Below are 144179 nucleotides of genomic sequence, written 5' to 3'. Positions count from 1 at the left end.
TCGTCCACTCAGAGCAGTGTGACAGGGGTGAGAAAGGGGCTGAGGAAGGAGGTGAAGCAAGGGGAATTTCACCAGGTGCCGGGCCGAGACAGACTTTGTGGGTGTTGACATTGCACCACCGCCTCCAGTAAACCCTCCAACACAATGTTTTGGGTTGCTGCCGTGCTCAACACACCGAGGGCACTCGGCAGCCAACTCCACTGCTACTTAGTTCCACAAAGCCCAGTTAAAAACGAAACAGAACACCAATTTCCAGAAATGAAGTTACACTTGCCTTCCCAGAGGGTGTTTTCACTCCATAATTCTTTTCCAAACAACAGAATTCTTCGTTCGTCAGAGACCGTTAAAGAGGCTTTCACATCCTACTGAGTGTGACCAGGAAGACTCCCACAATTTAAGTGTCTAGAGTAAAATTGTTTATGTAGAAAATCCTCAGAATGGCAGTTTGGCCAAAGGAATACGACTTAATACCTGAAAAGGTTTTCGGAAGCCTACCTCAACATCAGGCTCATGTATTTTTTTTTTTTTTTTTTTAAAGAAAGAGAAAAAAACATTTTCCAACAATTAAAAACAGAGTTTTAACACTTTACGCCTAATCACCAATTCTAAAAAAAAAGAAAGAAAAGGATGGAGAGAAGTGAGAGAAAGAAGTAAGAACCTCAAGAGATCATCACGAGTGTATTGGTGATCTTTAAATATATTTTAAATAATGCTAGCAACATCGAGGCTCATTTGTTGTAAATGTACTTTAAACATCAAGCCTATTTTTAACTCTATGCTGGGCCGATCGTGTCTAGCTGGCCCCCTTTTCTAATTTGATACCTCTTCAATGCAAAGAATTAAGCCTGGTACCTCTGATTCAACTGATTTCCAGGGGACACAACCAGCCTAATTATAGCCTTTATTCCAATACAAGTTGACTCCAGGTGCTTTCCAGAGACCCAGAGGAGGACATTGGCAGGTAAAAACTCCCCTAGGGGGAGAAAAACCTTAAGCCAAACAGGGACAAGCTTGAGCAGGACCTGACTCATAAGGGGCGACCCTCCTGCCGAAGGTCAACCGGGTAGAGCAGGAAAAGAGAGATAGGAAAGAGAGGATGAAGAACAGAGAGAGAGGAGGGGCACAAATATATTGTAAAAGGTACAGAAGACAAGATATATTAGTAATAATTATCCATTACCTAGAGAACTAAGAGTTCTGTGTACATATTACTGATGTATGGTTTGTTGATGTACTACAGAGATGACTATATAAAAAGGTGTAGACAGCAGACACTGTGGTGGTCAGAGGGGGGACTGCAGGTCAGCATGCAGCGCTGGAGGCTCTGGCCTGCAAACATGCACAGAAGAGAAAAAAATTATGGTGATGATGAGCTGCTTCTTATTAATAACTGTGGATTGCGCTGAAGAAAGAAAAGAGAACGAGAGGTGACAAAAAGGGTGAGGGGCAAAGCTCAGTGGATCATGTTGGGGTCCCCCTGCAGCATAGGTCTATAGCAGCACATCCACAACGAAACTATGTTTAAGACGAGCTGCTCTAGTCTTGTCCTGTAGCCGCAGCCACGACTACTACAGGCCTTACTGAACAGAAACATTTTAAGTTTGGTTTTAAAGGTGGAGGTGGTGTCAGCCTCCTTAACCCAAACTGGAAGTTGGTTCCATATTAATGGTGCCTGATAGCAGAAGGCCCGACCTCCAAATCTACATTTTCATACTCTAGGAACTACCAGTAAACTTGTACATAGAATTGTGAATTGGATTCTGAGTTTTACAGGGAGCCAATGGAGGGAGGCTAACAATGGGGGGAGGCCAACGATGCAGGTATACAACCAAGCAGAGAAACATCACCTGAGCAGTGACACAACCAGACAAAGCAAAACAAAAAGTTAAAAATGGAATGCAGTGGAGTTTCAATGCCAATTAATAAATGTTCATTGGTATTAAAACCTGGTTTTGCAGTTAAAACCTGTTTATCCAAGTGTTCTTAGGAATTCAGCAGCCATATTGGTTGTTTTAAATGCTGGTTCTTGGAGACAATTCATTGCATAAAGTATGTTCTGTACTGGTATAAATGGCTGTGAAAACATGGGGTACCAGGCCCATTTCACTTTTTTGTTAAGTGAATGACTATAGCTGGTCGGGGTATCTGCTGTCAGCTGTGTCCTGTATTATTGATTCCATATCTAAACTGTTTGCAAGAGCTGCAGGACTTGCCGACTGGCTGTTGTCTGGTATTTAAATATGCATATTGTAGTGGCCACTCACTAGCAGGACACTGTTTAGTTTCAGTAGGTTAGAATTCACAAGAATCTAGCCGTTATTAATGATGATGATGACTTTTCAGTTAGTGTTCTGTTACTGTTGGTTACGGGCAGTTGAAACGAGAGACTGAAATAAACAACACAAGTTTTTCCTTCGTCCACAAAAAGCATTCTTCAGCTCTTTTGTTCCCAAACTCCTACATTGGTGACCCCAATTTTCTTTGGACGTTTCCAGAGTTACAGTAACTAGACAGACAGCAACATGGCAACAAATGCAGTTTCTCTCAAATTACCCGAGTTTTTCGGAGCAGAATGCTAACGCTTGAGAGAGATTACGGCGGACAGCACAAAATACTACTATGTAGTAGCAGCTCTTTCCAACTCAACTGCGGCGAGGGTGGTGAGTCTCATTGAAAATCCACCGGCAGCTGACAAGTATGACACCTTGAAAGCTCATCTGAAGGAGACATTTGGCCTGTCTGAGTCTGAGCAAGCTTGCCAGCTGCTTTCCCTGCCTGGGGTTGGTGACTCGAAGCCCTCTGAACTGATGGACCACATGCTGGCTCTGCTTGGTGACCACCATCCATGTTTCCTTTTTAAGGAGCTTTTCCTGCAACAGCTCCCTGACTATGTCCGTTTAGCCATGACTAACTCTGTCAAGACAGACTTTCGCCACTTGGCCAGAGAGGCAGACACATTTTTCTTAGCTGGGAAGTGTTTTGTGTTTTGCGGCGACGCCCACCTCCATCCCGACTGTCACCGTGGATGACTGTGTGCTCCAACCGCTGTCTGTCTCTGCCACTGCTGTGGCCAGCCGGGTAAAGCCATCAGGGATGTGTTTTTACCACGCCAAATTCGGCAGCAAAGCCAAGAAATGCCTACCTCCATGCAAATTTGTTGCGACGGGAAACGCACTGGCCGACACTCAGTAGGAGCCCTGGGTGTCGGCCAACCTGCAGGCTTGCTGTACATCACAGACTCCCTCCCTGGTCGCAAGTTCTTGTGCGACACAGGCGCTCAGGTGAGCGTGCTGCCGGCATCAGTTTTAGATATACGTCAGGCAAAACAAGCCCCCCCCCCTCCTCCAGAGGCTGCTAATGGTACTGCTATCCCTACGTTTAACACCCGCACCGTGACGTTGTGTTTTGCTGACCAGCATTTCACCTGGGATTTTGTTCTGGCCAAGGTGTCCACTTCCCTCATCTCTCTTCTTCACATGCACAGACAGTGCAAAGGCTGCCTTGTGCAGCCTCCTGGTGGATGTGGGGAACCGCCGTCTCATCAATATCAAAACGTTTGGCTCGTTGGCATGTAAGTGCAGCGATATGGCCGCAATGAAGCTGTCCAGCACCGTCTCACCTGCTGACGTTTTCTCCCCCTTACTGTTAGAGTTCTCGGACATCACTACACCTACCTTTTTGTCCACTGCCACCAAATACGGTGTGGAGTATCACATCTCCACGGAGGGTCCGTCTGTGTATGCCAGGGCCCGCCGCCTCAATCCACACAAGCTCGCCATTGCAAAGGAGGAGTTTGCCTCCATGGAGAAGCTTGGCATCATTCGGCATTCCGACAGTCCGTGGGCCTCTTCCCTCCATCTGGTTCCCAAGGCCAATGGCGGCTGGCGTCCGTGTGGTGGCTACCGTCGCCTTAATGGTGCTACCACCCCTGACCACTACCCTGTACCCCACATTCAGAACTTTTCAGCTCACCTGGCTGGAGCGTCTGTTTTTTCTAAGGTGGACCTCGTACGCGGCTATCATCAGGTACCAGTCAGCCCCCGGGACATCCCCAAAACCGCGGTTATAACTCCGTTTGGGCTTTTTGAGTTTTTGTGGATGCCGTTGGGCCTCAAAAATGCTGCACAGAACTTCCAACGATTGATGGACGTTGTGCTGCGTGACTTGTCATTCGTGTTTGTGTACCTGGATGACATCCTGGTTGCCAGCGCATCCGAGGCCGAGCACCTGTCGCACCTCCGCCTCCTCTTTAGTCGTCTCCGTTAGCACGGTTTGATCATCAATCCTGCAAAGTGCCAGTTTGGACTGCCTTCCATGGATTTTCTCGGCCACCTCATCACCTCTGCCGGGGCAATCCCTCTGCTGTCCAAGGTGGAGGCTGTCCAGCAGCTCCCACACCCTACCACGATCAAGGCTCTACAGGAGTTCCTGGGGATGGTGATTTTCTACCACCGCTTTATACCCCATGCTGCTCATCTGATGCGCCCTCTGTATGAGGCCCTCAAGGCAAAGACCCCCAAGCACATCATCGCCTGGTCAGATGTCATGCTACAGGCTTTCTCAGACACCAAGACGGCCCTTGCGGGTGCAACTATGCTGACTCACCCTGTGCCTGGGGCTCCCGTGGCCTTAATGACTGATGCCTCTGACTATGCCGTCGGTGCTGTTTTTGAGCAGTTGGTTGTGGGGGTCTGGCAGCCCCTTGCATTTTTCGGCCGACAGCTCTGCCCTAGTGAGCGAAAGTACAGCACTTTTGACCGTGAGCTGCTCTGCCTCCTCTGCTGAACTGGTTTTACGGCCAGCCCCTCTGAGTCGCCTTCCCTGTACCACAGTCCCCTGGTCGGCACCGGAGCAGCGGAGTGCTCTGCTGGACAGGACCAGGTAATTTCTGCTGGTCCCAACCTCATACCATGGTGCTTCTCAGGTGCGGGTCCCTACTGATCTGCGGGCGGCGTAGTATGTGTTTGTCCGTCACAACGCCCATCGTGGCCCTCTGCAACCTCCCTATGATGGGCCGTACTGAGTTCTGGAGCCTGGCGAAAAGAACTTTGTAATTGACCTGGGTGGTGAGGCAGAACGCATCTCAGTGGACCGCCTTAAGCCTGCTCACCTTGGTCGGCCCCCTGGTAGGCCGTCCCCATCGTCAAACCAGACTCCTGCTGTCATCTCTTCCTGCCCTCTGGTGCCTGCTGGAGAGCCGCGGAATCATTTTGGACGGGTCATAAGGGCCCCGGGTCATTATTTGGGGCCAGTGCTTGTGAACTCTGGAGGGACGTGTGTAGTGGCCACTCACTAGCAGGACACTTTTTAGTTTCAATAGATTAGAATTCACAAGAATCTAGCCGTTATTAATGATGATGATGACTTTTCAGTTAGTGTTGTGTTACTGTTGGTTACGGGCAGTTGAAACGATAGACTGAAATAAACAACACAAGTTTTTCCTTCGTCCACAAAAAGCGTTCTTCAGCTCTTTTGTTCCCAAACTCCTACAATATCATATTATGTCCAGCTTTCTTTCAATGAATGAATCACTTGTAATTTTCCTCTATAGACGTTTCCGTAGCCAACGTTACAACAATTTTATTGTAGATGTTTATGTTAGATAATCTGCTGAGAAGTTTTTTTCCTCGGCACAAGCAGCCAGCAGTTCCTTGATGTCATTGTTATCCCAGATTCCTGTCATCCCCCTTTCCAAATATGCATTTCTACATTCCTGAATGAGTGCTCTGACGGACTGTGATGCTTTTCTGTGAAAGTGACAATTCACACAGTGGGCTATGTTGTTATTTACTTAACATACCACCTGGTCACAACACGCTTAACACACTTTAAAGGATAGAGAGAAACAATGATCATACTGAGGAGGCTACCAGTTTGTGAGTCATGTCAACTTAATCGTTTGGGATGCATAAAGCCACATTTTGCTGCTCTGTTTGCATTCTCCGCCTGAACCTGTAGCCTGAAAACCAGGTAATGAAGTGGTGGTATCCAGATATGTTCTTGCAGCCACATCTCAGTGAAACGCTTAGTACTTTAGTCCTAACCAGACCAAAGCTCATCCATTTTAGGTACAACTGATCTCACATTCTCTGTGACAATTGAGAATTTAATGGATTAAACTTCCCCCTTCTTTCTGTGTGTTTCACTTATTAGGCCTATGTACTTTTCTCAGTCTGTCATCTTCAACCTATCTGGATTTGGGGTATGGGGGGAATATTTTAGAAATGACCCAAGCTTTGGATAACTCAACTTATCGGATATGTAAGCAAGCAACTTTCCCACTTTCACAGTTACTCATTATAATCATAAATCATCATAATGTGCTTTTCTATTGCCCTTCTGTTTAGCCGTTAGCCTAGCTTCCTATAACAGTTCCCCACTGTGTAGTGTGTTACCTGCACTAATAAGTAAAACACTGTCCACAAGTATACTTGTCACTCACAGCCTCAGTTCACAAAAAAAAGGAAACGTTTTTATCTGTAAGGGAAAATGATGCAGGAAGTTTGTGTTTAGTTAAAGCAGACCTTCCCCGTAAGACTGTTTATAAATAGGCCCACTGTAACATGTTCGCCTCGGAAAGGCTAAACATTCAATCTCCATCCATCCATTTTCTAGACCTGTACCGGGTCACGGGGGTCTGCTGGAGCCTATCCCAGCTCATTACAGGCGAGAGGCAGGGGTCCACCCTGGACAGGTCACCAGTCTTTTGCAGGGCCACTCAATCTAACTATGTTGTTTATCTAGCAAAATGTCCTGCCTTAGTCACAGAAATACTGTAACATCATCCCTGGTTGCAAGAATTTACAGAACATCAGGTTGCAAAAAAAAATGAATGAGATGAAAAACTGGATACATTTTTCTGGGATTAAACTTTGTACAAATGTTGAAGGGGTTAAAGACCGGCACAGAAAAAATCAGATTTCTCTTGAGTGGATTGAAGACTGAAGTCAACACTTGCACCATTGTTAGTATAGGCCACTGTGTACTTACAGGGTTACACGATGTGAATTAATTTTATGAAGAGGCCCTGCAAAACCACTTACGTTTCAGGACTACAATACTTGTCGGAAAACTAAACTCAATCAGTGGATTGATTTTGGGATAAAAATCTGAGAATCACTGCCAACACATTTTTCACCTGTTATTTTTACAACCTTTCAGATTTGTGTATAAACTGCTGGAATTGTGAGACTGTGCTCACATCAGCCTTGGCAGCATCACGGTAGGACATGCCTGCAATGTTAACAATTTAACAATCATGGTTACTAAGTACAAAGCAGGATGATGACTGAAACTGCATCAAGGCTTTTACACCTTAAAGCGGCACTATGTAACTTTTCCACCTTAATATCATATTTCCAGAGTCATTGTGATGGTACATCAACTTCCAACAGGTTTAATGACACCTCTGTCATGTTCTGGGGGGGTCTGTATCGCCTTCACTGGCACTATGTAACTTTGAGGAGCATGGTAGGAACCCTGCCACACTAAAAAACTACAAATTTTTACAGCTTTGACTGCTTTACGGCATACGTCACTTCCCCCTCCTTCCCGATTCATAGTCGAGACGAAAATGGGCGGGGCTTGGAGCGCAGAGCTCCGCAGAAGCTGGTAACCCGTTGCTGCGTTGTGGCTGCAGCAGCTCCACACAACAGACGTGGGGAAAAGATCGCTAATGGTTTAACTTTTCACCGCTTTCCCGCTCGGCAGAACCACGGAGGCCGGCCAATTATCTGAGATAACAAATTAAAAGAGTAAAAGAGTCGTCGGCTCGGTTGGATCGCGGCTGTAACGAGTCCGACCAAACATAACGTTCCTCAGTAAACAAACAAACACGCACACAGACGGGCGTCGGATCAAAACACGGGTTTATTAAACCACAAACAAACACTCACAGACCGGGGTCGGATAATTCAAACAAAAAAAATATTAACTATTTGATTTGTAGCTGCAGGTGAAAAAAATAATCTCACGAGGAAAAAAAAATATTGCTCACGCCTCGGAGCCTCTTCAAAGCAGTCAAAAAAAAAGAAAAGAAGAGTAATACAATGTATGTTGTACTATTATACTAATTTATTGAAACACATGGCGAGTCAAACATTTACCAAAGCAGCTGCCAAACACTCCTAAACAAGGTAGCCTAAGACGTGGGTTGTGCAGAACTGCGGCAGTAAATCCTTCTAAAGAGTGGCGCTCCGACAAGGAGCTCCATTCTTTAGTAGGGATTTCATATGGATCCAGACCGTTAATAATCATTATTTTCTCCATATACCGCTCCCTGGCTTCCTTGTTTAAGGTATCCCGGTAAATTCCAGTTCCTTTCCAGTGGTTTAACATCTTTTTTTTTGCGTTCCGTCTGTTCACTTGGTGAAACAGAAAAGCGTCCCGTCTTCTCTCAAAACAAATGCACGCGACGGGACAGGAGTTTTCCGGCAGTACGCGCTGGTGCTCATGGGAAACGTAGTGTTCTTTCTGGTAAAACACTACAGCGTTTGTCCAAAAGATGCCGCCAAACTCAGAAAATCTGAAAGTTATGTTTCGCTGCTTTAACAGTTTTGATTAATTAAAATTGGTTTAGTCAGATACAGCTCATGGATTCAACACAAAGCTGTGCAAAATCTGTACTAGAAAAGTGTGCTAGAAAAAAATACGATTCATTGAAAGCATACTAATAGATCAGACAAAAACAAACGACATGAGCTAACCATCACATCTCAGTCATCTGATGGTATCATGTCTGGATGCATCTTTATAACAATTGTTATACAATGTTTACAACAATTGTACTTAACAACAACTGTTGGACTTACTTATGACACGCAAATAACAGGACACATGGTTAGGCAGATGACAGCCGTTAAAATGGATTTGGCGAAAGGGCCTTTCTGTGTGGAGTTTGCATGTTCTCCCCGTGTTCCCTTGGGTAGCTAATGTGAGCTACCCTCACAAAAACATCCAACAGTCCTGGGCTATACGTGCCCCCTCTGGCCAGCAGATGGGGTGGGGAGGATCTGGCCGGAATAACGTGATACTTCCACGCGCTACGTCCGGCCAGAGAAGCCCCACCCTGTCTGGTGAAAAGATGGGGCCTGCTCACTCCTCAAGTAAGAAGGAGACCTGAGCTCAGTGTAAGCCCTCCCGGGGTTGGCAGAGGATGGCAATGACCAGGACTGACTTAGGTAGGAGCACGGGGTGGTAAAAATGGGAAAAAATCGGGGGTTAAAAATATTATAAAAATTTTTTTTAAATTGATTTGTAAATGTATGTACCCATTTGTAAGCAGCTAACACAGTTGTAAATAGATTGTAGGTAAAGAAAATATGGGTTATTGTTGTTACTTAGTGGTTTTTGTCTTCTTGTGATTTGGTTTGTGTTATGAGCAAGGGGCTACGTCCAAGTTGCTCATCTGTTACCATCAAAGGACGATTACGGATGAAGAAGTGATAACGGCTACCCATTGGCTGAGGCGATTGTCAATCAATCATATAATATATAAAGCAATAGATTCAGAAATGAATCTATTGCTTTATATAAACTCTCCTAGCGTGGTACAAAATAATTCACGATGTTTTGAATGTGAACTCAAACAATTGAGACCAAAGTGGCTTTCTGAATCAGGCTGTAAAGATGTTTATTTCTGCTCTAAAGTTGGAAAAAAAAAAAAATTTTAATATTTTTTATCCCGGTTTTTCCCCCCATTTTATCACCCAGTGCTCCTATCTAAGTGACAGTCCTGGGCATTGCCATCCTCTACCAACCCCGTGAGGGCCCTGCACTAGTCTCCTCCTTAACCACGGAGTGAGCAGGCGGCATCTTTTCACCAGGCAGGGTGGGGCTTCTCCGGCCGGACGGAGCGCATGTGAGGATCCCGTTATTCCGGCCGGAACGCAGGATACGCGTGGCGGCCATGATGCATACGCGTTCTGAACTGCAAGTATATCTCAGGTCATAGAGTGACGAGTCGGGATCCTGAACACGTGACGAGTGCCCTGATCGGGTGCCCCCGATTTGACTGTTATCAGCCCATTGAATGAGGCGTTATCAGCACGTGGGGGCCTATTAACCTGCTAGTAGTTACAAGTCATTTGTTTCAGTGATTCCTTGTTTGTGTGGCCCAGTGCTTGGTATGTCTCAGCCAATCAGGGGGGTGGTTGTTAGTATGTAGGGACCCGGATGTGTGGTCATTGGTTACTGTTGCTATGGATGTGGAAGTAAACGGTTAATATTTAAGATTGTTAAGCTTATAGTAATGTAACATGGTGTGAGAAGTTGACATACATTTTATTTTTGTTGGAAAATGCAATATTTTAAGATAGTTAGGCATTTAAATGCATTTTAATAATGTTTCTAGCGAGAAATGTGTATTTTATTTACTCTATGTCGTTATTTTAAGATAATTAAGCTTATAGTATCGTAACATGGTGTCAGAAGTTGACATACATTTTATTTTTGTTGGAAAATGCAATATTTTAAGATAGTTTCGGCATTAAAATGCATTTTAATAATGTTTCTAGCGAGAAATGTGTATTATGTGCCATACTAAACAATATACTCAAAAAGTATACTTTAGTTCGGCAAACTTTTGAGTAAATATGCATTAATTCGGACGTACTACTTAGAGCGCACACGGCACTTCCTGCCGTTGAGAGGGGAAGTTGTTACCATGGTAACAACTCCTTTCACAGCAGCAGTAGCAGCACCGCTCCGCTCTTTTTCGTTTATCCTGGCCGAAACAAGATGACATTATATAATATTATTATATACGAATATTATAATATTAATATTATATAATAATAATATTATTATACTTAATATTATACTTATGACATATACGTATCTGCGCAGCACTTACCAACCAAACATCGCTGCATTGCATTGTGGGAAGTTTCTGCTTAGCTAGTGTCCATCAATCCATACTAATAAATCTCTCCAGAATGAGTATGGATAGCGCATACTATTGAGTACGTACTAATGTTTCGGACGCACTAAAAAATCTCACAAACTGTTTTTGCATACTCATTAGGGTGGAAGTATGCGATTTCGGACGCAGCCATAATAATCTTCATTCAGTGAATGTATATGGTGTTTAGTTTGTCAGTTATTATGGAGATTATGGAGGTATTTCTATTGTTGCTATGGTGCTATGGATGCTGTTATAATAATAATAATACATAATTATAAATAATAATTCTTAATTAATTAATTATTATATATCAGACTCAGCCTCCAGAAATTAATTAATAATTTATATTAATATTAATAATATTAATATTTATTATAATAATAAATAGACCTGTAGGACAGACCAGTGCTTATAGCCAACATTCAGAGAGACAGTGTACTACTAAAAACCTTGTAGTACACTGTTTGACTGTATTTGGATTCCATTAATGAATTAAACTGTTATACTGGTGTGGGACCCTTTACTTTCTCAGCTTGAAACAATCTAGACCGATGCTCCTACAGCTGGCATTCATCTACTAACATTAATGCAGTAGTGTCTGTCTTCTATGTATAGACCACATCTTACAATCATCATCTTGAATCTTAACACATTTAGTAACAATGCATTGCTCATTGCCTAGACATTGATTGAGGAAGTACTCAGATCATTTACTTAAGCAAAAGAACATATTGGAAATTAGGATTTCATAATACATAATACATATATTGTAATACTATCCTTAAGTTAATGTACAAAACAAAGTAAAAGTAGGAAACAGCCCAACTCTAATTGTTATGTTATTAAATAACAATGTTAATTGAAATGATATAATTTCATTGATATTTCAGATCCACTAATGTATAAGCAGCATTTCACTTTGTAAATGCTTGAATTAAGGCTACTTTTTCGATACTTTATATACTGTATACTGTGGGTAAGAGAATAATACATCACCATTAATAAGATGCTCATAGGTTTGGAATTAAAGTGCAAAGTAACTACAGCTCTTACTCTTACTCGTACTTTTACTTACTCTTATTCGTACTTTTAATGTAATCTGTGTTCGTTAAATTATGTGTAAGTGTTTTCTGAGTGGATTACGGGTTAGGGTTATAGGTTGTGAAGCTATACCAGCTGTGTCCATGTAAAAATTAAAACTTTGTCATAGGACAGAACCAAATAGGCTACATCGTTGCAAAGCTCTTGATCAGGAGAATAACATCATGCCAGTCTGAAGATGATACATGGCTCATGCTTGGAAATATTGACCTCTGAATGTTGAACCTGGGACACGTTTGAAGACTTTTTCATTCAGCAACAGAAGGGACTACAGACATATGACCAGCTGTTATAGAAAGCTCTTGACATCAGCTGTCATGTGGGTAGGGTCACCATTGAGCACCAACTGGGGCGCTGTCAAATATGGGAAAAAGAAAACATTTTGACACATTTAACAATTTGATTTTTAAAATCAGATAACACCAATGTGTTTCTCACTCCCAAAACCCCCCAGGTATACCTGCAATTTAATACTGTCAACTTCTTTTTAAGGGGAATAGATCAGTTTATTAAAAAACTACAATTGCCATTAGAAAAGCATCATAGAATCTGTTAGGGAGCGTAAATCAGCCGGCATATTTGTAGTTCTTCCGGTTTCAAGAGTAGGGTTGTAATTAGCCTACAGGTTTATAAATAGCTTATACAATGGATGTTTCTGAGGTTGGGTCTACTTAATAAACACATCTTCTTGATAAGGTATTGTTTACATTCAATACAAAAACGGTATATTATTTATCTGGTTTGATGGAAGAATAGATGGTCGGACTGATGAATAGTTTGGATTCAAAAGTATAGTTAGGTTACTCGATGTGATATGTCACTATAAATTGGGTTTGCTAACACATTCAAGACCTAAAGTCTAGATAAATTATATACTGTTTCCACAGTAATTGCAATAATCCATGGAAAATTAATCGAACCCTTGTTTTTGGATAAGTGGCTAAAAAAACTCAATATGAGTGGTTGCCAGGTTCGCTATTGTCAGCAGTTTTCACGCATTACTTGACCACTCACTCCACTGCTACAATATGCTAATAGACGAGCTATACGTGAAAAACGGGAACACGATCTGGCAACCTGGTTTTGCTAACAATAGTTTCCTCACTTTCCTCGGCTTTTAAAGCACTGGACAAAAAGCCAAACTCATACCACTATTGCAGTATTGTAGAAATATACAACTTTTTGAGCTTCAGACTTTTTTTTGTTTTGTTTATGCCAAGGTTTGTTTACTTTATAAGATACTGCACGCTTTAGCACCCCTAAATCAAACTACTTTCTCAATTGCAGCAACAAAACAGTGGAGGGCCAACCCCTCAAATATTTGATGTTAATGTTAAAAAATGGTTGAAAGACAGTTACATTACTTACTGTATGTTTTCATTAAGGTCTGATGATGTCTCTCTGATTTTTGGCTATAAGCACTGGTGTTGTGCAGCAGGGGAGGTGCTGGTTCAGTTATCAAAGAGTTATTAATGATTGTCACAGGACAATCCTTAATAATTAATAAAATAGATTATTTATCAAATTGAATTATCAAAATGACTTAATCAAAACGGGGCACCACCTGATGTAATCAGGAAAATTATAACTAAACAGCAAAAATCAGTCTCAAGGTAAATTATTCTTCAGAATAATAGTGAAGGGAGGAGTTCGAACACAGACCTTTTCAACCAGCAGTTGTGACAAATGTGTGTAAAATAAGCACAAACAACTTCTCTCATTCAAATTAAACTGAATGTATTTACACAAGTGTCAAGAAGATAGCAAAACAACACTTTGGATCAATTCTGATGGCTAAACTACACAAAAACAACAACTAACGCAATAAACGCAAAACTTCCGATCATCCGCGTGTGTGTGGGTGTCAGTATGTGTGTGTAGGTGTGTGTTAGGTGACTCAAAATGGCTCGGGGGTTTTATGACTGAGTAAATACTCAAATTTACGTTAAATACTAGAAAACACGGTTAAATACTCGCCGTCAAAATACTGTTAAAACATCATCAAAACACCATTAAAACATCAATAAGACAGTGTTTAAACAGCGTTAAAAACCTGCTTTTACAAACTGACAGTAACAAACAGTAACTTGCGCGGCAACACGGTTGCAAAAACCCATAACTAAGCCACTATAATAAATAATAATATATAAATAATAATGATGTAATAATCCTTGTATATATCACGACAACGGATCCCAATTGACTTTGCATAGGTACATGGTGCTCACATGGAATTTTACCACTTTCCGTGCTGGTGCCACAGAAAATATTGGTAAGAGGTCGTGGGCATTTCACAGATTTTTGTGAGATCAGGTTGAGTCAATGATGTCAAAAGGCTAGGTAGGCTATCACTTTGGTGAATTTGACTTCTGACTATGAATAAAGACTTAACCAAGAAAAATAATTCTGCTTTTATGTTTTGTTTTGTTTTTTTTCTTTTTCCTGCTCCCAGCTCTGAGTTGGTCTCAAAGGATCCAGGAGTGAAGCTTAGCTAAGCAGCGGGAAAGCAGTTACCTTTTGCCCCGGTCGAACGCTGCTAGCTAGAGCAAACTACAGGACTGCCAGCCTGAGGCCCTCTCGCTAATTTGCTGCTATTTCTGGCAGCTGCTGTTGAGCCAACCAAATGTTTCCAGGTTGACTAACCAGACCTCTAGCCAGCCGGTAGTCAACTATGCTCCGCTGTAGTAATTGCCAGGCTGGTAGGTGAAGTCTACTAGTCCGTATTAAAGCTTTTGAAATACTCGTTTTGGATATTTTAATAGCAACATCTGAAATGTGGCTGCATGGATAGATAGCTATTAGTGGACTAACATCATAGATTAGCATGAGCTAACAAGCCAAAATAGGTAACATAAAATAGACATTTTCCAACCAGCTTCCAGGCTTGGAAAAATTCTGTCTGGAGCCCCAAATATTTTGGCTTCAGACTGATGCTTCATAAACCTAATGGTGATATCACAGCGGGTGTGTCTAGTTCTTTTTGATAACAGTCTACATTTATGAGTGTACCATAGCATGTGTGTCAAATTAACTATTGTACTTGTACTTGTTCTAATACTGAACAAGTACAAATTCTAATAGCTTCTGTCCTTTGATTAACTTCTGTACACCAAAAGTATCTGAATGGTGGAATGGCTTGGATCAATCAAATTATCTTTGGTTCTCTTTTAGATCAGCGTTAAATAGCTACTTACAAAGAAATCAGCAGACTGATCTAGCACCAACTCTAAGTTTACCAACAAAACAAAATTCAAAACTGCCCAACCTAATTTTACATACTTGATGACTATTTTAATCATTCATGTTTAATTGAGCGGCTAATAACTCATTCTTCTGTAATATGACAACCTCAACTTTACTTCAGCTTTAAGCTAACTTCACAGAAATCACTTTCTTACTTTTCCATTCCTGTTTCAACAAACTCCTAAATAACATTTACTGGAGAAAATGTGATTTTTCCATGACCATAAAGAATAATAAAGACCCAATATATTTATAGACCTATTTCATAATTTGTCATAGTAGCAATAAAAAAATCCATCAAAGTTGAGACGCTAGGTAAGATGTGAGGATTGATCTCTGTGGAGAGTATGGCACTGAATATTCTCTTAAATTTGTGAGTTGATGGGAAAAATCGTAGGAAACTTATGAGTGAGCCTCACTTCTTGCCTGAAGGTATCTTAGGTATCTAGATTCCAGCTCCCAAGCAACCCTCCCATGATGAAATCGATAAAGAAGATGTATTGATTTTTAAATATGAGAGTGAGATGACTATAATACATCACATATGTGTGTAAGTCTGCTGCACATATTCTCTCAATCAGGGGTGGGCAACCCTGGTCCTCGAGAGCCCCTATCCAGCATTTTAAGATGTTTCCCCGGTTCCAAACACCCTGATACAAATGATTGTGTCACCAACGGCGTTGTGGAGGCCTTGATGACATGCTAATGATGACCATTAACTGCAACCAGGTGTGTTGGAGCAGGGAAACTTCTAAAACATGCTGGATAGGGGCTCTCGAGGACCGGGGTTGGCCACCCCTGCTCTAAATATGCTATAGTAGGAGGCCTGCGGTGTGAAACCTTTTTATCTGGATGGTAAATTATTTCTTATCTATTAAGAATTGTCTGAAAACAATGTAAAATTTCTAATAAATCTCTGTTAAAGTCACTTCAACCAAACACATGAAACCCAGTGAATTCCAAGTTTAAATATATGGATGCACTACTCCCTCCATTAACCTTTTCTGTCTCTTGTATTTGTGTGAAATGTACACACAGCACATGGCACAACTAGTCTCCACTTAGCACTAAATCCACCGGTCCCCTCCCTTTCCTCGATCCTTTGCAGGATCAGTTATCATGACTCGCCAGGCCAAATGTGTTTATAACACCATCAGCACTTCTGTAGAAAAATGTACCTTTGTGCTGCTCTGTGCTCTCCTGAGAATTATGTTCAGCGAAATCTAATGGGAGAATTAATCATACCGCTGTGGTATTTTATTGCACTAAATGTCCAATGGGAAAATTGTAGGGCTGCCAAGCCTTACACGACGTAAAAGAAAAATGTGTCAGCATGTTGTTACACAGCCACAGCTCCAGTTTACTTGTTAAGGTAGACCAGCTGTATTTGCACAAAGCTGAAAATTTAAAGTGAGGAAATAAGAGACACAACAGAAACACAAGTGTGAAAGAAAATGTGAGCATTTATCTGCCACAGTAAATCTTGTCACAGCAACTATCCGTCTTTCTTCTTTCCCCGTTGTCTCAGGTCATGTTCGCAGGCTTCTTTATTAGTAAATTACAAGGCCTCCTTACAAGCCTGAACATAAACATACACGCATGCTGGAGGGATCCACCATCAGATGAATGCATCACTGCTCAGGGGCGTGACAGTGATGGTGACCCTGCCTGGTTTTACTCACTTTCAATCACTGTTTTGTTTATACGGCCAGGCATGATGGTGAGTAATTACTTAAACCCCAAGGTCAACCATGCAACTGAGTGTTATTCATGTTTACAATGTTCTCCATTTAGCCCAGCAAGTGATTTAATGACTTTAAATCTAAGCCCTGAAAAAACTAAATGTTCTCTGAGCCTTTCAGAGCAAAACACTGGACTATTTGACTAAGCTCCTGCCATACCCTGGATTAGGGAAATACTGCAAGCACTTTTCAGAGTAATGCACAGACAGAAAAATGCCATAAAAACGACAGTCTGTGTGGTCTAGTGCCATCTCCAAAAAAAGAGAAAGAAACATCAACCAAGACAGAGGAGGAGGTGGAGAAAGAAGAACAGTGAGGAAAGACTGACAGCCTCCCGAAGCTGAAGCCCAACCATCGGGAATTACAGAAGAAAGTAGTGATGGAGTCAGCCAAGCTGACACTCTCCTGTTCAGTGCCAATTTACCATATTCCTCTATTTATAAGCATCAATTACCACTAAAAAAGTGGCTGCCTGTTAAGTATCAACAGAAATCCCTCCCCCATGGTGCATCTGATAATGAGACCTCACACAGAGCTGAGGCATGATGCGGCCCACCACTGTTTAGGCCAGCCAGCTTCAAACTCCGGTTCCAGGCCCACCCTCACACCACCCCGAGCCCACAGACTGCAGCCGAGCCGGGGGCAGGAGGAGGAAGGTGTGCAGTATGAGGCAGCTGAACCTCTGGCTCCAACAGGTCTGCTGAAGGAAAGAGCAGCCAAGATGCCACTCATCTGCATGAGGTTTGACCCTAATTTACACATCAACAAAGAGGACTAGATTTCCTGTGAAAATTTAAAAAAAAAACAGAGGTGAGAGCTCAAAGTATTTCCATTACACTGATGAAGCAGCGAAGCTCTTTGATGAAATATTTAAAGAGTTGTACAGCAACGGTAGAATAATTATTGGTGTGTTTTATTCTGAAAATGGGCCTGATTCTCCACACCAGTCTTGTGTTTGAGATCCTGCTAGCTTGATCTGTGTAAATATACGCACCAAAATGGACTCGATTGGGTTGTTTTTGAAAAATCTTGCGGCGCTTTTGGCGACAACACTCCAGAGGGGCCACAATTCACAACAGTTGGTATGGTTCAGCCAGATAGAAAGTTAGAATACAAACATAAAATAATTTAAAAAAAAAAACATTAAATAAGATTGCTTACCTTCTGTTGTGGAGTTTTCGAAACCACTGAGCATGCCGACGTGGCTAATCAAATAAGCTTCATGATGATGAAGACAGTCATGTAGTTTCCCTTAGGGGATTGATCAGATATTTCTGAGTTGAATTGAACTGAAACACATTTAAAGGAGCATGAGGCAGGATTGAGGCAGGATTCATGAACATTTTTTTTTATACGTTTTAAGTTTTCTAGTAATAATGTCAGATGAAGCGTTCCAAACCAAAAAGAATGAGCCCTCTAGCATATCTCTCCGTTGCCTTGAACAGGCTGTGTGCTGCAAAATGTGCTGCAATTCCGGGCCGGAATTTCCCGCACTGTCCTGCGGATGTGACGTCAAATGACGCTGCATGCGCGTTCTCCCCTGCCGGCTTCGCTGTTGGCTGCAGGAACCCCAGCGGTGGTCGTGGGGTAATGAGTCTCATTTCTTATTCTTGCCTCAAGCTCCTTTAAAACAGCACAAGGGAATTCATTGCGGTTTTTGGTTCAGCGGCTCCCCCTATCAGCGTGGAGGTTAAGTTGCTTGTATGGCACCTAGTATTTGGTTTCTTGCTCTGTGATGGACTGCCGACCTGTCCAGGGTGGACTCCTGCCTTTCACCTTAATCAGCCGGGATAGACTCCAGCAGACCTCCAGGACCCTGTACACGATTAAGTGAGTATAGAAAATGGATGGATGGAGGGTTTGGAGACAATAAACTTTTCGTACTCACTCGCTCCTACCGTCCATGAACTCTGACGTGACTATCGTTGAACCGTCAGTGGCCAATAAACACTCGTCTTACATGTTTCCGGGGTTAGGTCCCGCCCAGGAAATCAGCACAGAAGCTTGCAAAACTTTTAGACTCGCAAACAAAACTTTTAGATTCACAAACAAAAACTTTGGATTTATATTTCAATTAAATGTTTTTTTTATACTTACAATTCAAACATTTTTTATTACAGTTTGTATAGTTTTGCTCTGATAAAAATCCCTCCATAGCCTACTCTCAATCTGATTTTTGATTGAATGTCCCCCCATATTGTAGTGGCCTCTAGCTGCCGTGATTTCAGCTGCAGCTTTGTGAACTAGATTCATCGCTGATATATTACATAAAGTTCTCAAAAGAGATGATCAGAACAGGGATCCAAAGTTACTTTGGCTGGTTTTAGCCAGTTTTAGGGACAAGAGACTTTGACATTTAGACAATGCTGACAAGTTGAGAAATATTCCTTCAAATGTAATTTAAACATAGTTTTTGTCGGTAGCAAAGAAGCTAAGCCCCGACAGTTTAAAGAGAAATAAATACTTTTTGTTCTGACTGAGCAGGTTTTCCTGTCGTCACATTTCTTTTTCTTTTATTCTGACGACATGGGAATATCCCAAGATAACAATACCAGAATTAATTTGCCTCAAAACACAAAAAGCGATTCTGAGAGCATAAGAGATCCTTTTCTGCAGAGTCCACATCTTAATCCCATTGAGAATCTTTGTGATGTTCTGGTGAAGACTTTAAGCATGGGTCTGAGACTTCTCCATCATTGTTACAAGGTCTTTGTGAAAGATTAATGCAACTCGGGATGTAAATGACATCACATAGCACAAGCTTTTTTTGGTGCTTTTTTTTAAGGGTTTAAACATTGTGTGTTCACAAATGTAATATTCCCGCTCACTTACCACATCTATTTTTGTTAGAGGATATTGAAAGCTTATGAACCCTTGCCTTTTATGCCTGGCATGAAAGGCAAGGCATGAAACACCCCAATTTTTTTTTTTTTTTTTACATTTGAAGTGTTTATTATAATTTGAAATCAAAAAGACTTCCAATTTTGTCTTCAACAATTTCTAATTGCTTTTTCTTATCATTGTTAATCTATTGGATAATTGTATGTATTTTTTTCGTATCTTTTATAATTTTTTGCTTTTGTATAAAGCTCTTTTTCTTTTTAGATTATCGTTGTGGTGTACAGGTCTAAGAAATGTAAATATCAAGTCTGATATATCTGGCCAGATAGGGTTAATTATGGGTCATTACAAATGCCCTCAAAATTAATAAAGATTTACTTTAGAATGTTAAAGTGGTTCCCAACTACTGCGTTGGGTAACTGTTCAGACACTGTTTTGAGTACTTGACTTCACTTAGTCTTTAAGCAAAAGAAAATCTTAATATTTGCAATAATATTAGATAGAATAGTTCTTTAGGAAAATAAAAAAGATGCATCAGTTATTCTGTCATCGTTGCATCACAGCCCCCTGAATTAAATGAGAATATAATCGTGAGCTGCCTAGAGATTCCTACCCCTACAAACAAATATGGAAAAACCATGGCTGTCCTTGACTGGGGGGCAAGTTTTTGGTCTGTATAGTGAATAACTCAGATTGATGGTTAAAACTTAAAAACACATGTTGAATCAAATTACCAAGAATGATGTTGTATTACATTAACAAAAGTATGGTTCAATAAAAAGGCACAGTTCATGTAAAACTGTGTATCCCCTCCAGCCACTGACTCATCAACACGATGCCACGCAGACACTGAGCGAGGTTTGGACTACTTGATTGTGTTTTATCTTGTCAGTTGACCCCCTTACCTGTCTAATCGCAAGCTCAAGCAAACATCACATTAGAATTCAAGCGTTTCCACAAAGTAATGGAGAGCTTTCTTCCCCCACTCCCAACCACAATGGAAATGATTACCTTCCATGGAAAAGAGTCTTTGCCAATGTGGAGTTCATAGACGTCTGGTACTCTAAATATCCACTGAGAGAAGAAGATAATATGAAAAGTATAAGAATCATGAAGGAAGGGGCCACAATGAGCCTCTACCTCATTATTTGTGGGTAATGTGTTAGGACAAGACCTCTATGATGCAGCTACTATGGAAGCCGTTGCTATTAAATGCGGTAATATTTTCCAAACTGCTCAATAACAGGCTTTTAAAAATGCCCAAAACCATTCTCGATAAGAGGATCTTATTAAATCAGTTTTTGTGCTTTAATATAAATTGTAAGACCAAAATTATGGATTTCCTCTATAAACATGGTATTTTGATATAAAACCAATATTAGCATATGTTCTTTGGAACAAGACAAGTTCTAAAAAAAACCATTTTCGACAACAATTGCCAATTTTTTTGTTAAACCATATTTGACCCTTCAAACATTTCTCAAAACAATATGAGACATTTAAAAGAATGATTTTACTGCTGTGATTAACTTATTGATATCTGATATGAATACAAGACTTGAGAAGAAAAAAAGGTTTGAAACTACTGGTTTGACCCTGTGTTATATTTTTAACATTAATCACACATTGATCCATTATTTTATAGCAACTGTTAAATCAAGTGGCTGTCAAGTGCAGTGTTACTCTCTATGATACATCTGAGCCGAAGTGAAAAGAAGGTAATTTCCACGTTTGCTTTTCTGTCCATTAAAACTAAAACCATAGGCTTTTTTCGCTTAGTGTGAAGACTAGAAAACAGGACATGCTGGGCAGTTGCTGGGCAACCAGTGGGTTTTATGGGGGTTGGGATCATGTCGTAATGCTACAGTGCACATTTGAGAAATCTGCCAGGTTGGTAGCTATGTGATTGGTCGGTATGTCAGTAGTGGAGGGTAGTTGCATGTAAGTCTGCTTATTGTTTTCTGAACTATTCTGTTTTGTCATATCGATCGCATATACAGTATGTGATTATGGCTGGACTGTTGCATAGCTAAGAGAAGAAATTCTTTGCATACTTATTTTAATGAACGCAGACAATGGGTTAACTTTTCACCACTTTCCAGGCTGGAACTTGCAAATATAAACATGCAAAGCATGCCTGTTTCCTTGTTTACTTCAGGTATTCATACATGATAATGCCATTATTACTGTAAGTTAGAATTTTGTTAAATCTGTGTTAGAAGAGCTTTCCACCTTGAAGGTTTAAAAGCCCTGCATCCCTCTATTTGTAAATTCCTCATATGACTTAAGAGCCTTACTACCAACTTCTCACAAACAACTTGAAGTGAGATTTTGAACATTCTGAGCAGAAGTAAAAAGCTGCATTACACAACAATACTCGTACTGAATATAATAAAATGTAAAAAATTTAAATATATTTAGATATTTTTTAAAAAGCCATTGGCTTGTTCGCTTAGCATGAAGATGAGACTTGGGCCCAATCCCAATTCTCCTTCACTCGCCCTTCTTTTCTCCACTCGCACTTCTTTTCTTCCCTAAGCCCTAAAAAAGAAGGGGGAGATTTTAGGGCACTTGAGATCTAGGGCACTTGGCCCAGGTGCCTGTCCCAATTCTCCCCCTACCCCTCGTTTTCATCCCTTCCCTGATCAGGAAGCTGAGAGCCAAAAACTGTTTTAATTTCAGCTGTAGCGCTGTTAATATGGCACTTTATTAAGTTTTAATATTTTTTCAGGTATAATGGTAACCTTAAGATCCCCAACCGGGGCTCAGTTTATCCAAATAACGCCTGTTAAGAAATTTGACCCGATGTTTTCGGAGATGAGAAGAGCCGCCGGCCCCGGGGAGCAGCCTCAGCTCACAGCCCGAGAAGAGACGTCTCCGCCGGGTCAGGCTGCTCCGTCAGCCCCGGGAGAGACACTCTCTCCCGGGACGCAGCTCTGTTGAGAATCACGCCGGCTGAAATAAATCATTTAGGAATATGTTGGTTTATTGGATGAAATCTAACAGTTGTAGCTACGCCTGTTAAGAAATTTGCTCCGAAATTTAGAGATTTCTGTCTGCCGGGTCCGGAGCTTGGGTCCGCGTTAAATCGACGCAGAGCCTACGGCGTAGGTTGCGTAACCTCCGCCGTAGGATCTGCGTTGGTGTAACGCGGAACCATAAATCCCTTTATTCTGGCGTGATCTTCCGCAACTTTATCTGAAAGTGTGTAAATTACCCAGATAACAGCTGGATTACTTTGTGGTTTCTGAAGACTATTATATCAGAAACATCCAAAACAATTCTCTCTATTTCTGAGACCAGTCTGCCTGTTTGCCTTCGGTCGGCGAGTCAAATCGACGCAGAGCCTCTTTTTTTCATACCCCCTCGCTCGCCAAGTCAGCATCTGAAATCCCTCGATTTGAAGGGGCTATTCTCAGCCCCTAGCCCTCGTTATGCCCCCTCCCCCTAGGTGAAAAGAGGAATTGGGACACCACTACCTTCACGGGAACGCGCAAAAGTTAGGGTTAGGGAAGAAAAGGAGGGCGAGGGGGAGTATTGGGACGCACCCAAAGTCCGTCTTTGCAGATGCTTTTGTTTCTATATTTTAATCATGTTTTTAATCATCATTTTATAAAGAATAGGAATAAAAATCATGTTAATAATTCAGTTTTGAAGAGTTGGTAGTTGAACTTTGTCACTGTAAGTCAGAGTGAAGGTGCCCTCTTATCATTTGTCTTTTGCTCAACTAAACTAAGTCTGCAAGTTTAAGACTGCTGCTGATCTTACAGATAGATTTGCCAAAGTTGCACCTCTTCCTTTTAAATGCTGAATGAATATATATTGAAAGATTTAATATACATATTCAATATTTACATTCAAGTTCCTCATGTTTCTTATTTCTTACGTTAGAGCAGTTAAGGCACATGCTTTTACGTTTATCAATTCTCGCTCACATCGAAGGCAGAATAGTGGTTCCATTAAACCTTTTGCATAATGCTATATATGTTGACATTTTATCTTGTGTAATCTCTACTGGGTTGAAGGAGGTCTATTGACGGCGTTGAGCTTGAGGCTATTTGTTCAGCCTCATTCCGGCCGCCAGGTAAGAATCAGGACCCTGTCATGCTCTTGCCTAAACACAGCAATTATTACAAACAAGGGCGACACGGAGCTGACAGTTACACACTTGTGGAAAATGAATGCAATTGGAATGCTGTCATTATTTACAAGTCTGGGATGCAACCCAAATGTTATCAGCCAATAGCGACTTAGTTTGTTTGGTACATAATAGATGTGCTGTGTTTTACATGCCACTGCTCATTTTCCCCAGATCCGCAGGAACGTCTCAGTCCAAAGATAACTGGCAATTTATGATTCTACTCTTTCATTTAATGAGCCAGAGGGGAGGATTTCAAGCCACAGCATGGCCCAAACCAAGGCACACACACATTGGTGCACACGCATGTGAAGACACACATTCGCCATTCCTTTAACGTCACGAGGATGAGACCACAGATAGACATGTTAGCTCAGTTGCCTGTTCATCAGTGGGCTCAGTGTCTCATAAAAATAGTAATAAGAACAAACAAAGCCAAGAATTAAGTGCTCTAAAATAAACAAGACATTTTTGTTTGTTTTATTCCAACCTTTTTAGATATGCATGGAAAACGTGTGATTCTTTTTATGACAGATTGTTGTAACTTTTTTTCCTGAGGAAAAATCAATAATGAGGGGAGGAGACATAACAGAGATACAAATCTTCCCCCCCTCCCCATGCACTGGTGAATATACTGATCTCTGTGATCTCTCAGGCTTAATCGCCGAGAAAAAGACACCAAGGCTTGTGTTGACAATTTTATCCGCAAGTAATTTAATGTTAATTAATGAAGGCTGTGGTTTATTCTCTCAACAATGGAGCACCAGTTTGAAGCCATACAGCTATTTTCAGTAATTTGCACAAACTCGAGTTGAGGAATGCAGGAAAACATTAAACAATAGACGACTGTCTCCATCAGCATGAAACCTGGCGGTTGCGAGAATGGCTAATCATTGAAGAATACAAAGTATAGTTACAGGATTTCCGATTTGATATTAGCTTTCTCCAAATTAAACACAATTTCTCTTGGTTTTATATGTCTGAAATCAAGAATCTCTAACCTGTGTCTGAATTAAAAAAAAAGTTTTTCAGTTAAACATCTTAATTTAAAAATGGCTGCAGCTTTGTTATTAAAGATTGTTCCCGGATAGTTCAGGCACTATATGGATCATTAAAGTGGATGCATAAGAGCACCTGTAGACTCTTATATGTTTCTTATTTTTTTTCATTTATTTTAATACAACTGGATTTGCTGTTTTACTGAAATTAAGCTTATAGCGGTAACCGAATTGACAAATCTTTTCTTTTTTTTAATCCAACAAAAACGTAAATCTGTCATTTCTTAATTTATTTGAGAAGTAATTTGGTAAGTTACAATAGAAGACCAATATCATCGTATCTTGAAAATAAAACCAAATCTTGTCCAGGCAACACACAGAAAAATAGTTGGGAACGAAGCAAAGATGGTCATAAAAGTTTATAGACCACAGAAGTAAAACTTACATGGAAGATGTTACAATCAGCAAATTGAAAGGTCACTGGTGGGGGTGTCATGATAGGATTGGCCAAAGGTTTTGTATTTCCAAACAAAGACTCATCGTGACTTAGAAAAAAGAAACAACAAAGAACTTTGGTCAGTACACACAGTACATGAGGTTATAAAATCATTCAGGGAGTATTCAGGGATAACTCAAGGCATAAAAACTACGATGACATTCAGTCCCTTAGACGGCTATGCATCACAACTGTTCTTCCACTGGAGCACGTTGGAAAACCATTTTACCTCGACACAGTCCATAGCAGCATCCAGAAATGTAATCTGAACCTCTATAATGCGAGAAGAAAGCCATATATTAACGCTATATCGCCAAGTTCTATGGGAACGAGCTCATCTCAGGAAGACAATGGACACATGATCTGTGTCAGAGGCTTTTAGGTAAAAGTCAACGTTGAATTCCACTTGTCAAAGATGAAAAAAAAAAGATCATCCATGCAAAAGCCAGAACCTGCGATTGAGATGGGGGTTGGGAGAGGGGATGCATCATCGCCTTTGGAATGGCTGATTTGCACATTGGTAAGGGTAACATTAATGCAATGGTGTATATTTGAAATTTGAAGACACATATTCTACTATCAAGGCGACTTCTTTTCTACAGAGGTACATGATTATTTCAGCAGGAAAATGTCAAACCTAATTCTGCACGACTTACAACAGCACGGCTTCATCGAGCGTGCGTGTGCATGGCTGGCCCAACTCCAGTCCACATCTGTCTTCTTTAAAAGTACAAATTAAAAAGGTGATGTAAGACAATGGCAAACATCATTCTCCCCCAACTCTTCTGTGTGTGTGTGTGTGTGTGTGTGTGTGTGTGTGTGTGTGTGTGTGTGTGTGTGTGTGTGTGTGTGTGTGTGTGTGTGTGTGTGTGTGTGTGTGTGTGTGTGTGTGTGTGTGTGTGTGCGCGTTGTTGGCATAAAATTTTTGATTTGTTTAAATTTTCCAAATATGACTTAGTTTGTCAGTAAAGCCAGAAAAAATAATTTCCTTTGAACTTTCGGTAAATAAGGATTGAAATGAATTAAGAAATTATAGGTTAAAGTTTCATTTAAGAAAAAACAACAACAATGAAGTCCTAACTTTACTGGAAATGGGCTTTAACATGAACTGAAGGTCCGTGAAGTTCAAGCTGTTGTGGAAAATCGAGGAATCAAACAAAAGTTGTATTCGCTCATTGTTTCAGCATGCGCTCGCCCCCAAGTGAAAACATGTTTGCAATCATTCTGGCGTTTATCCGCAGATCCAAGGTTGCGTCACTGTGAATAGGCATTTTTTTTTACCAATATTTTTATTAAAGTTAGAAAAAAAAACTTCAGAAGGAAATGTTAAGAACTTTTTAACGTTCACAAAATCTTGTTCTTAAAGAAGTTACTAAAGAGTCAAATGTTTACCCAACATGTAATCTCCATCAATGTGGCCTATTTTTTTCAATAACATTGAATCTTGTTGATTTTTAAAGAAGCAACTTTCATTGCGATTGAAGGGTAATCATATTATCTGAAGCGATCCGCTTTAATAGATTGTCCAACAAATAAAAAGCATCAATGCTTGAGTCCCCCATCCAGCAAAGGAAAGAAGATCGATTTACCTCTAATAACCAGGATTTGAGGTTGGAGTCAATGAGCACATCAAAACCATAGGGTTTTAAAAAGGGACAAACACAATCAGAACGTTTCCACTGCAGACAGGGAACCCAGAAGACACAGACAGGATTAGAAAATGTCTACCACCTATTAAAGATCAATAAAAGATGAAGGATATCAAAGTCAGAAGCTTTTCCAGAGTTTTATCACAGTTCCATTATGTGGCATTTGGCAACATGCACTCCGTCTTTCTGCTATTGATTACACGCCTATTATGTACCCAATCACTCAAAAAAAAGAAACATTCACCAATCCTGCTACCGACGGACTGGCTCGATTATATCAACCAATGTTTCATCTGTCATGACGTATTATTTGTAAGACAGTAGATCAGAAACAGAGCGTGGCTGTGAAGATTTTCATATAGTTGATTATTCTCTCATGACTGGCGAGGGTAAAATGTCTACATATTGTCAGCACTTATTAACAGCGAGGTGGGATTCTGACTCTTAAGGCAAAATCATGAGCTCTGCACATATTCAACTGAAGAAATAAATCCAGAGGCTGAAATGTGAAGGTGATTCCCAAGCGGCAAAACCTGGGGAATTAGGAGGGCTTGGCGATGTATTGTATATACAGTATTTCACTCCAGTAACAGCTCAGCACTGAGTGACACAATAAAAGCCTTTCACAGAGTGGTCAGGAAGTTCCCGGCGTAAAAAGAAAAAAAAAAAAAAATCATCCATTCCGTCCTGATTTTCTCTCTCGTTTCATTGACTGATATATGGCCCGGTGCAGCGGAGTTGGCCTATGTGCCATATGAAAGGCCTCACACTGCTCTGGGGAGTGTCACCCAATAAGCCAACAACCTACCGGCCCCAGCGACGGCGTGCAGGAAAACCACAGTCTTTTACAGGGATAGGATAGAGCTCAGCCAAACAGCCAGAGGAAAAATCCTTCTAATGGCACTTCAAAAGAACAGACTGTGTTGAGAATGGACCAGGGGGTGGAGGTTTCAAAGCTGCAATAACCAGCACTGTTTGTTCAAGCATCTCAGGTCAATGCCAGTGTTAAGCATACAAAAGCCAGCATGACAGCAAAGCAAATGTCCTGATACTGCATTTAACATCGTACTGATAAAATGGAGCAGTTCTGGTTGAACCAACTGGTATTATTGTGACGTACGTAACTTCTAATGCACATACATTAAGTTACGTACGTGCATTTACTTGCATTATGCATCTTTTCTTTATTTTCTTCACTGAAAACACTTTGTTTTTCAAATGATTTTTCATTCTGGTTTGGATGCTGTGCTGCTTTAGGGATTTCCTTTTTTTCACTTTTGACATTTTAACCACCTGTTATGATGAGTAGCCATAGCAACCAGAGAGCTGTTTACAAGCGGGAGCAGCTGATCGAGAGTTCAAGAGCCCAAATAATACAGAGACTGAGACCCCAAATCCCTGTTGTGTTAAAAAAGGAGATGTCTGGGATGTAAGACAGGAGCAAAGGAAAAAGAGAGAAAGAGGAAGTTTAAACCATTTCTTCCCTTAATCACAATGAGCCCATGAGCATCCTCTACAATCCAGGGGTTCAACAGCTTCAGTCAGGGGCTTCTTCAGATTCACTGCAACACAGACATGACCATCTATTATGACCCTTTAAAGATAATTAAAAATACTGATAGTACCAAACAATAATAATTGTTAATACTGCAATATATAGTCATTTTCCTCAAACGATTACTAAACTTATATTAAACTGATTTAAGCAAACTGAAATTAACTGAATTGACAGGCAATGTCAGGTTTTTACTCATATTCGTGGAAATATATCTATTTTTTTTTTAGAATGTTTATTTTTACATGTGAAATGTATGTAGGAATTATACTTATTTGATACCAGATGTTATATTGCTTTTATGTGATTTGTGGTGCAGTTTAAAAATGACACATGCCAAGAAACCTGCTTCGTTCATACTGTAGAATAGAATAATAAAGAATAATTAAAGCTGCAAGCAGCGATGAATGGGCCCTCACACTCATGGCCACCGCCCCCCTTAAGCATATCAGAAATGACACCACCCACGACTTTCTATGTCAAACCATTCAAAAGTTATGTCAGAAAATAGGAAGTATCACATATCGACCAATCAAAAGAAGGGGCGGGGCTAATTCATGCCAATGAAGGTCAAGTACTCAAAACCGAGTCAGATGACACCACCCACGAGTCTTTATGTATGTATGATGTATAACACACCAGGGTGCCCTTTACGGTTCGGGCTATATTAACTGCCGAAGGAATGGCATAAATTGCGCCAAAATTACGCGATTAATTCAAAATGTTCAAAATGGCTGACTTCCTGTTCGGTTTCGGCCATGGCGCCAAGAGACTTTTCTTTAAGTTGGGACATGATACAGGTGTGAACCGATTTTCGTGCATGTACGTCAAACCGTATTGTGGGGCTTGAGGCACAAAGTTTTTTCTGTCTGGACAAATCAGATGAAAGGTGAGCACGCTTTTTGGCGTCTAGCGTCACCACGGTAATGCTTTTGAAAGAGAAAAGTAATGTGTGTCGTCGCAGGATGGAGACGAGCATTTTGATGTATAACACACCTGGGTGCACGTTACGGTTTGGGCTCTGAAGCGGCTGAAGAAATGGCATAAATTTTGCCAAAATGACAACGGTTAATTCAGAATGTTCAAAATGGCCGACTTCCTGTTTCGGTTTCGGCCATGGCGTCAAGAGACTTTTCTTGAAGTTGCGACTTGATACAGGTGTGTACCGATTTTCGTGAATGTACGTCAAACCGTATTGTGGAGCTTGAGGCACAAAGTTTTCTAGGGGGCGCTGTTGAGCCATTTTGCCACGCCCATTAATGCAAACCATTGAATATAAAATTTTTCGCTAAGCCTGGCTTGCGTGCAAAATTTGGTGACTTTTGGGGCACGTTTAGGGGGGCAAAAAGGCCCTCCTTTCGTCAGAATAAAGAAAGAAAAATTCCTACAGATACAATAGGGCCTTCGCACTGTAAGTGCTCGGGCCCTAATTAAAGCTTCAAACAGCAATGAACGGGCCCTCGGGCATGCAATTTTCACCAATAAAGGTCAATGACTCAAAACTAAGTCTGATGACACCACCCACGACTCTCTATGTCAAACCATTCAAAAGTTATAGCAGAAAATAGGGACTGTCAAATATTGACCAATCAGAAAAAGGGGTGGGGCTAATTCAGCCCAATGAAGGTCAAGTACTCAATACCGAGTCCGATGACACCACCCACATGTCTTTATCACAACCCGTTCAAAAGTTATGGTGGAAAATAGGATCTATCAAATATGGAACAATCAGCTACTAGGATCACTTCCTGTTTAACATTGAAGTTTGACGCAGCGCCATGGCCAAGCCATTTCACGAAAACTCACGATTTTGATAACTTTTCATGGTTAACGTCTTTTGAGTCTCCTGAGTGAGTTTTATGTCGAACGGACGGTCCTGCTAGGAGGACGAGTTTGTTAAAGTACGACACGTGAAAATGGTATAAATTGCGTCAAAATCACACGATTAATTCAAAATGGCCGACTTCCTGTTCGGTTTCGGCCGTGGAGCCAAGAGAATTTTCTTTAAGTTGCGACATGATACAGGTGTGTACTGATTTTCGTGCATGTACGTCAAACCGTATTGTGGGGTTTGAGGCACGAAGTTTTCTAGGAGGCGCAGTTGAGCCATTAGGCCACGCCCATTAATGCAAACCACTTGGCTTGGGTGCAAAATTTGGTGACTTTTGGGGCACGTTTAGGGGGGCAAAAAGGCCCTCATTTCATCGGAAGAAAAAAAATTCCTACAGATACAATATGGCCTTCGCACTGTGCTTGGGTGCTTGGGCCCTAATTATATTTTTTAAAACCCTATTATGAGAATTGTATCTGTTCTCCATAAATGGACATCTGAAACACGTGCTGTAAGAGAGGAAACAAGGACCCGCAGAGGTCGGCACTTGTTAATACACTGGTCGCACAGCCTTTTGGGTCAGGCAAGCCCACCTGCTAGTACTAAGCTTTCGCCATTAAGACACAAAATTCTGAAACATTTGTCTCTCCTGGTTGGATGCTGTTGTGATCAAAGGATATCTCCTTGTAATTCTGGCACATTTCATCCTCCATTAAAAAAAGTGGCCGTGACAATTGAGACAGTTGTTTACATATGGAAGCAGCTGAGTGAGTATTTCAAAGCCCGAGTAATGCCCAGATCCAGATGGGTTGAAGAGGAGACACTGAGCAGGAGTAAAACACAGGGAAAGAAGGAGAAAGCTTAAACCCGCTTTTCTCTGATTTGTCATGGAGAATGTGAGATCATAAAGAGCTTGGATCATTAATGAAGACGAATCGGGACTGTCAGGAGTTAAGTACTATGTGTTTCACCATGATGTGGTTGCAGAAACATATTCTCGACTCCATCGGCTCTCTACCAGTTTTTTGGACTACATGGAGAGTAGAAACTACAAAATGAACAGGAAGACTACAAAGAGGAGGGACTGCACTGCTTGTAAACAACATTTACTGTGAAGGAGTGTGTCTGCAGTCTGAATGTTGAACTGTTGGCTGTGAGATTCTATCCATCTCTCATGTTGCTCACTTGTATCCTATTCTTGTATACTTGTATCCCGCATTTTTGCTGGAAAAGATACTGTACACATACCGTGCACGCTCTTTCAAAGGACCACTTTATATAAACTGATTGTCAACCCTGAATAGGACTGAAGCAAGTATAAAAGATGGAAGTATGAACAATGCTCTTTTGTGCAAAAAATGTGGGGAAAATCCACAAAGGATTTATTATTCATTCAGCAGGTTACTCTATATCACATGCATTGGAAGTTGAACGTATGGTAGTGTCATTAGGTCCGAACTGGTGTTGCTGCAAAATTTAATTTTAATGATGGAACAGAACAAGGTTTGACATCCACCCACGAGCCAAGAGCTGCAACATAAGCTGCCACTGCCATCGCTAACTCCTCAAGATCACCCGAAACCCTACCGCTTAACTGTGCTCTTTTTTTAGCAGAGCACTTCTTGGAGATTATTTTCCACTTGCTAGCTTATCCTGTTCCATCTAATTTTGTAGAAAAACACACACACACACAGCTCAAGAATACGAGAAAGAGGGACTGTGTGCATCAAAAAACATGATCCATTAGTCTTGGGGAACACAGTGCTGGAATAAGTGGGTTTGGGCCTGCAGTGCCTCATCTGTGGCACCACAACAACAGGGGAAAATGGGGAGGTGTTACACCACCTCACCAGCCCCCGACAAGCAGACTCCATGTGCCACAAATTTTCCCCCAATTAAGAGCAGACGCCGCTGATACCCCATGAGCCTGCCGAGCCGCTCAGTGTCAGACACGTTTGTTCTGCGGCTCAACCGCTGCCGGGAGAGCACTTTTAAACGTGTCCACAGACAGCCCACAACAAGCATCACAGACAAGGAGACGAGAGGTGGTGAACATCCACATCATACCAATTAAAGAGGGAGGGGGGGAAAAACTTTCACAGAGAAAAGGGATGATGAACAGTATATTTTTTCTTCCTCTTTATTATAGGAGGGGTGCTGTTGGAAAATTTACCACAAGAGACAAACGCCCAAAAACAATGATCTCCCCACCCTGGCCACGCAGCCTGTTGGCCTGCAATAACAATAGCACCCTTCAAGTGTACTTCTTCAAGAGCGAGAAACAACTGCACTACTTTTCAATGCTGCTTCAAGGAGCAAAGCCACAGTCGTGAAAGCACTCGGAGAACAGCGTATTAAAGTTCCAGTTCTGTACCATCTTCTCATTGTGATAGTGGAGACGTGAACCGTAAATCTGGCTTACAAGACTTGCACTGTCATCACAGGGAAACAAACACTGCACTGAGGTGAAGAGTGGGAGGATCTGACAACTGTAAAACAGGGTAGAGCGCTCCACAGACGGGGGATCCAACCACACTTAGTACTTAATGAGGGACGTTTGGTGGAACACAGAACCAGTAAGTGGAATGTTTTGTGTGTAATAAAATAGGCCTTTGGCTTGGCTAATCAGATCTTAGTCAAAACATCTCGTAATCAGCATCTCTCAGCAAAAAAGCCTGTCCATTAATCACACAGCAGCGGTAAGGAGCTGCATGGGTGGCATTTTCTCCCCGCAGACACACACACACACACACACACACACACATTCATATACACTTCTTAGGATGTGAAAAAAAAATGTTTTTATTTCTTCCCACGTGAGACATTAGGGAGCTATAAAAAGATTTTGTTACAGTATGCCCATTTAGATCCACCATGCAGAGGGAAGAAATCTTTTCATTTGAAAACAGTAAACATTGTATTAAAGCCATTAATAGACATTAAAATGGCAGGGAACAATTTGCAGTAAATTAAGATTATAATGTGCTTTATGGTCTTGCATGGCTCCCTTCCAGACAAGCCAGAGATTGTATAAAATCTCTAAACAATGGCTGCTTTTACCACTGCATTTGCTGAGCTGACACACACAAATTTGCCGCCACGCATTCTTACACTTTACCTATTTGCGATTACAGGCAGCTGCCGAGGCCTAGGAAGAAAAGAAAGCTGGGAGTATTGCAAATCGCGGTGATGGCAGTGTATCAGGAGGAAGGGGAGGATTGAGTGCTGCAAACAGAACATGCAGGCAGTTTGGATGGATTTTAATTAAGGGACAAGAAGTAGCTACACAAACAAACTAACCTAATCTTTGCTTAGACGGACCTGTATGTTTGTAATACTTGTTCTAAACACAGGTTCCAGCTTGTCCTGCAACCGTACTGTACGTATATATGCACACACACAGACAGGGAGTTTGCATGCAATATGACCACACTGGGAGAGAGAGATCCACAGAGAAAAGATGAGGGTGGTCCTCTGGAACCGTCAGTGTCTGTCTTTGGAAACTTTATCCTGTAGGCAGACTCCGAATCCCCTAATTAACTTGCTTGGGGGCAAGACAACATAATTTGCACTAAACTCAACAGTAAACCGATATGGCTGAAGTAAAATAATGGTTATCTTCACAGCGGCCAGCAGTGGATATATATCCTGTGTCTTAATCAAAAGTGCAGGACCTAATTGCCTTTGTTCTGAAGGTTTATGCATGGAATGAGTTTAAGCTTCTACACAGTTAAACCAGAACAGATATAAATACTGTTTACCGTAACAGTGCTTAAACTGAAGGATTATTTTGTTGTCAAGTTTTAATTCATTCTGGGGGATCAGGAAGATGTCAAAAAAAAGTATTGGAGTTGTGGTGATTTGAGTGACATTGTTCCACTTCAAACTCTTTCAAGGAAGATTTTGTTCATCAGAATTTCTTTTTACACTGACTGAGGCATGAATATTAACCTAATATCACTATTATGTTGTAACGTGTACATTTCTGCTATATTGCAGGACATTCCAATGAATTTTCAATAAAAAAAGGAACATCGGTTATGCCTTTCCAAATGAAACTGATTAAATGTGAACAAACAAACAATCAAACATCAAAGAAGAGGCATCAACTGAAAGAGTTCAACTGAATAAAATGACAAAAAAAACTCTGTTTTGCACTCGGACACCAGACTTAGTGGTACTTGAAACCAAATAACTTAGTTATAAATAGGAGATTTTAGAAGAGACGTTGTTTGTTTTTGATGGAAAATGATCCAATAGCAGATATCCAGGAAAGACAAAAGGATGTGACTTTTTGCTTTGGGTATTTATTTAGTGGGATCCCCTTGAGCAACAAGAAAAAACATATTATTAAACATATTATTAATTTCCAGTAACTGTTGACGAATGGGTCCATCTTGGCCCAAATGCACAACACAAGTCCAAACCATGAAACCACCACAGCCGTGTTTCACAAAAGGAGCCGGGATCTTGGACTGGATCCGGTGTTTTGATTCCTCCAAACAAACATCTCATTTAAAACAGGCTGCTTTATTTTGGCCTCATCCAAATGCCTTCTGTTCTTTTTCCATATTTCTTTTTTTTTTCTTCTGTTTTACCTTGTCTGCACATATATTAATGGTTAATACCATGCTGGTAAGAACCTAAAGTATATATATATATGTGCATTTTTGATATAAAATGTATATGATATATTTTTAATATTATTATAATATTGTTTAATATTTTTGGGGCGGCAGTAGCTCAGGTGGTAGAGCGGGTCGTGCAATGATCGGAAGGTTGGCTGTTCGAATCCCGGTCCGTCCCAGTTGCTGTCGTAGTGTCCTTGGGCAAGACACCTTACCCACCTTGCCCCGTGTGAATGTGTTTGAATGTGTATGAATGTTGGTGGTGGTCGGAGGGGCCGTTAGGCGCGATATGGCAGCCACGCTTCCGTTAGTCTGCCCCAGGGCAGCTGTGGCTACAGATGTAGCTACCACCACTGGTGAGAATGTGTATGAATAAATAATAATGGTCTCTGTAAAGCGCTCTGGGTACCGTGAAGGGCGCTATATAAATCCAAGCCATTATTATTATATATATATCTATGGTTTAATAGATGAAATCTGCTGGGATTATTTTGCGAGCTTTTGCAAAAGCGTGCATTTCCGAGGCGCCGCACGGCACGGAACGTGACTCTGACAGCGAGGAATTCGGACTGGCACAGCTGATTTAGCGGAGCTCTTTAATGCAGAAACAGAGGATGAGACTTAATGGGTTTGATTAATGTAAAAACTGAAATAAAGTAGCCTACAATCAAACAAAGTTTTGCTCCCGCTGTATTTTTAAATACGCACACTCCTGTGCTTGTGTGTGTGTGTGTTCTTGTGTGTGTGCCGTTTCGGTCGGTGCGCCGTGTGTGTTTTAAATACAGAAATATGACACAAGACTGAGGCTATGCCTTTTCACACGGCGCCCGTATGGTCGCGAAAATACAGTATTTATATATGAAATGTCAGAATAGGAAATATTTTGACGACACCCCTGAAGCAGTCACACGACACCCCAGGGAGCTACTACTGAGCACGCGTCGTCTCCTTTCACTTCCGGGTGAATCCCCTGCCCCGGGGGAAAACCCCACCCGGGGGAAATTCTCGAGCATGCGCAGACTGTAATATCCATGTCCCCGTACACATGGCATTAACAAGGCGGTTGCGACTGGCTTATCTAGGTGCTGCAAGCGGATTGATGAATCCAGTCTGATCAGATTACTTGACTGACTTAAGGTGTTCACATGCAGTTTAAAAGTCAGTACGATGTGTGCAAATGATCTCCAACCAGCTTGAATCGCTGCATGTGCACGTACTGTGTCGCCTCGACACATAGTTACAATTTTCGGGAGGTGCACGTCAGTGACGGCATCAGTGACGGCGTCAGTGATGGCGTCAGTGACGGCGTCAGTGACGGCGTGTGGTCTGCGTCAACGTGTACCACACGTCGTAGGCACGGCATCGTTTTGACGCAGAACCATAACTCAAGCTTAACGGTGGACACGTAAACATTTATCAATCAAAGAGAGGCTTTTACTCTGGGTGTCTTTGTCATCCTGCAGAAGTATCGGACATATTGCTCTGAAAATTTTATTTTACCAAGACATCGCATCTGTGCAGTCTGTCCATTGTCTTGGGTTTTCTCTCAAGTACACAATTTGGAGTCTAAAACTCCTTAAATACGGTTCTGTTGCCTTTTGCAGCATGAAGGCCCTCATTTCATTCTTTTTTCTGATGTCCTCAGGAGATTGCCAGAATGCCTTTGTAAATATTAGGATTTTGACCATTTTTATTTTATTTGAATTTATTTTATTTACATAGTACAAACCTGCTCCTCATCCAAGGAATAGAAATAAAACAAACTTCTATATATTTTCTTTATTTTTATCAACCGTTACTCCAGAGAGTTACATTCTCTTCAGCTTTTGTTTTCAATCTTAAATCATTTTTCTTTTTTGTTATTATTCTTCTGATTCATGCACTTACTTTCCCTTTACCTTCATTGCAAACAGTATGGACCCATTATGTTTTATGTTTCTTCTTACTTACTCAGTTTCACTTAAAATATAACACTTTTTGCATTTCAGACCTTCAACATATTCAAATAAAAGTTGAAGTGGTAAAGCTTTCGATGTTGCTTCTATTTCATCTCACAACAGAATTGTCCATTGGGGAGTCCGGGTCAGGACCGTAGGCAGGCCAGTCCAGTACCCACAAGCACTTTGCTGCAGTCACATTTTTGTATGTATACTTAATTTGGTTTTGCATTGTCTTGTTGCAAAATGCACGGACGTTCCTGGAAATGTATTTCAGTGGTACTGATACAACTCCATCCCATACAGCCCCCGGCTTTTGAATTTGCTGCTGACAACGGTCTGAATTGTCCTCTGGATTGATCAATTTTTCCAAATGCTTACCGTTTTCATACAAAAGCATTGTTACAATCATCTGTTGACATCACATATTTGAAACATGTCACTCGCCCTGAACAACATATGCCACAAATCTGTAATATGTAAAATTATATTTTTATTTTCCTTTTATGATATTTGTTTGTCTTGTTACATAATTCTGGAACATATAAGCAAAAATAAGGACAGCTTTCATCTCATTATGTTATTTATTCATGCCTCCTGGGTGTGTAAGAGAACATGTTTCAGGGTTGATAAGACACATTTCCCTGTAAATACCTGCATGGTCAACATTTGCAGGTTATTGTGGTTTTTCATTCTAGAAAAAATGCTGAGGGTAAAGATTACATCTTTATGCAGGTGACTCTCTGATTGTGAGCCATGCTGCACTACACCCAATACAGCCCAAACAACCATGAATCAGAGAGCTTTTATGTCACAAGAAAAAACCTGGCGTGGCCACAACAACGCCCTTTTACCTTTCCTTTGACGAACACATCGCTTCTTCTTTTTAATACACAAGAATGACGGTAGGTCTAGAAATATGTTCAAATTAAAGTTTCTTTGATGGGACAGAGTTCCTGTAGGAAAAGATAGTGGCCGCCGCTCTCAAACCCACATTCAAAATAACGTCAGAGCCAACTCCTTGAGAGTATCTTACTCCTTGTGGATCCCTCAATCCATATAAAATAACGTACAAATCCTGCCAATGAAACAGGAGCCCTTTGTCTCTAACTACAAATAAATACATGTGAACTTAATAGCAAATGTATTTAAACAAAGGGATTCATATGGTCTTGCTTTATTTTCAAATAGAAAAAGATGAAGACAGAGTTCTGTTTTGACCGCTAGTGTGGATTGACAGAAGAAACTGGTGGCCACGGCTAACTTTGATTGACATAAGGTGGGCCTTCAAAAAACCTACAACATCACAGATCGTCTGTCCAGTAGGGATGGGCAGTATGGACTAAAAAATGTATCACGATAATTTCTGGCATTTATCCCGATAACGATAAAAATTGACGATAAAAAAAATACCAATTCAACTCCACCTTTTTAACTATGAATCTATCTCGCTCTCAGATCCGCCTTGTTTTTACTTAAAAACGTCATCAACGGGAATTTATCCTTTTTTCTTTCTTTCTTTCTTTCTTTCTTTCTTTCTTTCTTTCTTTCTTTCTTTCTTTCTTTCTTTCTTTCTTTCTTTCTTTCTTTCTTTCTTTCTTTCTTTCTTTCTTTCTTTCAGCCTCATTTCCTTCCTTCCTTCCTTCCTTCCTTCCTTCCTTCCTTCCTTCCTTCCTTCCTTCCTTCCTTCCTTCCTTCCTTCCTTCCTTCCATCCTTCTTTTCTCCCTTCCTTCCTTCTTTCTTTCCTTCTTTTCATTCATTCTTCCTTCCTTCCTTCCTTCCTTCCTTCCTTCCTTCCTTCCTTCCTTCCTTCCTTCCTTCCTTCCTTCTTTTCATTCTTCCTTCCTTCCTTCCATCCTTCTTTTCTCCCTTCCTTCCTTCATTCCTTCCTTCCTTCCATCCTTCTTTTCTCCCTTCCTTCCTCCCTTCCTTCCATCCTTCCTTTCTCCCTTCCTTCTTTCTTTTCTCCCTTCCTTCCTTCCTTCTTTTCATTCATTCTTCCTTCCTTCCTTTTTTCCTTCCTTCCTTCTTTTCTCCCTTCCTTCTTTCTTTTCTCCCTTCCTTCCTTCCTTCTTTTCATTCATTCTTCCTTCCTTCCTTCCTTCCTTTTTTCCTTCCTTCCTTCTTTTCTCCCTTCCTTCCTTCCTTCCTTCCTTCCTTCCTTCCTTCCTTCCTTCCTTCCTTCCTTCCTTCCTTCCTTCCTTCCTTCCTTCCTTCCTTCCTTCCTTTTTTCCTTCCTTCCTTCTTTCCTTCCTTCCTTCCTTCCTTCCTTCCTTCCTTCCTTCCTTCCTTCCTTCCTTCCTTCCTTCCTTCCTTCCTTCCTTCCTTCCTTCCTTCCTTCCTTCCTTCCTTCCTTCCCTCCTTCAGCTTTACACAAAAACGTCATCAACAGGAATTTATCGTTTTTATCGCGAGATGACAAATTCTTATGGTGAGGAATTTTTTTGACGGTATATCGTGAACGGTAAAATATCACCCATTCCTACTGTCCAGTAATATTTAGTCAATGACACGGACTCTTGTACATGTTCTTCTAACTGGAGGGCCATTTACTCTACCTGCTGAGCCACCTATAACCTTTCTATCATCTGAGAGATGAGAAAGTGTGAGTAGGGGGCGGGGGTTAGAATTCCGAACAACAGAAACAGTGAGTGAAAAGGAAAAAGAGTAAAAAAAAGAAAAAGAAAAGAGACAGTGGTGCTGAGGGTGGCTGGGCCAACTTAATCACTTTCAAACCCCAAATCTCAGAAAGACTGCCAGACTCAGAGAAAGAGCGCAGACAATTAGTGCCAACACTAACAGGGGTAATGGCTCCAAAATGGAGTTCACACAAGCCCGCTGCTAAGCAGTACTAGCCAAAAACAGTCAGCTTAAATCAGGCAGAGCTGAATGGCAACAGAGGAGAGGAAGCAAATTCCTGCTTCAGTCAACAGGCCCTCCTCAACCTGGTAGCCAGTCGGAGCGAAGCAACAGACAGGAAGGCTCGACACTGAAGAATGACTGTCTACTACCGCAGCATGGATCAGTGGGCAAGCTCTATGGAGTAACTGCTGGACAATGAATTTCAAACTGAAAGGAAATGTGAGGGATGAGGTAATGTGCGAGTGTATCTGCAGTTTGAGCAAAAAAAAAAAAAAGATTTTTTTTTCCACAGCTCATATTTCATTAAGAAGACAAAGTTGCAAACGGGCTTATGTCATGATTCTAAAAGTACACCTCTACTAGAAGGAATGGACTGTTTTGATTAGGTAAGAAATATCTTTAGAAGAATGTGAAACGATTACCAAACCACTTTCTCAAAGGGTGCGAACTGGAGGTTACCGCTCAGCATGGACTTGATGAAGAGGTCCCCGATTTGTTTCATCAGAACTGGAATGGGGGGCGGGGGGTGAGAATGGTGGAAAACAGATTAGAAGATTTACCCTGAATTAATTCTCATGAGTGATTTGATCAAATTCAAACAGTCTTCGGCACTGAAATCAAAAACAAAAAGTGAAAGCCTTGGCTTACATGGGATGTCCTTTCTCTGCTGGTTCAAATACTTCAACACTGCACTCATACTGCATTTGTTCCCACCATCCTCAACCTCAGGGTTGATGGGGGGGGGGGTAAAGGGGTAAAGGACTTCAGAACCCCCAATCTATGATAAAGGAATGAGTCAGGGGCTTCCCGTAACCGCAACACATCCAGTGCTTTTGTGCTGATCACTGATGAAGCTCACACAGCATAATTCCTGTTTTCTTTTGTTTTTATCCTGCTTGAGTTGTTGAGATAGCATGAATCCTTTCTAGATGGTCATTATGATCACATCATACTTAACTGTAGCCAATCTGTGGACAAGAAATATTTATTTATGCAAGAGAGGGAGGAAAAGGCATGGATTTTACATCCACGTTCATGAGGCCTGACACTTGACTCAATAATAAGGGCACTTTGGGGAGAGATTAGTCTCTGGTAGTGTTTGGGAGGAGTGGATGCCACATGTGCAATAATGAGAATTCCTTGGCACGCACCATGCACCTGAATACCAACACAACCAAAGGAATGTCAGTAGATAAAAGCAGGGTTCAGGATTTGGCCATGATTTATTCCTCACGGTTGATAATGAAGCCAGCAAATAAGAGGGCAGTGGCACATAAGCATGCACTTCCATCACAGCAGGGCCAGGAGCCAGTCACTCTATAAATCATCTACCTTTTTGTGGTGTACCTGGGTCTGATGCCATTCTGTTCTTTGTTTGGTAAATTATTCTTGGTCGGAGCACACTGACCCAACAATGTAGAGCAATTACATAAAGGCTTCGTCAGAAATGATCTCTGAACAATGACACAATCAGCAACATTTGATTAGCACACTGTAGTACTCAAACAATGGAGTGCTTTGTTTCAAAATCAGCAGTGCTACACAGTCCAACAGTTAGTCTGGAAAGTTTAGGATGCCCTCTTCTGGAAACTAAAAGAACACCAAAATGTGGGATCTAACAGAGCGTTAACCAGATTACTAACAAAACCAGACACAGAGCTTGGTTTCTTCAAATAAACTATGTGCAAGAGTAATAAAATAGATTTGGACAAACTGGCAACGAGTTAAGGAAGGAAAAAAAAACATAAACGTATAATGTACATAATGTAACATACAAAAATACACGTTAAAATAAAACATACAAACAAGAGTAGTACTTTAAAATGTAGAAATGATTTATATTGATTGTTATTGCCCTAAAGAAAATGAATTGTATGCTACCCAGATTGGCTGCAGTATAAACCTAAAAGATGAGAAGGAATCACTTTTTGACTCTTTCTCCCCAGGTTGGTTTTTCAGTCTCTTTCACATCACAGCTTGTACGTTGAGAAACGGTGTCTTGTTTTGATATATCCTTGGCATCCATCAAAGTATTCACCGCTTAGTGCATGCAGAGGGGAGATCAGGTCACGTCTATAAATTTTCCACAGGCAAAAATAACTGCTTTGAAGTTTGTTCAAACAAACAGGGTGAGAAATGTGCTTCTTATCTGTATCTTACTGTTTGCAAATGTATGTTAACAAAGTAACTTAGCCAATTTCTAGTACAGTATGGGAACCGTGGTGGTTTGGTGGCACTATCGCTCTACAATCACTGTTGAGTATCAGTTCCACATGGACCACCACTCGGACATCTATAGCTTTCAGCCACATAGAAAAATGTTGGAAAGATCCTGACTGTCATCTGTTTTATGATGTTTATACCACAAGAAATGGTAAAAGGATGAATCTGAGGTACTTCTAAAATTTACTCAAGCTATCCCGAGAAGATGGGCAACAGGATTATTGTGTACAATTTCCTAAAACCAAACAAGACAGAGCCAAATGTCTGATTTGGATTAAGCTGTGTGGCAGGAAATACAGCCCATTTAACACCCAAACAAGGATGGCATTTGTTCTATTTGTTCTATACAGTTTTTTTTTTCCAATATCTTTTTACTTCACAAAAGAAAGGCAATCACAAACATCCTAAATAACAGTAGGTCTTACAATTTTCTTTTGTGCACACAAGCCAAATCTCGCCTACAACCCACCCCTCCCACCACCCCCCCAAGAAAACACAAAAACATACACACGAAATAAAATAAAAAATAAACTGTAAAAAAAAAAAAAAAAAAAAAAAAAAAAAGTAACAGTAGGGGCATCAAAACTCAAATACCTACAGATACATAGGATACATAAAGTAAATGACAACAATAAAACAGCAATCAGCGTACGATGAAGTTTACAATGAATGAAGCTCTAAGCCAGAAAATAATGGGAACCAAAATTCTTGAAAAAGATGGCCACGGTTATATTTTTCCAATGTTAGCTTTTCTAATGGTAGAAATGCTGTGATTTGGTCAATGAAAGTCTTAAAAGATGGAGGGGAATCGTTCTTCCAAAATAAAAGTACCGGTATACATTTTTTTGCAAAGTAAGTTATCAAAATTAATATCCTGCATTTTTTGTTATGTTGTTGTAAATTATATGTGTCATTTAATAAATATAAACTGCTGCTTAAATCAAATGTTTTGTCCAGGATTAGTTGTGTTAGGGAGTGAATTGATTTCCAATAATTTTGTAAGCGGTCACATTCCCAGAACATATGCATGAATGTTAAGTAGTTAAGTAGAATTAAGTAGAGTTAAGTAGAATTTGTGGATGAATTTAAAATTAGCTTCCTTAATTGTATTGCTTGTAAATGGGAAATGTACTCTTTCACAGATATTTAGCCAGGCTTTTTGTTGTAAGGTTGTACCTAATTCCTTCTCCCAAATATTTTTTAATAACTGAAAAGTGGATCGACCTTCCCCTGATAAGATGTTGTAGTTGTTCTATACAGTTTTAATTCAATCACAAACGTTATACACCAGCACACACTATTTAAGTTAGCCAGTTGGTGCTAACATTAGCACTCCTGCTAACATGAGCTAGAATGAATCACCACTAGCATTGTGAGTTTGCCTGAGATAATGGGGCAACAAAACACTGCATGCAGAGTTACAACTTTAGATAGCCTATAGTTCTGCGGCGCAGTAGATCTAAAGTTATGCCTTTCCAAATTAAACTGATTAAATGTAAATGAATTAAATCTCACACTGTGGTGGTGCATGAGCAGCGTTGAACCTGCCACCTGCAACATGACGACTGTAAAATGAGGCAAATCCCACTTGTAATGTGATCTGTCATCCTCACCTCTACTTAGGTGAATTACCGTCCGTATCTCGTTTAAGAATGTGTACATATCCCTCCGTGACATTTTTAAGAGTAATTTAGATGCTCTTTGATAAAACATGGTCCTTTTTATCAAATAGGTTGTGTAGAAAATGGATGTATGGATGAGTATACCATGTCGCACTGCACAAGAAGGACTAATCAGGTGACTGGACAAAAGTACTGAAAAGAGCTACCAAGATTGTGTTTTGTTTTTATTTCTTCATTGTTATTATGTTTCTATCTCTTATTTTGGCAAACTGGTAAAGAAAATACACAATGGCCTTTTTTAACAAGCTGACTATTTTAAATTCAGAAATACTTTAATGAAACAATGTATTTACGCCTATTCAAAGCAGCCAGTTTTAGGAGGTCGTTGCACCACGTTTTTTCCAACGAATGTGCCTCTTTTGAGAGCTGTCAAACAGCTTTGCACTGCCCACTTCAGCAAACGAAGCATACAGTGCAGCTGGGTGGCGATTAAATGGAAAAGCTGAACAATTCCACTGTGCTCTGGGTTTGTAATGTCAGAGACCACTGCAAATCTGAACGGCTCACTGAATGAATCAAGGCAACCCAACACAGAATGAAATATTCAGGTTCAGGGTTCCCTTTGCCATCTTTCCAGTCATCAGTCCTCATCTCTACTTTTAGCATCAGCATAGCTTGCATCCATCCATCAGCTGTAGTTGCTTTATCAAGAATATCGTCAAAAGTGTGCTGGTGCGGTAACATCTGATTACGACAAACAAAGAGACAGAAGAGTGTGAAAAGACATCCACCACACCCACACTAACCCAAGTTGCGTTAGACACAAGAGGTTCATAAAAAATTCCTTTTCCCAGCTAACTGGCAGGTTCAAACCCTGTACCCTCATGCTGCGAGGTGACAGTGCTAAACACTGCACGGCTGTGGCGCCTCATCGCCTACAACGCTTCACTGAAAACATGTATTTACTTCTTTCACCATGGTTGAACAGGGGTGCATGTTTTTGTTGCAATTTGTCTGGATTTTGTTTGTTAGCGCAGTGTCTCTAAACATGTATGGATGAATTTGAGTGAAATGTAAGCAAGAAGCCAAAGGTCCATTTCTTGATTTGACTTTCTGTTGTGAAGCTGGAGGAAGCTCAGTCAGGATGAAAGATGGGAGAAAGTTATAAAGATTTGTCAACTTGATATTGTCAAAAGCATCAATAAAACATGTATTTCAATCTCTATCAGTAAGTTTATCCAGTGAAACCCCACAAATACATATAAAAACAACATAACAAAGAAACAAAGAGGACCATTCAGGCCGTCCTTTGTAAGAGTTGAGGCAACACAGCTACAACTTAATTCATATAGAACAGCTTTAAATGCTCAATTCCAAGGAGCTGACGTGACAGCGCAGTTAATCTTAAACATCAAAGAATAATCAGATGAGGAGAAGTTTCGGTGACGCTGGCCATGGCAGGTCAGCCTTCAATAACAGCCATATAAAAACACAATCTGGTGGTGGGAGATGGGTCATTTATGAGGCTGAAATGTGTTGCAGGTGGCGAAGTTGAGAAAAGACTGGAAGGAGGGGGGGAAGTGTAACCTTGATGTTGGCTAGAGTTCAGAGAAAAAGCAAACCAAAAAGATGAACGTATTTCTTTTCTTCTCTCCAAATATCAAGCTGACATTCTTTCCACTGTTTCATAAAAATGCCTGAGAAGAAGAATAGTGCACATGTTTTCCAAGAGTGAGAACCTTGTTGGGTTCCTCCAAAAGCCAAGGCCTTGGAAGTTTGTGATTTACTCCATGGAGTTTATTAATGTCTGGTTGATACTTATTTCAAAGACAGCTGTATCAGTGCACCCCCACACACAGATAACATCTGGCCAAGTGACTGCCTGAGTTCACACAACATTTTTCATGTCAGTGTGTGCAGAGTTAACTCCCACTGGGTCGGTCATTAATGTTAATCTGCGCTTACACGTGAATTAGTAGGAATTTTTCACACACGCAAAAGAGACGCTGATTGACACTGTCAGTGAGATTGTTTGGGGTAGTCGAGCACAGAGATCAGATATCTGTTTCCTCTCTGTGCTGATGTATCCTGTCCGCTGTTGCTTTGCATGTTTAACTTGACCTGTGAATTCATTATCTTGTGTCCAATGTTGTCCAGCGTTTTTGTGCTCTGCACATCTTGGCCACTGTGCATTGTATTCCCATAAATGATGAAAAAAAATATGCAAGTTTTTCCTTCTTTAGATTGATGAACAAGTATAACAATGACAGTTTTATAGTATATTAATTTCTCTGTCTATGTAAACACACATCATTCCATTCACACTAACTAACACAGGTTTATTTTAGTCTGAAAAGCGTATTTAGAGCAACGCTTTGCATTTGGCGGGGGGTCGAGACCACCCAAGCTGCTTCAAGACACATGATGATTGAAGGCTGAACAGAGGAAAATATATCAGTATAACTCCGAATTATGTTTGAGCTCGTACATTTATTTGTGGCCTTTGACACAGCAGTTTTAAGGATTATTTATTATTATTTTTAACAGCACAAAAAAAAGAGCCTGAGGATGACGGCAACAAAATTCAGCTCAAACCTGAAAGTTTCTCAGGCACTTTAACAACGGCAGAATATCAACTGGTGACATCTGACGACGGTTCTTGAGAACAATGAAATAGGACGTTGCCTCTTTTTGAAGCCTCAGAATTACTCACACCTTTGGCCAAGGGGATCCACTGTCCTCTTGATGATGCTACTGGTTAAAAGTGCCCATGGATGTATGTGTTTTGTGTTTAACAGAAAAGAAAACTGAGTAATGAAAAGGAGAGAGACACAGCAAAGACACTTAACATATCCTACACTGTAGGAAATGTTTGTAAAAATTACAGTGAAAAACTGTAAAATAGCAACAGTAAAAGACCGTAAAATCCAAAATATTATATCACTGTAGTAGATACATTATATTACCCTAAATCAAGAAAGAGTACATAACTATACTTTTTACTGTAATAATATGTAGAAATCACACAATTTTACTGTAAAAATATAATTTTTTGGTAAAAAATTTGAAAATACCGTAATATCACAAGCATGTAATTTACCCTAAAATTAACTGTATTATTCTGTCTAAATTACAGATTTAGCTGATGTTTACATTTAAATTTACAGTATAAAACTGTTCAACATTATGCAAAAACATACTGTAATTTCTACATAAACAGGTTTACAATATGTCTGTTTTTCATAGTAATTTACCGTAAACACAACAGTTCTCAACTATGAAATGAATGGTTGCCTGAAAAGCGTACCGTGATGTCATATACATTGTTAACGTGTTTTTACGGTGAAATTCTGGCAACCACAGCTGCCAGTATTTTACCGTAAATTTCACAGTTTTTTCTTTACAGTGTACTGAATGTGGTTTGTGTCTGATACGTGTACTTATCAGGAAGCACAAGAATGAAATAAAGCTTTTTCAATCCATGAATATTTCTTACTTGTCTCTGTGTGTTAATTCAGTTGACCTGGAAGTGAGCAGACCTTCCTCTCTGTGCAAGAACAAATACGTGACAGTCACCGAACGCCCTCTGCCTGCCGGTATGATTCATGCTTCATAGAGGCAGCGGTCCAAACTAAATCTGTGCTGCAGCGGAAGCCAACAAACACACCGGCTGATCTGAGGGCCTTGGAATGGCTCAGCAGTGACATTTGTAATGCAGTGGCATTAAACCCGCGTGTTTGAGCATGTGTTCTACCTGAGAAAGTGGCTGAGCTCCTGGAAGTCCTCATGATCCAGGACAGATTGTGTAAACATTAGGTGAAAGTGTTTACTCTCCGTGTAAACCTAAAAAACAAAGACACTGATTGACTTCAGCTGACACGCTGGATTGTATTATCAAGATTTATTACACAAAGTGGGATACCTGTGCAAAGGGATCATCAAAATAGTGTCTAATTCAAGTCTGGCCACTGCTGTTATGAATGAGCTACATAATAAAAAAATAAATAAAAAAAAAGCCGGACTCAGTTCAGTGAATCTGAGAAGCCGATCCCTCGACCACTAACTTGCAGAAACAGAGACTGCTTTTCTGAAGGAAGGCCAACACGCAGAACTTCATCACTATCACTAGCCATTTTGTTTTGTTTTAGTCCAACAATTTGTTAAGAAGAAGAATTCGCATGACCGTTCTGTCTAAGTCTAGGGATAGCGGCAGATGTTTGTAATAAAGGCTCTTTAAGGTTTGGCTGCATGGGAGCCGTGGGTAGACACTCGTCTGTCTTTGATCGCGGGTTAACGGGAGTCGAGAAGATTTGAAATGAAATAAAAAGTGAATTAACTCTAAATGCTTGGAGATACCAAAAATGAGAATTGTGCTCTCTCTCAAGAAACGCGGCTAATGCTGTTGGGGTCAAATTTAGTTTTTTTTCCACAAGCACTTGGCAGAGCCATGAGCAGTGAACAGCCAAAAAGAAACAGATATGAAGTAGCATCCTGTACAAAAGAGCACGCATATACACAATATTCCCTTCAAAAAGTGTATATGCACTCACCACTTTATTATATCAAGTGGGCGGTGAGCGTATTTGGGAGGTTTAGACCTCGTCTTGTGAGGATTCTTTGTACTAAGGCCTTCTTCGCACCCACAACCTCGAGGGCCATACTGTTTCACTTTTGGGAGGAAAAAAAAGCCACACTTGGGACAATAACTGATTCTTTTATTCATACTGAGGCTAAACACTCTCATTATATTGTTACACAACTTTACCACACAGGAATGTACCGGAAACGGAGTACGTACTCCTATCATTTGAGAGAGAGAAAAACAAACAAACAAAGAAACAACCTCTGATTAAAACTTACAACTTGGACTGTGTTGCTCCGGCTGCACAAACATCTCTGAGATCCGAGTGAGGATAAATATTACTGCACAAAACCTTTAGCGCTCATTCCAGAATGATGTGGAACAGCTCTATACGGGCAGCTTACCTAACACCGAGAGAATGCGTCTTGACAAGGTGTTTATATCAGTCGGTCAGATAAAGAAAGAACCTCATGCAGTTTCATGAGGTTCTGTGCAACAAACCAACTCTCTGTACTCACAAACACCCCTGTAAAAGAACAGACTATCTCGCAGTACCAGACGTAGCTTGCTTATCAGGGGGTAAATATGAGATAAGGCAGAACGATGATGAAGTGGGTCTCAATCAGGTATGACTGGTACAGATAAAAGGAGGTGAAAATGTAAGCTTTTGCTACCCCTAGCTTCCAAGTATGTATTCCTGACAATGTAGCAGCTTATCAGTTTCACAGAGATATACTCATTTTAAGAAAAAGTATTCCTTCATTCACTTCTTATTCTGATAATATTTAGACTTGTTCTTACTCTACACATAATCCAACTTCAAGACCATGTAGATGTTACTTTAGTTTCTGGACCTGGTTGAACACAAGATGTTATTACTCAAGGTGAAATTTGTTACATTTGGCAAAAAATAAGACATACTTAAAACTTTTTAGAACATTAACCACATTTGTTCCTCTAATACTATCATGTTTCACAAAAACATTGAGACACTGAGTGAAATATAATAAATCTGAATCCAATAATTTGTAAATTATTTTTGAAAGCTGTATGATTTGTATATTAAATATTTTAATATTTGACATGTTATAAACAGATTGGTTGTAATTTATGACCAAGGCCCGCTGTGCTGATTAAGCCTGATTTAAGGTTCTGCGTTAAACCAACGCAGAGCCTACGCTGTTGCCGTGACGCCGTCGTGAACCCTTCGGACTTCTCCGTCACTCCATTTCGCCGCGGTGCAATACCCCCCCAGAGCGCTAGTTGATACTTTGTTTAGCTTCCGGCTTTTCCGGTCACAGTGAATCAAAGAGATGAGGACAACTATTGTGCAAAAAAGCAAAACGACCCAAAAAAAAAAAAAATCACACACACACGAAGCAAAGAGTGCTGAAAGTTCACTACTGCTTCACAAACCGGAGGCGGAAATGCGTTGCTACCAAGCAAACCAATCACAGCCCTCTCGGTCTGCGTCGCCTCGACGTGTAGTTACATTTTTTGGGAGGTGCCCGTCAGGCTACGGCGTAGGCTACGGAGAGGCTCCCGCATAGCCGCGTACCCTACGGCGTAGGCTCTACGTTAATTTAACGCAGAACCATAATTCAGCCTTAAAGCAGCACAATGTAACTTTCACCTTTTGTTGAGTTTGGTGGCTCCTTTGGATAAAAGCGGTAGTGTTTTACCAGAAAGAACACTACATTTCCCATGAGCACCAGTGCGTACTGCCGGAAAACTCCTGTCCCCGTCGCGTGCATTTGTTTTGATAGTGAATGAAGACGGGACGGACTTTCAAAACTACTTTTCTGTTTCACGCAAAAAAAAAAAGATGTTAAACTGCTGGAAAGGAACTGGAATATTCTGGGATACCTTAAACAAGGAAGCCAGGGAGCGGTATATGGAGAAAATAATGATTATTAACGGGTTGCATCCATATGAAATCCCTATCAAAGAGTGGAGCTCCGGCCAGGACTTACTGCCGCAGTTCTGCACAACCCACGTCTTAGGCTACCTTGTTTAGGAGTGTTTGGCAGCTGCTTTGGTAAATGTTTGACTCGCCATGTGTTTCAATAAATTTGTATAATAGTACAACATACAGTACATGTTTTGTATTACTCTTACTTTTCTTTTCTTTTTTTTTGACTGCTATGAAGAGGCTCCGAGGCGTGAGCAATATTTTTTTTTCCTCGTGAGATTATTTTTTTCCTCTGCAGCTATAAATCAAATAGTTAATATTTTTTCCTCAACAAAATGAATCGCACCGCAGAGAGCTGGCCAGCAACTGCGTTTAGCTGGAGAAGTGGGAATAAAACCCGTGTTTTGATCCGACCCTGGTCTGTGTGCGTGTTAGTTTGTTTACTGAGGAACGTTATGTTTGGTCGTTACAGCCGCGATCCAAGCGAGCCGACGACTCTTTTACTCTTTTAATTTGTTATCTCAGATAATTGGCCGGCCTCCGTGGTTCTGCCTCCGAGCAGGAAAGCGGTGAAAAGTTAAACCATTAGCGATCTTTTCCCACGTCTGTTGTGTGTGGAGCTGCTGCAGCCACAACACAGCAACGGGTTACCAGCTTCTGCTGAGCTCTGCGCTCCACGCCCCGCCCATTTTCGTCTTGACTACGAATCGGGAAAGAGGGAGAAGTGACATATGCCGTAAAGCAGTCAAAGCCGTAAAAATTTGTAGTTTTTTAGTGTGGCAGGGTTCCTACCATGCTCCTCAAAGTTACATAGTGCCAGTGAAGGTGATACAGACCCCCTCAGACCATGACAGAGGTGTCATTAAACCTGTTGGAAGTTGATGTACCATCACAATGACTCTGGAAATATTAGATTAAGGTGGAAAAGTTACGTAGTGTCGCTTTAAATGGGCCAGCTTGTAATACCACTTTGGTCCACTAGAGGTCTAGATCATTTGAAAGTACCACCCAGATAGATCATTTAGGTTGAACAACTCAAAGGTGACGCTCCACCAAACCATCTACAATTGCCAACTGATACCTTGTCATGCCAATAATCTGCAGCCTTTTGAGGAATCCCTACAGCCAATAAGAGAGCAAGACATCAGTTGAGGTCACCTGGCAAGGAGGACACTGTAAAACCAGGTAACTTGCTTTTTATTACAATCTATTTTAACTCCCTCCTGCTTCTGTTTACTAGTCCATACATTTACCCACATTGGTTTTTTTTCATTTCATTTGTGTTCTGAACATGTAATGGCACAACAGCTAGCACAGCTGTTTCTTCTCCCCGTGAATACAGAAACAATACATGTTTTGTACGTTGTTATGCTTCGTTTCTGGTCTGTATCTTATCAACAAAAGTAGTTTGGATACCAGTTGGGTGACTGAATCATTTGTCATACTGTGTAGTGTGTGACCTGTTGCGAGTGCTGAGGGCAAAGGAACTGCCTCACCACAACCAGCATCCCGTCCCATCAAAACCCTGCATCTAGAGCCAAAAAGAAGGAACCCTAAAAACAAAAAAGATGCAAAACAATGGTCAAGATGGACACTGTTTTTCCCCAACAGAAGTAACACTGAACAAAAAGAGGAATTGAATATGATGAAGAACTGTTCACTTCGTTACACCTACCTGTAACTGGCACATAAACTGTCTTGTGATATCCAGAGTTTTGTCATTCCATAATGTGGCTTTGTGAAACAGTATGTTCATAGTTCATAGGACAAGGGCAACAAAGGACCTACATTAGATGAAACTGTAAAGCACTGATAGAAAATGTCATATCTTGTTAACATTAATGGGCTTAAATAAGAATGCCAGAGAGTCTGAGACCATTCTAAGGTAAAGATGACGAAGGAATCACCCCTATATAAAAGACTAAGTGACGAAGTTATTCTATATATGAAGAAAAATGTTTCTTAAGAGACACCATCCAGTTTTCTATGAACACAAAATTCCAAGGTTCACGTCCAAGGTGGTATCAAGGTACAGTAATGCATATGATATGGGTAACTTGCACATCTCTGAAAGCATCACTGATGCTGAGCCAACTATTGTACACAGGATTTGGAGCAATACATGCTGTCATTTTGGCAACTTCTTTATTAGGGAAGGCCTTGCTTATTTCAGCAAGACACTGCCAAACCACATTCTGCACATATTACAACAGCATGACTTTGTGATAAAACAGCCTGTGGGCTGCCTGAAGTCCAGATGTGTCACCCTCTGGAAATACTTTGGCAGATTATAAAATAAAAATAAAGGAAGGAATAAAGGAGGCTTCAAACTGTTGGGCGGCTGAAATCCTACATTATGAAAGAAAGAGAAAATATTTCACTTCGGGAACTGTAGAGCCTTGGTTTCCTCTGTTCCAAAAAGAGTGTTTTTAAAAGAAGAGGTGATGAAACAAATCACCAATGTGTTCCTGGTCCAACTTCAAAAAACGGTAACATTGTAAAGTTTTTCCTTTTATTTATGTTCTTTATACTGTTTCAAATAAATATAGAGTTTCAATGATTTATAAACCTTGATTTTAAAAAAACTATTTTTTCTCTATTTCTCTTTTATTTTACTCACTGTCCCTAGGTTTCTTCTTTGGAAACAAAGTTGTACTTTTTAAATTTATGAAGATAATTTATGTGACAGACAAAAATTGCCAGTGACATATTTACTACTCTTAGCCCTTCCCTGCTAATGTCTACCAAGTGTTAATAAAATCGCATAATATATGTGAGGTGCAGTATTGTAATACATCTGCTCTCTGCTTCATGCAAACCCTCTTTCATTTCTAGTTCATCGTCCTGTTTTACTTTGCTGTCTTTTTCATTATTTAGTTTTCTTTGTGTCTCGTTTTATCTCATTTCAGCATGTTTATCTCCATTTACATTAAAAGCTGCTAAAACTGTATTAAAGCAGCTTAAGTCCCATATTATGTTCAACTGGAAACAAGTGTACAATGGAAGTGATGTCTGTTTAAAGGGATATCAGGTATTTCTGGGGAACCTAGTGTCATTACTGCTTTTGTTGCACCAAAACACGTTATTAGTAAAAGCAGATTTAGTCAAATCCTCTGCACAACACAGTGTCTGTCTTCCATTAGAGGCTTCTTCAGGTCACCAGCAGTACAAATCACTACAGATATAGAGGTCATTTCTACCTGCAGCCACATCCTTCTTCAATAACTTTTTATATTGACTACTATGCTCACTGACTGTTAAAGGAGCATGAGGCAAGAATAAGAAATGAGACTCATTAGCGCCACGACGAACGTCGGGGTTACTGCAGCCAACAGCGAAGCCGGCAACAGTGAAGCCGGCACGGGAGTGCGCACGGACTCCTTACTTCTTTGTGGCTAACGCTACTTAGCACGTTAGGCCACTCTGACTCCTTGGTAAGCTCATGTGATTTTCAAATCAAGCTCTAAATATGACTTACAATGTTATCTTACCTGGTCAGTGAAATGAGCCATGTCAGCATCTGTTTTCAGTCCCAATTCAAGTTGAAGCTGCCTCCATGACTCAAACGCGTATCCAATGTTTACTCGTGTGCCTGCCCGTTTTTGCTCGTAATTTATTTTCGACTCGCGACTTGTCTCTGATAAAGGCTTCGTTTTCTTCTTGGTAGCATCTTCTTCCTGTATCCAAGCCGAGCACCGTCGAGAATGCTCATGCAGCGTCATTTGACGTCACATCCGCAGGACAGCGTGGGAAATTCGGGCCCAAAATTGCAGCGCATTTTGCAGCACACAGCCTGTTCAAGGCAACGGAGAGATACACTAGAGGGCTCATTCTTTTTGGTTTGGAACGCTTCATCTGACATTATTACTAGAAAACTTAAAACTTATACGCATTTTTTTTCATAAATCCTGCCTCAATCCTGCCTCATGCTCCTTTAACTGTCTGACAAAAAGAAAACACATCAGGGAATAATTAGTATCATTAAACTGAGTTGAATTGAATATTTGGCTATTTATTTATCTATTTTCACTATCAGTTCAATTTTGTTCCAGAAACTTCAGTCCAGCACTTGGTATCTCTACAAGAATATTACATTACATAACATCCCCATTTTACTTGTTCTAAAGAAAATTTGCAAGTTAAAATATCTATAATTGCTCATCTACGGAATGGTAACAGTGTAATAACGTGGGCTCTTAAATGCAGTAGTAAATTCAGTCATTAGTAATGGGTCAGTAATTGCTCGTTTCGCTCTCTATCTACTCTTTTTTTTTTATTTAACATTTGCAAACAGTACAATGATAACAAAACTTCACATTATGCAATTTCACGTTGAATTATAACATATATAGAGTATAACTCAAATAAAAAACAAAACAAAAAGCACAACACATTATAACCAGCCAGGGGGGGATGAAATTATAACAGAAAGCCAAAACATTTACATTTGCAGAACAAAAAGTACAGTTTGAATCGATATTTCATTTGAATCTTTTTACAATGTGGGTCTCTATCTACTCTTAAACTGTCCAGCAGCTTCATTGAGTTTTCCTTTTTATGTCTCTTTCTGCCACGCCTCCAAACGTACCCAGCTACTGAATGCGTAATTTCTATTGGTTAGATGTAGAAATGGGCGGGACCTTAAACCTCGAGGGGACCAATCAGAATAATGACACGATTACCTGGAACCACTTTTGCGCCACCTGATTGGTCGAGCAAGAGCTCTAAGGTTGGATGATTTGTCCGTGTTAGTGCAGCTGCACGCTGGGGTGTTTTTATGGTATTAAGGTCGTTTTTTTAGTCATCATGGTCCCACTTTAGTATCATTCACGCCAGGTAAACATAGCTTTTCGTTACAATTTTCTCACAAACCGTATTAACCATTTTCCAACCTGTTTCGACTTTCTAGTTATTGATGTATTATTAACCTGTAGATGATCTTCATCTCACATGTGTCACTGATTATATTTTGGATATGTCTTGTGTAGTTGTAGTTCGTTTGTCTGGTTGTATTGATTGTTCCCGGAGGATTAGAGCGAGGATGATGAGTCTGAACGTCCTGCGGAGCTGGTTGGTGATGGTGTCCGTCATCGCCGTGGGGAACACGGTGCAGAGTTTCAGAGACCACAGCTTCCTGTCAGAGAAGCTCTACACGGGCACTCCGCAGTTTGGTGAGGATAAATGTTCATATAATAGAGATCCCACGGTCCAACGCTGGCTGTTATTGTCGTGGTTTACGCCTGTCAACAGCTGTTCTCGACTGGTTTGATATTCACTACTTCAGCAGCAGGGGGCGCCTTTTTTTTATTTGATTTTTCTTATTTTTGTACATGTAAAAAACAACACTTCAAGAGAAGTTGAAGAAAACAAAACAAAGAATTTCAACCTTTAACACTTGATATCTTAATTTACATGTGCAAAAAAGGAGTAGGAAGAAGTGTAAACTTATTTAATCCTACCCCACTTATCATTTAACCCGTATTAAATAACAGTATTATTATTATTATTATTATTATTATTATTATATACTATAATTATACTCACACACATACCTATACATACATACACATAGTTGAATATTTCTATATATTTGCCCATATAAATATTTATATAAATATACTTATTTACACTATACTGTCTCTATTAACTGCATCTGCTCTATATCTATGTATATATCTACTTACACACATAATCACACACACATAATCACACACACACACACACACACACACACACACACACACACACACACACACACACACACACACACACACACACACACACACACACATATATAGAATAGAATAGAATAGAAAGCCTTTATTATCATTGTACAGGTACAGTGAAATTAGGCAGCAGCTCCGTCATATACATATATATATATATATATATATATATATATATATATATATATATATATATATATATATATACCTATTTATACACATGTATACATACACATATGTAAGCTGCCTATTTCTGTACATAAATATAAACAAATCTACCCATTCACCCAATAGTGTTATCTGCAGGCCCCTAAAAGCCGCTAAACCCCTTCATATCATAACTTTTATTTTAAATGTGATTATTTTGTATTTAATAGCAACTATTTCTCAGATTTAAAAAAATATATATTTTATGCATTTGCTAAAACCACAGATGAAAATGTTTTTAATATGTTTTTATTTTATTTTATTTATTTTTATTTTTATTTAACCTTTATTTAACCAGGTAAGTCAATTGAAAACAGTTTCTCATTTACAATGACGACCTGGGCAAGAGGCAGCACAAAGAGTCAAACACGTACAATCACAGTGAAACAATCAAACACGATATGTAAAAAACACACAACACATAAAAAATATCAATAAAAAGTGTTAGCGCTGGTCCGGAAGACTTACAAACATGTGCAATGATCACAGATGAATGTTGGGAGTGTATTTTTGAAGGAAGAGAATGGGATGAATGTGTGAAGTCTGTTTGTTGCAGATGATTCCAATCACTAGCTGTAGCGAACTGAATGAATTATGGCCAAAGGAGGTGCAGGCTTTTAGAATGACATCAATATTTGTATGTCTAATTTGTTTTAATTGTATTGTTGCTATTGACTAAGCACAGTCTTAAAAATAGAGCTAGACCAGGGGTCAGCAACCCAAAATGTTGAAAGAGCCATATTGGACCAGAAACACAAAAACCAAATATGTCTGGAGCCGCAAAAAATGAAAAGTCTTGTATAAGCCTTAGAATGAAGGCAACACATGCTGCATGTATCTATATTAGTTATAACTAGGGGAAGATTTTTTTTTACATTATGCACTTCATGAAAAAAGTCAAGATTTAGAGAAAAAAGTCGAAATGTCATGAAAAAAAGTCGAAATGTTGAGGAAATAGTCAAGATTTCGTGAAAAAAGTCGAAATGTTGAGGAAAAAGGTCTAAATGTCGAGGAAATAGTCAAAATTTCTTGAAAAAAGTCAAAATGTTGAGAAAAAAGTCGAAATGCCGAGAAAAAAGTAAAAATTTCGAGAAAAAAATCGAAATTTCGAGATTAATGTTGAAGTACAATCTCGAGAAAAAAGTCGAAATGTCGAGATTAAAAAGGAAAGGAAAAAGGAAGAAAAAAATGAAAAAAGAAGGTAAAAGAGGAAAAAAGAGAAAAAAAAGAAGAAAAAAGGGAAAAAAAAGGTCAAACATTTTTGAAAAAGCTCCAGGAGCCACTAGGGCGGCGCTAAAGAGCCACATGTGGCTCTAGAGCCGAGGGTTGCCGACCCCTGAGCTAGACTAACGAAATATTTGAGACCAATATAAAATAGACAAGGAATCTGTGTGTTGAAACTGGATGTATGAATTATTATATTGATTTTATAAGAATACGAATAATTCTTATTGGATATATTTAGGTGGCTCTGCTATGACACTTATTTGAACCTTTTTCTTTTTTCCACCCATGTTCCCAGTGAATGGCCTGCAAGCTCGAACATTTGGGATCTGGACGTTCCTGTCGTCCATCATTCGTTGTGCCTGTGCCATTGATATCCAGAACAGAACGTAAGCCAGCTTGTCATGTCCAGGAGCTTGTTTGTAGTTTGTATATTACTTGCTTTTGAGTGGATCACACTGGTTTCTGCAGGCTCTATCACATCACCTTATGGACATTTGTACTGGCGTTGGGCCATTTTCTCTCTGAAGCCTTCATCTACAAAACTGCCCCGCTGACTATTGGAGTCATGGCACCACTCATTGTTGCAAGTATGAACTAATCATAGTTCTCAAACTCATTTGTCAATCAAAATGTGTAATTTTTGGTTCAGCATTTTCTATTTTCTCTGAAGTAAAATTTCAGTCACATCTCTTCTGAAAAAATTTGACTGTTAAAGAATTCCACCATATTTCTTTACAGGTATTTCTATCATAGGAATGCTCTTTGGATTCCAGTGTTTAACAGAGACTCAAGAAGAAGTGGGAGCACGACAGAAGAAGAGGAACTAGTATTATACTGTGTGTGTGTGTGTGTGTGTGTGTGTGTGTGTGTGTGTGTGTGTGTGTGTGTGTGTGTGTGTGTGTGTGTGTGTGTGTGTGTGTGTGTGTGTGTGTGTGTGTGTGTGTGTGTGTGTGTGTGTGTTCACCTGATCACCACCTATACTGTTCTAGTTTTTTGACAACAGCTCAGATCTACCAAAGCACCCAGACAGTTACACGTTATAAAACTGTCACAAACATATATAGACTATAGTACTTGTTTCACAGTAGTTGTTCAGTGCCGTGAAATGTTTTTACACCTCCAGAACTTATAAAAATCTTTCTTAAAATTTGTTATTTTAATGTTTGGTCCTTTCTATCTCTACAATAAGAGAACAATGTGTCTTTTTGAAATTGTCTTTGTAAGAGTGCTGATGCCCTGTTATCAAGAGTGTAATTGTGTTTATGCTTCATTTCTTAACATTTAGACAATTCCTGATTTTGTTCTGTTCCATGTTTGTATTAAAACAGACATTTTGTTAACCAATTCTTATTTACATTTACATGTTTGGTCAAATATCCTGTTCAGTCCCTCTGTGAGGTCATTATGAGTTAGATCAGTTCAGACCAGTATTGTGTCTGTGCAGTTTGGGTTTTTTGTCTTACGTTTTTGCATCTTACTATGTCTCTTTTATGTATCTTGAATGTTGAGCATCTCTTTCTGATATACGTACTGTATTCTGTCGCTTGGGCCCCTCAGCAATCTGTCTGCAACTTGAATAGTTAAGTAGAAAATCTCACACTGTACAGTGCAATCTAAAAATATTTATTATCAGACTCAGTTGGCACATACAAAGTGGCAAACACTGTACGATTGTCGTAAATTCTGTTCAATGCTCGGTCCAATATCCTACGATGCTACTGAATGGATAAAGTAGGACTTTTCACAATCACAGAACAATTGTAATTATGTATGTAAACTGCCACAACAGATCAGGTTAAACAAGTTCATGAAAAAAAAAGTTTACACATACTAAACAACATTTCTCGGTAACAAATTCACAACAAAAAAAAAGAGTACATAAAAACTGTTTTGTGTGCAAAATGACGATAGATTTGATTTGCGCTATCCTTCCACCAGATTCTGTGCTGAGCTCACATTCTTTGTGTTCCAGATGTTTAACTCCAGATGTCTTCTTCTAGAGGCCACTTGTATAAAATTAGGATAAAACTACTCAGATGCACAGCATCAATCATATTTATAATCAGCAGGATTCAGAAGTAATACTTCTCGAGGATCCTGGGTGGCAGAAAGGTGAAGACCTGAACTGCCACGACAGGGAAACGCCTCACAGCTCTAAGTCTGCATTTCATATGCATATTCTAAAAATCAGAACACTCAAATGAAATACCTTCAGCAATGTAAAGACTTCAGTTAATTACGCACAATATTGGTACAATATTAAGAAATACAATTTAAATATTGCTCATTAGATGCATATGACACATTAACGTTGATAAGAAAGGATGGCAAAATCTAAAGAAGCAATTCTATAACTTTGAATTTAGTTAAAAACTAGTATCTAGGAGTCAGTAAAATAGAAGTCACATTGCACTTACAACAAATATAAAATTGGACTGTAGTTAAAAAAAAAAGGTTTATCCAACAGGTTTCCAAGTGCATTTCTGATCTTCACAATGGTTTGTGTGAAAGTTGCACCTTAGAAAACCAAACCATTGTGAATTTCTGCAGCTTGGAGTCCAAACAGTACGTCAGATGGTGATATCAGATGACAGCAGGTCTGTTAATGTTTACTTATTAAAATGGTCACAGAGGACAGTTCAGTGTGATGACTAAAGCTCCATGTTTGAACTGTTGAGAGCAGCTTTGAACTTTGTAGTCATTTGTGCTCATTTCTGCACATTGATGCTTTAGAAATATCGTTTTCTCTGTTCTGTACAGTGTTTCTTTTTCTCTTCTTTTTTACAAAGGAGACTTCAGCCCTTCTTACAACTTCCTGTCCTTCAAGATTTCAGGTGGAGAAACGCCCACTTCCATGTCAGCTGTCATTTTCTGGGATGGATGAAGACAGACAATTAGAATTCAAGTAGTTCTGAAAATGTGACGACAAGCAGCTCTGTAGAAATATCACTTCTGACCACGTAGGTGAATACGCCGGTGTAGACTCGGTCACCCACGTCATGGTTATCCTCAACGGCTTGAATCAAGGCAACTAAACTTACTTGTCCTTGGTTTCCATCCAGAAAGATCTTTTAGGCTCTTAGATGGAAGATTATATATCTTCAAGAACCAAGAAAATGAGGTTTAGTTGCCTTCATTCAAGCTGTTTAAGATCACTTGGGAGAGAAATATCACAACAAAGCTCTCGTCAGCTCCTGGCATGAGACAGAACAAAGTGCACCTCTAGTGGCACAATGTGGTATTACAAGACGTGGTGAAGTTTCCACACTTATTGGCACAGAATTGCTAGTCAGTATATTTAGATGACATTAGAAAAAAATCGAATTACGGCAAGAGTCCAATTGAAATCTGAATGTCAAAATAGATGTAAACATCTTAGTCGGGATGAAATTGAACCAACATATCCAGTTAATGCGTTAATGATTTCTGAAGGTCAACGTTCATTCACGGGACTGAAACTGACCAACGTGCTCTCCACATGCTGCACAGTCCCCAACGCCGAATTTAACTCGGAAGTACCGGCAGAAGAAAATGCAGAGAACAAAACAGAACTTACGCCAATAATGGACAGTTCTGTCTGTCCAATTCACTGTGTGCTTCAGTGTGTTGCCGCCAGCTACATCAAACCTTTCTCCTTTGTTTTGGTGTGTGGCGTAATTGGCAAACCAGGAAAATCAAATGGTGAAAAGCTGAAAGCTAGGAGTATTGTCACCCGTCACAGTGGAGTGTGACAAACGTTGGTAAATCGATTTCCTTCATGTGAAGAAAGTCTTAACTAAATTGCCTACTTGCGCTCTAGCTTTATCTCGACTGATAGTTTTTCAACACAGATCTGTGTGCCCCCATGTGGTCAGAAGTGGTACTGCTAGAAAGAGTTTCTTTAAGAAATAAACATCTGTAACTGCATTGTATTGTTAAAACTCTAACGGAAATATGAGGAAAAATCTCACTGTTGGTACTAGTTAGCTATAACTACAGTCAATTTGATTAGATTTAAGCTAAAGAAAAAAGAGGCTATGAATTAGTTTTCTGAAACATCATTTTAATTTATTGAGATCAAAGGACAAATATTTGTCCACAGTGAGGTTATTGATTTGTCTGTGCTGTTGAGGAACTATACTACAGTTAGTAGTAGAAAAAGAAGAAAGCCTTGTTGGAATCGTATTAAATACGATTTATAAAACCCAACGAGATTCATAGTTAAAAAAAAAAAAGAATCCCTTTATATCGTGCTTTCGTGGACATTTTTTATTGAACCCTTGAGCAGTTTGTGGTTTTGTTGAAAATGTTGACGTTTCAGAAGCCCTTTTTTTGTTTCTAACACTGATAAAATGGTTTTGCGTACACGTATTACCTGTGGGGTGTAATATTACTGTACCTTGTCAGGTGTGTGTTTTGGTTTTTGATATGTAGTGGGTTTATGTCAAGACTGCCGTTGCCAGGGGCTGCTGCACGCTGTGGCCCCGTAGTCCTGCACCGATGACAAGGAGTCTGTAGGCTGGAATCATAGCTGGGGCATGAATACTCTGAGGGGCCTTGAGAGTCATCTCCTGCTCCACCTTCTTCACCACACCACACCACCTCCACCAGCAGCTCCAGAACCTCCTGCACACCCGACTATACTGCCAGCAGCCTGTCCCCTAGACGTCTAGCCATTCTTACACAAGCTTTAATGAGCAAACTGTGTCAAACTATTTATCAGAAATGTTTATATCACATTTCTACATTAGGTTTCATCAATTGTTTAGACGTATATTGCATTTAACATAACTGGAAACAGCAATTCCCAGTTCTAAGTGTGCAGGAGTACTGGTGCAACAGCAGCATTTTTACTGTTACAGCAGGAGCATTATGAGCAGAAGAAAAGAGAAGATGAACAGCTGACTTCAACAAGGCGACAGGTGAGCTGCAGAGCACACAGCGTGAATTAAGATCTTTGATAAAATGGCCTTCTTTTTTTTTTCTAAATTCAAGGGTGATTTTGAGCAGCTGGAAGAAACTGGGTTTTGATTTTGTTCTGAATTAATTTGTTTGCAACTAAAATGAAAAAGGATTAACCAAGATTATGCCATACATGTTACTGGATTAACCTGGTGTTAATTCTTTTTAATGGAACATAAGTATAACGATTAATTTACCTGCTTTGTCTTTACAAATGACTGTAATAAAGCTGTCTGACAGCTGTCAACTGCACCCGTATGAAAGCATTGAAAGGTGTGTTCAAATAAAATGAAGCTTGTTCTTTTTTTTAATTAAAAAAATATGTAAACAGGCATGCACGTATTTTAGAGTGAGTCTGAGAGCTGCCACACCAAGCAGAGCTGAGAGAAAATGTGTATTTTTGGTGAGTTTAGAGTTAAAGTTTCCCCATGAGCAGCATAACCCCAGCAGCACATTGGAGCAAAGAAGTGAGCAGCAAACTGCAGCAGAGCGGAGTCACAGTGGGATCTCACACCCAGCCCCTCCACGGGGATGTGAAGATACCACATCTGACTTCATGTAACACACACACATGAACTTACGCTCACTGTCTTGATCTCAGCCTGCTGGTTGGCCTTCTGCCGCCGGAGGTCAGATTTGATTAATCCTGCGATGAACATCATGTTTCAATACGACAGAAAGAAAAACAGCCAATGTCTAAAGAAATACTTTGAAGTTACAATAAATCCAGAACAGAATAAAAAATATAAATGGCGAATATTTTTGAAAGCGGGTGCAAAGTCTTAACATTGAGTAAATCTCTAAATAAACTTTATATGACTATGACTTGCACGCCACAAATTAAGCTCTAGTCACAGATCACTGAAAGTGGTGATTTCCAACTCTGTTTAGAAAAAGTCAGACAATAGCTGATTACATTATATTTCAGTTAAAACTGAAAGCATTTAATGCAAAATATAGGACTTCCCTGAAAAAAAGGATATATACAACAATATTTTTCCTGTCTGCAACTTTATCAAAATGTAATAACTGATTCATCCAGTAGGGGGCAGAATTCACCCATGACAGACAGCCTTGCGTGTTCAAATCGTTGAATCTCTTTACACAACCTGTAATAAGGATTAAAGCTTTCAAAAATACAGTTTGTGTTATTGCTTCTTTTACCATCACAAGAAAAAAGGCTGCAGACACAACACAAGCTGTTGATTAAGAGCTGATATGTCTTACCTGTCATTACTGTCCCTATTAGCAGAAAGATGCACAGGAAGATGTTTCCAGGTAAAGTTCCCCATTTATCAATAATCTTTCCTTGACTTATGGTGAAAATGATACCAAAGATCTGAAACGAGATTTACAAATGAGTTTACAGTCCCAAATAAAAAAACATTATGCTTGATGTTGTATGTTTATCACGTGCAGTTGATTGCGCTGACAATTACTCACCTGAGCCGAACAGTTCAGCAGTCCAGATGAGGTTCCCTCAGATTCTGGGTAGGTGAGCTCGACTGCAAACTCAAAGCCCAGAGGTAGATATCCCGTCATAAAGAAGCTGCACACAGACAGAAACTGACAGCTAAAATCTCTGACCCAATTTGAACTTTAATAGCACAATTAACTGAGACAGAGCTTCACAGACAGAAACAGCAGGATGAGTGTCTGTAAAATGCATCCGTGTCAGTTTTAGAAATGAAAACCAGGCAGAGAAATATGGAAACCAGTTTTGGGTGTAATCGGCTTGCCATAATTAACAAGAACTGTAAGGACGAAGCCTGTGGATTAGGGACTCAATAAGAACATTTGTTTCGTTTTGACAATGTAGGATTTACGCTATTTGAAAACAATGCAGAGAAAATGAACTGCAGAGTTTCACCTGGATGTTTACAACATTCAAAACTTCACAAAGGTGTTTAAAGGGATCCTACAGACAAACCGAGATCAGTTTAACAGAAAGTGCATTTAAATGGAGAAGAATGTCCCTCCAATCTTTGCTATGTTGTCACTATCTGCAAAAGTCGACTTCCGTTCACTCAAACTACTGTCAAAAGACACAAAAGTAGGGTTCATTTGCTCTGAACACTGGTCCGTAAGGTACTGGGGCCTCATTTATAAAGCTTGCTTGCGCACAAAACAGGGCTTGAAAGATGCGCACGCCACCTTCTACGCAAAGGTTGGGATCGAGCTACGGGTTTAATTGGAGTTCTTGAGAAATCAAAGTATACATGTGCAGGAACAGAATCAAATTATTGAGTAAGGCACGTTTGACTCTCCAACACTAGGTGGCGCTACACGTCCTTTTGCATTAACATTCTTCCAGTTAGTTGGAAGAATTAGTAAACAAACCTGGCAGATTTGAAGCAGATTGTAGAAGGAAGACAACAACACGCGAAGAAATGGACGCCAACGATGAAGCAGCTCTGTACATTTCATACATACATATGTACTAAGCCTGATCGTGTTGCAAGTAAGATGCACGTGTCCTCTTCTTCTTCTGCTGCCATGTTGTTGTCATGCCGTAACTGTTGTTATTCCCGCTTCCGCGGCCTTATCACTTCTGGAGGGGGAGTCCCGGGACGTTAGCTCAGCTAACCGTGGTTTGCGTGTACAGTACATGCCGGAGTAGCTCGATTGAGAACCACATTATCTGGCTCTAATAGATAAGATAGATTTGAAGTGTATACACGGCTTTTAAAACTTCAAAATCAGTCGGACGAACGCAATATTCAAGTTTCTCTAAGTGTATGTAAATGTACAGAGTTAAAGAAATAAATAATCTTATCCATCCCTATATCACTAATATTGTTGCTCTATTTATTTCTATTTATTTTTACTGTTGTTTTCTCAAATAGTCTGGGATATTATCAAGGTATGCAGAGCTGCAAGAGCCCTGGCTCTCAAGCGGTTTCACAGTTGTTTTTTTATCATGTTCTCACTATAGACTCCAAGGAGCCATCAAGGAAGAATCTCACAGGATTTCAGGTACATGATTTAGAAAATCAATAGCATTAGGTTCAGGCTTCTTTCTTGTCTGCTTCTGGTCTTTCAGGTGGCATGCTTGTGACCCCCCACCCTGCATACAATGCATACAATGATGAGAAACTGGCTCTATGGGCTTCTTGCCTGTTGTTGCTGGTACCTCTGAGTTTATTAAAACCTAACATATTAGTATCCTGCTCCCACCTCCCACCTCGGACTTCCCCGTGCGATTGGCTGTATTGATGACACCCATAGTTCCATTAAAGCTCATTGAATGCTTTATCATTGCCAAATGTTTTTAAAGTTAACGTCAACCATAACCACGTTACGTTTGAGTTATACATGTTTATACATGTATGTTTTTATACCCCATTTTCAACTTATTTTTTTTCTGTTTTTGGTTTATGTCAAATTTGGGTTTTTTTTCACAGTTTTGGTGTTTAGGTTCCTGTTTTATTTTGAAATCCCATGTTTAAGTTTTGTCTCGACTTCCCTTGTTCCCATCTGACCTGATCGTTTGCACCTGTGTCTCATCAAGCCCTCTGTGTACATCTTGCTTGTCTTTCCCTTGCTCCCTGCTGGTCTGTACTGTTTTCCCCTCCATGGCTCGTGTCATGTTTTTGTTTTTTTGGTCAAGTTTAGGCCCTTGATTTGTTTTTTTTTTGTAATCCCTGCTCAGCAGCGCTTTTTGTTCAATAAACCACGTTTTTGGGAATCCTGCCACCTCGGTCTCCTGCATCTGGGTCCTAATCATCAGCGCCTTGACAATTCCCTTTGGACCTAAATGAATATTCCACCACTCGCCACTTCTTTCTGCAGAAAGATGTGCTCAAATGAACTGTATTGACACCCACCCTAAAGCTCCAGCGGTGACGAACACCACCCACAGGTGACCGAGGTTGAGGGTGAAGGAGTAAACCAGCATCCCGGCCAGAGTAAGGACGTAAACGACCAGGGTGGTCTGTCTGTGGGGACAGGGGCAGAGATTAGAAAGTGGTGTAACAAACCGGTCAACCAGCACGTGTTTTCACACACAGCATGCAGTACTGTGGATGCAGGGAACATAATCTAAACCTCTTAAAACTTCATCTGATTTGCAGCTTACATTTATGTTAAACAATCTGAATCTTGAGACGAGGCTCAGTTTTCTGGCTGCCTCCCAAAGCCCATAAATACAAAAAAATTCTTTATCTTTTATTGTTTTTCTGTGCATGTGAAGAAATATTTTCCACATCCATTTAGCAATTCATATTTGTACAGTATGATGATTCCATATTTGTTTTCTGACATATGTTGCCAAAAGCAACACATCCTTTTTTAGTTATTTGTTTATGCAGATGCCGCTTATTACAATTCATCTGACACAAAATTAATATTAAACTCCAAGTACTGACAGTGTGGAATTAGATTATCCCATATTTTTATACTACTAAATACTTAGTATCTCAGCTTTCATCTTTTTTGTTGTTTGCATTGTATCATGGTGCATGTTATGACACATCCAACGATTACCAGGAAAAACTGCAACAAACACCCACAGATATCCTAAGTCTTAGCAAGAATTGCGGTAAAATCAAAACAACATTCCTAAATTACTGCAGGCCATTCGTCTGCAAAAACAAGCTTGTTCTGATGGGACTGTATTAGGGAAAGCTCTAGTACAGTCACGCGTGAAATACGCTCCAAAACACTTTTGTTAATATAGCAAAGTCCTCTGATTCTTTACCGTAGGACAGCAGGACTGCGAGGGTCCACAACAAGAATCTGAGCCAAAATGGTCTGACAGCGGAGCGTCCTACTGGCATGCAGGGAATCTGAGGACTAAAGATTTGAACTTGTCCTGATAGATTGCATCAGCGGAGGCAGAGTAACGCTTCCTCTCTTACAGCTAAAACGTGGAACTATGAGAGGTAGTTAACTGTGTACAACAATGCCAGGAAGGTATTGTAATAACTGATCGAACTCAACAGTTACACGCTGTTACTATTACTGACTAATACTATACATCACCATAATACTATTCTGTTTTAACTGTATATCCTCAGTCCAGATAAGGAGAGACGAACGTTGCATGTAAAACTCCGGTGAAATTCCAGTGGATTGTTACTCGCGCCAACTATGAACAAAAGCGTTAATGCACTTGGACGTCTTTCTGTGAGAGGAGGATTCAAAGAGCAGCCGTGCACGGATCCGATCTTTTAAAGCGAGCAGCGACTGTAGAGGATGAGAGCAGCAGACGATCCTGCACACTGAAGACTACACTGAAACACTTTGTTCCAGAGACGTGAAGCCTCTCGCAGCACAGCTCTGTGCACGACAGTAACATCAGCACAGGAACTGACAATACTGTAGATCAATGAGGGTATTTCTTTTTTCAACCCTCCCTGACGCTTTGATTTGGTGTCCGTCTTAATAGAAAATAGGATGTGAGTATCTCTTTGTGATTGGCAACGCCTATCTAGAATCATTGAGTCCAGGGATATCTCATTATGACACTTGAAAGAAATGAAATGCAGCCATGCAGATAAATCCCACTTAGTGTTTCACAGATTATATATGTATATATTTATACACAGATTCTTATACAAATATCTTACTTGTAAGTTTTGGTCTTGTCCAGCCAAATGCCACATATGAGGGACCCTCCCATCCCAGCAATGACGATGGTCAGACCGATTCTCCCAGCATTCACCTCTTGACCCTGAGAGGAAAATCATTAACATTTATGACTTAAGGACCATGTTAAATCGCCCCGACACCCGTGACCTCGCCATTATTTTTGTCCTGGAGAGTAACAAGCAGTACTCGAGTTGTAAAAAAACAGCAGGGGGGATGGTGGATTGTATCATATGGGGACAGACAATTTGTGCTGATTACAAATAATATAATATATTACAAATAATAGCACTGACCAAAACACCTGCAGAAATACTGCAGGAATGACATAGCAGCAGTTAAATGCAGTGTTCTGTAAGCTTTAAATATCCACTGGGATTACATCAAATACATCAAAACACAACAATAAAAAACAGTTTTCTGAACTTATCAATATGACTCTGTCCTTCACAGGATAAGTAAAATGGATCACTGCAAAAACTCAAAATCTTAACAAGAATATTTGTCTTATTTCTAGTTAAAATGTCTCATTTTAGTAAAAAAATCTCATAACACTTAAAACAAGACATCACTGGAAAAAACAACAATTTTCACCTGTTTCAAGTAGATTTTCACTTGAAATAAATAGAAAAATCTGACAGTGGAACAAGATCTTTTTGCTTGTAATGAGTAGAAAAATCTTGTCCCACTGGCAGATTTTTCTACTTATTTAAAGTGAAAATGTACTTGAAACAGGTGAAAATGGTCGAATAAATTATATTTCTGGTGTTATTTATTTATATTTTTTTATTTATATTTTTCTGGTGATGACTCTAAATGTTGAAATAGCAATAAAACCACATTCATTGATGAAATGACATAAGGGATGGAAAGGGGGGATGGCAGTTTTACAGGGGGGATGATTTGGACCGTTTTTATTTCAGTGGGGATGATTTGGACCATTTTTATTTCAGGGGGGATGCCATCCCCCCTCATCCCCCCTCAACTCGAGTACTGGTAACAAGTCAGAATCCATAACTCCTATTATCAGTGTCACGAGTATTTATCTAAAAAAGAAGGCTCAAAGAAGATAACCAAAAAATATTTGGAAATAAAATCTAGAAGCTAGTTTTCCAGCCGACATGCAGGAACTTACCGGGTAGTGCTCAATTATCATCCGGTTCAAGAGTGTGGAAAGAGCATAAAAGCAGCCAACGTTGAGCCCTGCAGACAGCAAGCAGAAAACTATTTTTTATTTAGCAAACAAATGCCTGAATAAGCATGTTAAACTCCCAAGACCCTAAAACCCTCAAAAACACGTTGTTCATTACACGCTCGGGGTTGAGATCAGAATGTTTGTTTGTCAATCATTACCAATGATCATTTAACGGTGAACTTTGAGCAAAAAAAATGTGACATCTTAAAAAAGCCTTTAGTAGCAGCACCAAGTCGGTGAAGTGGAAGTCCATGACGCATCCTGTTACACATCCACAGCAGCTGATTAAACTCACATAAATGTGGCTGATTCCACGTCACAGACAGACATCTATTTTGAACTTTCCCCTCAATATTACAGCGACTGAATGTGATAAAAATGTATGTGAATAGGTGGGATGACGAGCATGTTGCAGTGATGTAATTAAGATATCATGAAACTGAAACACGTGGAAAAACAAATACTTCTCGAGTCAGTCACGGGTCATGGTGCAGAAATCACTCAGGTTAATGTTGTCAAAAGCAAAGCTACTAAATATGCCATAATCTTCTAGCTTACATTGGTTGTGCAATATTTTGAAATAGGTTCAGGATACTTGTAATCACTTTTTTCTCACTTTATATACTTATAACTACTAATCTGATTTTATGTTTCATTGCATTAAGTATCCTGTTTTGCTACTTTCTTTGTGGAAGTACAGATTAAAGCAACGGGAACCAACCGTAGCTGATCACAAGCAGCATGAAGGGCTTGTTGCACAGGAGCCTCTTGATGGAGGCCATGTAGGAGTACTCCTCGGGGCGGCTGTTCCTGGCCTGAGCCTGGGCCTGGGTCGGAGGGATCTCAGGTTTCTCCTGAAACACTGCAGAACAAGCATGGTATTTCAAGATGTTACACCTGCATGTTTAAGATGTAACATGTTCCCAATCTGAGTGAAAAAATCTGGCAACTCATGAACCTTGTCATTGTGAATCTTGCTGTGAGGTGGTCCCCCACCCCTGTTAAAATGCCCAGTGTTGGGATGCTGTAACTGTATTTACAGCCTGGCAAAGGCTCACCAAGAAACATTACAAAAAAAACACAAAATTATGAAGCCAGACCATTTTTCTGGAGTGGTGCATCTTGGGAGTCTCTGGGTCTCGGGGTATATTTAGCTTCTAACTCCCTTGCATTTCCTTGTCCCTGAACATAGTGTTTGGCCCAGTGAGCCCTGACCGTGCTGCACTGCTGGGTCAGCTCATGCAGAAGGCTCTACGGTACAGCCGGGCAATTAACTGATATGTAACCGACATTTAAAGCCTAAAACCGACATGCTCGTGTCAATTATTTCGGTCATGTCACTATTGAAATCTAATTTTGTTTGCAAGAACTATAACATATTTTATGTTTTGTACATTTCAGTGTTTGAAACATTAATTTACAAGAGATAACGCATTATTTGTTTTCTACTGTTGAAAATGAACCTTTAAAACTAAAGTGTGACTTCTGAAAAGTTTTATTCTATTTTTCATTGGGTTTATTTTTAGGGAGGAAAAAGGAATAGATTTAAAATACTTGCTGCCATTCAATATTACAAGATTTAAAACAGTTTACTTTATTAGTAAGTAATAGAAGTTGTTGTTTTTTTAAGTATTTTTTTTTTATACGAAATTGAAATGTGACGTTTCTCGTCCAGAGTTTAATTTTCAAGCTGCAAGTGCTTTAATTTCAATAGTTGGCATTGAATAAATAACCTAAACCGAAACACAGACCACGGCATGAAACACACGCTTGACTCAGACGGGCGCTGAGATGTCGCTACTGAAACAGTAATTACAGCCCGACAAACGTGACGTAACTTAAGTCCATGAGCTAAGCTGAAACCGCTATCTCAAGGTGGGTGGAATCAGCTACTGCCCAGATGGCGAGACCCAGAGCGACTACAACTGGATTTTGAAACCACCCTTAAGAAAACCTAGTGGTGGAGACAACAGTCTAAACTTCTGCCATTGAAATAAAACTGAAACCAAACATGTGTGTGCCAATGTTTGTCTCCTCACACATGCAAGATAAGACAAATCAGAGTCCAGGAGTTTCGTATTATCAGGGACATAAGCAAATCTTGAGGCATAAATAAAGAATAAAGTCCAATTCGCACATGACTAAAATTACCCCCAGTAATTATAAAATTACACCCCGGCATCTGTGTTTAGTTCTGTGCGTTAGGCTGGATAAGCGAAGTCTGTGTTTTACTAAAATTTAGACACATTAATCCTGGAAGTGAAGTCGAGACCTTGCATTTTATAAAACAATTCTCTTTTATTTAACATTAATATTGAGTTAAAAGTATCCAATGGGACACTCAAGAGTTACATTTCAGTGACGACATGTCACATTTAGATAAGATCAGACTATGTTTTAAGTTGCCATGGTAATAGTAAACGTAATTGCGTTTCCGCTGAAGCCCTAAAGGTTTCGCGCTGCCAAAGACACGTTGAGCTTGTTGAAAGATAAAAAAGTTCTTACTGCATGATGCAGCCGCACGTGTCATTGTCTCATTGTCGTTCTTCTGCTGATCTGGACTTATTTCAAAAGTCTCCATGTGAAGCTTAATGTTGATTAATCTCTGTATGATTACCATCTAAAACTATCAGATTAATACACTTTATGAGTTTGATTGTTGTAAGTTGTAATATAATATCACAATGTGTGCCAGTCCGCACATCACCATACTGTATTACTGGTGTGCATTTGGGCGGGATTAAAATGATTTTATAACCTCGTGTTTGCTGACTACGGTAAGGTAATTCGCTATGGGATTTTTACTTTATAAATCACAGACATGGCGCATTCAGAAGGGATTGAAATCACAGTCTTCCTCCATAATTGTTACAAATGATCATTTTAATCCTGTGCGAATGGGACATAAGTCTTTTGTTATTAATGTCTTTGTTTCCAACGTAAGTGAAGTCCTTCACATACTTACTAACAGAATTCACAAACCAAAGCTAAGTTGAATAGTTTAGATGAAGCTAATATTAAAATGTGAGATAAATGTTAATTTTGTAGTTAATTGAAGCTAAAAAAAAGGAACTGAAGTATTGAAGAGATACATTCTTGAAAAGTCTAAAATTGGTGATTGCTATTAAAATGACAAAAAAACAGCATTTTCATCTCAGATCTAAATTTACCTTTGGGAATGTTATTGAATTATGCATGGTCAAAGGGACGTTTATTTACAATTTCAATCATTTCTGAAAACATGGTAACAGCTTTAAACCTATTGAGGTCTCTTTAGGCATCACAAAATCCTGATTACTCAGAACACAGAACGCAGAACAAGAGTAAACTGGATAACTCTTGGGATGCCATACCCAAAAAGGAGTTAGTCAATAAGTGATATGACAGCCCACACTGGCAGACAGACGATATCCCTCCACCCTTGGCAACATTTTTGTCCCAACCACATACCTTACTTAGACCTAGTACTGACACACATTCTGGGTGATCCGATTCCAAGTGGACAGTGTTAAATAATGAAGTGAATTAGGGCTGCAACACAAATCGATAAAATTCAACTCTTAAAAGTGTTGGCAACGAATTTCATTACGATTTACGTGTCACTTGCCATGTCGCGAACCACATTTACCTTCATCTGCAGAACTTTTTCAATGCTGCCTGAATGAAATAAAGAAAACTCAACCTGCAGAGCGAGTTGAATGGAGCAAGGTGGAGATGGTATTTTTAAAGGAAATTAAATAAATTCCACGAGTGACCAATGCGGAGAAAATGGTTTGACCTAAGTTCTCAAAAGTGTGCGGGGCGGGGCGGCCCCCGTCGACCTGGATGGCCGGCGGGGGAGCATGAGCGTCTTCCAGGGCCGGCTCTGCTGGCCCTGCCTCCTGGCTTCGGCCTCCGTTCCCCCTCCTGCCCCCCCTACACGATTCACACGCACATAAGTGGGCAACATTTCATCTCACAGGATGTATAATTCCCTTGGAACTTCCTGCTGTTTTTTTGTTTTAATTCCTGCAGCAGCAGTGAATAAAGCAGCTGATGAGACCGTATCCAAGCAGACTTGACCATAAATGTTCGGCGACGAGCCAACTTGTTTCTGCTCCTCAAACTTGGTTTTTTAATGCAACATGGAGATGTGCATTTCTCATGACATGAAGCCAATCCACGCGTTACTGGCAGTAAAGTTGTTATTGTTGTGAGCATCTGCTTTCACTTTTTCCAGCAGAAACAAGTAAAAAACTAAAATCTGGGTGAAATTATAAAGTTCAGTATGTGTGTGCTTGGCAACCTCCTCAATTATCTCATGCTCTGTTTACTTCTCTCGTAACGTGTTACATAACTGAGCCCAATAAATTATGTTTTTTTTTTTTCATATAGTACTAGTGACTGAGGAGCAATCACAACATTATTACCTGACTATATTCCCATTAAGATACTGCATCAACTGATGTGAGAAATTAGTCACTGAGGGAAATAAAATTGACATCAACAAAAAGAATGACTCAAAAGCTGTTGAGCTTGTAACTCAAACTCTTATAACATGAAGCTGAAGCTCCCCAACATGACAACAATCATTACAAATGTTGAACACCGATAACGTTTTTGTATGTGAATTCAACTCTATGAGCATTTGCACAGAAATGCAAAGGAGTCCTAAAGTTGACACCAGCACTGCTGAAAGTTACCGACGACCTCATGACCCCAGACAGGGGACTTGAATCTATACTTCGCCTGTTAAAGGAGCCGTCTGTAAGAAATGGCCAAAACTGGTACTGCAGTCACTTTCAAAATATTGTTGAGCGGCGTGTACCCTCCCCCTCCTCCCCCCGACCAGAGGTTGCCAGGTAGGCTGCAGAATGCAGCAGGAACGTAGGCTGCCATGGCTGCGATAATTAGAGCCGAGCTGGCAACCCGGATGCCAAAACAATACTGACTTCTTGATTGGGAGATAGGTGGAGGGTGGAGCTTCAGGCCAAAACAAAAAATGACAACATAAACATCAGTTGAGGGCTGCAACTCCTCTTTTTAAACTGGAATATCCTGGCTTGAGTGCTGTTGTCAGTGACATACGTATTTGAAATGAACATGATTTTTAAATGTCTGTTGACATATCGGGGTCATTTTATAATTCGTTTTATTATTGCTCTTACATACAGCTCCTTTAAGATTTCACTGTTACATTTGATACCACTTGTATTCCTTCACAGCCCAAAGTAGAGAGCCTTCCCCGAGCCTGACTCTGCTGGAGGTGCCTCCATGTTAAAAGGGAGTTTATTTATCTACAATTTCGTGACGTCAACCACATAATTATGTTTTCCCAGGTGAGTACATGAACGTGAGAACCATTGTGTTTTTGTTGCCTTTGTATAGGCAATTAATGAAGATGCTTGTGCATTTTGTTCTGTGCATTTTGCAACGTTTCTACTCTTCTCAAAAATATTGACCTCAGACCAGAGGCCATAATTTTTTTTCTTCTGGGAGCCTGGAAGGTGAGGATCAGATGAGTCCTTTTCAGTTGTTTCAAATCTGCATCATAAAGTCACTAAATTCTCCACAAAAGATCCTCTGTCAAAGAACCATCTCTTGGTCTTGGTTCGAAGATAAATCCTACACGGTGAGGCAGAATCAAATTTCTTTAACAGTATGACATCATGAGATCATTTAAGGCATAAATGTGTGTTACATGTTAAGTCAACATTTTATCTGCTTTAAATACTGACACACTACTAAAAATGAAAAGTAGTTGACTGGCATCATCTCCTCGTGGTTAAAGTGTAACAATGTTACAGATATAAAGACAAAATGCCAAGAAGGTAAAAATTTCTTCTGTTAAAACATGCCTCCTTTGTTTTAAGTTTTATTTGGCAGAAGTGAAAGAACAATCCCACACAGTGGCTATAAAAGGCCTGAATGACTTCCTGAGTTCTTGCTTTTATTTCGTAATGTGTCAAATCACATCTCATCAAACTGGACAATTACAGCGATTCCTGCAGCTGCAGTAAATGGGCTGCCAGGCTGCCGAGTTTTCCCTGGAATCCACATTCAGACAGGCAGCCTTGGCTGCTGGAGTTGGCTGCGATATTAAAAGAGATTTGTACAAGTACAGAACCCTGTCAGCTCCTACCCACTTTAATGTCTGTGTGTGGACAACCGTGTTCCCTTGAAGACTTACCAATGGCCACGAGGATGAAGATGGCGGTGGCCACACCTGCGCTGATGTAGAACATGAGTCTGATGTGATACGCCAGCTCATTCACGTCGTCCACGTTAGGCACAAGGATGGGAGGGACCAGGAATCCGATGGCAATACCCAACTGCGGATGAGAGACACTAAATCAGAAAAAGATGCTGCGCCTTAAGCCGGCAGCTACACGCAACAAATTGCAAAAACTGAGAGTTCCAGATAAAAAGTTTCAGAAAAGGTTAAGGAAACATTAATGTCAAAAGGCGTTTTTAGATTAGATCTTGCTGTTGTTGTCGCTGGATGATGAACGCATTTTTAACGCGCGTTGGCAATGTAAACGCAATGTGTGTTATTTGCCACCTCGGGCCTGAAGGCGAGTTAAACGTAACCTGTGTGGGCGTGTATTGCCCCTACATCAACAAAATGTTTATGCCGTCAGACAGATGTCGTTTTCAAATCGAGGATGGATGAACATCAGAATTAGTGTTTTTTGGCCAGGTTTTGCTTCTTGCAACCCCCCAGTTTGTCATTTTTGTGTCCAGTTGTTCAAACAATGGACCATCTTTTGTGGTTCTGGACATATGCCGGTTTACGGCTCGGCGGCTCGGAGGCTGAGTAACTCGTCTCCCCAGTAACTCATCTTGCAAATATAGGCCCCATCTGTGATGTCCTGCTGCTGCTGTTACTCTCATCAGCTGTTTCTTTATTTTATAAAATAATAATAATAGATAAATTACAAAAACCTTCCCTGGTGGGCTGTACTCAGGTTACGTGATGAACAAACCCCTCCCACGACCCGCCACCCCCGCATTAGTTCTGTTTGCATTAGACCTGACCCGCGGTTAAGACTCCCCTCAGAGGAGAGTTAATCGCAACACGCCGACCCCCGTCAGGTCAATGTAAAAGGGGCACACGACACGCTAGGAGTGTTAATGTAATAACTTGACATGTCTAGCAAATTTCTGCAATTGTCAACTATGTTTTTGTGTTAAAACAGTACAGTTCATGGGCGAGGAGAGGGCTTTGTGGGGGACTTGTAGTTCAAGTGCCCCTAAACTATACATCTTCACTTATTTTTCCTTTCTTTTAGAAAAATGGAACCCAATACGAACCCAACCCTCAGTGGTCTGCACAATTTTCACAGATCTTGAAGAAAAAATAACTAACTAAAACATCCTAATTTGAATACCAAAGGAGAAGTGCCCACTTCCTCAGCTTCCTGGAGCCTCAAGGGCATTCCAGAGGGGACACCAGCTGGGTCCCGGCGCTCCAGGGGAAAGGTAAGAGAACAGACATGCTCCTTCAAAAGGAACAAACCTGTGAAGTGTTTGAGGTCTGCAGGCACATTAGGGTGTCTCAATCCTCCCAGAAATGTCCCCAGTGATGTATAGCGTTGCACCTGCTACGTTGTACGGCCTACACACTAGAAGTTTGACTATACTGTTGTCACAAACAAGTATAAGGTGATTTAATAAACATTTACTTACCTTCTTGTGAATGTGCAAGAGAAAGCTTAATGCAATATAATCTTGGTTCAACACTGTTAAACATTCAAAGGAAACAGAAAAGATTTAATGCATATTTAATTGAGGCACTTCTCTAGTGATGAGAATGCTGCTAACTTCTGCATTACAGGCTTTTATAAAAGATCCTGCTCTTCTTTGGTTACTGTGAACTCTTCCTGATATGTAAACTACTTCAGCCTGAGAACTTGGAAGCATCTGGTTCAGGGACCGAAGCCAAAGCAATTAAGTCGTGGTGAGCCGAGTAAATATCAACAACAATGTGTCCTTTTATCTTCCCAGGTAGGGAGCAGCGTGAAAGAACAAAACAAAACCAAGCATGACAAAGACCGGTACGATGTTCTTTGTCTAACGTAAGGTGAACGAGTACACACTTCAAATGCAGTAATAACAGTTTAGCCACAAGGTTTAAAAAGAACTAAAAGGGGTCAAGCGTCTTTTGGTGATATAAGTTTACACAAACAATCAAAGACAGAAGCGTCATTACAGCGTAGCGTGCAGGATTCATTCATTTATTGGCTTAGAAATTGAGAATAATTTGGGTCTAAACTGATTCAGGAAGGTAGATTAACCCTTTCAAATGCAGAAGTATACAGATATAAATGTATGCATCAACAAAAGTTGGGATGGAATGGAAAACTGCATTTAAAAAAAAGTTTATTAGTAAGTTTATTAGTAATATTTTGTTTGAATTACATTTCATTGCAAAAAAACTTTGCAAAAAGTTTGTTTAAGTTAAATTTGTTGTCTAAAATGTTTTAGTTGTTTTAAATCTGAATTCTGTTTTATTTTATTTTTTAAATATTTGTTTGTTGTCTTATACAAATTAATTTCTTTGCTATTCTGAGGAAAAACGTCCAGAACATGCTCCCCTGTGACAGTATGATCATGATGTGCTCACTAACTGTAAAAAAAATTATAATCATTTTGATTTCTCAACAGTCTTAACTTTTAAGCTGATGAATTTGCAGCCCCTTTCCCCATCAAAAAAAAACAAATTATACAAAAAATGTTAATGTTCATGGCTGTGCATATGATGCATGCATACTAAGCAAAATTAATATTAGCCGCTATCAACACCTATGTTTCTTCCTCTTATTCCATCATGGATTATGTCCTTTGTACCAAGTCATTGTCACAAATAGTTTTTGATAAAAAAACATTGTTTGCATTCACCTCCTTACTAACACAAAACTGCCCTGTTTCAACTTTCTTTTGCAGGTATGAAATGCACAAAAAAGTATATCAAAAGATGAAACTAAGTTTTAAAGTAAATATTAGAGTTACTATGTTTTTTTTAAATATATATTCCATACGATCCCAACTTTTTCTGATGTGAGGTTGTATACCAACTGACATTCCTAATAATTGATACTCAGATCTGAGGTCAGGGAGATGTGGTTTCCCAGTAGTTTTCAAATGATCGACAAAGTGTTTATGATTTCTAGCGAAAGACCGAGGGCGAATAAAAACACATTCACTTCCCAACATTCCCGTCTATTGTGCGATGGACACAGGATTCTGAATGTAATCTCATCGTACATTTAATTTACCCAAGCCGTGGGCGCTTGTTGAGAAGCAGACGGTTCAAGCGGTGGAAGTCACCCGCCATCCCCCAGCAATTTCCCCTGGCCAGAGAGAACAAACCACATACAAACAAACAGAAAAGAAATCACTTTGAACAGTTACACAATGCCCGAATCCCCCTTTGTTTTAGTGAGAATCCAGCTACAGCCTGTCCTATCTGCTTTTCTGCCCTCATGTTTGGAAGTATCGTTATCACACATCTGTTGCCTCTATAGAGACGAGATTCCAAGTTTGTCCAAGGTATGACTGGAATTAGTCTTTTTTTCCACTCATGTTGAGCAATCCTGACTAAACCATAAGACTAAATTGCTTACTTTAATAAATGCCCATAATTCCCAATAAAGCTAAATCTTTTTTTATTCCTCAACTTCTCATAAACCCCATGGCATAAAAGAAACTTTAACTTTTAGTTAATTTAAACGAAATGAAACTAACAACGTAAACACGTATCATCCTTGGTTCTGCTTTTACAGTAGGATCTTCTCCTCTACTGTTGTGGATACTGGTCATGAGTTTTCTCTAATAGGGGAGGAGATGACTGGCTTCGTCAAACCTGCTTGCTCAACAAGAAAGTTGGAAACACAGGAGCAAAGAGACTCAGTCACATGTCAAGCCACTAGATTGCTGACGTGCCTCAAACATGCTGCAAAGGGCGCTGGAGATCATAAAGCTTTCTGCCACTCTCACACCAACACACGCATGCATAAGAATAGTATGAAAAGTGCATAGCTCCCACGCACACACAAACACTCGCAATGCCAACCTAGCATGTACAGTAAACGAAGACACACCTGGTTTCCCAGAACGCCAATGGAGCAGGCAGTGGATACCTCCTGCTGCCCGAACCACAGGGATGCAAGCTTGGACGGGATGCCCAGGATGTAAACTGTGCCCACTGAACACACAAACTGCCCAAAGAAGGTCATGGCGAACATGTTGGGGTCAGCTGTTCCCGTCTTAATCCAGGCCCCGATGCAGTTGAACGCGGATCCCACCACCACGACTTCTCTGAGGCCCCGATTGTCGAGCAGCCACATGACCGGCCCAATGAGAGGGATGTAGGAGAGGCAGTAGATCAAGGACAGCCAGTCAATGGCCAAGGAGTCAATGCCGTAGAAGTGCATGAAGATATTGCTGATGATGCCGTATTGCAGCCACATGAAAGCATTACTCATGGAGTACAAGCTAAAGACAAACAACATCACCCATCTCCGTTTGTACAATTTGGTCTCCAACAGTGGGAAGAGGTGAGTAGTTTCCACAACCGAATGGTCCAAGGTGTCGATGCTATCCCCCAAACATGCATGGTGCTTGTAGTCTCCAAAACTATTCGTGTCTGTCTCTGTCTGAGGGAAGCCATTGCCCCTGGTATTGCCAAGACTGTCCACCCACTCGTGAGAGCGTTCATCCTCGTAATTCATGTTGATCCCACCAGAGCTCTTCTGTTTCCCCTCGGACTTGTGCAGCATTTAAGAGCTGTTGAGAAGACGAGAGATTTCTTCTTGTGTGTGCGTTCTCAAACACTTCACCTGACTAGCCCCTCCCACACAGCAGGTATTTCCTCCACACTGATCATAAACAAGCTCGCCTGCTGGGCCCAGAGTGCTGATTATTACCAATTAGTCCTGCTGGTTTAGCAAGGGTTGATTTGAGGTTCAAGTTTAAATATAATGAGCGGTGTTGGAAGAACCTGAAAGAACAGTTACATACCTGGCTGACTCTGTCTGTGTCAGACTCTGTCTGTTCCAGCTCTGGTATTTAACACCTCTTGAAGCACAGAATGATTTTCTCTTCTTAGTTTTACTTCTCATTTTAAACTCCTCCTTCCGACTGACATCAGAGAATAGCATAATATGAGGTCATATGTGCTGAACAGGAAGACTATTGATGGGAGGAACTTGATTTTATTGTTGAAGTTAGGCATATGACACTCGTGCTTACTCAGGTTTGTTCATAAAAGATAAACACCATCAGAGCTGAAGTGACGCACATAGGGCAAAGTCATCAGAAAATTGACAAACTATTAAAATCCTGACCAAGACCTCGTGTGTATGTGAGTAGCTACATTGTTAGAAAAGCTGCAATTTGGTACTTGAAATCTTATATAAAATTGCAAAATGCATGGCCCACTTCATCAATATATGGCAAAAATGTAAAACGCATCCTGTGGTCAAGTTGAGGAAGTGTGACTGTGCATAAAACAGCAGGTGAGACTAAGTCTCTGTTTGAACGGCAGTTATTACAGTGGACTGTTTCTGGCCCTTAAATTGGAGTTAGCAATGCCAAATCACTTGAAATGACATCATGTGTCTGGAGCATTACTTTACAGGAAGACCTGAGACTAGCTGTTTAAGAAGTTGGTTATATGTAAAATGCCTTTGCATAACAGTTAAGAGGATTTTAAATGCAACAAAAGACTACATTTCTCCATTAATTTCAATGCCATTACAGTATTTACAAACAAAGTCCTTCCATTTTTAGGGATAAAATTAAGTAAGCATCATATTATCACCAGAATACTGTACGTTCTATTTTTAAGTGGTTATAATTCACCAGATCTGTTCCATGTGCCACCATCAGCATGTACTTCTCCAGAGGTTTTATCAATTCCCTGCATATATTGTTTAATAAGTATTACTTTGGGATACAGTATCAAACGTGTCATATGGCATTCATAAGTAGAAAAATTCAAAAACTGGCTCAAGAAAGCTTCAGGTTTTTGTGGCTGGCCTGGTTTCAGTTTAAGTAGGACGTATTCAGTTGATTAGGAAATGTAACTTGTGTTGCTGGAAATCTTTACACCCCACACTCTGAATCTGTAACTCTTTTTTGACATCATCTTAGGGGTATAAAATGTTTTGGTTTTGGTTTGCTTATTCAGAAGAAAGAAAAAGATAGAGGCACAAAACAAGAGTTAGCTTAGGCTTGAGGGTTGAGGCTTGTTCCATTGTATGAGGAGGCACTCACTGTGAACCAAATTTACCCAAGGGTACTATAAATAAATCTATCTATCTATCTATCTATCTATCTTCCCGATCCTTATAAGGCACATATTATGCAAATACAATTTTAAAGGTTTGTTAAAGTTCACTCTTGAAGCCTTGCCCTAGCATGCAGCAACCGTGACTCCTCTAGCAGCTGTCAAGTCCTCTCATCATAAAAATATTTTAGGCCTAAAATGCATGAGGGGGCTATAAGGAATAAGGGTTTACTAAATTCTGAGTGTAATAAGCAATGCACGACAGCTTTATTCCTACAAAGGCATATTAAAACTCAAGTTTGACTGCAAACAACCTTCAGAAAGGTGAAGCACGCTATTGAGGGGTGAAACACTGCTCTACTGTGCAGAAAGACCTGCACAAACATGCCAAGGTAAACTATTCTGAACTATTCCTGAACCATTAAAGAGGATCTGATCAAGCCAGATGCATCTTGGACGCACATTCTGTGTACTGAAAATGATTTTGAGTGAAATAAACAAATGTTTGAAGAACTAAAGGATGCAGCATTTCATGATCATTTCTGCCTTGCTTTGAAATGAGAAGTCTGAATTCTTCATTCTCAGTGAGAATAATAACTTGGGATGTCCCCTGAAGTTGGGGTTCAAATTCATACAGTTGAGGGACCTCATCAAACCTGATCTCAAAAATCAAAGTGGTGATAGTTCACAGTCTGGCCAGCCATCCTAATTCCTTTCTTTTTGATTAAAAATAATAATTTGTCTGGTTCTTCTGCTTTCAACTTTGATTTCTAAGGGTCAGTACCAATAGATGCAGAAGAACGTATGTCTGGATGCCAATGGACAGGCATACGACCAGAGAGCAAAACGAAGCATGTGACATGAGCAAATGGATAACCAGACTAACCAGACTAATAACAAAAGACATCCAAAATGCAGTGGAGAAGTTATGCAGGTGAAGGACAATTGTCAATTTTACAGCAAACATTTCTGGATCCACAGTTTTCATAGCGGTACATAGTGTTTGTACTGAATGGTGGCTCTTGGACACTCCTATATGAGTCATTGCATACACTTGAGGATTGTCAACATAGGTGTGATGTTAATGTTAGCTCCAACCCACAACTTATTGGCTAACTGGGAGGCAGCTTGCAAACAAGAGTGGCTCAAACTTGCTTTTAGCCCTGTATTGCAGGAACATTTCACATCGAGCAAACCTCACACAGACCTAACTTTGCAGAGAAAATGAGTGGAAATCTTCCAGAGAAGAACTTTAATGGCCTTGCCTGCTACAATAATGCTTACACGATGTAAAACTCACCAAAGAATGTCTTACCAAGCAATAAGTGTGCATGGTACCCAAACTTTTGTTGGGAGTAATTTATATGCTTGCACAAACAGAATAAACACCCTGTGGGGTCAAGACATGTGCATGCAACTGCTTAGGTGAAGTCAGCAAGTTGCAGAAGAGTTCAATGGGGACTAACCGTCCCTTGAAAAACAGAATCGTCCCGTATTTATAAGCTAAAGTATGCGTCCTGTATTGAGCTGAAAAAGGAAGCACTTTGTCCCGTATTACTTTGAGAGTCAAAGAATAGTCATGAAATGCCAATGGAAAATGGCATTGAGCTGTTGAGTTCATAAATTATTTTTTTCTGTTTTACTACAACTGTAGCCTACAGTCATGGCCTTTGAGGCACAAATATGTTTAAAAGTTTTCTACAGACTTTCTGTTTGCACTTTTGTTATTGCACTAAAAATGTGCACTATTACAGGATGGATGTTCTGCTTTCTTTCTATTGTTTTATATACAATTTTAAGTTAAGCAGGTCAGGTTTCTGTTTAAGAAAGATACTTATTTTATTCTGTTCATTTTGTTATTTTGAATTAAAGTGAATTGCTGGATAAAAATGTGTTTTCCATATGTTCATGGCATTCCAAACTATGCATCTAATTCAATGCAGGTTAGAGTCAAATAGTTAAAAAAATGTTTCACTCAGAAAAAAACTCTATACTTTTGGATTATATCTTTGTATTATCAATAAAAGTTTCCCAATCATCATGGTAAAGATGCAGGCTGTTAATGAGTGACTTGGAGGTCCGGCTGTCATAGTGAGTCTCTATCAATACATTGATGCATGCATCTCTAAAGCAGCTTAAACTACTACCGTATACTACAGTACAGGCTCTGCCGTCTCCAAACCAGCCTAAACACCAGCTCATTATATCTAAACTACAACCCCAAACTTTAAACTTTTTCAGGATTATCCTGAAACCAAAGTTATGACACTTTAATACTCTTTCCACTTCGTGTAAAGGTAAAGCCTGATTTATGGTTCCGCGTTAAATCGACGCCGTGCCCTACGGCATAGGATACGCAGCGACGCGCCCGTACAGTGCGCGTCGCTGCGTATCCTACCATAAATCAGCCTTAAAGCCTCGTCGCCTCGTTGGAAGCGCATCCAAAGCTTCTCTCTAAAAGTGAAGCGCAATAAAATGCTAAAACATGACTGATAAATAAGTCAAAAACAATTTTAAGGTAATATATATATACATCACAAAAATGTTTTTCAGGCATTATTTCGGTTTTGCCCTGAACAGGATCTTCTATGAGACGTCAACAGGTCAAAAAGTTATACATTTACGAAAACTCAATTGTATTATATTGTGATAGAGGATTTTAACAGGTGGGGGTTGCTATTTAAAAAAGTTATAACTGTGGGAAAAAAACTGTCAAATGATCATACCTGTACTCGAGCCGCCTACACAGAAGTAAAGCATGAAGTAAGTGAAGTTTCCTCTGTCCGAGCAGGAGATGGCGACAGTGAACGCGTCATCTGACTGTAGCCTCTCCCAAAATAATCCACGTCCAAATTTGAGGAAAACTTTGTCTCGATCAGTGATTTATCTTAGTATTTGAGGTTGTTACAATTATTATTATTATAAACATTCTTCCCGTGATGATATCTCTTGATGGCCATCACAGTTAATATATTTCGCCTTTAGTGATCCTGACACGACGGTTTAAAGAGAGAACCAAATACTGATTGTTAAATTAGAACCACCTGTGAAAATGGGAAATTTCGATAAGTAACACATCCTTCAACAAGTATCTTCCTTGAATATCTAGACCAATAAAAAAAATACAATCCATTTTACAGTCTCGTCACGTGTCTCCGGGTAGGACATGAAACCTAATATTTCCTCCTAAATTATTTCACATCCTCAATAAATTCATAATAAAACTGCAAATGAAAGATGTGTAGACTTGAAAATAATATTAACCAGTTAAAGAGCTCTGTTGAAACAAAAATGTGTTTTAAAAAGTGCTAAATGTCAAGCTTGTTGACTGGGCTGGCACATGAAATATTAAAATAAGCTTATATGGTTCGCTATTACAACAATAACTCACAGGTCTATATTATAGTGACTTATAATATTATAATATATGATCATTAAACATAATGAAGAAGTGTAAGACTTTAGTTCCCCACAAACAACATGTATTACTGTATGTTGTTGCTTGATCATGTTAACATCTTCTAAAAAAAAAAGAAAAAAGTTTCTCACCAAAATAACAGAGTAGTGTCTTAGATCAACAGATTACCCCTATGATGTTGTATGTAATTGATATAATAATTGAGACTGAGACTTATCTACTACCCCTATAAATAAAATAAAAAAAGTTTAATACAATAAACATAAAAAAAATAAAACCAATAAATAAAAAACCCTTGGCCAATGTATTGATAATGATACAAATATTGATATCTGGGAACTGTTATAAACAAAACTGGGAGTGTTTTTAATGTTATTGTAATAAACACTTCAAATAATAAGTAGTATTTTCTGTGTATTATTTTATATGTCAGGCATTAAAGGATTAAAAACTAAAATACATATGAAGTTAGTTTTGTACTTTACAGTAATTTCAATACACATATAGTTCGTGATTAATTATGCTGCTATTGCCACTAAGTTACCTTATTAACAAATGTACCCTGATACTTTTGTCATGCCATGCACGTCCTTCCACTTCCACCTTTGTGGTGATTTTGGGTTATTTCAAAAGTTATGGTCAAGTCTTGCAATTTGTTGAGTGTCACATGGAAATGCTGTGACTCAATATACACTTCTGTGATGTTTAAGCGTGATTAAAGGACATAAGTATGCACTATAACAAAAGATGAGACAAACTCTGAAACATTATTGAAATATCTATGACATGCCTAAATTAAAATACTACAGGAACGTAGTACGAAAACACCCTGTTCATCCATGTCCTTACACCTCTGCTCACAGCAGCCAGTTTCATGGGGGCTGAATGAGTGACTTCTCTGCATCTAGGGTGGCCATGGTGTAGTGGGTAGAGTCTCCCCTCCAAACTGAGCACTGTGAGTGGCTGGGGACTTCCCCGGTGACTCATAGTGGTGATCCCAAGCCTGAACAATATGTCAAATCCATATGAGGAACAAAATCATCCACTGTGGCAACCAATGCCAAGGGAAAACCCAGAAAAGAAGCTGCTTGGTTCATGTGCACCACTCTACTTCATTCTTCCACCAGATTTGCCTCCTTTAAAAACTGAACTACTTTTTTGTGATAGGCACTTCTGAGATTCAGCAAATCTGAAGCTGGGTGGAGATAAATATGGGAAGTTGGTTATTCCAACTCTGATCAGGGTCTGTGATGTCAGTCTCCAACAAATCAGAATAGTTCACGTTCAAGTTTTTCTTTCGGCATTCACTTCAGACATCTAAATATATGTTCCCTAACAAAGAAAAAAAGTGACTGTTTTCATAATGCAACCCTTAATAATAATTCATACTTGAGTTACAGTAATATATAATGAATGTGGTCTGACTCTCTCTTTAGTTCTTTATAATGTCATATCTGAAAGGTTCCAGTTTGTTCATGTACATGAAGTTTCTTCAGAACAGTCAAGGGTCTGTTATGGTGTTCCGCAGGGTTCAGTGCTAGGGCCAATCTTGTTCAGTTTATACATGCAGCCATTGGGAAGTATAATCCAGAATCACGGCATACACCTCATTGTTATGCTGATGATACGCAGCTCTATTTGTCTATGAAGCCGGATGAAACAGAACCGTTATTTAAACTTCAGGCATGTCTTAGGGACATCAAGCACTGGATGTCCGGAAATTTCTTGTTTCTAAATTCAGATAAAACAGAGGTTATCATTCTTGGTCCAGAGCATCTTAAGAAGGGATTAGATGGTGTTGCAATAGCTTCCAATGCAACTGTGAGAAACCTTGGTGTTGTTTTCGATCAGGATTTGTCGTTTAAACCATATGTCAATCAGGTTTGTAAAATAGCATTTTTCCATCTCCGTAATATTGCAAAGATTAGGAATATCCTCTCGCAGAGTGATGCACAAAAACTAGTTCATGCGTTTGTATCTTCTAGACTAGATTACTGTAATGTGTTATTAGCAGGATGTCCAAGTAATTTGCTGAATAGGCTCCAGCTGATCCAAAATGCAGCAGCACGAGTACTGACAGGAATTAGCAGGAGAGACCACGTCTCTCCAGTGTTAGCATCGCTCCATTGGTTACCCGTAAAATTCAGAATCCAATTTTAAATTTTATTACTTGCGTATAAAGCCCAAAACAGCTTAGTTCCGCATTATTTGCAAGACCTGATAGTGCCTTATGTTCCTGTCAGAGCTCTCCATTCTCAGAGTGCAGGTTTACTCGTAGTTCCTAGAGTATCCAAATGTAGATTTGGAGGGCGGGCGTTCTGCTATCAGGCACCACTACTATGGAACCAACTTCCAATCTGGGTTAAGGAGGCTGACACCACCTCCACCTTTAAAACTAAACTTAAAACATTTCTGTTTAGTAAAGCTTATAGTTAGTGTTTAGTAAACCTCTAGCTGGTGTTGGTAAATCTCTAGGTAGTGTAAACTCTGGTGTGTTAGAGTTGCTCCTGTAGTTTCTTGTGCTGGCCCCCCTTCTCCTCCCTTTTTTCTCTTTTGTCCATGTTGCAGCATCCTCTGCCGGACACCGGAACCTGCAGCGTGGGAGTGAGAGGGGCAGGGTAACGGCCCGGGCAGGCGGGGGAGAGGTTTGTCCGTCAAGACTCCTCTCCCTGGCCCTGCCCCTTCTCAACCTTTCCCCGACCCTGCACCCCAACCTGGGACTTGATGATTGGGCCGGAGCTTCGGGAGCTGCGTGCTGGCCTGCGGTCCCCACCCCTGGTCATCCCGTTGCTGCTTCCACCTGCCTGCTGTGCTGTTGCCGTCCCTGACCCCCAGTCTGGCCCTCAGCAGGAGGGTCCCCCCTTATGAGCCTGGTCCTGCTCAAGGTTTCTTCCCTCCTAAAGGGGAGTTTTTCCTTGCCATTGTTTGGCTTAAGGTTTTTCTCCCACTAGGGGAGTTTTTACCTGCCATTGTTTATGTAATAACTGCTCGGGGGTCATGTTCTGGGTCTCTGGAAAGCGTCTAGAGACAACTTTTGTTGTATTAGACGCTATATAAATAAAATTGAATTGAATTGAATTGAATAATGTACGGTAAATAAAAACTCTCACTCACAGGGCTTGAATGTACAAATGGACAAATTGACATAAACAAACCTTTTAAAAAGGTAGCTTTTCAAAATATGGGCACAAACAGTGACAACCTGAAGTGTGCGGATGTCAGCAGACAATGCTCTTCACCCGTGCAACAATTCCTTCCCAGGCTTTCACTGAAACTCTCCTGCAACTTTATGTAGCCTAGTTTTCTTTCCAGAAGTGTCCTGTTGGATGTCTATTTCATATATCATCACGTGTCCTCATATGACTTATTAAACTCTGCTGTCTTATAAAAACATTGCAATACTGCCAGGCTACAAGACAGCCTTGGAGGGGGAACAGTCTGGGTCTGAACTGATAAGGTGCAGGTTTAAATACAGTCTGCGGCCCCCATGCAGATCAAATCACTTCGGAGGCAAACAGAGTGCTGCAGGCTTGATCTCCAGAATGCATTCCGTATAACTATAACACCGGGTGAATTTGTTTAAATAAAACTACTAAAACGTATATCTTGTCCTGGCTCTATGATATCAAAAAACTCAGTGAGAAGCAGCTAGGGCTAGGCTGATCTTAACAGTCCTCAGACCTGTTGAGATGAGGTGATTTAGGTGATCAGTCACTGTAGAACAACTTCTTTAAATTTAAAAAACTCCTGTCCGGCCTTGGCAGTGTTTTTGAAGGAATTTCACATTTACAAAGTGCTGTTCAGCTTAAAAACATCTTGTTAAATCTGAGCACACACTGTAGCCCTACACACCTCAGAAATGTACATCATGGGTATTTGGAAAGGACCTTGCCCTTAGTTTGGTGCTCATGTAAAACATTTAAAACAAGCTAAATTCACAGGAGCATCAATAGTCCAAGTCTGCAACATATTGATTGCTTAACAAGCACGCTGGACTGCAGTTGCTGGAATGTCAGGATTCCAGTACTTCCTCCAATGGAGAATATGGTACAATGTGCGAACAAATCCATTTGAAATGTACCCACAAGATAAATCCATGGACCCTGATAAGCTTGCTCACGGTAAGCAGGCTCTGTGAATTATGCAGATAAGCCTTACCACATGTGAGCACAAACTCACACATTCTCAAACACAAGAAACACACAAGCAGCTGACTGACTGTCTGCCTCGGTCCATACACTTTGATATAGAGTTACAGTTTTTGTTTATCCACGAGTTGTTAAATATTCAGATGAATTCAAACAGGATGTTTTATCACTTTAACATCCTGTTTCAGTGGCTTCACCGCACATCTTTCCCACTTAACCAAAGCAACACAGAAAGAGTAGTTAGAAAAAGCAGAATTCATGGTGGGGAACAAAATTGTGTGGTATAGATTGTTGTTTTGCAAGTGTTCAACAACAGGCCTAATAGATATGTACAGACATTTTCTCATAACTTGTAATTAACAGTATGTATCCAACGACTCACACCTTAGTCCAGCATGATTGAGGAAAGAGATTTAGATTGAGGAAAGTAAAATGGAAAACTGTTCTATGGTCCCACTGCAAACTGAGAGGTTTTACAAATGATAAGAAGCACATATCACCACAAGGATGAGACACGCTGGCTCCATCACACCTGGACTCACAAAGCTCCAGGTTACGGATTCATTTTTAGGCAGATGCACCATATGAATTAGATAAAAAATAATAGTCTATCGTGAAAACTGTAGTTAAATCTTAACTTTAAATGCTGCTTCTTCTGAAAGTAGCTTTAAATCAGATTAATGAAACAGAGTATTTATTGTTTGTGTGGGGGATTTTGGCTAATTACAGGGCCAATTGTGAGAATTATTTCCCCGGGATCTCCTGAAAGGTTAATCCACCCATGGCTTTCGGTTAGTTTCACACATTAGGCCCATTTTAAAATCCTTACATTGGCTACCTGTTGGTTTTCGTGTTTTTTTCGTGATTTTATTTGTTTATAAAGCGCTACATGGGCTTGCACCAGAGTATATTTCAGAGATGTTTTTATTCTGTGAACCAGGAAGGCCCCTCAGATCCACTGGCTCTTCCTTTTTAGCTGTTCCACAGAGTAGAACTAAAACATTTGGAGATGCTGCTTTTAGCCACTATGCTCCAAAACTGTGGAACAGCCTGTCGGAGGATCTGAGAGGAGCTGGAAATGTGGACATAGACTAAAAACTCATCTCTTTGGTCTGGCTTTTATGTAGCATCAAATGTTATAGTTGTATTCTGTTTAACATTTTTTTAGAGGTATTTGTTTTATTTATTTATCTATTTCTTGTAATGTTTTTATTATTATTATATTTTATTGTTGTGGACTGATTATTTTTTAGCCATAATTCTTGAACTTTTATCATTATTTCATTTTAATTAATTATATTGTATGTCAGTGTGCATTGGTCTCACAGTTTTTATTTTTGTTTTTATTATGCTTATTTTTCAGTCAAAATGTTAAGCACTTTGTATTTCATGTACCTGGATGAAATGTGCTATACAAATAAACTTTGATTGATTGATTGATAGATTTTAAAGTACTTCTTTTTGTCTTTAAATCTATGAATGGCTTAGCTCCCTCCTACATAGTTGACATGCTGACTGAATACATTCCGGACAGATCCCTTACATCATCAAATAAGAGTCTTCTAATCATTCCTAGAATCCACACTAGATCTGCTAGTGCTTTCAGTCACTACTACACTCTCTGGAATTCCTTGCCACAGGAACTAAGGTCTGCTCCAACAGTGCCCACTTTCAAAAGCAGACTAAAACCTTACCTTTTTGCACAGGCGTTTGACTAAACTCAGGTTGGCAGGGTGATCGCACTTTTGTTAAAAGGGAATTATGGTTGTTATTATTGTTTTTTCTCTTGTCATACTCGTTATCTATTTCTGTTATTGTAAACTTGTAATTTTGTTTGTTTGATTATGTATTTTTGAGCACATTGAGTCCATGCTCGTAATGTGAAATGTGCTTTATAAATAAAATTGACTTGACTTGACTTGACTTCAGGGGCGTCAATTCAGTATGGCAAGGTATGGCAGCCGCCACACCTTGGCTTCAAGGAAAATGTAAATGTTTGTTTTTTAAATACATTTATGGAATTACTCTGTGTCTATTTGTATTGATTATTCTATTACTTAATACATATAGAATAACTACAAATGCAAATCAGAACAACATGATCGATTTCACTAGTTATTATACACTGCAAAAACTCAAAATCTTAACAAGAATATTTGTCTTATTTCTAGTTAAAATGTCTAATTTTTAGTAAAAAAAACTCATTACATTTAAGACAAGATTCAAAAACAACTATTTTCACCTGTTTCAAGTAGATTTTCACTTGAAATAAGTGGAAAAATCTGCCAGTGGAACAACATTTTTTTGCTTGTAATGAGAAGATAAATCTTGTCCCACTGGCAGATGTTTCTACTTATTTCAAGTGAAAATGTACTTGAAACAGGTGAAAAGGGTCAAATAACAAGTTATTTTTCTGGTGATGACTCTTGTTTTAAGTGTAATGAGATTTTTTGACTTAAAATGAGACATTTTAACTAGAAATAAGACAAATATTCCTGGTAAGATTTGGAGTTTTTGCAGTGAGCGAGACTGCATTTGAAAAAGTTCCAATTTTCTTGACCACACAGATAAGCTACATAGCAGACTCTGTGATGAGTATTTGCTGGACGTGTTGATTGATACTCTAGTTAAGTTCTGTGACTTGTAACCTTGCCATACCTTAGCTTCGACTGAATTGACGCCACTTAGGGCTGTTCGATTAATCGATTTTAAATCGTAATCGCGATTATGTAATTAGAACGATGTTAAAACGGGAAAATCGTAAAATCGATTTTTCACTTTTTTTTTTTTTTTTTTACCTTGTCTGCACACATATTAATGATTGATACCATATTAATGATTGATGGAAATACCTCTCAATACCTGCGACAAGTGCCCCATCGGAGAGGCTCTTTAGTGTAGGAGGGGGCGTTGGAACATGCCACCGGGCAGACCGGCTCGTGTTCCTTGCAAAAAACTTGCAAATGTGAATAGCAAATGTAATGACTGACATTACACACCTCTACCTCCTTCATGGGTTGCATTATTATTTAGCATGCAAAGACCCAGTTTAGTTTAATTAGAAAATGACTTGTTTTATTTAATTGGAAATATAACTTACTGTATGTTTGCAAGTGCTGATTTGCTGATTTTATTTTTCAGAGATAAAACTTTATATTTTATTATATTTTTTAAAACTTTTCTTCAACTTATTTTACAGAGTTTTGCACTTTATTCATTCATTTTTGGTTTAATAAGAGCAAAGTTTGCACTTAAAGCCCAATGGGTCAAATGTTCAATAAAAAAACAGCATATTTGAAATAATTTCTTTGCCTTTTGTCAATTCACAAAATAATCATAATCGTAATCGAAAATCGGATTTTGAGAGAAAAAAATCGAGATTTTATTTTTGGGCAAAATCGAACAGCCCTAACGCCACTGCTTGACTTGACTTGACTTGATTGATTGATTTTGATTGATTGACTTTAATCGTGACAGAACTCCAAGAGGGAAAGAAAAAAAAGAAAACTTTTTTCCAGGGGAACATCATCAACTCACCTGGTTGCCAAAAACCCCAACGGAGCAGGCGGTGGAGACCTCATTCGTCCCGAACCAGGTGGAGGCGAGGCTGGAGGGGATGCCGAGGATGAAGATCTGAGCCACGGAGCTGGAGAACTGTCCCAGCATGGTGACCCAGAAGAGGTCGGGCCCGGCGCTGGCCACCTTGATCCAGGTGCCCGCGCAGTTGAGCGCGTTGGCCAGCAGCGCGGAGAAGCGCAGCCCCTTCTTGTCCAGGATCCAGGTGGCCGGGAAGATGAAGGGGATGTAGGACAGCATGAACACCATGGACAGCCAGTCCACGGCGAAGCCGTCCACGCCATAGAACTTCATGAAGATGTTGCTGATGATGCCGTACTGGATCCATTGGTACGCGTTGCTGAGCGAGTATGCGCTGAACAGCAGCACGATCACCCAGCGCCGCTTGTAGACGCGCGTCTGCGCCGCAGAGCCGCCGTTTGGGAGGCTTTTATCCCGGCCCCCGGCATCTGGACCCTTGGCTTCCACATGTGAATCCTGAGTGATCTTGTCCCCCATTTTCTACTTATGGGGTCTTGAAAGAAAAGAAAAGAAAAAAAAACTTATATATATATAAAATAAATAAATAAACCAAAAATAAAAACGGCTAAAAGAATTTCGGACTCACTTTTAGTTCACGTGACGCTTGAATAATCAATAACTTCTTTTCCTTGTCCCTTAATTAAGGTACAACAGGATTGAGAAAAAAACTAAAGACGTATCAAAAAGTACCTTCTTTCCAAGAGACCGACCTGCTCTTCGGGAGTTAAATCAATTCTGGACCATTAATCCCTTTTATTGCAGAGTATAAGAGCCGGGCTGACTTTTACTCCTCCCAGCCGCTCAGATAGGAAATGACAGGGACTGATGCTGCGTTCCATTTACCTCGGAAGTCGGAACTCGGAACTAGGAATTACGTCACAGCCGAGTTATCAGCGTTCCAGTTACAAAGTAGGTAAACAAGTTTGTAGTTCGCATATACCACATGAAAAATGTAAATTACACTATAGCAGCATATATATGCCGAACAATACTTGAATACGACTGATTAAGTGTGACCAAAACTAGAATGAAGTGCTACGAATTTTTACAGAGCTCTCTTCTACTGTTTACAACCGGGGCAGCCATCTTGGAATGTGAACTCGGGGGTGGTGAAGACTCTCCCACTTTCCCAGTGGGAAATCCCACTTCGAGGGGCGTTCCAGTTGAAAATTCCGACTGGGAACTGGGAAATCCCCACTTCCGAGGACAAATGGAACGCGGCAAGCCTGAATTATGGTTCCGCGTTAAATCGACGCAGAGCCTACGCCGTAGGGTACGGCGTAGCTTACGGCGGGAGTACGCGGCGACGCGCACGTACGGAGTGCGTCGCTGCGTACCCTACGCCGTAGGCTCTGTGTTAGTGTAACGCGGAACCATAAATCAGCCTTGAGCGTGGGGATGTCCGTGTTCACAGGAATACGGAAACATAACTTTACACACAGATGTGGCTTTAACGTCTTCATTTACATCTTCTCTTACCAGTTCTCGCCTCGTTAATCTGTCAGTAACCCTCCTGCTCTGAACAAGGACTAGGGCCTGTACTAGGCTCCCACAAAATACAATTTAAATTATAATACGATGTCAAAAAATGTTTTGTTTTTTCATAAAAAAAATCTGCATGATATATTGGCCAAAAGTGTAAAAATAACGATAATAATAAAGTTATGTATATATATGTAAATAATTTTTTTGTAGTATGTTTGTGTAATACTGATAATCGCCACAAGATGGCAATGTTTATCAAACATTTGTGGTTCTGAAAATGAAACAAATTCCATTTAAAAAAAGAAACTAAACATTTATTTCTTCAGGAAATATAAAATGCAATATTAGGATTTTTGTGATAGCTTATATAACATCATATACAAAAGTATAAAAAACACAAACATAACTAGTTGTAACAATATGGTAACAGTAAAATAAAGTACAATGTAAACACTCCAAATATATGACTGACGCCTGCGCCAAAATAATGTTATACCTGTCAAAAAGGTGCCGCTGTTCTGCCACCAAATGCAGCCTATGAAAGAACCAAAGTGACCAAAACATTCATGTGGTAAAAGGCCTTCGGTGTATCTAGATTTATCTGCACACTTCATAAAAATATGGTAAATTTGTTTATCCATCCATTTTCTATACCCGCTTTATCCTTTGCAGGGTCACAGGATTCTGCTGGAGCCTATCCCAGCTCATCACAGGTGAGAGGCAGGGGAACACCCTGGACCGGTCGCCAGTCTATCGCAGGGCCACATATAGAGACAAACAACCAGACATACTCACACTCACACCTACGGGCAATTTAGAATCATCAATTAACCGGGTATCCATGTTTTTGGACTGTGGGGGATAACCGGAGTAACCTGAGGGAACCCACGCAAGTACAGGGAGAAAATGCAAACCCCACACAGAAAGACCCCCCGCCGGGCAGAGGTGGACAGAGTACTCGACCCCAGTACTTGAGTAAGAGTACAAATACGACTGGTCAAAATTTACTCTGTTACAAGTAAAAGTAGCTCAGTCAAAATATTACTCGAGTAAGAGTACAAAAGTACTTGCTTTTAAAGGTACTTAAGTATCCAAAAGTAAATGCTTTTAAATTTACTTTAAGTAAAAGTAAGAGTAAGAGTAAATTTCTTATTTTCCACATCAGTAAATTACTATATTTTTTCTAAATTAATTGTTGCGGCTCTGTCTTGACTTGTTGCGGCTCTGTCTTGACAAACGCAGGCTACTTTGGCGGTATCGTTTTGAGGAGGCTTGACGTATTTCCGCTTTACGTACATCCCAGTGGAGAGCGTGCACTGTGATAGGTCTCCTCCTTTGACAAAAACAGCTTGTGTCCAATAGGATTTTAGGGAAGAAGAAAAAAGAGCAGACCTGAAAGTAACGAGTACTTTTCAGCCTTCCTAGAAATTTACTCGAGTAAAAGTAAAAATATTTGTCTTGGAAATGTATTCAAGTAAGTACTTGTACTAATAAGTACCAAAGAAATCTAATACTCAAGTAAAGTACAAATCCTCTGGATATGTACTTAAGTACAGTACTCAAGTAAATTTACTCCGTTACTGTCCACCACTGCCGCCGGGCCAGGGAGTCAAACCGGGAATAAATTTGTTTATGTATCTTCTAAATATCATCATTATGAGATGGTTAACACATTCCAGTAGTGTGTGTGTCTGTATATATATATATATATATATATATATATATATATATATATATATATATATATATATATATATATATATATATATATATACATATATATATATATATATATATATATATATATATATATATATATATATATATATATATATATATATATATATATATACGCACACATATATATTTCACTATATGTTTCTATCCGTCCTATCTATCTCCCTCCAAAAGTTCAGTTAAAATTTAAAGGCTTTCCTGAATGCAGTCAAACAAATGCATGATAATCAGAGTAATTTTTGTCACATGGACATAACTGGTCTAAATAAAGATAACCATTGTCCTGTAGTGGAACTACATGTCAGGTAATGCAAATATACTAAAGCAAAGCCTTGCTGACTAATTATTCAAGTCAAAAACTGTATGAATCCACCACAAAACATTTAGTAGTTGTGTGGAACCTAATTTTCCCAAAAGCTGCAATGTGTGTTATATAGTGTGAGCAGGAGCTCTTCTTACCATGAGTACAAACAAATGAAAAGTCAAGAGAAAGACAATAGTCCGTGTAACTACTAAAACAGTGTCTCTGGGTCCGCTCTTTGTGGCGTAGCGCTCCGTGTTTCAGGACAGGAGGGACTGGGTGACTCTTCAGTGACCAAGACCTGAGCCTAGTTGCTGCTAGTTGCTTCTACGTCTTCTCAAGTGAAAACTCTAGAAAGTCCTCGTGCCTTCACTCGGCCTCCAGCTGCTGCAGCAGAGGGTTCACCTCGCTCTCTGGGGTTTTGACACTGTCTGTCCGGACGATGCACGTTGGGCGATGGCGGTTAAGCATGAGGATCAGCTGCTGTCGCTCCAACTTCAGCTCCTCAATCTGTGCTTTGAGGTCACAGTTCAACATCTCTAGTCTTTCCGATTCCTACGAGAAGGAAAAGAAGGCAGTTAATTTGACGATTACTAATGCAAAACTGATTTTTTTTATAGTATGTATAGTATTCCTAACCTTTTGAAGATAGTCTGTCCTCTCTTTCTTTTTGTTCCGACACCGAGCTGCAGCCACTTTGTTTTTCTCTCGCCTTCGTTTCCTCCTATCGTCCTCTTCCTCTCTCTATAGGACAACAGGGCCAACAAAAAGCTTTGATTACATTTTCAAGTAAAATGAACCTCTACATCACAATACGCCCGGCATGTTTAGGTCTCACCTTGTTAATAGCCCCTGCCAGAATCTTAGCATAGCCCCTAAGCAACAACATAAACTCCCATGAAACCTCCAAATCCTCTTTCAGACACGTTATGACGTGTCAATTTACCTTTGCAGACATGACTAATCAATACAAGAAGATTAATACTGGATAGAAGGGATATTTCCTCCCAAGTCAAATACTGTAGCTGGTGCTCTTGATAAAACATAACTGCCTTTTCTTCATACAGATCCAATAATCATGTTTAAGAGTATTCTATGAATCACTATTCATTCATTAATTTCATTTTATTCTTTATTTCATTCAAAAAACAAAACAATTCAATACAAATACAAATACAAGTGTTCCTAACTTGTGAATGAAAAAGGAGCTTATCTGATCTGCCCCTTTCACAAATAACATAAATTAAAAATAATAATTAAAAAAAACAACAACAACTAAGTGAATAAAAAAAACTAAAATTAAATTAAATGAAAATAACATCAAAATAAAATTACTGCCGCCTAGGGGTATGTCAATCAAACTCAACTAACATTTTTCGTTATATTTCCTTAACATACAGGCTTTTATTGTTCTTTTGAACTTAATGTTTGATTTGGATTCTTTGTTTTCTTTATTCAGATTGTTCCATAAATTGATTCCTTTCACAGAAACACAACGTTCCATCAATTTTGTCCTACATCTTGGTTTTTTAAAAATCTCTGTTCCTTTTAAGTCATACTTGTTTTCTCTTTTTTCAAATCTTTTCTGAATGTTGATTGGTAAAGTTTTTTTATGAGCTTCACTAGAGTAAATGCTGTGATATTCAATCCATAGAGGGAATTAAAACATTAATATTTTAAAGTCCACCTAAAGAGAGTGTGATCTGAACTCAAAATATGCCAGTGTATGGGTGGTATGTATTGGTCGTGTGTCCTATACCTCTGTTTTGATGACTAGAGGTCTCTTCCCCAGACTGTCCAGGAAGTGCAGGGGTGACAGCATTGTCCCAAACTCCTGGAGGCCACCGAATTTAAGCTTGTCAGTCAGCGTGGTGGCTGAAATGCCAGCCAGTGGTCCCAGACTGGGCAGGGAGCCCACTGTCACCGAGGGATCTGGGATTTGTCCTGGCATCGTGTCAGACTCGGTCTTCACCACAGCTATGGGAGGAAGAGGGTGAAAATAGGAGAAACAATGAAAGACACGCACAGACAGAAGAACCAAAGCCGATTACCAGGCGACACATTATACTCTGTGTGGTCTGCTTGTTACAGGCTATTCTTTTGGATATTAGTGTAAACAAAACACTCTTTTACATTAAAATAGTGGGGGGGAAACAGATATACAGACATGGATTAATTTGCTAGTATCTTTCTCACTGAGAAATAACTTTAAAAAACAACCAAAGTTAAAAGCATCCATTATTATTTACCCTGCGTTACATGGATTACATAATAAAAGAAAAGAAAATGGCATGGACAAAAGTGATGGCTCCCTTAACTTAATATTTGGTTCAGTGGCGTCAATTCAGTCGAAGCTAAGGTATGGCAAGGTTACGAGTCACAGAACTGAACTAGAGTATCAATCAACACGTCCAGCAAATACTCATCACAGAAGTCTGCTATGGAGCTTATGGTCAAGAAAATTGGAACTTTTTCAAATGCAGTCTCGCCCACTGCAAAAACTCAAAATCTTACCAGGAATATTTGTCTTATTTCTAGTTAAAATGTCTCATTTTTAGTCAAAAAATCTCATTACACTTAAAACAAGAGTCATCACCAGAAAAATAACTTGTTATTTGACCATTTTCACCTGTTTCAAGTAAATTTTCACTTGAAATAAGTAGAAAAATCTGCCAGTGGGACAAGATTTATCTTCTCATTACAAGCAAAAAAATGTTGTTCCACTGGCAGATTTTTCCACTTATTTTAAGTGAAAATCTACTTGAAACAGGTGAAAATAGTTGTTTTTGAGTCTTGTCTGTAAATGTAATGAGATTTTTTTTGACTAAAAAGACATTTTAACTAGAAATAAGACAAATATTCTTGTTAAGATTTTGAGTTTTTGCAATGTATAATAACTAGTGAAATCGATCATGTTGCATTTGTAGTTATTCTATATGTATTAAGTAATAGAATAATCAATACAAATAGACAGAGTAATTCCATAAATGTATTTAAAAAACAAACAATTACATTTTCCCTTGAAGCCAAGGTGTGGCGGCTGCCATACCTTGCCATACCCAATTGACGCCCCTGATTTGGTTGCACAACACTGACCAGCAAGACAGCGCTCTGGCTCTCAGAGGGGCTCCTGCATCTGGGGGTCTTGGCCCACTCTTCCAGGGCTACCTGCTCTAGCTCTCTTCTCCACACTGAATTTTTCAAATCTCAACATAAATGTTTGACAGGATTAAGATCGAGACTCAAAGAGTCAAAGAAAACCACTGATTCACCAGTTCTTGGGTGCTTTTAGCTTGAGGTTTGCATCATTACCACTACCTCAAACTGCTGCACCTTAAAATGTTAAAATGTTAAAATGTTTATACTGTAGATAGTAATACCACATTTGTTTATTGTTTATTTGTTTATTGTTTATTTTTTTACTACCAAAGAGCGAAATAACCGAATCAAATTCCTTGTTGGACAATGTTCGAACCTGGCCAATAAAGCTGATTCTGATTCTGATTCTGATTCTGATTATCCTGCCGGAGAACCCGTAACGTGTAACCGAGGCTTGGCTTCCTGACGCTGGGATGTACATTTCACTCCAGGATTCCCTGATAATCTACAGACTTCATTATTCCTGACCAAAACAAACCCTCATATCTCAACACAACCAAGCTCCCTGCAGGCTTCACAGAAGGTATGGTCTTCTTTTCTTTGAAAGCTCAATTTTTCAGTCTGTGAACACAGAGTTGATGTGACATGCCAAAACGAAAAAAAAAAAAAAAATCTCCAGTTTTATCTCATCAGTCTAAAAAACATTCTCCCAAAACCTTTGTGACTAGTCAACGTGCATTTTGGCAGATTCAAGTCTGGCTTTGTCATGTTTTTCCTCCAAATATTGGAGGGCTTCTGGCTCTTCTTCCCTGGAGCTCATTACTCTTGAAAAGGTGGCAGATGGCGTGATCAGACAGTGATGTACCTTGATCTCAGAGCTCAGCTTAAAAGTCTTTGGATGTTCTCATTGGCTCTTTGTCTACCATTTACACCACCCTTCTGATCAAGCTGGGGTTGCATTTGCTCTTGCAGCCCCGCCCTGGGACTTAGTATTCAGTCCAGTGAACTTCTTACTCATTAATAATATCAGCCAGGAGATGATCTCAGACTGATCAGCTTCAACACGACTGCATATAACTTATTTTATGAGCTCTTCCAACAGACTTAATAGGTTATTATATAGGTTGCAAATTTCCCCTCTGTGGGACTATTAAAGGATTATCTTATCTTATCTTATCTCTTATCTTATTATTGGCTTGTTGCCTTTTTTTCTGAAACTGGTAATCCATTCAAAAGATTTTGACAAAATTAATTTTATTAATTATTTAATGTGAAGACAAGAATGAACAAGGGGACTGAACCCCAGCTACAGACAAGAAATACCAGTTCCTATATATGAAAGATAATGTAAGGGGAGTGAGACATGACTGAAAGAATCTAGCGACATTTCTGAGGTTTAACTGAACGTAACTGTTTTGTTTAGCTGCACAAAATCAAAGCTTACTCCTCTTACAACACGTGTCACGTGCTGTCAACAGCTTTTCTTGTTTTGTATCAGCAATGTGTGGACATGAATAGATAAATGGCTGCTCAAATGTTCACCACAAAGACAATGAGCTGCGTTAGGTGCGCGGGCAAAGACTGCAAAAAACACAGGAAATTACTACCACGGTTCACCGGATATCCAAGCCACATGACACATCCAGAAACCACTGTAAGAGCAATTACTCACAGACCTGTATCCCACCCTGCAGGATGAACAGGCCATTTCTCATTTACATGTTCCAACAGAAGACAGACAGCTGCTTACCGTCTGCTATGACTTATCCATTGGGACTTAAAGGGAAGAGTCTACATTTAATACTTGTGCTACAATTGGCTACTTTTTACAGAGATTAACTTTAAGGCTACATGAAAGTCTGATATGGGAATATGATGTTATTTTCAGCAGGGCTGTTTCTAGGTTTTTGGAGGCCCTATACAAGGCTCATATTTAGTAAAACTTCAGTGTGGTGGGGGAGATGTACAGCCTGGCCAACCATTCGGTTGAGTCGTTGAGTTAATTCTAAAGTTCTTATGTTTTTAAATGTTTAAATGATCTTGTCCCGTCTTACTTCTCCAAGCTTCTACTCACCTTTTCAGTCCCTCAGGTCCTATGTTTCTTAAAGTATCTTATAGTTTTTAGTATCCAGTTAGGTGCACTTTGTTTCAGCTGTGGTTGTTTCAAAGTGGTTTATAAACACAGTTGGTATGATATACCCGTCTACTTCACAAAAAAGTGACAGAAAGTGAAATAAACCTAGTACTAGAGATGGGCGGTATGGACTAAAAAATGTATCACGATCATTTCTGGCATTTATCCTGATAACGATAAAAATTACAATAAAAAAAATACCAATTCATATAAATCTCTCGCTCTCAGATCCGCCATGTTTGTTACACAAAAACATCATCAACAGGAATGTATCCTTTTTCTTTTTTTCTTTCTTTCTTTCTTTCTTTCTTTCTTTCTTTCTTTCTTTCTTTCTTTCTTTCTTTCTTTCTTTCTTTCTTTCTTTCTTTCTTTCTTTCTTTCTTTTTAGCTCATTTCTTTCTTTCTTTCTTTCTTTCTGGCTAATTTCTTTATGTATTTCTTTCTTTCTGGCTCCTTTCTTTCTTTCTTTCTTTCTTTCTTTCTTTCTTTCTTTCTTTCCTTCTGGCTCATTTCTTTCTTTCTTTCTTTCTTTCGGGCTCATTTCTTTCTTTCTTTCAGGCTCATTTCTTTCTTTCTTTCTTCCTTTCTTTCTGGCTAATATCTATCTTTCTTTCTTTCTTTCTGGCTCATTTCTTTCTTTCTTTCTTTCTTTCTTTCTTTCTTTCTTTCTGGCTCATATCTTTCTTTCTGGCTCATATCATTCCTTCCTTCCTTCCTTCCTTCCTTCCTTGCTTCCTTCCTTCCTTCCTTCCTTCCTTCCTTCCTTCCTTCCTTCCTTCCTTCCTTCCTTCCTTCCTTCCTTCCTTCCTTCCTTCCTTCACGTACGTTGTGCGTGGATTTAACGCAGAACCATAAATCAGCTTTACACAAAAACGTCATCAACGGGAATTTATCGTTTTTACCGCGAGATGACAAATTCTTACCGTGGGGAATTTTTTTGACGGTATATCGTGAACGGTAAAATATCACCCATTCCTACCCGTCATTTCACAGCTCTTTCCACCGGTGCAGAACATACCAAACCAATCGTATCAAGCTTGGGTTGGGCTCTATGTGACCATCTTTACAGGAGCTGCCATTCAAAACAACCAAGATGTCTGCAAAAGTGCTAAAAGCACTTTGAATCAACAAATGACAACAGTCATTCCCCTGAGTTCCTACTCAACCCGGACCATTTTGGATGTATTTTGTTGATACTAGTCTGGTTGTCGCTCTGCTTACATCACATCCTTTGTTTCTCTGATTAGTTACATGCTCATCCAATTCCATCACGTTGCAGTTTCATCTCTTTCACTTTTGGCTCCCAGGAAATCGAAGTTGAATCCCAATGAACCAGACTAATTCTTTGTATCAAAAAGGAACGAATTAAGGTGGCTGGGCACGCAAAGCAGTCACTTATTACACTTAAAGGTGAAAACAGGCCAAATCTATGAAATATATAAAAAGAAAACTTCAAATAAAAGTTGAAAAGCAAAATATGCGTATTAAACTAACGTTAGATTAGTGGCGGAGGAGCGTGAACTAACATTCAGGCAATGCATAGTCTGCATGATTGTTGTTCACAGTGAAGTACAACTAAAGACATGTTATTTTATTTATCTTGTATTGACACTCACTTATAGTTTTTTTTGGAGCTTCTTATCAGCTGTCTTGAAAATGTATCAAAACACAAGAAAACTATGGTCAATAGATGTGATTAAAACAGAAATGTAACTTTCTCTTCCACTTGTTAGAGAATCTTTGCGCCTAAAGGAAAACATAACTTAACTGTAATGTATAAATTTGAGCTCTAACAGCATTGTCAGAGGAAGTTGTGGGTTATTTCAGGTCCATGCATGGAGGTTACTGACAAATATGTAGTCATCTCCTGGCAGGTCACATAACGTGCAGAAATGGTCAACTTGAAAACGGAAGGTTTTTTTTTTTCCTTTCGGTGCGGCATTTGTCTTATGTAACAATTTCTGCTTCCAGCAGAGACCTGCAGCTATCAAACGTCAGGGGTTATTTCTCAGCAAGGCTTCAACTCTCATTAGTAATAATAATAACAATATTTTTTATTTTTAAAATCACCCGCATGGCAACAATGTGCATGTAACTCCGGATTAAATGAGAACATTTTGTTCTGAATTGCTGAACGCCTTTGGTCCGTGTAATAAGAGCATGCAGGCAAAAAAAAAAAAGAAAAGAAAAGGTTTTCCCTGCAGCATGCTCAGTATTAGTCGGGTTTGGTTTGAAGAGAAAAAGAGGAAAGCAATAAGGCGCTTTTCTAACCGACGACATCCTCATCAGACCTGCGGGGCTGGCCGCTTGTTCTCGGGGATTTGCTGGCGACGCCGTAAGGCTGGTTTATGGTTCCGCGTTACACCAACGCAGAGCCTACGCCGTAGGGTACGCGGCGACGCGCAACGTACGGTGCCGTAGGCTCTGCGTCGATTTAACGCGGGACCATAATGTAGGCTGTACGCGTGGCGCGCCGCCCCGACCGGCCGCCAGACTACAAGACCACCGGGCCAAAGTTTCTGACTACCGACCTGACTTTGATCCCAGGTGCAACAAATGTCCTCTCTTCTGGTCAGCCGAGGGTCGAGAGTAGATTTTAAAAAGTGGAAATCGTTGCATCAGCCCGATTTTTTTCAAACGTGATCCCAATCTGGGAGGATTTGGGAATGCGGAAATTAGGCTATGCCAGCCAAACGTAAGCAGAGATGTAAAAAAGTACATAGTGGGGGCAGAAGTGGGGAAGTTGCGCCGCTCCTCCCATGAAGAAAGCTGAGGCTGCAGACTGCAGCAGAGAGAGCAGTAATGCGACTCAGATGTGGGACTGGAAATACAGCATCTAGAACCAAACACTTCTTCTCCATCCCACAAATATACATAGAATCCCACAAATACATAATTTATATATATATATATATATATATATATATATATATATATATATATATATATATATATATATATATATATATATATATATATATATATATATATATATATATACAGGACTGACTCAGAAAATTTGAATATTGTGATAAAGTTCATTATTTTCTGTAATGCAATTATTGTTATTATGGTTTACAGTTTAAGATTAAGATTCCCAGAATATTCTAATTTTTTGAGATAGGATATTTGAGTTTTCTTAAGGTGTAAGCCATGATCAGCAATATTAAAATAATAAAAGGCTTGTAATATTTCAGTTGATCTGTAATGAATCCAGAATGTATGACATTTTTGTTTTTGTAATTGCATTACAGAAAATCACAATGTTCTAATTTTCTGAGACAGTCCTGTATAATTATACTTAAAGGTCTATTTTCTGTCCCAGGGCTGTATCTAGCTTTTTTGGGGACCCCTATAAAAAACTCAGTTTGTGTGGGAAAATAAAGCCTTTGAAATGATTCATAGCAGGATCTTAAAAATATATATATGTTTTTTAATTTTGAGGGAGGGGGGCTAGATTTGTAAACGTAAAGCCTGGTTTATGCTTCTTTGTCAACTCGATGCAAAGTGAAAGCTGTCAGCTCAACATTGTAACCATAACTTTCAAAGCTCTGAATTGAACTGCCGCAAAGCAGTTCACCACCAAAACGCTAGGTGCTATCTAGTTTTGGAGAGATCTTTCCTAAAATCTATTAGAGGAGACAATATTGGAATTGGAGATGATCCATTAGGAACAGCCACCCTGAGCGAGTGTGTGGCCACCGGATTAAATTACTTTTTTTTAATGGAGGGGGAATCCTTTCATTTTCAGCAGCAAGGTGCAAGCAGGACATATTTTACAGATTCACACACATATGACATGTCCTGTATCCCATGAGGGTCTGTGGAGATGTTTATTCATGTGGTTGAGTTATCGTAACATATATCTTCACTTCCATATGATTGTCACTGGCCCCATCCTGGCCACCCCATTGAAAACTGGCTGGCTCTTTGCATTCTTTAAAAAAAAAATGGTTGGGGTTGGGGGGGGGGGGGGGGGGGGGGGGTGTGTTTTGTTTTGCTGCGTTGACTGAATGTGGGTTGGTCTAGAAGGGTCCGAGGACGAAGCTTTGCTAAATACCTGGCAACCTTGTGCCAACCGAGTCGGCCAAATGCAGTGGTCATTTCTGATTTTGCCACCGAAATTACATTTGTAGAAGGAAGTCCAAGGTGTCTCATTGTGGACTAAACGCACCACAGAAGCAGAACAAATTAAATGTATGAATGGCGGTTAATAATGAATGAATAATGAATCTGTCACTATATACATTTTGCTAAGATTAGCTGAACAGGGACATGACATATTAGGGTGATTTGAAGCACCCCAAAAAGTGTCCTGAATATGTCATTGGGGCTCATTAACCCTTGCAAGACGCCAAGGCTTGGGCAAAGCAGAGCGAAGGCCCTCAGCTCTTCAGAGGGCTTCCCGAACCCGTAGCACCTTGCAAAAGTGAAGGGAGGGATATAAAGATAAAAACTCAGAATTTCTATCATCTTCTGTATATTCTACATCAGCTCAACAAGGTTGTGAATTCTGATTTTCATGCTTTACAACTTTATGATCCATTCATGTGAGCGCACAAAGCAGACGCTGCATTTTCATCTGTCAATAAGAAATCATTTTCTTACCAGCAGCAAACAACTGTGTATGTAGATTTATTGTAATTATTCAGCAGCATAGATAAGCAATCAATGCTCATTTTGCTTCTTTTTAAAATTTTAACAAATAAGTCAAAATCTTAAAAGGTAAAAAAATAAATCATAAGTTACATCTTAATAAGATATGTACTATATAGCACTGGATGTTTTCATGGAAAACTATCAACATTTGAACAATGAGGTCAAACCACGGTTGATGACATTGAGGTATGCAGTTACATAACATTGATGAATGTGGAAATACAACATTTACAGCAATCAATACACTACCGACACCAAAAACACAAAAACCATACTGATACATCAAATTCCACATTACACTTTAGATCTAGTGAGGCAACAGAGAACACCCTTCCTGCATGTTGTATTTTCTTAAAACAGATCTCACAGATCAGATATACAGTATATATGAGCTTTGAAAATTTGGATTTCTCTGCATGCTTTTTAAAATCAAAACATCAGTTTATCCAGTTAAAATTAAAAGCCATGCTTTTAGCTACATCGCTCTGTTGGCTATGTATCTGAGGAAAGCTTATATGCTTGCTCTGTAACACACAAGACATTTCATGAACATATTCCTTGAAGTGTTACAGCATATTGGGGCATACAATGTTGATTAGATTCAACGTCAGGAAACCTGCAAACAGAAAAACCAGAGAGGTCAGAAAGATAACTTCCCTCTGTACATTTATAAGGCTAGAAGAGTTGGAGAGTTAAGGATATCAACAGATTCTGCTTTGCTTCCTCCACCTTTAAGGCCGTCTAGTCCCTCTGCGAGAAAGTCCAGCTCGGGACACGCAAACGTGAACACAGACAGGTAGCTGCTGCGGGTCGGGGTGGAGGTCACCACGGGAGTGCTGAGGGGCTCCAGGTCGCTGGAAACCGTCTTGTACAGCGTCTCCCAGTCCGACACCCCTAGAGAGCTGCTCAAATCTATGTCTGGCACAGATCGTGCAGTCTCCATGGGGGTTTTCTCCTCCAAACTGGGCAACATATTCTCCAGTAACCCTTCTTTGATGTCCAGAGAGGGCTCGAGATCACAGATGTTGATTTCAGCACTGGCACATAGTAAGATGTTAGAGTTCCCAGAGATGGCTGTGGAGGGATCACTGCCAAAGCCCATTTCCTGGAGTGAGGGAGCTTCCTGGATGCCATCCTCCGGAAGCTTGTTCTCATCTGGACTGGGCAGTAGCTCTGGCGATTCTGTGGGCTCCTGGAAGATGGACTCGAGCTCATCCGACATCTGGCAAGCCGGTGTATGTGTGGCGAGGATAAACTCAAGGCGCTCTTTCTCTTTGAGGAGGTTGGCTATTTCTGTCTCCAGCGCTGCTTTCTCCTCCTCCAGCTTGTCTGTCTCCTTCAGATAGATCAACATCCCAAATCATCCACATGGAAAACACACAGCAGTAGGTGCGAATGACAGTTGAGTAAATGCATCACTGTTTACTTACAGCTTGCAGTGTGTCAGTGAGCTCCTTCCGTCTGTTGCGACACTTTGCTGCAGCCATTTTATTCCTCTCCCTTCTGATCCTCTTCTTCTCCTCCTCCTCTGGAGACAGCTGGGATGAAAAATAAATAATTCACTTGTTACCTTGAAGAATCCAGTCATTTTTATCTGCAAATCCACGATATTCATTCCCACTTCAGTCTTAGAAAAATGGCTTAAGCATGTTTCGCTGCAATGCGTCTAAAAATAGACCATTGTTGCAGACTTGCTGTGACCTGAATATAAATTGACTGCCTCAGGAATGCACATAGCTCGCACACAGCACCGGAGGAGGCTGCACGAAAGCACTGCTGCACATATACAATTCTGACTGGCATATGTAAATACATGTTATCCTGCCCAATCACAGAGACGCCTACCTGCTCTGCTTTGCCCTTCCTGGCTGCATTTTTCCCCTTATTCCCGCCTGCTTTGGGTGTTGCCTGGAGAGAGCTTTGTGGTTCATTGGCTTGTTTGCTGCCCAGAGACGGGGAGACAGATGTAATAATCGTAGGCTGGACCATCCACTGGAAATCTGGGGTAGAGGATATTGCTGTAACGGTTGGAACAAATGCAGCATCTTGATCGCTCATCTCTTCGCAGACCTCCTGAAAACAATGAAATTATACATGATGAGGACAAATTTTACTAATATTAGAGCTCTCATAAGGATATTATGCTGTGATGACAATCATCAATAAAACATCTATAAATGATGTTTATATCAAAAACACAAAGGATGCCCTGCATGTTGCTTCTTTTTTTAAATATGCCTCGCCAGAAATAGCCTTCCTCAGATCAATAATTGACTTTATCATTGTTTGTGACGTCAACACTGACGCAGAGATGGTGAGGAGTCTCCTGAATGGATTTATTTTTCTCAATGGAGAGCTGCATCGACATGCTCACAATTGGTCCCAGGACGTGGGAATCATAACAACCCAAACCGCAGGGTTAATTGGCCCACATTTCCATCCCCACTGAAATCTACTTCAGTGATGCATCAATTGTGCAAAAAAATTATGTCTAAAATTAAACGCATCCTGTTAATTAAAACCTTGCCAATCAGTTCCCATCGTCCCCTCCCCCCACCATGAAGATTAAAATAAATTAATTAATAAAAAAGCATCAGGGAGCCGCTTTGTGGATCACATTAAAAAGGAGGTTTAAAGGCTCATTTATGGTTCCGCGTTAGACCGACGCAGAACCTACGGCGTACCTTACGCGTCGACGCGCATCCTACGGCGTAGGCTCTGCGTCGATGTAACGCAGAAGCATAATTGAGGCTTTATTTCCTCCCAAAGCGGGGTGCCCCCTGGGCTGCGTGGTGACTGAAGATCAACAAACATTCATACCTTATTGCTCTCTGAGGAGGAAGCCGGGGAGCTCTCTGCCTCTTCTGGCGTCTTCTGGCAGGCTGTCCCGAAAGGAGACTCTGTCCGCAAGCTGGGAGAAACTGAATCCATGTCAGACGGCAGGTTGTTTTGGTACATCAGAAAAAGAATCAATACAATTTAAAAAAAAAAAAAAAAAATCCCCAAAGAGATGCAAAAAAACACACAGGTCCTGATCAATAATAAATAGGACTGTGGCCTTCTGCTGGGAAGAGAGGGGAGTCTTTTTCTCCAGGTATTTACCTGGTAACTGGATGACTAGAATGCAAGCCCCTCCTTTTGGGCTCCGCTTGAATTTTATGAATGAACCAAGACTGTACCATCATGGAGGGGTCTCCGAGCACAGCACACGGGCTAGCTTTTCATATATATATATATATGTATATACACATTTAGAAAAAAAAAAAAACAGTATTTTGACATTTATCCATCAGTAGACCATAAGGCCTCCCTTACAGATACAGGAACATTTTCTGGTGACGTGAGGTTCATCAATGCACGAGCACCAGACCGCTGTTTCCACCACCATTCACAAATAACGGCTTCATATTAAAGCAATATGGAGGGAAGGAAGACATGAGCCTTTTTATGAATGTACATACTGTGGAAGGACAATATAATATTCATATGCGTTCATTCAAAACCCACCCATGTTTAAGAGAGTCCCAGTGATTTTTGTCAAATGACTCAAAAAAAAAAAAATTAATTAAAAAAAAACAACCATTTTTTTTCACAGGCATTTGATTAAACAGCGTATATCTATTAAAGCTTAACCGGCAGACTTTGTGTCAAAATAAGGATGGGGCACTGTTCAAGATTCAGTCTTTATTGTCACATCATATTAGCCTACTAAGTAACATGTGTACAACTCTTGGTTGTGCAGGCTCATCATTGCAGTTAAAAAATATAGAGACAAAAGTGCATAGTGCATGAATAATCTACATGATATGTGGAATAAAAAAAATAGAAAAAAGGGGACCTGGACATGGGACCTGGAACCGGGACCCACCCTACCGGTGTTCTTCCAATTTCTGCTGCTTTGCCATAAATGCTACCTAAAGGTTTTCTACCTTTGTAGATTTACAATTTTACTGTTTTACCCCTAGCCCACTTCCTTTTCCCCCCAAGTGGTCCTTGTCAAATGTCAATGTGTTCTGCCTGGCTAAATAAAGGCAAATGACTGAATGAATATCAAATAAAGCGATAGAATTGTTTTTTTTCCCTCTTTATGGTATAATGTTCACAAAGTGTAATGCAATTCATTTCATGGGTATTGTACTTTGAAGGATCACATACTCAACATCCCATATTATCAATTTTACATTGTGTAAGAAATGATTGTCGTGGCAATCAAACTTTGAAAATCGACTGTGCGCAGAACCACAAAGTAGCATTTCTTGGCAGGTAGCAAGGATTGGCAGAACACAGAGCCTCCAACACACCCATGCTCTTCACCGCCAATCATAGCAGAGCGAACCGCCCACTTTATCCCTCACTGATGCCAATCATAGGATCGATCTATCTGAAGAGACCTTGGAAATATGGGGGCGGACAGGTCACGTGGTGTGACCCGGGACTGTGGGGAGGGGTGTTGATGCAGTTGACAGGATCAGCATCAGCATCAGCACCAGCACCAGCATCAGCATCAGCATCAGCATCAGCACCAGCACCAGCATCGGCATCAGCAGCACCCTTTCCTCCCATTAACAGCTTCGTTTTAACGCAATTTCCCTCTGATGACTGCTGGAAGCTGCCATCTCAAGGACATTTTTACTATAATATATCCATAGATGTGATACAGATGGCAAAAAGTTTTTTTTTTTTCCAATATTAGGTGAAAACAGTCTTGCCTCATTTCACCAAAAATAAATAAATAAATAAAATAAAAAGGCTAATTATTAAGTGATCACAAAAAAGTAAAGGAAATTACTAAAGAAGTGCACCTGACGGGACCTTTAAGATTGATCCATACTACCATGCCTGGTTTCACATTTACAGATTCTCTGAGGATCACGCTCAAAAAATTATTTTGTCAATTCTCTTCTCAGATCAAAACTTGGACAACATGAAAAGCCCACTAATGGCAAGTTTGCATAAGCCATAGAACGTGATGTGCTGTCTAAAAACAGAAGACCACAAGAGGAAGAGTTGTTACTGCTGATATATTACACATCAGTCTTCAATCATCAATCTATGTCAGAAATGTAAAAATAGAAAAATGTACAAACCTTTCCCTGAAGTCAGATTTTGTTCATCTATCAGTCATCTGCAGATGACGAGCAACTTGAACAGACAAGAAAAGTTCACGCTTGACTCAAATGTCAAGTGAAAGATGTGGTATTCTTCTCTCTTTCTCTTTCTCTCCATGAGTTTAAATTCTAAAAACAATCTTCCACCGAACCCCTAAATGTTGATGTCAGAGCAAGTTTTGCCTCCAGATGTGTTTGTTTCCACTCTGACTGTGATTAACTTGGTGGTTTGGCTCATTTTTCTTTCTGCAGCACAACTGATCACATAAACTGCTCAGGCTTGACATCTTAAAAAAGAAAGAAAAAGAAATACAAGTGCTATCCTCACTAGATCAGACTGTTGTTAAATGTGTGCTGTTTACTCACCCACAAATGTTTTTGCTGGCATATTTCTGATAAGAACATATTGCATTCTAGTGCACACACAAAAACAAATATTCTTTTTTTATTTTTTCTTTAAAAGTGAAATAATCCACCGTCATAAAAATGAGTGAAAAGGAACATATGAAATATCTTCTCCACAGAAGTTCGTCAAAGAAGTTTCCAGAAAGGAAAAAAGACAGAATGCTGTTTTATATTTTATGTGACTTACAAATAATAGACACATTGGGGACAGTATAGCATTTAGTATACTACCCAAGTAAAGTGCAGTGTATGGAATGTGGAAGTTGGGGATCGAACCTGCAATCTCCAACCAGCTTTTCTTTTTTTTTTTTAAGATTTATTTAAATATAATTTCTATGCTTTTCACAGGCCATTTTATAATTTAAAATAAGGATTTTTTAAAATAAGTTAATTCATTTTGTTGGCTATTAACTCCACGTATAAAATCAAACACACACCCACTTATTTATCTCCATACAGCTCCCAAGCCTTATACATTCTTCTCAGCTTTTGCAGGTTGGGTTTCTGGACCTCCTGCAGGAAAAATGGGCCTTAATTACTCTCAGATCTTGGTGTTGTAGACTGCTTTCAATTCTAAATTGAGTTCAGATTTCAAATGTGCTGCTGCATTCTTGTACCCTCTGGTCTTTGTCCAAATGAAGGATGTCTACCAGCGGAACGATGGAAGGACGGCCGTGGGCGCACTGGAAAGGCAGCTGGCAAGAGGACAAGGAAGCTACCAGGCTTGAGCATTCATCTCTGCTCAGGGTGTCGTTGAATTTAATTGCACCTGTTCAATGCATACAAGTATAAGGACAACGTAAAACCAATACAAGACCATTATTACAAATAAAAATATGTGAACATAAGGCTGAAGAAGTCATTTTCTTTACCGTGACATGCGAGGGAGGCAAGCACTTTCAAAACGGTGAGAGGTAAAGTTCCTCTCACCCTGCCTGCTGAGCGGAGTAACTAAAACAAGAAAAAGAGACACCTCCCTTATCTAATCAGAATAACCACATCTGAGCAATGAAGAACTGCAAGAACCAGCAAAGATGGCTCCCATCTTACCTCAATCTGCTCTCGAAGATACTCCTGATGAGAAAGCAAGTAATGAGGTTAACAGACAATAAAGAGAACAGAACTGTAAAATTCTTATTTTATTGAAACATAAAGACACAATATAGGCTCTTACCTCAACGACAGACTTGATAACAGATGGTCTACCTCGCCTTAGCTCATTACTTTCCTTTTCCATAAAGCACAACGGTACCTTTCCAACAAACACCTGCTGAGTTGCTGCTTGTGAGAAAGTAACTTCCAGGCCTAAACTCCTTAAATGTGGCTGACAAGACCTGCAGGGAGATGAGTGTAAAATACAAATGTGATAAGTGGCAAGCTTTCAAACAAAACAACAAACAAGACAAATAATTCAGATCCACAACAAAGGTGCAACACAGCAGTCACCCTTATTGTCATCTATTTAACAGCACGGCCAGATCCTGTCATTATTAGATAAGCATTAAATAACCCAGCAGTAAGAGTTAAAAAGTAAATATTTTTCATGATTTACAGTAATTAAACTAAGATAACATTTTCACAAGTGAGGGAATAATGGAGCGGAGATAATAAAGCAGTCTGCTGTTCTAAAGAGAAATCTGAGCAAAACGATCAAGACTCTGGTTGACCTACTGTATTTTCTTACCCTCACCTATGGCCACTAAGGTAGTGGCCAGAAAAAAAGTAAAAGATTATGATTAAAAGCATCTAAAATTGTCTCTTTCACAGGTTGCTGGACTCTCCCTTAGAGATAAGCTGAGAATCCCAGTGAGGTGCTCGGAGTAGAGCTGCTGCTGCTGCTGCTGCTCATCATCAACAGGAGCCAAAGGAGGCAGTTCACGCGAGGAGATGAGATGTTTTTTTTACAAGTGGGTAGAGGCCCAGAGGCAGACCCAAGACCCACCGGAGAAATTGTATTTCACAGCGTCCTCCCAGAGGAGCTGGAGGAGGTTGTTGGGCCTACCTGCTTATGTTGCTACCTTCACAACCTGAACCCCAATAAATCGCAGCTGATGGATAAATGGATGCTACTGCATCAGCACCATTAATACTACTTATGTTAGAAATAATGTTACATTAAATTATTGACAAGATAATACAATAAATGTATTTAAACTATAGCATTTATCTATACATGTATTTGAACACAATGTATCACTGTTAGTGAAAGAGGATATCACTTTAGGAGCCTATAGATTGGTTACAACCCATTTAACAGCCTGTCCTAACTGCACGCGAGCGTCCGACTATCGCGTCGCACTGCGTGGCATCGGACGCTCTCTGTCCACACTGAAAGCGTTATGGGACCCCACGTTCTTTTGATTGACAGCTGAAACTTGCTTTTTAAAAGGCTGATTTATGGTTCCGTATTACACCAACGCAGACCCTACGGCGTAGGGTACGCGGCGACGCGCACAGTTCGGCGCGTGTCGCCGCGTACCCTACGCCGTCGATTTTACGCGGAACCATAAATCAGCCTTTATTCACCGCACTACCCGCCTGTGCGCTCCTGAAAGAAACTCCTAAAATAACTCCTAAAAGAGTAAAGAGACAAGTAAAAGATGGGTGAGTACTTGTAATCTTCCTATGTTTGTACTTTCTAAACAGAAAACAAGTTTGATATTGTGATATTTAAATGTTCTTCTATTTTCTTCCTGCCGCTCGCATTGAAAGCCGGTTGAAAGCGCTGTAGGAAACAGTCTTGGATGAGGAACGGCTGATCCAGTTAGTTGAAATGAGAAGTTATCTCTATGATACCTCCTCATTTCACTACAAAAACCTCAATAAAGTGGCAGAAAGAAATATTATCCTATTATTATATATTATCTTATTATATCTTATTATCTTATCAGAATCTTCCAGCTCCCTGGCGATCTCCCTCCAGCCAGCTGCCACTTTATTGAGGTTCTTGTATTGAAATGACTGTTTCCTACAGCACTTTCAACCGGCTTTTAACGCGAGCGACAGGAAGAAAATAGAAACAGGGCGTCTGACAAATGTTCAGCTCAAAACGGCGCGCCGCGTCGCGCTGCGTCACTCGCAGCAAGTTAGGACAGTCCAATAGAAAATAAAGCAATGGAAATGTTTTTGTCGCTGACGTTCGCTCGCGTCGCATGCAGTTAGGACACGGTGTAAGTATAAAATGTTTACAATTTGCCAATATAAAGCAATGCGATGCATTATAATACTGAGCGAATACCATAGTTCTCTAGATTCAGAATTCTGTAAACATTTGAGGTTCAGTTTGATGACATCACGAATAAGTTATTTTTAAAGTCTGGCTAACATTGGATCAGGTATATTTGACAATATAAACTTTTCACCATAGCGACAGAAGTCATGTAGCTTTAGAAATGAGTGACAGCTTAACAACACGCACAGCTCATAAGCAAGAAATGAAACAAATTACACTATTCCCCAGAACAAAGAATGTGGCTTCTAACTTCAAAGTGTTTTGGGTTTTAAAAAATGTCTTATTTTGCATTATTTCATCAACAGTTTGAACAAATGCATGTCAGAGCTTCATGTAGTGGCTGGTTGTTGTGTATATACATGACAACCTCACCTGAGCAGCCTTAGCTCCTCCTCCGTTACACTGATCTCCAGAGGTGGCACGATGGTTGATGAACACAGACGTTTCTCTCCGAGGACATCTGGGTCATCCTCATATGAATCTAAAACAGAACAGTTACTAGTAGATTATCACAACAAGATGCTCCAAAACAGAATGCATTTAACAATACTGCTGTGAATTGTTTGTCTTTTTTTTTTTCCTTTCACCTGCAACTAAGTTTTCAAGTCGAACTCTCTCATGTGCAGCGTGCTGGTCCACTAGCACAAGCAGGTTTCCTGAGATAAAAAAAAAAAGACAATTAAAATACACAGTGTCAGGAAAACGACTGCTGATGGTTTTTGAATTTCAATCCCTGCATACCTTCAGTTTCTTTGTCTTCTGCAGAATCGTCTTCACTCGTGTTGATAAGACAGGCAAGAAACTTTTTATCCACTTGATGAATAACCTACCAGGTAAATGCACAATAGTTCCATCATTTTACTTTATTCAAAATGGTCGAAGCTACAAATATGACTTTGGCCAGAACATAAATTTGCCTTCAACGTGTGAAACATGGCCTTAGAAAAGCGGTATGGAAACAGGATGTTGTGGATCTTTACGGCCAATCCATTAGCTTGTCCACTGGAAATATCCAGTCCAACCTGCCGGTAAAAAGAGTGTAATTCAATTGCCAAAAAATACAGGAATGAATATCAGAATAACCTTCATGACAGTACATACAGAAGCAGATAAGACAAGGAGATTATTTCAAATGTAAAATAAGACTGTTTACCACAGGAGGGCGAACAAATACAGGATTATTCCATTTAGAGTATAATAAAGACAATGAGTTGGAGCTTTCACCAGCACTATCTGTAAATATAAACAAGATAATACGAAATTGTTAAGTCATTGGGATAAATGATTAAACTATTAAGCCAAATGAACTATAAATAGTTTTTACATTGTGTCTGTTAATTCCCAAGATTAAACAAACTGCCATGTCTGTGAGGTACCTCTGAAATCAATTCCTGAGCTAATTACTCTGTCTGTCTTGGATTTAGGCAGGAAAGGCAAGACTAGGTCCATCTGAAATGGGTAACACGTGTATTCCATCCCTACAGTTCAGGGCAAAGGGACATGACAGTAAACAAACACCAGCCACAACACTCTCCTCACACCAAAACTCACATCCCAAAGTCTATGGAGTAAGATAACTTCCAAAAAGATGTGTCCATGTTATAACTATTCGTATTCGTAATGATAAACATTTGTATATAAATAAAAAAAGTTGTACCCAAAATTCTGCTGATGAGAAAATATGTTTCTTTATTTTTCTTATTTTTGTGAGGGGGATATACATTGTTTTTCGGCACTACCCTGTTCTCTATAACTGATATAACATGAATTACTCCTATGTGGGATCAATAAAGTTCTTATTTTTGCCATCTGAGAAAATTAAATGTATTATATTTGGTGCCTAACTGTTTCCCAAGTATATTAGTGCGTGTGTGAATGAATAAATGAGACGTAAAACCTAAATTTCTTTGTAGAAAGGCGCTTTATGAAAATAAGTCCATTTACTTGTATTAGTTTACAACGCAGTCTTGCCACATCCAATATGGCGGTGACGTTGACGTACGGCTCAGCACTCGATGGGGCGTCTACGTATATATGTCTATGCTGTGACCTGCCTGTGACGTCATTTCAACAGTTTTTCGACTCGTACCCATAAACTTGAATTCGTGTTCACAGTGAAGACTCGTAGTCGTAGAAATTAGAGTTGTATTCACAAGACTTTGCACTCACAGCTTTTAGATTCATACTCACATAAAAACAATCCTAACCCTAATAATTTATCAGACTCATGTGTGTGACAGCAGAATTTTGGGTAAAACGTTTTTATTTACATACAAATGTTTATCATTACGAATACGAATAGTTATAACATGGACAGATCTTTTTGGAAGTTATCTTACTCCATAAAAGTCCCGTTTCCAGTGCATATCACGTGTGTAATGAAGTGCACTAACTCACCCATCTCAGAGATGACACTGACTGCCATATTGGTGACATCAGACGTGCAGTGCACTTGGGTTTCTTCTGTGGCCGGCTCCTCGTATCTGCTGAGCCCGGTCATTCTGTTCACATAAACAGTCTTTCCAACAGACATGTCATAGTGATGAAGCCAGTCACTTGACATGGTTGCTTCATCATTCACAGTGGGCTGTGGATCGGTGCTGCACCCCAAGTTCGGCCCAACATCCTCAGAATCCACAAGATTCAGATTTTTGTTCTCATCTTGGGCAGCATCACAGATTTCCTCCTCCGAGGTTTTCTTGGGTGCAGACAGTGAGGCTTCTGAATATTCTGACCTATGTTGTTTTAAATGGAAAAGTTTAGCAGCTAACGATATCTTACTTCTCTTCTGAGCTTTAATAGTTGAAAGGGATGGTGGGTTTTGGAGGAGGCTTTTTTTCACCTCTTCTTCTTGTGTTCCTGTCAACTCACCCACTTGAGAATCATCTTGTCGAACAGCCAAACTTGAAGGATTTAAAACAAAACCGTCTGCAAGAGGAAGTATATTCTCGTTCTCAAAATGAGGAAGTGTTATTTTTTTTTCATCTGATTTGACATATATTCGTCGGAACTTGTCCAGAGATCCAGACTCCCTGAATGTTGACAATTTCTGACAGGGAACAGCTCTGGAAATCTTCGAGGGGACACCAGGATCAAAGTCTCTGCAGGCCTTCTGTGAGGATCTCTCTTGGACTGCTTCCAGCGAGATTTTACGTTTGGATGCAAAGGAGTTTTTCTCACACTTTGCAGCTGGATCTTGAAACACAGGGCAGCTGGTTTGGGTGACGTTTGGAATCTGCAGACTCGTGTGAATGAAAGGATCAGACAATCTGATCTTCCTGTGGCTTGCCGGTTGTTCATTATAACCTGCATCAGCTTGAACTGGTTGAACAAGGTTGTGGAAGGATTTTACATTACTGTTGGACATATCGCTGGTTAATTCTGCATCTTGTTCATCTGTTATGTGTGATACTTTCATACCATCAACAGGTTCTCTGAATGTTGCCTCCTCTTTATCATTTATAGTAACAGTTTCAGGCTCTGAATCACTGTGCAGCATCTGTTCCAACACATTTCCAGCTTCAACTTTGCTCTCTATCAGATCAGACTCCAGACAAACCCTTTCATTTGTGTTTTTACGATGAACAAATTCAGATGCCAGTTTCATTCCAACGCTGGCGTCCAGTGTAGAAGCACCGACAGTTGCTTGATCGGCTTTGTCCACAGCCTCTTCTTGATCTGGTATGCAAGCGCCAAACAGTTTTGGAGAAACAGAGTCTAAATCATCCTGAGAAAACCCAGTCATCAAATTCTCCCTCCTCAGGAAAGCTTTGACTGCTTCTTCAACACATAGCAAAACACCATCCCAATCTTTGAACTCTATTAGAGTTTTGGCAGGCTCAAGACAAATGTCATACTCCGAGTAGGAGCATTTAATGTTGATGACATAAACCCCAAAGAGCTCATTGTTTCGTTTGTGCTTTGGACTCCTGATGACGGACTGCCCGTCCGGACTGTCACTTTTCAAGTTTGAACAGCTCAGTCTGCGCAGGAGAAGGTTCAACAGCTTGTGTATACGTGTTTTCAGCAGCAGTCTGTCATTCACATACAGGAACTGTAAACTGTTGTTGTAGTGTCCCTCTTTGCCCAGGTGACCGGCCACTTCAAATTGCTTGTGCGTGTAGCTGATTTCTCCCAGTTTCTCTGCCCGTGCAAGGCCGTGAATCTGGACAAACCTGTGATACGTGTCCCTGGCTTTGGAGAGCTGCACCATCATGGCCCCGGTGCAGTCGTTCCTCAGGGTGAAGGACACAGAGGGGTGCATGAGGGACACGGCCTCCACCCTATGTCTGATCCTCTCCCCCTCCAGCACAGCATCCACCCTCTTCCTCCGCACTGGCATGTTGTGGAAGAAGTTACAGATAATAACAGTGGTTCCTGCAGAGGGTCGAGAAGTCTCAGCCTCAAACACAGGCAACCCCTTTCCATCTTTGAACAGTTTGACGTGTGTTTTCACTGACAATCTGGTTCGGGATGAGATTTCAACCAGTGTGGATAAAGAGATGATGCTGGCCAGAGCTTCTCCTCTGAAGCCATACCAGCTCAGGTTGTCCAGGTCTGCAACAGAGCTGCATTTGCTGGTGTGGTATCTGTTTCCCACTTGCTCCATGTCATCCAGGGCCATGCCAGCGCCGTTATCGACCACGTGGACTGTAAAAGCCTGCAGGTCCATGCGCACCCCGATACACGTGGCCCCGGCATCGCAGCTGTTCAGGACCAGCTCCTCCACGCACTGCTGCACCGACGGGAGGGACACGCCGGAGCGGAGCCGGCCCTGCACTGCTGTGGGCAAACACTTAATCATAAGGGTTATAATCAGGGTTAGAAAACTGACAGTTGTGCTGATTTAGTGGGAACCCGGGCAGTTTTTTGCTGCAAAAAACATCCAACGCGTCGTTGTTTAACGGTTAGTTAAAAGGAAATGTTAAAAGGAATGTTGGAAATACCTCAGCTGTTGTTTACAGTCAATGTGGTACAAAAAAAAAAAAAACAGACGACCTCTTCCGTTTGCAACGAGCCACTTGAGCGAATACTATTGCCATCTCCTGGTTGGCGCTAGATTGGATCAGCCTTGAGTCCCGAGTGAACGATTCCTGCTGCGTCCCTCCGGCTGATCCAATTAAACCTGAATCCGCGTTAAATCGACGCACACCCTACGCCGTAGGGTACGGCGAAGGGTGCGCGGCGACGCGCAACGTACGGTGCGTGTCGCCGCGTATCCTACGACGTATGTTCTGCGTTGGTGTAACGCGGAACCATAAATCAGCCTTTATGGAAGGAGGAGGCGCTGGATGGTGCGTTCCGGTTAACTCGGAAAGTACAGGCGCAAAAAGTTGATGCTGTCATTGTATAAACTTGCAGAGGTGTCAAAAGTATTCACATTCATTACTCAGGTAGAAGTATAGATACTAGAGTTTAAAAATACTCCTGTAGAAGTTGAAGTATCAACTCAAGTTTTTTACTCAAGTAAAAGTATAAAAGTACTGGTTTCAAAACTACTTAAAGTATAAAGTAAAAGTAATGTAAGGGGGGAAAAAGCCATTAAGGACAAAAGCCATTGAAAATGAATGCATCTTAGTATAATGCAAATATATTAAAGAACCATATATGTGTACTATTGAGCATTAACATGTGTTTCAGAGAGCAGGAGATATGATGACTAGTTGCCTATGTATTGTAATGGTGCAAAAAGTCAAACTTCAGAGGCATGTTACCATTTATCCTAACCTTTATTGGAATGTACATCCAAGTTTAGTTGCAGGAATCTGACGGCAACAGATGTAAGAACAAAACTGGACAAGAACATCTGAAACAACCAGAACCAGAACAACCACTATCCAGATGGAGCAATTTAACTGGATAGTTTTTTTTTAAAGGCCGAAATGAAATAGAGTAACTAGGCTGTTTTTAAAATGTAAGGAGTAAAAAGTACAAATAATTGCGTGAAAATGTAAGGAGTAAAAGTAAAAAGTCATCTCAAAAATAATGACTCCAGTGAAGTATAGATAACCAAAATTTCTACTTAAGTAAGGTAACGAAGTATTTGTACTTCGTTACTTGACACCTCTGTAAACTTGGTACCGCTTTGGTATCATTTTGTGTTGTCTATATATCAAACATAACTTGTACATACATGCTTTTATCAATACAAACGTGTTTACATAATGTCAAATAGGTTTCATAAAAAAAAACACATTTATTGCAATTTTAGTAGCTATATTTATGTAGTATTTTTGCTAAAACATTATATTCTATATAGTCTTTGTGGCTTTTTTTAATTTTATTCATATGCACAATGATAAAACAGTAATTATATTAACAATACAAGGACAAATAATTGTACAAGAGAGGAAAAGAAGCCCAAAGGGCTTATAAAAATCCTCCCCCTCAATACAAAATCACAAAAACGAATCAATCAATAGAAAAAGAAAAGAAAGGAAAAAGAAAAAGTAAAAGAAACAAAGAAAAACACAATAAACACACAAACAAAAAATATCCATAAAATGGCAATTTCATTTCAATTAGAATAGCCTATTAATTTTGCCTAGATAAGAGATACCCCACCAAGCTGGTCCTAAACATTTTTAAAGATGATGCAAACTTAAGAGACCTATCTAAAGAGTTCCAGAGTTGAGGGCCATGAAATTTGATAAAGGATTTGTGACTGGAGGTACGAAAAAGAGGTAAATGAAAGTTCTTCCGACCTCTAACTGAATAAGAGTGAATATCTGATGATAACAGAAAACAATTATGAAAAGTGCCTGGAATGTCTTGTTTGGAATGAATGAACTTAAACATGAACAGGCATGTTTGAAACATATTAATAGAAAAAATTGATAATAATTTAATTTTGCTAAATAAGGGTGCAGAAGGTGCTTGATGAGTAGAATATGAAATCATTCTCAAAAAATCTTTTCTGAATTAAAAATAATTGATTAAGGTACGAAGAATAAGAAGTGCCCCAAACAATGTTGCAATATGTCAAGTATGGATAAATTAGACTATAATATAATATCATGAGACAGGACTGCTTAACTAAGAAAGAAACTCTTCTAATAATGCCATAGGACAATAATATTTTTTTTGCATACATATTCAATATGTTTTCCCCAGGACAATCTTTCATCCACTAGTACACCAAGAAATTTTACACATGAAACTTGTTGGATTTCAATATTATTAATTTGGAGCTTTAAATCCTGCTCAGGAAAAATTGTGTTTTTGTTTCTAAAAAGAATATAATTTGATTTATTTATATTCAAGGAAAGCTTGTTCATCTGAAACCATCTTGAGGCGTATTCCAACATGGTATTGGCATTTCTGATTAAACATTCAAAGTTAGAGTGAGACATGGCAAAGTTAGTATCGTCCGCAAATAAAATGGGCAGGGAGGACTCAGACATTACAGCAAAATCATTAATAAAAATTAGAAACAGAAGAGGCCCGAGAATTGACCCTTGAGGCACACCGTAACATAATTTTTCTTTCTTAGATTCATGACCATTAAGACAAACATATTGTTCACTGTTGCAAAGGTAATCTTTAAACCATTTGATCACAACATCTTGAAGACCATATCTATGGAGTTTTGACAAGAGAATACCATGGTCAACGGTGTCAAACCCTTTTGAGAGATCCTCAGTGTTGATATAGCTTTTAATGTGTACACTACAACATACTATTTTAAAAAGTTTGCGATATCCATCTTTAAAAGTGTAGATGTAAAAGGTTAATTGCATTTGGAATACCAGTTAATGTTGCTTTATCATTGGCCTTAGACGTCTCCTGCATGTTTTAGATGTCTCCTTGCATCAACACACCTGATTCTAATTAATGATCGTCATCAGCTTCTCATTCAGGTACAAGTGTGTTAGTGCAGGGGTCACCAACCCTGGTCCTCCAGGGCCGGTGTCCTGCATGTTTTAGATGTTTCCCTGCTTTAACACACCTGATTCTAATTAATCATCGTCATCAGCTTGTCATCCAGGGCTGCACAGTTCTGTTAATGACACAGTCACTTGTATCATGGTGCAATGAAGCAGGGAAACATCTAAAACCTGCAGGGACACCGGCCCTTGAGGACCAGGGTTGGTGACCCCTGTGTTAGTGACACAGTCCTTTGTATCAGGGTGTAAAGAAGCAGGGAAACATCTAACATGCAGGACTGCGGCTCTCTAGGACCAGGGTTCCCTACCCCTGGTTTAAATGTACAAGTGCCAGAGAAACATGTCAGTGTGACAATGAGCTAGCATTCATAATACCCAAGCAGCCAAAGATAAATTAACATAATTAACTTTGTTACCAATATATTTGATGTTATCACAGATCGGTCCCAACTGTTACCGTCAGCACATTTTCTGTGGGAAGCATGACTGATTTTAATTGGGACTTTCCTGGGTATGTTAATTTTGATAGAGGAGAAATTATACATTCCTCTCAGAATTCACCCATAGTGCTGAAATGATACAGAATGAAGTCAAACAAATAGAATTTACATATCCATCAGGCTTGTTCTTAACACTTAACGCTACTGCACTGACAAACCTGCCTCTGAAGTTCTGAAGTCGTCCCTGACAGCTATGCTTTCTGTGCTACAACTGACAAAATACATTTAAAAAAAACACCACACACATTACATTTCCCTTTGTTGCAGTCATTACAATAAAATCCAAACAACAATAGGCATACTGGAGGATTTTATTTTATTTTTTTTACATTTATTAATGTAATTATATTCATAGTATTAGTAATATATTATATTGGAAGTTAATAAAGCTCCAACACATAAGGTATACATATGTATACTTGACTCCAGTTGTTTAAATACAACTTATAAATTAAAAAAAACGAAATAAATAAATAATTTTCATCCATGTTAATATTAGAGGCACAGTCAAGAGGTAATTTTATCTTACTATGTTAAAAGATGAGTGTTCCAGGCTTTGAACTACTTTTTCATTGCTAAACTCCGCCTTAGTTATGTGTGAATTGGGGCTCCCCGTGGATCTCAGCCATTCTTGCATTTCTTTCACTTTGCTGCGTGGACCTTGTAGCTGCCCCTGGACAGTCCCTGCTTCTGTGTTTTGGACCCATCCAACGAGACCAAGTTTCTTCCCTTCAGCCTGGACAATGAAAGAAATCAAATGTTATTATAGTAAATATGGCAAAGCTGAAAAAGGTCTAAGGAAAACGATACAGGAGGAACATAGTTGTTCAGACTAAGGTCCTTTGTGGAAAAAAAATGGCTAATGATTAATACTAGCAATATATAATGTTTTACTTTTTTTTTCTTTAACAGTTATTTTCTCCTCATTTTTATTGGCTGCAAAGTACAATTGAGCAGTTTTAAGTATATATTTATACTGTTATTTTCCATATGTTGTTTGAACACATTCAAATGCTGCAGTTATACCTGTCAAATCTAATGAAACACAACAGCTCTGCATGACGACACATTACCCACTTCAGCCCTAATGATAAACATAAAGCAACTGGATGTATTTTTCAGCTTTAGTTTTTTAAAACATTTTTTTTAAATGCCTATGATCAACCTTTAATTCTTAACGTGGATTTTCATTCTGATCAAATATCTATTTTCCCTAATTTTAGAATAGAATAGAATAGAAAGCCTTTATTATCATTATACTGGTACAATGAGATTAGGGAGCAGCTCCGTAAAAGTGCACACATGCAAAAACTATGTAAACAAGTCAAGACTGTAAACAACAAAATGGGAAACATTAACATAAATATATATATATATATATATATATATATATATATATATATATATATATATATATATATATATATATATATATACATACACACACTATAAAAAATGAGTGAATGGGAGAATAACAATGTACATGAATAAGTGGAAGAATATTGCACATAGAGAATAGATGAATTATATATTCATAATAGATGAATTTGATGCTGGGCTTTGCCAATATAAAAGACAGGCCAGTTGAAAAAATGTTTGTGATAAAGCTTCAAAAGCTTATTGAATATGGGTGGCAAAGAAGGTCAAACTTCAAGCTTTAGAAATGAACCAAGTCTCAAATACAAAAAAGAAATTTTGACAAGCCAGCCTTGATTGTCAATGTCAAACTTACTTGAGTGTATTTACGAAAAAATACACCTTGTACTCTGCCAAAAATTTCATAGTCCACAGAAATCAGGTCTTCATTGGACATAACGACCTAGACAGAGACAAAAACATGCATTGTGTTATAGAGGCATCAGCATCAATAGAGGCTAAATTACAGCTACAGGCTAAACTAAACATTAGTTCATGTTTAAGCAGTTTAAAGCCTAGATAATTAACAATTCACCCTCGAAGTCATGCCGTATGGACACATGTAAAACTCGTATTCTGTAAGATAATTCACCTTATAGTTGTGTTGCACCTTGTATTGATGAGTCGAAAGATCTCGATTCAAAGCAACTCCGGTCAGCAGGAAGTGACGTTTGAGAGGCCAATCAGAGGGAGCTTACCCGGCAACAAATAACAAAATAAAATAAAATGAAATGAAATGAAATAAAATAAAATAAAATAAAATAAAATAAAATAAAATAAAATAAAATAAAATAAAATAAAATAAAATAAAATAAAATAAAATAAAATAAAATAAAATAAAATAAAATAACCACTATATAGGACTGTCTCAGAAAATTAGAATAATGTGATAAAAATCTTTATTTTCTGTAATGCAATTAAAAAAACAAAAATGTCATACATTCTGGATTCATTCCAAATCAACTGAAATATTGCAAGCCTTTTATTATTTTAATATAGCTAATTATGGCTTACAGTTTAAGATTAAGATTCCCAGAATATTCTAATTTTTTTAGATAGGATAGTTGAGTTTTCTTAAGCTGTAATCCATGATCAGCAATATTAAAATAATAAAAGGCTTGCAATATTTCAGTTGATGTGTAATGAATCCAGAATGTATGACATTTTTGCATTACAGAAAATAAAGGACTTTATCACAATATTCTAATTTTCTGAGACAGTCCTGTATACTTTCTAGCGCCTGAGAAGAGACCCAGTGAGAAGCAGAGACAAGCAAGGTCAGGGGACAGAAGATGGAAAAAGGAATAAAAGTGAAGTACTGCAGATGAGATTCCAAGTCCACCAGAGTGATCTAGGCAGAAGAGTGTGCAGAAATCTGTTAACAGACTTTTTTTTTTAATTGAACCTTTTTTTAACCAGGAATGTCCCATTGAGATTAAAAACCTGTCCTGGCCAAGAGGCAGCAAAAAGTTACAGTTTCAAAAAAGTAAAATGAAATATAAATTAGATAAAACAGTTACAGGTAAAGGAGGCTGTCTAGAGTCTGGATTTAAAGACGTGAACTCCCATGTTAACAGAACCAAAAGATCACCCATACCAGAAGCCAGTTAGATGCTTGATGTCACCACTGAGCTACTGACTACTAGTTACCCTGTAGAACTTTACAGACTGGATTTCACATAACTCTGCTTAAAACAATCTATGCAGAGCATCTTAAAATGTATTAATCTATTTATCTGGCATATGCATGCAGACTTTTACTCTGAACTGAGGTCTTCATGGTGTAAACCCATCTATCAACTTGGATGGTGCCAAGAATAGAAAGCCTGGCTGGTGAACTATTCCTAATAAGTCGGCTTTAGCAGAGTATCAACCCACCCATAACTATTGTGTGAGTGGACTTACAACTCACAAGCTTGAACCTTCCTTCATTTGCATCCAAGGAGCAGAGTAGCTAACATTCCCTGCGCCCCGTCCATGCTCTACCCATTTATGTTGATCGTATTCAGAACATGCAACTTTGTGATCAGTTGCTTGATTGTTTTGCCAATCCAGTCAGCGGTAAAGCCTTATGCAAGTGGAGGCTCTCTTACTCGATTGTGGAGACAATTTCTTTTATTTTCAGAAGCATGTATATACATCCCACATTAAATCTGTTGTACTGGGTAAACTGACTGAAAGGGAACAAAATGTTTTGTCTATAACTTCTGCTCTTTGGAGAAGTATAACCTTCGTCTCACAGTACAGTGGGGATTGGTGAAGAGCTGCTATCTAAGTGAAGGATGAGCGTGATGACAGCTGTATTTAAGTGTGGGCAGAGCCTTCCTTATCAATTGCCTAAAGGTGTGATTCAAGGTGTCTTCAGTCCGGACAAACGAAGGTTTGATATCCCATACATGTGTTTTACCTCAGTTGTCGACTTCAGGAAGCAGAAGTTACAGACTTGACATTTTAAGTGTAAGGAAATAAGTACATATTTTGAAACTTAAAAAAAAAAAAAAATTTCTTCAACCTTTAAAGAGCAAGAACAGAAGAAAAAACACACACAACGACAGTTCCCTGAGTATCTGCATGTTATATTGCCCCCATCATGTTGTCAAAATTAATATTTCATTAAAAATCTGCTGAATGAGAAATCTCAAGAGTGTTCAAGCATTTTTAATATTCTATCATTAAATACACACACGTCAACAGTACATTGTAGCTTATATTGTGGGAACTGTTGATTAGACACAAAATAAAAGCCGGCTGCTAGCTTGAATTGTGGAGTGTACAGACAATACGAGAACCTAAATATAGTAAATCTTGTTGGTTTTGTCCAAATGTTTGCTGATTTGCTGAAAACCGTAAGATTAAATGTTTAAAAACATAAACATTTTCATCAAACGCACAGTATTGTGATAATTCTCAATTTGACAGCTTGCTTACGTTTGAAACATAAAAAAACTGCCAGTGTTAGATAGCAGACAAACGGAAGGACTTCTAAACATTAAAACGGTGCTCCACATATGTTTAAACAATCCAAAAGTAGAAATGAAGGAAAAAACAAACCAGTGACAATCCTTTTTTCACAAATGATGCACAAAAAGAACAATTACATTTCAAAAAGTGATAAAGACAGACACAATGCTTTAAAAAAAGCCAATAAGAAAACATTTTAACGGCAGGGTCACAAACTGTTCCTATAAAAACCGTTCAAGTATTCATATCATAAGGCAAACTGACGTGTTTCAATTAACAAGACTGCATGAGGCAAAGAAGGCAACAACAAAAAAGTAATGTAAAAACAAAGAAGTCAGTAGTTTCATTTTTCACACAAATTCAATGAAAAAAAGAACATGCAAATAAAAAGATTCTCAAGATAATTTGGATTGTCTTTGCAAAAAGGTTTCATTAATATGAAAAACTTTAGAGACAACAATGCATATGGCAATTAAGAATGTCATATGCAAAGAAAATAAGCAATACACTGTTTATCTTTTATATTTGAACTGAAAAAATATACTGTATGTCTATCTAGTTCACATTAGAAGATCATGCAGACATACTGCCTGCTCACCTTCTTATATCTCAACATTTGGGATATATTAGGCAGTGTCCTTTTTTCTATAGACTGGTATGACATGTGACAAATACCAGTATCTGCGCACTGAGGACTGGAGCCTCGCTGCTAAAATCTCAAAAATCAAATATGATACCAATGCACAAACTCAACATTTGTGCTGCAGCGTAACACTGATAAGATGGTCTCTAGAACATGTTAAAGTCTGATGCTTCTTGTTGAATCCAGCATACATTTCAGTCTGCTGAAATGAGCTAAATCACTGCTTTCAGATGAAAACAAGTGTGCAGTGCATTACACGTCTACACATCTATGACATGTATTCATGCAACTGAGTACGCTGTTAAACATCTGGTCTGTAACGTAAACTTTGAATGAGAAGGAGGATGTGGCCTCTGCTGATCCTCGAACGGAGCCTCTGCGTCTCATATAACCAGCTTGGTAAATGCAACATGTGCTAAGATTAATATCACTTCTCTCATAACTCGCACAGGTTAAAATCTCACACACTAGCTCCAGCGGGCCGGTCTCCATGATTTGTGAATCCGCCTCTTCTTTCTCTTCTTTCTCCTCCACCTCCTCCTCCTCCCCCTCTTTCTCCAGGCATACAATCAGAGTGATGGTTTCTGTTAATGTCCTGCTGTGTTTCCTGCAGCTCTAAGCGATTCATAGCTGCCCAGAGTTTCTCATTCTCTTTCTGCTGATCACTGATCTGGAGACGACAAAAATGCACTTACTGATGCTGACTGATCGATATCCGCTTTAATGATGATGGGTTGTGCAAGCATAAATAAACAAATGTACCTGTTTTTCAAGCATCTGGATCCTAATCTCCTGACGGGCAAGTGCTTCTCGCAGCTGCAAGATAAACGTCGTTGTCACTGTGGCTCTGAAGTGTACTCATTAGATAATTATTGGCACTCACGAGGGAGTTAATGTTATACCTGAGCCACTTCACTGCTTGCCTTGCAGCAGGCACCAGAATCTGCTTTTCTGCACTCGTCATCCTCGAGTCCGTTAACTTTTTCACAGCTCATTCGTCTCGTCTGCAGAGCCAACAGAGTAAGCGTTCAGGCGGAATGTACTTGTGCAGTATTTTACAGTAGGATTGTAAAAATATATATATTCAGAAAGGATAACTGTGTCTTCATTTGTACAAAAGTAGCTACAGTGGGATTACCGCTAAGCCGTTATTACTGCTGACTGCTGCTGCCGCTGCCTTCAGCTCTTTCAGCTCCTCGTAAGGCCGAGTAACGCTGTCAGAGATAGAGGGGAGCTGGTCAAGAGTGCACAGCTCAGACCCCTCAGGCATTGGGATGTACTCTGCATCCTCTAGCTCCTGTAAAACAGAAAGAGTTTAAAAAGAAATACAAAAAATTATTTATAAACAGGTATATGGAAGAGGAAATGGGTTGACGGGGAGTGTGAGAAACAAATAAGGTGGAGAAAAATGGTATATTATACTTGCTTAGGATATATTTATGTAGTATATATTATCTATTGAGAGCGATAGTTGAAATTATGTAATGTATGTTATATATTTATTGGGTATGTAGCACATATATATTTATAGGGATATTTATGTAGTTTATATAGTGTATATTTATATAGATTTATATAATAGTTGTATTTTCTAGATATTGATATAACATTTATGGAATATTTATATTGTCTATATACTTATATGGATAATTATGTAATAATAGGCATGTTTACAGAGTATTTATATAGATTATATTTATATGGATAGCCTATTGTGTAGATATAATACTGTAATAGCAATAATGTAAATCCATAGTGTTATAAAGGGGTAGGAACTAGGAAAAAGTGTACACTTCTTCCTACTCCTTTTTTTCGAACATATGTTTATATGAAGATGTAAATGTTTATCTTTTTTTATTATTATTTTTACTTTTATTTTATATACATGTTCGAAATATAAAAAAAAAACAAAAAAAAACAGAAACATTGGAGAATTAATCTGATGCAATATGTTCAAATACTGGATGTACTGCTTCAAAAGAATGATTGATCAGTTGTTAGTGTGTTCATGGTTACAAACCTTCCTGAGCCAGAGTGGACAGGAGCTATCTCCTGTCTTATTTGCCATGGGCATCATTGGGGTCTCCATGAAGCAGTCCTCCGTGTTAGCCTCCCATGTTCCTCCAAGACTCCTGTCGCGACACTCTGTCTCTGCTCCAGGCTCTATGTCCAGATCTACTGTGGATGTAGAGGCCTCCTGGCCACATCCTAAATATACATAGATTCATCTTTAAGGAATGCCGATTAATCACTACTCAAACATGTAAGTAAAGAAAGGTATTTACCAATAGAGATTCCACTGCTGTTTGAGCGTATTGTCTTTGAGTTAAGCACTTTTTCTACAGAAGGAGAAATGTCATTAGTTCATTTGCTTCAGGTGTGATGTGTGCTACGATAAGTAAAACCCTCATGAAGGCTCACCCATTATGATGACGGTGTGCCATCCACGGCAAGAGAGGTCAGGTACGTGGTGGAGAGAACCGAAAATAGGTCTCGGCATTGCGGGACACACCTCTGAACCGAAACCCCTGTCAGCAGGCATCCCCAGTCTCCCGTTTCCTGCATTTCCCCACGCAAAGATCTGGTTGTCTGCAAGGAAAAGAAGGAAAAGAGAAACTGATCTGCTGAACCAAAGGTCTATGGCAGAGAGGGCAATTATATAATTAATAAAGTACATTTGAACAGAATTGAAAAAACAAAGAGCTGCTAGACACCTTGACTTCGCATGTACAGGGTTTATACAGCTATCCTCAAGTTATATCTACTGTAATACCTTCTTGTACGACCTTAAGAGTTGCAAGTGTTAATCAATGACCTTTCTAACGTTTACACAGATTTTGAAATAAATAACACTCTACACAACAGAATAGATATAGGCTCACTGATGTTGCTTCCATATTGTACACATTTATTTCCCTTTGTGAATAAAAATAAAACAAACTACAAAAATATGCAATGAAGAGAAAGTTCCAGCACACTTGCTGGCATTCACTGCAGGGACTGTTGATGCATCACAAACTGGCATCTGCCTCTTAAGTGTTGTTGATATCACTTGACAAACTGGTGTCAACTGCATGAACTGGTGACCTGCGACTATTTGATTTTTAATACAAACCTGTGCTATACATCTAATATGAACTCATGAGCAAAATAATCTTATGGCAAATGCAAAAGCCCTGCAATGTCTTAATTGCAAGGCTCAGCTGTTTTTTTTTAAGAATGACGCTAAAGCACTGTGCGATTATCGGCTCGTTTTGAGCCGATTTTCCAGTCGTGCGACTTTTTTTTGATCGGGCCCGATTTCTACCCAATCGTTGCTCGTGCCTCGTGCAGTATACGTGGGGTAACGACGAGAGAGTAACACCTCACGACGAGCTCCCGATCACAAATCGTGAGGTCGCAAGAAAATCAAGCGTGTTTGAAATCCTGGTCGCTCCTCGTGAAGGAATCGCACAGTTGAAGCAGCTACGACCCGTCCCGTACTCATCCTTTTGCAGAGAGCATGCGCAATCTCTGATGTCACGTCAAAAACTATTATTTTTAGTTTAAGTGTTGCAAATTCACATTACAAATCATGTTTTAATAGCAAAAAAAAGAATGCATTTCCACGTACGGTGCGGGTCGCCGCGTACCCTACGCCGTAGGCTCTGCGTTGGCGTAACGCAGAACCATAAATCAGCCTTTAGTGTGTGCGCTGTCTGCTGTTCGGAACACCTCTTTTTTCTCTTCTCATTTTGCTGGGACGCCGGGTTCCTTCGCCAAGACACAACTTTTTCGGTATGCGTTCTTTGTTGTGTCTAAAAATGATGCGCAGTGCCCACCCAATCAGAAACAGTACAGATATTTTGGGATTTTTTATATAAAAAATAAAGGATCCCCATAACCTTTGATCGGGTGGGCAGGACGCACGTTTGGGTGGGCACAGCCCACCCCTGCCCCAGAACCGGCCTCGACTTCCAGTACACAGAGGTCCGATGGGAGGATTATGATCGTATAGTGGGAGCAGACGGGTCGCATCCAAGCATCGGCTCGTACAGTGTGAGACCATAAATCGTGGTCTGAGAACTTTTGAACTCCGCGATCTAGTCGTGCAGTGTGAGATGGGGCAGTCTCATACGATTTAAAATATTGCACAGTGTATGCCCAGCTTTATCCAACTTTGATGATGTACCTGGTTTTGTCCTTACTACACGTGAATGTCTTAGCGACGTCAGAGGCGGGAAACATTTCTTTGAATAGCTCCGCAATTCCTTCATCGGAGTTCAATGAGCGATGTTTAACTGTAATGTTTAGACGCCACAGAGCCAGGGTGTTGGTGTGGCAACCACAGTCACCCGGAGGTCCGATGTAGTTGGTGGAGCTGTAAGCTTGGTTTGTACCGTGGCACTAGTTTGCAGCAGCGCTGAGAGTTGAGAGTGGCAGAAGTAACTGCTCTCACTGGCCGTGCATTTCATTTTGTTAGGTGGACTGAATCTGCGACCGAAGCGCAATTTTTTTTTTTTTTTTTTTTTTTTTGTTTTCACCCAGCTGTCAGAAAACTTGCATTTGCCCATGACAACGATGGTGGTGGTTGCCCGGACGCTGAAGATATTAAGCATGTAAAAAAACCTAAACCAGATAGATGACCACGCAGTTGAGCTGAGCACGCAAAGAGTCGAGATGTCAAACGAGCACTAAAGATGACGTCAGCATCAGACGTACAGTAGGGATGGGAATTGATAAGATTTTTACGATTCCAATTTCATTTTCGATTCTGCTTAACAATTCGGTTCTTTATCGATTCCCTTATCGAGTCTCATTTGGGAAAAAAAGAACAATAAAAGGTTGATTAGCATCACCATTACAACATTTTTAATAATAATAAATTAAATATTCTTCCGTAGAAATTAACAAAGTACTACATAAATTATTCTGCGGCAACTCCACCAGAAGGTCCAATATTTTTCAAATAGAAATTAAAATTGGCTTTTTTAAAAGGATATATGAACTGAGCACTCAAAAATAAAACTGTCAGCCAGTGACAAATACAATCAAGACGAAATACAATCAAACTGTGTATTTTGCAAATCTGCAACCCTAAACCTTTGATGAAATATCCCCTTGACAAGTATTGCAAGTTGCCCTGTTATCGTCTTTTTTTACTGAAATGCAACCAGACTTTCAAGGGTTTACTATCGCAAAGTTTGCAAACGATTTCAAGGAATTGAAACGTGGAGAACTGGTTCTGAACAAGAACCGGTTCACGATTCCCATTTCTAATCTGATGTAGCCTACAAAGTTGGGATTTCAGGATTGAGATGAGGATCTTTGATTATGTTCCCACATATTCAAACCCGCATTTAAACGAACCAACACAAACTTTAGTGGATAGAAATTCAATCAGAATAGGATGCCTCATAGTCTGAAAAAAATAATACCCATTCCTCAAAAAATACCTCTAAAACCACACTTATCATTTTTAATGGCCTTAAATTTGGCAATTTTTATTCATTATTTATAATAATGTATTATTATTTATTGATTTACCTTTCAATATTTCTTAAAACCCTGCGGTGACTCTGATTTTAATCTAAATATATATTGTTATTTATTGTTATTATTCTCACCCTCAGTGGCTACGATGGTAAATCCATCTCCACAAGATGCTTTTGTCACCATCTTTCCTCCAAACGGTCCAACGAGGACCTGGACACCTTGATGCTTCTTGAAGTCCTTGACGCCCAGCTGTCCATACTTGTTGCAACCAAAGGTGATCAGACGACCTCGTTCTGTAAAACCAGACATCACACACTTGTTGAAAATCGTACTCAATTCTATGTCAAAAGAGTGAAAAATAAAAGAAATGAAAAAAAAAAAAAAAAAAAGGTTGCCGTACCATCAATAGCAGCTGTGTGAGTCTTCCCTGGAGATATGACTTGGATCTTGAAACGTGACAGCTGTTTTACCAAGGTCAGTGTGGTGGTGTACGGTATTCCCTGGTAACTCTGGTAACGAAAGAAAATAACCATAAAAACTCTGGAACTGCTGCCTCACCTTAAAACGTGCTAGTAGAAGTAGAAGTAGAAGTAGATTGAATTACCTCTCCAGGGTGGTTTTTGATACCAGAGATTCCCTGGTTCAACCCCAACTTGTTGAATTCATTGTTTCCACATGCCAACACTTTGCCCATCTCCGTCAAAAAGAAGGTTCCATCACTGCCACATGATACGGAGGAGATGGTGGCGCCTTTAGGTATCTCTACCTGAAAGAAAGAAAGAAAAGAAAAAGAAACAGACAGGAGTTCAGACATGTAGAGGGCTTAAAAAAAACTGTGCAAGGTTCCTGCCAGATTTCTCCTTACTTGCATTGGAGAATTAAAGTCATCCTCACATTCCAGGCCAAGACGTCCTGCAGCAGGACAACAAGAGTCATCAATAACAACCAGATCTTTATCAAAGCAGACAACTGTGGGACAATTACAAGGAGCATGAGCAACCAAAATGTTAAAATTAGAAGATGCAGGACTTCATTTGGTCAGTCATCCCTTTCAGTGCTGGGTACACACCTATGGAATTCTTTACCACCAGAAATAAAATCCCAAACAGAATTAAGGATGTTTAGTGCCAAAGCTAAACATTGGCTTAAGCAGCAGCAGAAATGCGAACATTAACTTCTCTCAAGTCACTGTCAGTACAGTATTTTACTAATGTTTTATGTATTTAACTTGTGCAATTTTTAATCTAAATTTTGGAGCTGTGTTTATTTGTTTATGATATCTGTTCACTGCATTATTCACTGTATTTGTATTATTGTATTTTGTATTCAGTATCTTTTATCCTTCTTTTGCCTGACCAGGGACAAAGACTGCAAATTAGCTGAAGCTAGACGTCTTGTATGCATCACATTTTTCATTCTTTGTGACAATGTTGTATGTATCGTCCCTGTTAAATAAACATTAAAATAAAAATAAATAAGTTCACCAGTTAATCTTACTACTTAGCTGATGAATAAAACAACAATTAACTTAATCGGTAAAGTAGATTTTGAAAAAAGTTTCAATGTCCTATTAATTACTGAGTAAAAGACTAAAGGAGAAACTATTTAATAAAACTATAGCCTACTTAAGGCCACTGTCTCCACCTGGTGGTCAAAACTATGAAGGTAAAATCAATATTGCAGATGTCAACTAACATCAGCTCAAACCAGCACTACAAGGCAGCAAAAGTTTGTTTTTGTGGGTTTTTTTTACCATACTCTCCGCAGCCCCACGAGTAGATGTCGCCGCTCTGACACAGCACCACTACGTGGTTGTCTCCACATGAAACCTGCCGCACGGGACGCTCCTCAAAGAATTCCAGAAGGACCGGCTCTAATATTTCCATGCCCAGGGCAGACTCCACTCCAATGCAGCCGTAATAGTCGGACCCAAACATGTATACCTGGTCCTCTTCTGCAAAAGAAGCAGCAGAATTTTCACTGAAAAAAAAAGCCTTTTAAAAAAAAAACAATGTTTTTAGTAAGCAGGAAACTTTGCTCTCTCACCAGTTATACATGCAGTAAAGTCAGACCCACATGCAACCTGACGGATGGCCTTCCCCTGGAGCTTCTCCACCCTCTTTGGCTGCCGGTATGAGGCCTGATCTCCCTGGCCGAGCTGGCCCACCATCTTGGCACCGCCTTGGACGTTCTGATGGTTCAGAAAATTAATCCAAGTGCAGCCGAACAACATCAGGAAAATATCTGCTCCACGATTGTTACGTCAATACTCACAGCCCAGGTGTATAGCTCCTTTTCCACTGTCACCACCGCAAAGTGGCTCTCTCCTGCACACACGTGTTGGGCACCGCTGCCTCCTTTAAATGAGTCAATTTTCTGAGGGGTGAACTTCCCTCCTCCCCAAAAGTACACATCCCTTGACCGTGTAGTTACCACAGCAACGGGAGATTCAGTTACTGTACTCAGCCTTAGGGACAGATGTAATAACAAGTTATACACAGGGTTTATACAGCAATCCTTATGTTAAATTTAATACCAATTAAATACCTTTTTCACTACCTTCAGATTTTTTTTAAAAAACTGTCACAACTTTAAGTGTTAATCACGAACCTTTTAACATTAATACAGATTTTGAACTATAGAACAATATACAGAACAGATTTATAGACTCATTGATGTTGACCAGATGTTTCACATTTATTTCACTTTGTGAATAACAATAAAATAGACTGCTTAAAATGTAAAAGGTAAAAAATAATACCAATTTAAAAAAAAAACAATACCTCTGACAGTGAATTTAACACTTTTAATGGCCTTAAATTTGGCAATTTTCATTTATCACTTTTTAATAATTTTTAAAACCCCGCGGAAACCCTGATACACGACATAATCATAAACAGTGAATGAGAGCAAGGCTTTTACCAGGGAAGGTTTAATGTATATGTACTTACTTTGGTTTCTTCATTGCTGAATTCAGCAAGACAACACGCTCATCAAGCTCTCTAGCAGAGAGTGAAGATGTCAAAAGAGTGCTTCGTATTTACAAGCAGTAAAACATTTTATTGAAGAGTTGTCAACATTCTTACTGTCGGCAGCAGGAGATGAAAGGAAGGTCCAGGATCTGGTCACATGTGGGCCTCTTTGCAGGATCCTTTAAGACAAAACATCACATACACTTACGAGAGATGACCTTGTTCCTCAAAAGCAGCATAGTACTTATCTGTAGAAATGCAAAACAAGACTGATTAAACTTTTTACTTACTTGATCAAGACACTCATACACCAGTTTGATCAATCCAGCTGAATAAAGATCTGAGTTCACTTCCATTGTCCAGTTGCCTTGGACTATTTTCACACAGAGGTTCAGAGGATTCTGTACAAACATAAGAAATAGAGGAAATGTATTCTAGTGGGGGAAAAAAATATACCAGTGTGATTGACGCAAAATGATGCTGCAGTACTAGAACCTGGTAAACCTACCGTTGCATCAAATGTTCTCGTCAGAGTTAACACTTCAAAAAGTACACAGCCCATGGCCCAAATGTCTGACTTGTAGTTGTATTTTGAGCCCTGACACAATTCAGGTGACATGTAATATGGAGTTCCTACACACTGGACATACAAAAGAAGAAAGAAGGGATTAAAAAAAGAAGATAAAAAAATCCTATTGTCTTTTTTATGACAAAGAGTTGAGGGAATTTTGTGGAAACAGTTAAAAAAAACAACAGCAAAAAAAACAGACACAATTTGCAGACCTCGATCTCCAACTAAGTGTGAAAGATTCAATCACTCCATTCACACAGCCAGTCTGTTCCATCTCTGTGTTACCTTTATTCCACCTGTGTGAACTACACGGAGGCAGAAACGCGTAACATAGACTGCGTTTACTTGCACTCAATAACCCTTTTAAAACCCGAATATATGCAATAACCCGAATTTGCACGGCCATGTAAACACCAATAACCCCTTTGAATAACCCGAATTTGCTCATATTCCGGTTTTTAAAAACCCGAATATTACCCTTGGGTTACTCCTTTTAAAACCTGACTATTTGGTCATGTAAACGCCAAACGGAATATCCCGATCAAACGGAACATGAATTTGTTTTCTGCGCATGCTCTGTTCACAAGGAATCCTGGTCTTTTGAGTCCAGGAAGTTCTTCTAAACACGGCGAAACGCAAGACCACGCCACACTTTTGGAGATAGGAGGAGACTAATCACTTCATAAATGAAATGAAGGATATGAACATTTTGGCATTTGTGGACGGTAGAAAGTACCAGGATAGCGAGATTTACAAGAAGGTGAGCAAAAAGTTGCGTGAAGCAGCATTTGTTTTGAATTTGGATACAGGAAGAAGAAGCGGAAATGACGCTAATTGCGTCATCACATTCTCCGCACGTTGCTGGTTTGATCGGGATATCCCGAATGATTAACTACCATGTACCATGATTAATCACGCATGTAAACGGAATATTCAGAATGTTTCAGTAACCGGAATATTAGCAATAACCCGAATTTTGACTGCATGTAAACGTAGTCATTGTGTTCCGGTGCTACTGCGGCAATGATCAGCCTTAGAAACGAGTCACAGAACTGCAGCAGTGACAAAATGAGTGCTGTGTGCATCGGCAATGCGGAAAGGTGCACCAGTCTATCACGGGGATCGTTCAAGTATGGGGTCATGAGGCCTTGTCAAGTTTGTCACTTGGCAAGGCCTCATAAAAAGAAAAAAAAAAAACCCACCAGGTTTTCAATCATAGCAGTTAGAGAGACAGAGACCTACTGGACGGGACTAAATAGGACTAAATAAGCTGCTAGTTGAACCATGTTGCCGTAGGAATGTTAAGGGAGCCTGCACCAATTAAAGAAGTGACAACATCTTCTTCATGCAGCTGTGGTAAATGCCAGCAGCGATGGGGAAATTAAGGCCAGCACTACTGTGTTGGTCTCAAGCAGAAACTTTATTTATACAAGTAGAAACTTTATTTATTGATTGATATTCAGTGATGCGTCCTTTTCTGCACGTACTGAATAAGGCAGCCAGTGTCCTGAGAGATTAGGGACTTGTTGTCGAGTCTGTAACTGGAGCTGAGGATGCCCTCTGGATGAGAAGACTGAGTGTCTATTACACCGTATCGCTCCAGACACAAGGTTGAGTAAATTGACCCGTTTTAGATTGTGAAAGCACACAGTGGGGAGGGAATATTGCGCCTTTGTGAGATCACTGTGAATGCACAGCTGCTCAGCTGGAGAGCTGAGATGGTATGAACATGGCGTAATCAGTGCATCTTTACAGCACAATCACTGTGAGAAATGACTGACTCTATAACTAAGACTTTAAAAGGTTTGGGACACTTACAGTCTCTGCCATTGAAAACTCTGAACCCAGCTTCTTTGCAAGACCATAGTCGCCCAGCTTAATGAGGTCCGTTTTAGTCAGGAAAATGTTCAGAGTTTTTATATCTCTAGAAGAAAAACAGACAGATTAATCGACAAATATCTGAATATCCATGTTGCGTACTTAATCTTCTCTGAATGTTACGATTTAAAGTAGGGCTGGGCGATATGGACTAAAAGTCATATCTCGATATTTTCTAGCTAAATGGCGATACTCGATATATATCTCGATATTTTTTCTGTGCCATAATTGGGGTTTCCCCCAAAGCATTATAGCATAGCATCTCTGTTAGCTTCATTTTTTTCTGAGGCAAACCCTTAAAAAAACAGTCAGTTTTAATACAAAAGTGCCAAATGTCACACAGGTAGATTTATTAACAGAGGTCTGCACAATATCAAAATGTATAAAACAAATTAAATAAAAATAAACTGCCCGCATATATAGAATAAAAATGCTTCTTGAATAAAATAAAACAAATATCCCTTTCCTGCGCAACAATTAAATTAAAATACACTGTACAATAACAGGCAGACTTTTCAACTGAGGTTGATAGTTGTGCAAATAACAAAACATTTGTGCAAATCTCAAATAAAACATTCAAGTCAATTTGTCACAAAATAAGCTATATCAAAATCATAAAAAAAAAAAATTTACATTTTTTTTTTTAAATCGATATAAACGATATTTTCTCGTACCATATCGCGTTTGAAAATATATCGATATATATTAAAATCTCGATATATCGCCCAGTCCTAGTTTAAAGGAAACACAAAGTCATGTGATGTGCCAGTAACTTTAAAAAAAAAAAAAAAGGACAAACATCTTACCGGTGTAAGATCCCAGCCTTGTGAATATGGGCCACTGCTGCAGCAATCTGGTACAAGTACCATATAACCACCTACAATTACATGATAAAGTTAAATACATAACTGATATGATAAAATTAAATGGCCTGCAATGGCGCACACGTACCTTCTCAGAAAAAAGTTTCCCCCTCTGCTGAAGGATTTTATCGTACAGGTTTCCTCCTGTAATGACAACGGTATTCAGCACTCTGTCTAAGATGAAGAGCACCTCAAATAATCCTCAGAAAGGGGAATGAAAGTGCATGATCTTACCGTTACAATACTCCAACTCAATGAGCAGAGTGTTTTTATCCATGAAGTGATTGAAGTAGGCTATGATGTTGTTGTGCTCCAGAATGGAGAGGATGCTTATTTCATTCATGACATCTCGGCGTTCCCTTTCGGAGAGTGCGTTCAGGTCAACCTCCTTCCAAACCACCAGGGAGTTGTCCTAGGAGAGTTTATTAAAAGCAGTGAGATCCTCATACAAGATCCCCAGTTTGTTTTTCTTGATCATTGATCAGGGTCGGTTATTGTACCAGACAGAGGCTAGAAATTAGGGCTGTTCGATTAATCGATTTTAAATCGTAATCGCGATTATGTAATTAGAACGATGTTAAAACGTGAAAATCGTAAAATCGATTTTTCACTTTTTTTCACTTTTTTTTTTACCTTGTCTGCACACATATTAATGATTGATGGAAATACCTCTCAATACCTGCGACAAGTGCCCCATCGGAGAGGCTCTTTAGTGTAGGAGGGGGCGTTGTAACATGCCACCGGGCATCCCTCAAGCCAGATGCGGTAGACCGGCTCGTGTTCTTTGCAAAAAACTTGCAAATGTGAATAGCAAATGTAATGACTGACATTACACACCTCTACCTCCTTCATCGGTTGCATTATTATTTAGCATGCAAAGACCCAGTTTAGTTTAATTAGAAAATGTCTTGTTTTATTTAATTGGAAATATAACTTACTGTATGTTTGCAAGTGCTGATTTGCTGATTTTTTTTTTCCAGAGATAAAACTTTATATTTTATTATATTTTTTTAAACTTTTTTTAAACTTATTTTACAGAGTTTTGCACTTTATTCATTCATTTTTGGTTTAATAAGAGCAAAGTTTGCACTTAAAGCCCAATGGGGCAAATGTTCAATAAAAAAACAGCATATTTGAAATCATTTCTTTGCCTTTTGTCAATTCACAAAATAATCGTTATCGTAATCGAAAATCGGATTTTGAGAGAATAAAATCGAGATTTTATTTTTGGGCAAAATCGAACAGCCCTACTAGAAATGGTTACAAAGAAATAGGACACAGCATGGCCATAAACAAATTAGAAATTATGTAAAACATATGCATGAGACAAATATAAATAGGACATTGTTTCTGTACGTTTTGGTCCTTGGTGGAACATGTGATGGACCCTGTACAGATCAGTACACAGGAATGACCTGTTTCACCATGAGTGCAGAAATAATGAACAATTTTGGCTGGAAAGGGTGCAGTCTGTGCAGGAAATTATAATCCACATAATAGCAAAGTCTAAGAAATAATTATTCCCGTTAAAGACTAAAGAATTTCCACAGACACACAAGAAAAATACCAGAACATAAGCTGTCATGGTTCAGGGAAAAGTTGTCAAAGCTGTATAACACCTGTTTTCAATGGCCAATAGAACTTTCTTCACTTTGAGAAATAGTCCATGTGCCAGATCAGATATCAGTACCACTCAAGGTGACAAAACTTGCTTATAATTTTTGAAAAGATCCACGTCTATAGATGATATTTTGGTATGATAACCCTTCCTGAGTGGCAGCTGTATCATAGTTATCAGCTCATGAAGTTACCCAGCCCCTTCAGAAAAGTACATTTTAGATGCTTGTTTATAAAACTAAGCTGGTTCCTTTATGTCCTGTATTTGCATAATAAAGACCAGTTTGTGACATTAGCCTAGTGGCTGTTATAGTTTCATAGGAGCCTAATGAGGCTCTTCTAGTTTAAGGCTCACAATGACCTGTAACAATGATATAGTAGGGGGTATATTATACATTTCCTGAATCCTTATGGTCCTGTGACTATTCCAGTTTTTGTATTTGTATCTCTGTTGTTCCTAGATGACACAGGGATAAAAGATAGTATATCGTTTAGACTAAATTGTGTAAAAATGTGTGTTGTTTATAGTTTAAAGAGCTGTAGTGACCTCTATGTTGGTCAGAAAGATTCACATCTTAGCTTGAATGAATGCTTAAATGGTCCCCTTTAATATGATACCTAAGACAATATTGTGAAACATTGACAGATTTCCTGTACATGAGTCTAAACCAGAATATGCACCAGCATCTAAAATGTAATTTTCTGAAGGGGGTGGTAACTTCATGAGCTGATAACTATGATACAGCTGCCACTCAGGAAGGGTTATCATACCAAAATATAATCAATAATAATCAATATAAAGTTCTTTATTTTCTGTAATGCAATTAATATATGCATGCTATGATCTTTTCTCACATTTCATATTGTGTTACAGTCTAGGCTCAAGCAGTTCCTTCTGCAATAAAGAAAATTGGTACTTTATACAATCAAGCCTTAAAGATTATGGATAAAAAGCAAACTCGCTGGCATCATTGTAACATTTTAAAGAAATATAATCTGTTGAGCTTTGACAGTTTTATTATTTTATGCTTTCTTAAACTATTTTTCAAATGTATTAAAAATGTGGCCCCAGAGCCACTCTCAGTGTTTATTCAGAGACAGCAGCAGAGTCACCAGGAGCTCTACAAACTGTAACTGTCAAATACCTTACCGCAGAACAACATTCGGACAATCAGCTTTCTCAGTAAAGAGCGGTCATCTCTGGAATGGACTCCCGAATGAAATTAAATTGGTATCAGATAGCAGAATCTTTGCATCCATGGTTAAGAACTGGCTGAAAACACAACAGGATTGTACCCACTTTTGAAATGTTGTTACTGTGTGTGTTGTGATGCGTGTTGAGAGGAAGTGAATGAGTGAGGGAGTATGTGTATGATGTGTGGAGATTGTGGGATTATTTGACTATTTATTTTGTGATTGTTTTTAAATAGATGTAATTTTATATTTTGTATTATAGGTCCTAGATATTGTTGTATTGTATTTTATTGTTAGAAAAGCCCAACTAGGGACAGGAGTTGCAAATTAGCAATAGCTATAAACTCTATGTGCAGAACATCAGTTGCTGTCACTGTACTGAAACTATGTTTAAACTGCATTGTCCTTATCAACTAAACCAATAAAATAAATAAAATAAAAAAACAAAAATGTCATACATTCTGGATTCATTACAAATCAACTGAAATATTGCAAGCCTTTTATTATTTTAATATTGCTGATTATAACTTACAGATTAAGATTAAGATTCCCAGAATATTCCAATTTTTTGAGATAGGATATTTGAGTTTTCTTAAGCTGTAAACCATGATCAGCAATATTAAAATAATAAAAGGCTTGCAATATTTCAGTTGATTTGTAATGAATCCAGAATGTATGACATTTTTGCATTACAGAAAATAAAGGATTTTATCACAATATTCTAATTTTCTGAGACAGTCCTTTAGATATTAAAAAAATATATAAGTAAGTTTGGTCACCTTGAGTGGTACTGATATCTGTTCTGGCCCATGGACTAAATAGCAATGTCTAAGAAATAATTATTCCTGTTCAGACTAAAGAATTTCCACAGACACACAGAAAAATACCAGAACATAAGCTGTCATGGTTCAGGGAAAAGTTGTCAAAGCTGTATAACACCCGTTTTCAATGGCCAATAGAACTTTCTTCACGTTGAGACATCCAAACCCGGTGCAATGTCTAATACGGGTGTTTTAATCGCCAACTCACCTCTGTTCTCCTGTACAGAGTTGCTTCACCAAACGCCCCCCTCCCGAGGATCCGGATAGGAATGTAGTGCAACTTCTCCTCTTCGCCATTAAATGTGCCTGAAGTTGAACGCTCACTGACGACCGACCCGCTGCCCAAATCCGAATTCAGCGAGCCGAAATGTCTCTCATAGTCCTGCAGGGACATTTCTGTCTACGAGGGACTTAGTTAGTCGAAGACAGGGATGGAAATAACCCGAAAAGGCCTACGACGCTGTCTGCAAGACTCCTAGAAAAGCGCGCACACGTGTGACATGTTATAACTCTCTGCTAGATTGAAAACAAAATCCCTGTCAGCCACACGAGTACAAGCTCAAAGCTCAAAGTTTGCTGTTAACATACGAAATCAGAAACAGACAACGAAGAAAAAATACGTGCAACTACAGAAGTAAC

General features: G+C 39.5%; 7 protein-coding genes across 10 annotated transcripts; 1 reads left to right on the top strand and 6 right to left on the bottom strand.

The window, feature by feature from the left end:
• The first annotated feature begins 55256 nt into the window (after positions 1-55256).
• erg28 (ergosterol biosynthesis 28 homolog) lies at positions 55257-58316 on the top strand. The gene is made up of 4 exons (XM_061743790.1): positions 55257-55435; positions 57720-57810; positions 57893-58011; positions 58163-58316. Exons 1-4 carry the CDS (start codon positions 55306-55308, stop codon positions 58249-58251), a joined length of 429 nt encoding a protein of 142 aa, XP_061599774.1. The 5' UTR covers positions 55257-55305; the 3' UTR covers positions 58252-58316.
• A 717-nt stretch (positions 58317-59033) lies between these two features.
• flvcr2a (FLVCR choline and putative heme transporter 2a) lies at positions 59034-93068 on the bottom strand. 4 transcript variants are annotated; one of them, XM_061743396.1, is made up of 12 exons: positions 84147-84191; positions 79232-79916; positions 75319-75460; positions 69871-70011; positions 69090-69157; positions 67936-68039; positions 66193-66303; positions 63809-63914; positions 63593-63704; positions 62947-63011; positions 61803-61922; positions 59034-60295 (listed from the first exon to the last, which is right to left on the bottom strand). In XM_061743396.1, exons 2-11 carry the CDS (start codon positions 79907-79909, stop codon positions 61848-61850), a joined length of 1602 nt encoding a protein of 533 aa, XP_061599380.1. In that variant the 5' UTR covers positions 79910-79916; positions 84147-84191; the 3' UTR covers positions 59034-60295; positions 61803-61847. The 4 variants fall into 4 exon arrangements, with proteins under 4 accessions (XP_061599380.1, XP_061599381.1, XP_061599383.1 ...); XM_061743397.1 differs by lacking the exon at positions 84147-84191 and adding an exon at positions 80151-80220; XM_061743399.1 differs by lacking the exons at positions 79232-79916; positions 84147-84191 and adding an exon at positions 92524-93068.
• A 2842-nt stretch (positions 93069-95910) lies between these two features.
• Positions 95911-104053, bottom strand: jdp2a (Jun dimerization protein 2a). Its single transcript, XM_061743654.1, has 4 exons — positions 103871-104053; positions 97866-98083; positions 96746-96850; positions 95911-96661 (listed from the first exon to the last, which is right to left on the bottom strand). The coding sequence occupies exons 1-4, from the start codon at positions 103956-103958 to the stop codon at positions 96476-96478; spliced, it is 597 nt and encodes a 198-aa protein (XP_061599638.1). The 5' UTR covers positions 103959-104053; the 3' UTR covers positions 95911-96475.
• Positions 104054-105965: 1912 nt separating this feature from the next.
• On the bottom strand, positions 105966-108956 carry fosaa (v-fos FBJ murine osteosarcoma viral oncogene homolog Aa). Its single transcript, XM_061743838.1, has 4 exons — positions 108819-108956; positions 107844-108071; positions 107429-107536; positions 105966-107334 (listed from the first exon to the last, which is right to left on the bottom strand). The coding sequence occupies exons 1-4, from the start codon at positions 108954-108956 to the stop codon at positions 106666-106668; spliced, it is 1143 nt and encodes a 380-aa protein (XP_061599822.1). The 3' UTR covers positions 105966-106665.
• Positions 108957-111722: 2766 nt separating this feature from the next.
• Positions 111723-119547, bottom strand: mlh3 (mutL homolog 3 (E. coli)). Its single transcript, XM_061743839.1, has 12 exons — positions 117141-119547; positions 116120-116221; positions 115897-115976; positions 115661-115765; positions 115485-115569; positions 115331-115399; positions 115116-115224; positions 112686-112845; positions 112562-112585; positions 112384-112462; positions 112129-112280; positions 111723-112024 (listed from the first exon to the last, which is right to left on the bottom strand). The coding sequence occupies exons 1-12, from the start codon at positions 119545-119547 to the stop codon at positions 111953-111955; spliced, it is 3444 nt and encodes a 1147-aa protein (XP_061599823.1). The 3' UTR covers positions 111723-111952.
• A 3874-nt stretch (positions 119548-123421) lies between these two features.
• acyp1 (acylphosphatase 1, erythrocyte (common) type) lies at positions 123422-125127 on the bottom strand. Its single transcript, XM_061743620.1, has 3 exons — positions 125081-125127; positions 124862-124948; positions 123422-123865 (listed from the first exon to the last, which is right to left on the bottom strand). Exons 1-3 carry the CDS (start codon positions 125105-125107, stop codon positions 123650-123652), a joined length of 330 nt encoding a protein of 109 aa, XP_061599604.1. The 5' UTR covers positions 125108-125127; the 3' UTR covers positions 123422-123649.
• A 2066-nt stretch (positions 125128-127193) lies between these two features.
• On the bottom strand, positions 127194-143937 carry LOC133462481 (serine/threonine-protein kinase Nek9). Its single transcript, XM_061743747.1, has 23 exons — positions 143749-143937; positions 140143-140320; positions 139997-140052; positions 139852-139922; positions 138986-139091; positions 137105-137236; positions 136887-136997; positions 136711-136775; positions 136576-136626; positions 135899-136091; positions 135671-135815; positions 135378-135578; positions 134490-134536; positions 134229-134390; positions 134025-134133; positions 133756-133917; positions 130571-130738; positions 130435-130488; positions 130170-130357; positions 129288-129446; positions 129052-129153; positions 128912-128965; positions 127194-128819 (listed from the first exon to the last, which is right to left on the bottom strand). Exons 1-23 carry the CDS (start codon positions 143932-143934, stop codon positions 128610-128612), a joined length of 2910 nt encoding a protein of 969 aa, XP_061599731.1. The 5' UTR covers positions 143935-143937; the 3' UTR covers positions 127194-128609.
• Positions 143938-144179: the final 242 nt, after the last annotated feature.

Source organism: Cololabis saira, chromosome 16 (genome assembly GCF_033807715.1).
Source record: "Cololabis saira isolate AMF1-May2022 chromosome 16, fColSai1.1, whole genome shotgun sequence".
Lineage (NCBI taxonomy): Eukaryota > Metazoa > Chordata > Actinopteri > Beloniformes > Belonidae > Cololabis > Cololabis saira.
Note: the sequence above shows the minus strand (reverse complement) of the source record. Positions and strands in the feature narration are given on the sequence as shown.

Excerpts from the sequence above, each read along its gene's own strand:
- erg28 (XM_061743790.1), top strand. The coding sequence starts at position 55,306 with ATGATGAGTCTGAACGTCCTGCGGAGCTGGTTGGTGATGGTGTCCGTC. Across the intron at positions 55,436-57,719 it reads CACGGGCACTCCGCAGTTTG|TGAATGGCCTGCAAGCTCGA; the intron begins GTGAGGATAAAT and ends CCATGTTCCCAG. Across the intron at positions 57,811-57,892 it reads ATTGATATCCAGAACAGAAC|GCTCTATCACATCACCTTAT; the intron begins GTAAGCCAGCTT and ends TGGTTTCTGCAG.
- flvcr2a (XM_061743396.1), bottom strand. The coding sequence starts at position 79,909 with ATGCTGCACAAGTCCGAGGGGAAACAGAAGAGCTCTGGTGGGATCAAC. Across the intron at positions 63,915-66,192 it reads GTCACCGCTGGAGCTTTAGG|CTTCTTTATGACGGGATATC; the intron begins GTGGGTGTCAAT and ends GTCTGTGTGCAG. Across the intron at positions 61,923-62,946 it reads CTGAGATCAAGACAGTGAGC|CCTACAGACTCCTTGTCATC; the intron begins GTAAGTTCATGT and ends CTATGATTCCAG.
- jdp2a (XM_061743654.1), bottom strand. The coding sequence starts at position 103,958 with ATGCAACGATTTCCACTTTTTAAAATCTACTCTCGACCCTCGGCTGAC. Across the intron at positions 96,851-97,865 it reads CTCTAGTCATCAAAACAGAG|AGAGAGGAAGAGGACGATAG; the intron begins GTATAGGACACA and ends GTTGTCCTATAG. Across the intron at positions 96,662-96,745 it reads GGACAGACTATCTTCAAAAG|GAATCGGAAAGACTAGAGAT; the intron begins GTTAGGAATACT and ends TCCTTCTCGTAG.
- fosaa (XM_061743838.1), bottom strand. The coding sequence starts at position 108,956 with ATGTACCAAAACAACCTGCCGTCTGACATGGATTCAGTTTCTCCCAGC. Across the intron at positions 108,072-108,818 it reads CCTCCTCAGAGAGCAATAAG|GAGGTCTGCGAAGAGATGAG; the intron begins GTATGAATGTTT and ends CATTGTTTTCAG. Across the intron at positions 107,537-107,843 it reads GGAAGGGCAAAGCAGAGCAG|CTGTCTCCAGAGGAGGAGGA; the intron begins GTAGGCGTCTCT and ends TTTTCATCCCAG.
- mlh3 (XM_061743839.1), bottom strand. The coding sequence starts at position 119,547 with ATGATTAAGTGTTTGCCCACAGCAGTGCAGGGCCGGCTCCGCTCCGGC. Across the intron at positions 112,846-115,115 it reads GAGGAGCTAAGGCTGCTCAG|GTCTTGTCAGCCACATTTAA; the intron begins GTGAGGTTGTCA and ends ATCTCCCTGCAG. Across the intron at positions 112,586-112,685 it reads TTATCAAGTCTGTCGTTGAG|GAGTATCTTCGAGAGCAGAT; the intron begins GTAAGAGCCTAT and ends CTTTCTCATCAG.
- acyp1 (XM_061743620.1), bottom strand. The coding sequence starts at position 125,107 with ATGTGTCCATACGGCATGACTTCGAGG. Across the intron at positions 124,949-125,080 it reads CATACGGCATGACTTCGAGG|GTCGTTATGTCCAATGAAGA; the intron begins GTGAATTGTTAA and ends GTCTCTGTCTAG. Across the intron at positions 123,866-124,861 it reads TTTTTCGTAAATACACTCAA|GCTGAAGGGAAGAAACTTGG; the intron begins GTAAGTTTGACA and ends TTCATTGTCCAG.
- LOC133462481 (XM_061743747.1), bottom strand. The coding sequence starts at position 143,934 with ATGTCCCTGCAGGACTATGAGAGACATTTCGGCTCGCTGAATTCGGAT. Across the intron at positions 130,358-130,434 it reads CAGCAGTGGAATCTCTATTG|GATGTGGCCAGGAGGCCTCT; the intron begins GTAAATACCTTT and ends ATGTATATTTAG. Across the intron at positions 129,447-130,169 it reads GTCCACTCTGGCTCAGGAAG|GAGCTAGAGGATGCAGAGTA; the intron begins GTTTGTAACCAT and ends TCTGTTTTACAG.